Genomic DNA, 143,618 nt, shown 5'->3' with positions numbered 1-143,618 from the left:
TTTTTCGCCACAGGAGGTTGATCCATAGGCCTGTTTTATTTTGAGTCTGAGCTTAGGTTGTTCTTGCCTTTTGGCAACGGGGGCAGTCAACACGCCTCCCCCCCCCCCCTCCTCCTCCTCACCCCTGACCCAGAAAGCCCAATTCGGGTCGCATTGACGGAATGGCTCTCCCTAGAGGTCAAACTCTTGAACGTTGGTGTTTGTGTTGACATTTTAAGCCTTCATTTCATGATTTCACGACAGAACTATTGGAAGCCCTTAAAACGACGTCTTGTCAAAGTTGTAACATCATCTCAAAGGTTTTGGGCGCTCTGAAGCACGGATTAATGGCCAATAGGCCTAACTGTAACATTCCCCCATTGGCCATGTATTCAGGCCAAACCGCTGGTGGAAGTGGCCATGAATTTTTGGAAAGTGGACTTTCTTTCTTCTCCTCCTCCCCCCTTCTACCCCCCCCAAACCTCCCTCCCTCCCTTCCTCTTACTTTATCCCCGTCAATACGGTGACATAATTTCACTGACTGTATCTACTCTAAGTACACCATGTCATCCACATAATAAAAGAAACTAAAACTACAGATGTGTTTTTAAATTTAGAAGTATGTATTAAAACAAGTTTATTGCTTTGCATGTTTTTATGTTGTAGCGAGGTGGGAAAATGTCGAGTCACACCACTGTCTTTGAGCAGATCTCAAGGAAACTTGTTGTGGATATGGTCTTTGGGGCAACTGGTTTGGAAGCCGCTGTTGGAGACGACTGATGATGTGTTTGTGTCCAGGGATCCGTTTCTTGGTTGTTTTTTTGACCGCGTGTTTGGGATGAAGGCTGGAAACTACACGGCACATGGTGGGGCCCGGGACACAGGGAGTCTGCAGCCTTAATGCCTACTTTTATCAGTGACAGCTACAAGTTATGCCCCCCCCCTCCCCTCCTCCTCCACCCTCAACATTTTACAAACCTCATGTGCATTATTTGTAAATCCTATTTTATAGAGTTATGTGCTCATATACTGCTGCTATATGTGGCTGTCTATGAAAAAACGCAGGAGGAGAGATTGCACACCGTGTGATAGCGTGCCTCCTAACCATGTAACGGTAGGGAATTCAGACAGGCCTCATACATGTGCCCTTATTAATTTACTAGGAATGTCACCCAAATTTGGACCACGTGTTTTAAAACGTGGATCTTCTCGCCGTAGTTGTGAATGCAGAGGTGAAGGTTGACTACACGACGTATACTGATGACATTAAAACAAACACATAAATGCGTTGTCTTTGTCCATTGATTCCTAACATGGTGGCAATGTATTCACTTGTTTATTATTTTGACCAAAGTTAAATAAAATTTTAATTGTGTTCATCTGCATGTGGTTCTTTCCATGTTTCTGCACATCGACTTGTTTATAAATGCCTCAAGGCCGTACGTGTGTTTCCAACTTTTATTTTGTGTCTGATGGACAGAATGGACCATATTGTGGCTTAATAGTGCTTCCCTATCACAATGTACAACTGCACAACACTTTAGCTAAACAAATGACACATCCATGGGAATTACAAGTCCGAACACCTTCCTTTTCTTCACAGCTGATACAAAAAAACAACTTTGATACACCTTTTCAACTCAAAAGGGATTTCTCACCGCAAAGAAAACCAAAAAAAAGGCAACGGCGTATGCTAAAAGTTCCCTAACGTGCAGATTTAAGGAGCAGGAAGCAGCAGAACACTGATCACAGCAGAGACTACGGCTAAAAGCAGAGGATCGGTCACTGTTGTGTTCACCGGCGCGCGCCGTGAAACAGCAATGACGGATCCTCTCCGAGCCGCTGTGAGCTGAACGGAGCGCTCCGTCAAATTGGACCGTTTCGCATGGTCACATCTCCCACTCAGTCATCGGAAGGTCCCATTTTAAGGCATGCTTGGGTGGTCGGTCACATCAGGGCACAGCCTTCCTCCTCAGTAGGTGTTGTGGGAGGTCAGACGCTTCCCGATGTAGATCCTGCCGGAGGAGAGAAACAACGTCAATTCAAATGGTACTGAGAGCTAAATTTTTAATTTAATTAAATGAACACTCTAAAAAGATACCTGTGCCATTTTTTGACGAGTCAACTAATTTAGATAAGACCCACATGATTACATACTACATGTGAGACACTGAAGATGACGAAACCGAATATATGTTGCCCCTGGATATTTAGGTTTTGAATGTCATTATAGATGTATATAACACTGTTGTTTCCCCACTAAACATCTAAAGAGAGGACTGGGATCTATCACTCTCAAATTCATTAACAGGCCATTTAATCTAGAGCACAACACCAGATAACCACGAAATTATTCATGTTGTGTCGGTCCGGTGAAAAAATATTTTTGCATTAACAGTGAAACATTTCTATTTTTTTCAGGTATAATTATTTTAAAGAAAAAAAGAAATGATTCTTCTTTGTCCCTAAGAATGTCTTAAATGCTGCGGTTGCCAGAGTCGGAGATTACATGACGTCGCTCACCCCAGGCCAACAGCGAGTATGTGAGAAATGATTAACGAAGGAAGGAAAAGCTTCAGGAAGTCAGCGGAGAGAACGCCCCCCTTCTTCATGACGCTGGTGTTCCGGATGCTGAGAGAGGTCGAGCGCTTGGGGTTCTTCAGCAGGAACTCCCTGCGGAGAAGCACACACGTGTGTCATCCATGGCCCTCAGACTGATCGCATCTTAGTCACCGGCCTCTCGGCAGACAGGTTTTGCTCTTAAATCTTAAGGAATAACTGTGCTGAGTAGTAGAGCACCACTAAAACTACAAGAGAAAAGTTGCATAATGAGATGGGGGGGGGGGTGTTACGTACTTTGGGGGATTGTTCTCGGGTCGACTAGACCAGTCCCAGATCCAGTCGGCATTTTTCTTCATCATGTTCTCCACTTCCCGTCTTCTTTCTTGGAAGTCTTCGTCCGACTAAAAAACACAGATGTGGGAGATTCAAACCTCACTTGCATTTTAAAAAAAAACAACTAACAAAGAATCCCATTAAAACTGCTCTGAATGAACCGGATTCTGCTCCAGTTCACTGGCTCCCACATGTTTACCTGTGAGCTGTTGGCCTCTGAGCCTCGCCACACCAGAAGGGGGGTCTGGGCACGAAGTGGGCTGTTGTGATGAAAACAACACACCGTGTCGGTCATTTAAAACTGAGCTTTATCACACAACGCAGGCCATGAGAAACAAACAACACACACACACACACACACACACACACACACACACACACACACACACACACACACACACACACACAAAATCAGTTCTTCCCCATTTCCCAACGGACCTGTTGCACTGAGAGCTTCCTTTGGAGCTGTTTCTCCCGGACTCGTGCTGTGCGTCCAGCAGCATTTCCTCCACGTCCCCCTGCGGGACGCCCGTGGGGATCTGCTCCTGGCCCCCGAGGGGGAGGCTCGCACTCTGAGAGCCATTGCCGCTGAAATGCAGCTCGATCCAGGAACCTTTAAAACAAAAAAGATAATAATTTAAAAAATGTTTTTCTTAACACAGTCAAAGCGAACAGCACGGCGGAAAAGACGTGGCTTAGAGGCACTTTAGCCTCAATGGCGGATGACCGGGGCACTGGTTCGTCCGCTTTGTGGATCCTCCACGTCCACGTCCAGCGGCTGTGAACGATCCGTCACGGCGGCGCGCCGCCGTTCAACCTCGCGCCTCCTCGAGCGACTTCCTCCCGCGGGTCATTTACCTTGCAAGCTCTCGTCCGACGACATCGTCCCGTGTTTTAAGAATGTTCCGTGAGCGCGGTGGGGGGACAGATATAGGGGCCTCGGCGAAAGCGGCGGCGGTGGCGAAATCTCCCGTCAGCTGCTGGAGCTCGCCGCGACCACAATAACAATGACGCAATGTTGTGTTTTTCTGCATGGCGATTGGCTCGCGCAGCACGCAGCGGCACCGAGCTGAGGCCGCGCCGCCGCCGCCGCCGGCGGGAGCGCGCATGCCCGGACGCGCTTCCCTAAACCACCTCGTTAAAACAAACAAACATTTGACAAGTTTGGACCTGCACGTGGTGCGAGTGTTTGGCCAACAATACGGAAATCAATAATAGAATGTAATATTAAATGTGCTGTGATCACCATGTACATATTCTATGTTAGATGTTTTGATCAAGAGTCCCTATAGCCAGTTGTAACTAAATGTCTGCTTCGTGGTTTAGAGTTTGGTTGCCCGAAGAGGACATTCACCAAGAAAACACCCTACTAACATGTCTCCACTGGAGATAAGTTGGACTCATTATTCTTGAAAGTGAAATCATTTCTACAATTGAGGGAGGCTTGTTCTTTTGTTCCTTGGCAGCATGTCTAAATGTGATTTATTGTACTAGAAATCACTTTTAAAAGAGAGAAAACGTACTTGGTTAACAACAAAGGAAAAGTTAAGAATCAAGCAAGCGTCCTTCTCTATTAACACAGCAAGTAGTTACATAGTTTGCATAGTATAAGCAGAGAGCAGAGAGCAATACGTCACACAGAGACTAGATGCATATTGGTGATGCGCGTTCACTCACTTTTGCCGCAGGAGAATATTTGGGGTTTCACTTGAACCCGGCGGATTGTTCACAGCCCAAATAACAGATGGTGGTATTGGCACAGATGAGTAATTGCTACAGAATTTCCCATGGTTCAACAGCCAAACACGTAGCAATGTTTCACATCATTGTAAAAAAGAAATCCATGGTTTTCAACACCACACATAAACATCAAGTCTCTTATGGGTATTATTCCCAGCTTTGTTTAATTTAGTACAACATGCAACATGAAAAAAATCTCAGGGATGTTGATTCAATCAATACATCTGCAGTGTGTTGCTCAATAACAACAAAATACATATTCATGGAACATACGTGAAAATAATTTTAAATAACAACACATTCTGTTGGTGTAACTTGTTTAGGTTTCCGTGGAGCGCTGACAACATTTCTCATGAATGCGATATTGGCTGTAATTCTGTTAAGTGTTATGAATGTTGGGTTTCGCCTCACATCCCAACTCTCATCACAAAAGTGCTCTCACCAGATGCTGTACGGACCAGAATTGATGCATTTACAGTGTTATAATATCTTTCCATTGCACTGTTTTCTATTTCATGTGTACATCATGACTACCAGCAACTACAAGCTTTATTTAGAGTTAAACACAGAATCTGATAAATGATTTACAGTTATTAAATAACAAACAGAAATGTCTGTACTCAAACTATATAATGGCTTTTGTGAAAAAGCTCAAAGCGGCTCAAAAGGGTATAATAAGAAAGACACATAATAAATAAAAACACTGCCAAAAAGAAAGAAGAAAGAAAATCCGCCCCCGTAAGAACATTCAATTAAACCGGAGATTACCATCTGGAAGTCTATCCCTGATCACCACAGATAATTTCCCATTATCAGACGTAACGTCTTAGAGAACGAGAAAGTCACATCCTGTTGTCCATCAGCGAGATAAAGAAACAATAAATACAGGGAAAGAAGATGGACCGTGGGAATAGGATCCTACTGCCAGGAGGAAGATGTCAGCGGTCATATACACATAATGTAGCAGCTGTTTTTATATACATGTAATGGGGGAATAAATACAGAATGTGTGCATCGATATTATTGAACTGATGATAACTGTGGATGAGAGAAGTGTTGTTTTGAGGCACAGTAGCCCGGAGGAGAGGAGAGAAGCTGGAACAGCTTGTGTCCAGAGTGTTAAGGGTCTGTGGAGATGAATGGCGGGCAAAGCCGGCACCGGCTGATCCTGATTTTCTGTTAACCCCGACCCTAACCCCCTAACCCTCTTCTGTTTGCCCCGCTGATCCAAACCCCACAGGGATTTATGTGCAGACACCACACACTGGATCAGCAGCTCACAAGGCCCGTTTAACTTCCTGAGCTGGTGCAGGACGTACATCAGGTATAGAAATAGCTTGATGCTTAATAAGAAGGGCTTGTAATTATTGCTTTACATTGAATCAGCTACATTTGGAGCTATGGAGCTTAGCTGAGCTTTTGTCTCTTTACACATCAATGAGGATCGTACTCTTCGCACTCAAGCAGTATTGTAGGGAGATATGTCACTTACGGCAGCCATTTTTAAACCAAATTTTGTGGAAACTAACTAACCTTTGCAGATTAACTTTAACTTTAATGTCAATACAAAGTTCACGAATCATTTTTTATTTCAATCAATTATCGTGAAACTCATGTTTGGAGGATCTGCGTTCTTTTACTAACTAGTCTGTAAACATATGCTAGCACGTTGTAGCTATTGATGAAATAAAAACCACGCTACGATAGCAAGATAAGCTAACCGTTAGCTCGACAAGAGGCATGTATGTCCTCATGACATGTTGGTAGCATTATAATAAAAAGAAACTTTATAGAGATTCATCTGATCTATTTCTAAAATATGGCAGTGCTGTAGGAGGTTAATCAAACATTTGTCAAAAATAAGTATTTAAGAGATCCTTTTTAAAAGGGACATAAGTATATCATTTGCTATTTAAACAAGTATTCTTTAGTACTCTTTAGCCTATAGATGTAATTTGGTCAAAGGCTGTTGTGCCAAAATTGAACCATTTAAATATCCAATCATGTAGTTTTAAAGACACCCTTGAAACTGGAACCCGAAACAGCATTGAGATATTATGATAGTTTTATATTTCATTCACGTCGCCTAGTTTTAGAAACAAAGCCATATCATCCTCCCTGGAAGATTTGAATATGCATAAAAATAATTTGCAACTATTACTGACACCCTTAGAAATATTAGTTTCTCCTTCCCTTGGAGTAGGTGACGGCCCACAGAGATGTCCTGGACGATAGCGTGGTTCAGCTTGCTTGCTTTCTGTCTGCAGGCGTTTGTCCACCGACAGCGACAGTTGGTGTTTAGTCTGTGAGTATGACAAACATTATTCAAGAGCGATATGGTGGGTGGGGTGGGGGCGCTGCACAGAATCTTTTACTTGAGGAGGAGAGTGGGCCTGAATGCAATTGGAATACGATCGATGGCACAGACAGGACAAGATGGCTGAGGAAGAGCGATGGTGTCCGGAGCAGGGGATTTGCCAGTGCTTAATGTGGTATCAATGATGGTTCGCCGCACAGTGGAGATGCTGCATGGAGTTTCACATGGCAGAGTAATTCTACTACTGATGGTGATTGGAATGAACAATCAGTACTTTAAACTCATTCAACTTGTTGTGTTTCTAATGTCATTGTCTCTCAAAGACAAATTAGTAATATATATATATATATAGTCAGGGCTCTGCCTTTATCCTTTTCACCCCGTTTCTCCTTCTTATATTCTCTCGCTTTCCTCTCAGTCTCTCACCCACGCACTCACGCTTTCTATCAAAATAACAACTTTAGAAATAGTTTTTAATAGGCTCAAAAATAAAATATAATTTAGGTCATATGTGTAAATGAAGAGAATGTAAAACATGATGAAACAAAAGCATAAATCAGTAAAGAGTATATTGTCTTTCTCAAGGCATGAGCTTCTGTTTGTTGACACATCTGATGTAAATTCCATTTCATCCCAAAGCGCTTCGGTTGTTTTAACTCCCAGCGGGGTCCCTCTTCCCGCAGCGTCTTCTTGAGCCCCTTCCAGACTTTTTGGAGGAAATAAGAAAATGTAAAACAAGTTATTTGAGTAAAATATCCAACGGAGAATCAGTTGTAAGCAGAGTGGAGAAAGTAACATGGATTGCATGAGGCTCTTTTCTGCTGCTTACATCCCTCACGTCCTTGTCAATTAGGGAAGAAGTCCCGTATGCCCCAGTGTGCATGACGCGTTGTGCTCAATCTATAATGGATGACCAAACATTAAATTACAAGTACTTTCTTCATCACTAGCTATGATTTCAAGTGGGTATTATGGTCTTGATGCCTCTGCTTGTCATTCTCCTCGTCTGGGATGTCGGTTCCCTTTGGTCTTTAATCCACTGGGCTATTTAAGGTACACAAGTAGCAGCTTTAAAAAGCTGATGGCGGTAGTATTAATAATTAAATAAATTGTGGACATGGAGAGGACTAACTGGAGCTGTGTCTAAGTTGTGGAAACGCCTGCCAGAAGCAGCATATAAAACAATGTTTTATAAGCTTTGGTGTCACCAGCATGAATTGTGAAGTTATGAAGTGGCCTTCAGAGGGGGAAATAAATCATTCTCGGCACAAGCGCTTCTGGGATGCTGGGAATTGTAATTGTAACCAACTGTTCACAGTTTGTAACCAACGTTAATTTCCAGAGAAGTGAGTAGTGAGTGAGGTTTAGAAGATTGCAAAATAAATCTGCCTGAAATATTCAGTAACGGATGATTAAGTAGATAAGTCTCCAATTTTTTGTTGTTGTTTACATTACTAATTTAGAGATATTGCCACATCAACTCTGCTGATTCCATTGTCTCATTATTCTTTCTGTACAAGTACTGTAAAGGTTACTGTCATTTAATCCCTCATGCTTGGAGAGTGCCATTGAACAGAGTTTTGCTAATATTTGAAGGTACTCTTTTTTTACACAACGTGGATTGCTAATTTATTTGAGTTTCGTTATTTTTTGTCTTATACGACAGTAGTTGTCAGCATGAGTCCCAACAGCCCTCATATTGATTAACAACGACTTCATTACTCCTCCTCGCCAAAAGGCCTCAAACGCCACTGTTTCCTAATGCTCCTGGTGTCAGATTGTTCGTGGGAACTAAGTAGGTTTGTGGTAAGTAAGATATGTTGTATTTTAAGACACAGCAGCCGTGGTTGAACCCAAACCCATGTGTACCGCAGGAATCTCTAAACACCAGAGTCCCAGACAACAAGCCATGGGAATCATTGCGTTATTTACCGTACGGACGAGAGGTGGTCGGTGGAAATGTTTGCTGAGTTGAAGCAATCATAGATGGCGTGATTACCCAATGTCTGGTTCACAGACTGATAGGGGTCCAAAAGTCTATTTGTTGAAGAGAGGTTGATGTATAAAAGTTATAGTGCTGTCAACAGTGTGCTAAAAAGAAGAAGGAGAGATGGAAAATGCTGATATTGGACACACTGTAGAAGAACCATAAGCTCGGGTTGATATTAATTAACCTCACAGGGCAATTTGCAGCAGCCACTCACATCCCTATTGCTGAATGGTTTTTTTGTTTGACTCCAGGGGATGATTTAATGATATCCGGATGTGAAGGCCTATTATTCATGATAATCTCCATTCAATATTGTTGTACCTCCCAGGCGTAATTTTCTTGTCATATAATCGTCATATTCTGCTGCTTGTTATGAGTGAAGGAGATTGTTGGTGGTCTGGGAATAATATATTTTTGGGTACAATTAGCTTTCATCTGTTGTTTTTCCTATTGCACAACCATTAATGGCATATTTGTATTTGGCAATACTGAAGCATTTACAATAATCTACTTTTATGAATCTGTCTTTGCTTAAATTAGTGTGTCCAATTACAGGGAGAGAGAGAAACACGTACTTTTCCAATTATATTCCATCATTTTGGCATTCTGTTCCTCCCACAGGGTAATTACTGTCATGTGCACATTATTGAGTTTTCAGTCATAATAAAATCACTGGCCGTGTTTGTTTACCAACTATTGACATTTTCAGGGGATTGCAATATGAGAGCTCTTACAATATGGTCTGATGGATGAAGTTTGATTGTCTGTGATGTGAGCCATAGTGGTCTGTCTTTATGTTACAAACTAAATTTATTCCCGCTGTCACAAATTTAAAGTAAACTTTTTTCCATCTCTAAATCATTCAGGATCGAGTACACAAACAGTGAGAGATGATATCTGTATAAACACGTGTAAATCATCCACGTTGTCACAAATGTGCAATGTGAACTCACAGGGTGCCGCACTGTAAAACAAACTGCACATAAATCGTTGTTGCATGATTTAATGTTGCATACATCACCGAATGTCTAATATGAAAACACTGAGGCAAAACATGCTACATTTAACATTTCACATTCATCAAACACTCTATAAATATCTTTTAATACATTTTTAGGGTTATATTTACAGTGTTGGTAGGGGCCTAATATAGATGGCCACATTGCTGTATATGAAATGCATCCATAGAAGTTGTGTTATTAACCTCTTCTGTCCCTTTTAAAAAGGATCTTTTTAAAAGACCTCCTGAAATCAGTGTTGAATATAGTGTATATAACAGGATTTAGAGAGCTATTGCAGTAACTGAGCCAGAAAAACGTTTTGAACAACGTCTCCGGCACACAGCAGGTGTCACACACAGCCGTGAGCGTGTATGTAAAGAAAAAGGGGAACCAGCACAGAACAAACACCCCCATGACCACGGCCAGAACAAAGGTGAAGCGCCGCTCCCTCTGATGCCTTCCTTTCCACTTGGCCGCACTCACACGGGGCTGTGGAAGGGTTCCTCCGGGCTTCTTCTCAGCCGCTTTGGTTGTTCGTACACCCCTCCTCTTCCTCAGAGAACAAAGGACGCTTTCGTTCCCATCAGACGAGGAAGGCTCCTCCTCAACGTCTAACCCATTGATCTCTCGGCCTCCCGCCTCCCTCCCCCCTCTGTCTTTTCTTTCCAGGGGGTCCGAGCCACATTTTGTGTCTTCGGGATTGCGACACTCTCTCTGCCTGTCGCCCGGCTGGGCTCTTGCTCTTTTCTTGGCGATCTGGTATATTCGAACGTACACCATAATCATGATGACACAGGGCGCAAAGAAAGAGGCAGTGCTGGAGAATAAGATGTACCATTTCTCCTCATTGATTTGACATTTCGGGCTGTCTTCCTTGCCCTCGTCCTTTTTCATGGTGATGAGCGGAGGGAATGAAATTATCGCCGCCAGTACCCAAACTACCAAGAGCGTGCATTTAATCCTGCGAGGCGTCCTCCTCAAGTTGTACTCGATTGCTTGAGAGACGGACCAGTATCTGTCCAGGCTGATAGCACACAGGTGGACAATGGACGAGGTGCAGAAGAGCACGTCCAAAGCCAGGTGGATTTCGCACCACACTTTGCCAAAGTACCAGTAACCCATCAGTTCGTTCGCTAAAGAGAACGGCATCACCGAGGTGGCAACCAGAATGTCTGCACACGCCAGAGAGACTAAAAATAAGTTCTGAGGGGCTCTCAGGGCTCGGCTCGTCATCACGGCAATTACCACCATTACATTTCCAAACACAGTTAGCAGGATGAGGATACCCACAAGGATTGTCAATGGCACAGCATACAGGTGCCTGCCAGGCAAGGTCTCATTTCCGCCGGTGAAGTTAGGACAACCCATCGGGATGAGTTGTCGGGTCGATGATTATTTCCAGCCAGTGCTCTTTTAGAAGGTTTGGCGGCTGCGCTTGCCAGTTTCTATTAATATTATTCATTCAGGAACACAGCATCAGAGGATGAAGTCCCACGGGAGAAGAAACCTGTGCTTCTCTTCCTCTTTGTCAGTAAGTAAAGAGACACAAAATATTGAAAAATATTGAAAAATGTGTGTTCATATAAAAAATATTTAAAGAAATAAAGAGAACATTGTAACATTAGTCCCACTTTTCAAAATTATTTTTAAGACCAATATTTTCCTTGAAAATTATTTTTTTCATCCAGCATCATTTTTAGCATAACAACTTTCATAAAACAGACTTACATTGGAGATGATGCTGGCTCAGGGAGACCTTGTCATCTGTTGCTGCTGAAGGGGAGGGTGCGTTGTTTTATATGGGCTTGATCTGACGCTGAGGACGAGTGAGGACGAGTGAGGACGACTCCTCTCCAGTGAGATCAGAAATGGGCGGAGTTCATCTGCTGCTGGAGATTCAAAAAGCAATGCCGTGTTGCTCTCACACTCTGAAACCACAGGCTGATTATGACAATAACAACGCTTTTGATTTATAGATTTAATATCTGCGCTATATTAAATTCCATGGATTAAGTGTACACTCCTTCTGGTTTAGCAGTTCTGTTTTATGAGCAAAATGTTCTCATGTATCCTGAAAGAAAGAAAAACATAATATTGTCGTGATGTTAAAGTAGATAACAAGCAAAGCATGCCAATGACCATGCATAGCTGGTTACCTACTTTAGGATTGGTACGTCATATATTTAGACAGACACGCCAGGAGACAAGTTTTACTCTAATAAGTTAATGATATTTATTATTATCAGTGTTAAAAGGGTTTTAGTTTTCTGACGCATCACTCTTGTGAGTGTGTCTACTTTTGTGTGTGTATCTGTTTCTACATATACACAAACAACACCAACCATGACTCATACGGTTTTGCTATATTTGCAATACACAGTAGAGTATCATAGTTCAGCCTCTGCATTCCATTATGGGACAATTAGGAAACTGAAGATGCCACTAGGGACGCTGACGCGCGGCTGTTGACTTCATCTGATCTCGCTTGTTATCGCGAGAGCGTCCGTCGGGGACTTCCGGTCGAATAATTGTGTACGGTGAGAAGGAACGCGCACTGTTGTCCTTTTCAGTTGTCGCTTTGGCAAATTGTCGATTGAAGATTTGGATGCCTGCTGTATTTAACGGTCAAGAGCAGTTATACCGAAGTAAGATTGACACCGACCCCTCTTCCCTTAAGCTGTGATAACCCTCGGCCGTTATTGACAGCATTAACGGTTGCCATCATACGTAAATTTCCCGTCGACGAAAAAGAGGCCGAGGGATGTTGCTAACCTTCCTAGCGTAAGGCTAACGCTAACGTTGATCCTTAGCGTTGACGTTATATCATGTTTTTTTATTTACAGGGAGATTTTAGCACAACGGTTTCACTGGTTATATAAACGATATACTACACTAGTCTTTTTTGTTATGTTGTTGCTAATTTAATACCGTTTGCTTAACACGCGCATGCTTAAACATTAGCGTTTCGGTCGTGCTAATTGAGCTAAGTTGACCCATTTGTTACCACGTTTTAGTAGAGAACGCTCTTGTTTTTGTCAACACACAGATGTCGGACGACTTAACGAAACAGTTGAGCAGCTACAAAGCGCAGCTACAGCAAGTAGAAGTTGCTTTATCCACCGACCAAGAAAATGAAGACCTCCTTAAACTCCAGAAAGACTTACAGGTTGGTGTAAATGTGAAATCATTTTCCATTGAAGGAGCGTATTCGTCATTGCCAAATCCGTTTATAAGGATGTGGTGGTTGTACTGTTCTAAGAGGAAAGTGATCATCTAACGTTAATAACTACTGAAATAGCTTCTTCGGAAGAGGGCTGTTGTGTACACAATTAGAGGAAGACCGATGCCAGTGTGCATTTTGTTTTAGTGTAAATACAACACCTAGTTTAGTGTAAATACAATGCCAGACAAAGGTGTGGGTGTACTTTCTCATTCAATTGAATTACAAGGCATGTCCAAACTTTTGCATCAAGCATCAATGCCGAACACAAAAAATAGTTTGAAAAAAGTGTTTGCTAAGTTGTGAAAGATGCACATTATGCAAGGAAATAGGTAATGTATGTACATGCAAAGATTACTATAATATAGGGTTTGTACAATGCACCAAATAACAATATTTTTACAGTATTAAAGCAATGAAGGGTAAGTACTAACAACAAAAGAGATTGAGGTCAAATATGTGTAAAACTAAAATAGTTCTGGGCATTGCACACATGAAATTCGGAAAATGAAATGCTGTTATTAAACTCTTTTTTTTTTAAGCCTTTCTAACTTTAGTATTGTGAAACATATTCTTACATTTGAACAATATATAAGGTTTTCATTACGGGTTTTCAATTGCATGTTTATGTTTTTGTATTTAGAGTTTAGACTTTTAATATTCAGATCGTATTGACTTGGTTTAAATAAGCATTTTCAAATGATCTTTCTAGATTGCTAACCCTGAATAGGGCTTAATTTAAGAAAAATATCTCTGTCACACCTCTGGACATTGTCACCTTTTTAAGGGGGAACTCATAAAGATTTCGTGACCATTTGATTGCGTTTCTTCTACAGGAAGTCATTGATTTGACAAAAGACCTCCTGACCTCGCAGCCCGCAGAAAGTACTTCCAGCACCAATGGCTCAGACGCCGTACCCCAGAAGCATGGCTGGAAAGTGGGGGACAGCTGTTTGGCAGTTTGGAAGCAGGATGGACAGTGAGTATCACCAGCCTCGTCTGATGAAAATAATATATAAAATTGCCTTCTAGCAGTAACATTTAAGTTTACTTACATTCGGATAATGATGTTAAGGATGGGCTTCTGTCCATCCTTGTTATTTATTTGTCTTCAGTTATATAAAATGTTCTTTTGGGTGGAGAAACCGCCTGCAGCAAATTGTTTTGTTTGTTGTCAGGGTTTTTAGGTCTGTTTTAAGCACTTTTACTGCTGATATACCACAAGTTGTTAAAATCCCACCTGCATACTGATAGATAACAATGTATCTTAAAATATGCATAAACTGCTCATCTCATATCACAGCTGCTCAGAAAGAATGATAGAAACATCTACCAGGAGACACTTTTCAAAACAAAGGCATCGCCTTAAGGATCCAATGTACAGTGGAGATTGGCTCAGTGTGGATTTATTCCCTCTTGCAACACAACCGTCCCTACACAATCTTTTTGTCGCTAAAGAAAAGGACTTTAAGTCCCTAAACAAGTGTGAAGATGAGCAGCTTTCGTTTTCAATCCATGTAGGTTTGACTTAAAGGAGCTCATAAGTCAGAAATATGAGCAATAAAAAGACCTGCACTGAATCCAATGGTCTTGTATTTAGTATTGTATATTGGTCTAGACATTAAGTAGATCTAGAGTATTTGGCTCGTACTCACCTGCTTACAGGCGTGATTCTTTGGCAGGGTGTATGAGGCTGAGATTGAGGAGATCGACCGGGAGAACGGCACTGCCGCCGTGACCTTCGCTGGGTATGGGAATGCAGAAGTGATTCCTCTGCAGAACCTCAAGGAAGTAGAGGAGGGGAAACGTTCCAATGAGGATGGCAGTCTAAAGCCCAAATCAAGGTAAAAAACTAAACTCATAAACATTTGTGTTCATCCTGCTTATTACACATTTACGGTAGCTATAGGGATTCACATTGGACTGTACTCATGCCTCCAGTTACTCTAATTAGTCACTGTTTTTTTGGGGGGGGGGGTTAATATACAATGTTTTAGTCTATACAGTAATATAGACGCATATATTTTGTTCTTGGTTGTAAGGGATTAAATCTGTTTCTCTTCCTCGTCTCTGTAGGAAAGAGCAGATCGCAGAGCAAAGAGAGTATAAGAAGAAGAAAGCCCAGAAGAAGGTTCTGAGAATGAAGGAATTGGAGCAAGAGAGGGAAGAACAAAAGTCCAAGTGGCAAACGTTCAACAACAAAGCCTACTCAAAGAACAAGAAAGGACAGGTAATTTCTCCTTCCTTTTACCGTCTTATTATCAAAATTTATAATCCGTCAATTTTAACTTTAAATCAATATAAGAAATTTGATTTAAAGATCATCTAAATGTTTACATCAGAAAGATTTGAGCACTTTCCCCCACTAGCTCATCCTAGTTGCGCGAATATAGTTTTTGTAATTGTATGTGTATTTTATAAATTAAAAGTGGTATGTATATATATAGTCAATAATGACTAATGTTGTTTGTTTTTAGGTAAAGAGGAGCATATTTGCATCTCCAGAAAGCGTCAATGGGAAGGTGGGAGTGGGAACGTGTGGCATCGCGGACAAGCCAATGACCCAGTACCACGACACGTCGAAATACAACGTCAGACATCTAATGCCACAATGACCTGATATTTCCTGTGTAAAATAATCACTGTGTACAACATGTATCGGTGCATTTCCATTGTGTTTCTACAAGATTTATGTTTCCCAAGTAAAGAATGGAATTGCTTGCGCGCCATTGTTTGTAATTTCGATGTAGTTTTTCTTATATATTATGTAGGTACAACAACAGAAAATCCAAACGGGGGGGTTGGAACGATGCGGCCGGCTACACAAGGACAGACCGTGGTGTTGTAGAGTGACGTGTGCGTCCAGGCTCCACTGAGGCCAAATACCTGCTAAGAGAAGACTAGATATACACCAACAGATTTGGTTTTAAACATTCGCCCATTGTGGGGGGGAAGTCTTAATGTCAATCATGGCGTTGAGTTGACATGCCGGAATTTTTTGTTTTTAAAATGTGTATATAACAGTGAAATAAACATGGTTTTGTTTTCTTTCCTTTTTTTTTTGCAATTATTGCCTCCACCTCGTTTTGACAGTTTTTACATGATCATTTCACTGTTGTCCCATCCAGTAGGTGGCAGTAAAGACTTGTAATAATATTAATGAATCATGTCTGTTAATACCCCCCCAACCCCCCTTTGCCACACGAGTCTGAAGCGTCTTTTGTTTCGCTTCATGAACACTGACGGCTAAATGCAGGATTCATTTATGTAATACTCGTCTGTCTAAAACACGACCGTGAAGTTGGAAATGTGTTAATCGTGGTAGACATACGCCAAAAAAAGAGACATTGTCTGGGCGGTAGAGGTTTATTAGGATTGTTGGGGCAGTTATCAGGAAGTGTACATGGATACTAGCAGGGGACCAGCAGCATGTTTTGCAAAAAAAAAAAAGTCACCTTGGCGGGCTGAATTAGCACAAGAGAAACTTTTTGGGGGTGTGCTTTGACATACTTCCTTAACAAGTCTTTTTCATAGTGCATTTTATAGATTCGGGGAGTGGGGGGGGGGGTAACAAGGAACTTTGTGCAAGAGTCATACGCTCATGTTAAGACACAATTTGGTGGTGATCTTAGGACTTGGACCAGTCTCGTATTACAAATGTCTTATTTGGTTTCATTGATTCTAAAAGGTCAGCAGTCCAAAATACATATAATTGTTAATGGGTAGTTGTTTGTATGCTACACTGCATAAACACTACAGTATTAAACATTGCAAGTATAAATCAAAATTTTCTGTAGTGCTCCCGACCTTAAGATTTGTCTATCCATACAAAAGGATAAATACGGTAGCTTATTCTTTTTAAATCAATTACAATCATTTTGCCTACTGAGTATTGGTATGTGACTACCGGGGCAAGTGGGAAACAAACTGCAATTTGGTGTCGGAATAGTGTGGAAAGAGCCAACGCTACAGCTGTGATAGAAGCAGAAGCTTTATTGCTTCCAGCCTGTGCGCGACAGCTCATACTGTTTAAATCAAATTGAATTTGTGCACAGCAAGAAATGAAAGAGATTTCATTCTTTCAACAAAATCTGACGTAATGCTTTCAAACTTTCGGCGCTGCAAATGCACCATTTGGGTAAATTTCATGTCAAGTAATTTGGTAAACTATTTCTTTAGAAGATTATGAAGAAAACTTAAGTGTTTTTTTTCAAGCATGACGAAATACTTGGCTACATTAAAATGAATTAGACCAAAAATAAATACTATAATCATACACAAAATAAATTAGAATAACAAGGTTGGACTGCGCCACCTGTTTGGGATACGACTATTTTCAGTGACTTGGATTGGTGACGTGTGTCAGTCTTAAAGCCGAGGGTCTAGGAGTGTAATGAACATTTCGGAATCACAGACATTGCAGCCCTTGTCACTGGCTTTGTACACTGTCAACAAGTGCCATCTGGACATATTATCCAGACAAAAAAAAAGGGGGCCAATGTTATTACAAGGCCAATGGAGCAAACAGCCACCATGGAGAGCTTCTAGCTGGTATTGGGTTTTTAGTGTATTTGCTGGTGTCAGTGTTGGACACTGGTGCGTGGCTCCTCTGGGGTCACTGGCGAGTGCAGCTAGGGCTGATTCAAGCTGGTAATGGGCTTAAGGGACTTTCAGGTGAGAAAGGACAAAACTGTATGTTGCCAGAGAAGTTCAATTTGAGGCTGCTTCTGGAAGGAGTGATGAAGTTAAGGCTGGTTCTCGGGGGGAGGGAGAAGGAGGGGTGGGGGGGGGAGGCTGCCTGCCTGTTCCTACAAAGGCCCCGTTAACATAAACTTGCAGAGGGAGAATGGAGCGGCCGGCCGGTACTGCTGAGGGCCGCAGAGGAACGTGGCGGCTGGTGCTTCAGGCGGAGAAGGCCAGTTTCACGCTGCAGGTGGAGTAGCCCTCGTCACTGGCCGAGCTCTGCTGGCTGCTGAGGTCATCCAGGTCACTCGTACCGCTGGTGCTCACGCTGTCCATCTCTCCGTGGGAGAACTCAGTGCTTTCTACGTCAATTTCAATCTCCTCTGCACATGAAAAAAAACACACACACACACACACAGAAAGCAAATGAACACAGATGATTTGCTTGCCTTAGTGTACGTGATGCTGCACGGTTTTGCCCATGGCGTAAGGCTCTGATTCGGGACACTGACCTCTGTCCGACCCCGAGTCCACGTGGGACCCCTGGCTGTCCGTGCAGACCCTCTCCCTGTCTCCATGGGTCTGCAGCTGGGAGAGCTGCCTCTGCAGGTGCCGCTGTTCCCTCTCCAAGGTCTCCAGCTGGTGGAGGCTCCTCCGGTCCAGCTCTTCAAGTTTCTGGATGAGAAGAAGAAGAAATGGTTTATTGTTTTGTTCTGTAAAAATCATCGAGCAGATCAGTGTGTGTGTGTGTGTGTGTGTGGAGATGGCACGAATAACGTAGCATTGATCTTCCTCATGATTAACACACTGCCTGCGCGAGAGGATGGTGAACTTCCCTCCTGACTGGTTGGATTCTGGAGGAGTAGCTGGTGTCTTTGTGTGTGGTGAATATAAGTGAAATATGACTGGAAGCAAAAGGTAGAGTTGCTTCATGGGTAATATAAATGTTTCATTTTGATATTTAGATTATAAAATACATTTAAAAAAGACAGCGTTTTTTACAAATGCCAAATGCTAAATTAAATCAGATGAAGAGCTCTTTTCTCTCACTGCAGTCAGCCAGGTAGGTTGAACCCGGTACCATATGGGGATCTTTTCCAGGCGCACAATACAGAGTTTATTCTTTTGGTTTTTGCTGCCTGCTCCTGCTCCTGCTCTGCCTTTCTCCTCTCACCTCCGGTTGCAGAAATACAACACAGAGGCATTGAGGGCCCACGTTTCCTGGACTTTAAACCGGCCGGTCCAAAGTCAACGGTGGACAACACACAGTAGGTACTTTATCCCCCCGCTGTGATAACCTCCCACACACTGTTTCCAGGAGTGCTCTTAATTTTTCCTGACTCTTTTCCTCCACAAGCTGGACACAAGAAAATCCAATATTTGCACCAGCCCGAAAATTGTATCTGGCTGAGACTGTGGCCCCCCGGGGGAGCCAAAGTGCAGTCCTGGATGCTTCGAGGCTCCTGGGCCGCTGGTGCAGTCCGGACACACTCAGCTCAAACACTACGACTGATCTGGTGGTCTTAAGATGAATCGAGTCAGTGTTTCTATTCACATTCTCCTGTAATGGGAAAGTCACATGAAAGGCTCGGAATCCTGGAAAAGGGAGGTCTCGGCTCCCGCTGGAGGGAGATTTGTATGAAATAAACAAGCAGCAACCATATTCCCCTGCTGCTGAGTCCATAGTGACTTTTTAATAGTTCATAGTTTAGCTAATGACCACCTGTAGAACACCTAACTTCTCTATTGCTGTACAGAGTCAACATCTCATTTAACCACGTGTAACGTGACTTTAGTTCCAATATAGTGTCCGTTTGCCGTTCACTGATGTGTTTGCTTTCTTACCCTTTATACTCGTGATGCAACTGAGAACAATGTACCTCCAGAACACCAAGAGCGATAAAAGACCAAAATACAATGTTCTAAAAAATTGAAAAAACTGCATTATATCATCCTGCAGTCAACTGTTATTTACTCAAGACGATCATAATGAAGCGAGGGGATCAGTTCGTAAATCCTCTGATGCTTTTACTTTCGAGCACACAAATGTACAGAATTCCGCCCTCCCCTGGTAGTACAACACCACGGGGGGGCTACCACACCTTGATATGTGCTTTGGCCTTGTTCAGCAGTCCCAGTGTGGTGTGCCGACTGCAGTCCGGCCCCAGAGGGATGAGGGACTTCAACCTCTCCAAGCACAGGCGGAGATGTGCTCGTCTGCAGGGGGGAGGGGGGGGGGGGGGGGGGAGACGTAATCAAGACGGGTCATTTTTCTCGCATGGACTAATGGGCATTATGTGACAATTATTCATGACAAAACGAGGAGTTTCCAGACAAATGTATAATTGTCCTCTAAACCGATGGTGATTAAGTGAGGTCGTGATATCTACTCCTTACCCAATGTGATTAGCAGGAGCAACCGATCAAGCCATTTGTTTGGTCTTGATCAATTCTAATTAATCCACGTGTGATGAGCAATGTAACAGTCATAATATACATTTACGCACTGGATTTATTTGTTTATCCATTTTCGCTAATCAACCGCGCTCAATCGGACTTTTTTGCAATTACGTACGGATCTAAAATTTGAAAACTGTCCTGTTTCTGATCCAGCGAAGCCTGTGGGCCCGAGGATGCCGACCAAATGCAGAAACTGGCAAAGGACACTCGTAATGTAGAAAAATGTAGGTCACGTTGTGATGTCATCTCTTCGCTCTGCATCGGCCACCATTTTGTGATACAAAAATAAGCCTTGGCCTTGAAGGTGGCATGTTTACTCGTCCCCCCCCCCCCCCGCCCCGGTGCATCTCTCCACCCGAGACGCACACGGCTCCCTTTTCGAGGAGTAACTGAGCATTTCATTTTCGGATGAATGTGTGTCCTGCTCAGAGCACTGGCTGCCTTATCCTGTACCCGCAGCACAGCGAGCCGCCGGTAAATTTGCAGCTGAGACTCTGAGGAAGGAGCCTTGTTGTCTGGAAACAGACGTTTCCCATTTGCTGACTGGGGAGATGTCTGCATGTCCTCCAGGAACAGTGCCGCCACAGAGGCGCCGCATTGCACCTCCCCTTTTAGTTGCCTTGCAAAATTGCACACTTGCATTCATACACTCCAATTTTTTTGTTGAAGTTCTGTGATGATCATGCGGGGATTTACAGGCCTGCTGTGCATCTCGTGTTGAAATGGTACGCACAGTAAAATATGCAAACATGGCACGCTGGTAGTTTATCAGCTTGAAGCTCCATTTAGTTGCGGCTTGCTTCTGAGATAAAATATCTCATTTACTTCACGAGCTAAAAATGTCTTTTCTCCTTCTTCTGTATGAAATCACTTTTTCATGACAGTAGTCAATTGAAGTATGATGACAATTCAACATGACTAACCAGTCACAGCATTGTACTGTTTTCATTGGGTTCCTGTTTCATGTCTCCTTAGTGAATTGTTCACATCACTTTTTTTCATGAACATGCATAAAATTGACTTCTTCAATTTAGTTGTTCTCACCTATTTTTTTCCAGTTCATTGTGTGCTGACCTGTTGAAATCATAAATATATAAACAAAAGTGTTATACAAGCTTTAGTGATGCAGAATACAACATATTTCATAATCTATATCGACAAACCAAATCCAATGGCTGCAATTTTGGCAACATCATACCACACCATCATGCATGCAAATGATAATATGATGTTTAGAATGATTAGTTGAGTTTATCAGGATGTTGTTATTCCTTATATCAATAAAAACAACATCACTTTCATATAAATTATATTAGGCCTAATTTGAGGACCTTTTGTGAGACATTAACCTACCTATTATGAATATTGTCCGATTTCCTGTTCTTGGATTTACGCTGTTTCAGCTGTGGTGCAGTCTGGGTTTCTGGGTATGTGGAAGCATAACCATGCTCACACTCTGGTAATGGAAATGAGCAGGAGGATTAAAAAATATCATACATTCTCTACAAATATGCTACAGGCAGAAGGCTTCGCGTGGGTTTAGCTTTCCATGATGGCAGTGACATTGTTTGGACCTGAATCCCAAATGGCATCGTAATGCGTGTGCAGAGGCAACTAAAATTAATTAAACTAAAATATGAACATTTCAGTTTAATATAAATATAACCCTTCTTAAAAAAAGGTTAATATCAGTGCGCGCATATATTATTTCTTCATAAAAGTAGAATACAGTGTAGTTTTCTTATGGTTGCTTAAAATCGCCAACATTTCCCATGAGCCCCCTTCCAAGTAACATGTGACGTCATGCGCAGCCGGCGTGTGATTGGCTGTCTGACGTGACTCCTGCGCTGGGAACATGTGTCCCGACCAATGAAAACTTTACAATTTGTTCCATGTGGAAACCATGTGAACGACACACAGAAGGAAGCAGCAGCTGCTTCTGCAAAGAACAAATGGAAATAAAGAGGAAATAAACTGCAAATCGCAGTTTATTAGTGCAAGGCCGTGATGTTTGTGAGATAATACGATACTTTAATTCCAGAAGCAAAAACAAAAGGAGCTACGTTTGAAACAATTGGAAATTGGGATGTTCAAACATTACAAATATCTAGGCAACATGAGCCAACCGACATGCTCTACATATACAAGACTGTTTCCAGTATATAACTAAGTAATCATGCTTACTACCCCCCCAAGAAGAAGTCCGTGTTAATGGGAGCAGAGCGTGCAGCTGAAGGCTGTCGCTGCAGCGTCAGCTTTTTCCTGGCGATGCAATTTGTTTCTTTCTTCTCCTTTGAACTGATGACATCTTAGACGCGTAAAGTGGACGAAAGTCCACTATTGTTTCTTTCCAGTTAGCAGGTGAAACACCGTTGGCTTCGGTCGGGGGGGAGGGGGGGGGGGTCGCAGCTCATCTGTCCGCTGCGCGTCTTTTGTCGCCTTCGCCTCTATTGTTGTCTGCTCGGCGCATTACGCGTTAACAACCCCCCCCCTTCTGCTGCTGCCCGCTGTGTTACTTACTTCCGTAGCTCTTCTCCACATTTTCCAGGTAATTCGCCGCGTCGAGCAGCACTTGCACGGTCTTCGTGAAAGTGCCGATCCGGTCCATTGCGGAACATTTGGAGACGGAAAAAAACCGTCGCCGGAGGAACAAAAGTCGGACGGTTCTCCGAAAACGTCGCCGGCGCGTCAGACTCCCGACGGAAGCTCCACGGCTCTCAGCTCGCTGCGCCGTCGCGTGCACCTCACCATGTTCACTTTAGGATGACTATGTGATGGGGGGAGGGAGGGGGGTGGAGGAGGTGGAGCAGGAGGAGAGGTGGTGAGCGGTTGAGTCGCTCTCCTCGTCCCGTCTGCGCACTGGGGAATGAAGCCGCCGGCCCGGTGGACTCGCCGTCCTCAGCCACTTGCCCTACTTGCCGGATAATCCCTCCCACTGACGCGCGCGCGCTCATTGTCAGAAACCTCGCCGTGATATTATCCATGCTGCGCGCGCGATGCCCGCTTGCCTTTAGTGCTTCGTGTCACCTGACAAACCGAACCGAATAGTGAAATGACCCCGTTGGGTTTGAACGTGGGGGGGTATATTTGTTTTGTCCCAGAAGTTCTGAGTGTTTTTCAGGTGTTTTCTGCCACATTGATCCGGGTGTAGTTTGAATGTTCATGCAGGTCCATCTGTCTCTCCGGGTGTATTGCGTAGTTCTCACATAGAAATAACAAGTAATCCAGCAGAGAGATCACGCTTCATGTCGGAATGAGCCATCGGCTGCAGGTGGCTTCAGTTCATGTACCTGATAGTGGAAGTAACCACCACTCTCCTCGTCGTTAAAGTTCATTGAGTCGACTTTCACGCTTGCTTTTCCATCCTCCGTCACCGTGAAGGACGGATGAGGGCCCGAGGCGCAGGGGCCCTGCATCTACGAGGCCCAGCCATGCGTGGCGGGGCCGCGTTGTGCGCCTCCCAGACAATGGGTGCAGATGGCTGGACCCGCTGCAGATGTGGCCGGGCCTGTGACACACACACACACACACACAGAGGGAGAGAAAGAGAGGGAGAGCGGGAGAGAGAGAGAGAGCACACCCTCCCATGGAGTCTACTTCAGCTGCCTGGCGAGGCCCGATGCACACAGACGGTCCTGATCACAACACTGGAACAGAGACGCACTCTTCGGTTGCCAAAGCAGGCACAGTTTGTGGAAAAGATGTGATGCTCTTACAAACTCAATAAGGCCTGTGTTTGGAATACTGTGACCCCCCCCCCCCCCCCCCCCCCCCCCAACGGGAGGTAATCTGAAAAGCCTGAGGATTACAACCAGCGGCTCGGTTGTCACAGAGGAGGCAAAGTCACACAGGGCTGCCGTGTGTGTTCATCAAAGAATGTGACAGACGTCCCTCGGTGGTCTCGCGGCGGCGTGCGGTGCACAAGGCTTTGGGGGACGTGGTGGCGTTCTCCGAGAGGACGGTCTCGGGTGGAGGAGCCTCGTGGTGCAGCGGCAGACCCCCCCCTCCCACCTCACTCCGCGTTGTTTAAAAGGACAATGGGTGCACTTTGCCCCGAGGTCACAGCTTAAGGACACTCCGGCAGGCCAGACGTATGTCACCTGCTCCCTCCTCTCCTCTCCTCTCGTCTCCTCTCCCCTCCTCTCCTCTCCTCTCCCCTTCTCTCCCCTCCTCTCCTCTCCTCTCCCCTTCTCTCCCCTCCTCTCCCCTCCTCTCCCCTTCTCTCCCCTCCTCTCCTCTCCTCTCCTCTCCTCTCCCCTCCTCTCCCCTCCTCTCCTCTCCTCTCCCCTCCTCTCCCCTTCTCTCCCCTCCTCTCCTCTCCTCTCCTCTCCTCTCCCCTTCTCTCCCCTCCTCTCCCCTTCTCTCCCCTCCTCTCCTCTCCTCTCCTCTCCTCTCCCCTCCTCTCCTCGGCACCGGCGGAACACGGGAGAGCTCAGCGCTAAGCTTTTTCTTCCTCGCACTGAAAGGCATCGTTCACAACTTTTAGAGCCATTTCCACGAGAATAAGTGGGGCGTTGTGTTACCCTCAGAGTCACAAGTGCGTCTTACTTCATAATAATTGTAATATTTTCTCAATGTTGCACATTTTTAAATGTCGATTTAAATGCACGACCCTTTGACCTGATCCTCTTGTCGTCTGCTTGGAGGTGGGGGTTTTTTTTGTGGGGGGGGGGGGGGGGGGGGGGGGGGGGGTGATACTGTCACTCCCCCAACATGAACACCTGTTGGAGACACCAAATCCCCTCTTTGTCTCCACAGTTCCCTCAGTGCGTTGCCATGACAACGGCCATTCATATCATGGCTGAAGACTGATTACACAGCCTCACACGGTCAATTATGGCTGAACAGAGCGCATTGTTTTAGGGAGGGGGGGGCGCTGCTCCTTCAGAGAAAGGGGGGGGGGGCTGTGGGTTAGGGTTAGCGTTTCCTACAAAGCTTTATACGGGACATTTAGCTCCAGTTTCACACCACACCAGGCTGAAATAAATGCATAAGTAACTGTGTTTGAGTATAGGATCAGGGATAACGGATAACGTCGCATGCTTTTTACTCAATAAGCGAAAGAACATTAAAACCCGTTACAGAAACATAGATTTTATTACACCTTTCAAAAGACCGGTGACTAATGTCAAGCACCACGGAGGAAACCCAGGCGGCACAAAGAGCAATGTAAACAATGCAGGAAGGTAACGGCACTGGGCACACAGAGCACAGGAGGAATACAACTTGTGAACACTGTGCACTGAGCTTCATCGGGTGGAACTAAAATGATTAAAATACATGTTAAAATGTAGTTAATAGATTGTACTGTCACATTTCATCGTTTAGCATTTGGTTGAGCGTAACAAAAGAACTTCACAAAAACAGACTATTTACAAAAGGCAAAGAGTTCGCTCCCTTCGGGCCAAAACAAATCGTTCACATTATAGACTGGGATGTTAATATATATATATATACGCATGGTCCTCTACTTCATGTCAAAGTCTAACAGCGGCTGTGAAGAAGAGCTTTCCGACACCGCGTTGCCACCAACTGACGAAAATGAGTCAAAACATCGATCACTTTCTCAACGCGTCTGCGATTGAGCCACCGGCACTTCCTTTGTCCGGACGTCACTTCTGCACACGTCAAACTCGTGTCGCTCGTAAACACCAATATGCCAGGATACTCACATAGCAGGGCTCTTCCTGTTAGTCACAGTCGATTCCTGGTCACTATTACAATAAAGCAGCAACCATGGCAACAATACCACCGACAAAAACATAAAAAAAATGCTGTGAATTATTACTGAATTATCCGTCACAGCATGTTTAGTATAAGAGTTAGTATATAAGTAAAGACTGTCAAATCATTCCTTTAACTACCAAACACTATATTGTAATACCTAAAATATAAACCAACATATATTATTACAAGGTAGTATAGCTATGAATGTGTTCGTACTTCTTACGATGCTGAACGCTGTATAATGTTACTATGTTCAGTCACTGTCACACACACAACTAGTGTGATTGTTAAGTTTAAGAGTTATACAAAAGAAATTCCTAGCTTTCAGTATACATTCAACAGTGAACTTGTGCAAAAGGAAGAAAAAAAAGAAGAAAAAACACAAGAACACAATCAGATTTTTTCCTAACCTTTGAATCCCATTAAAATATGGGTAATAACCACAGAGATGCAGTTTGGCGTTCCCCCTCCATTCGATTTGATTATGCTGAGCCCTTTGGGAGTGGTCAATCACAAATTCTCACGTGGAAGAAACTTCCGTATTACTTTTTGCTGGCACGTCTTGGAAAAACTTTCACAGGAATTAATGGCTGTGAATGAGAGAAGGCTTTAAAAACAACCCGGTCCCGGGAGGCTTTCTGACTAAATGTCTTTTCTGTACTTCACTTCCTTTCAACGAGATTGAAATTAAGAAAGCGACGCAGACGTCTTCACGGCAAAACACACCTGTTTTCTTTTTTTTCCTTCTTCTTTTACAGTGAATGACCTCAGGCCTCGGTTTTTTCTTTCTCGTCCTTCTTCTTCTTGCTCTTTTTCAAGAAGGAAGGTGCGCGGAACTTCTTCTTCTTCTTCACCGGCGACTTGGTCTGGCTCTCGGGCGTCTTCTCGTTGGACGTGATCGAGATGTCGACCGTCTCCGAAGTGCTCAGGCTCAGCTTGGACACCTCGATGCTCAGGTCCTCGTCCGTCTCGTCCAAGTGGTCTTTCCCATTGAGTATTGTGTCTGTCAAAACGAGGATGCAGATTTCTACAGATTACACCGGATGGATGAGAAACACAGAACCAAACAGCTGCTGCTGGCCATTTGAAATCATTAGAATTTCAGCGGCTATTGACCAGCTAATTACCTTGTTTGGTTGGTGTCATTAAGGGAGAGAGGGAAAGGGAGATGGTGGAGCCGTCAAATGTGGTCATCTCATCTGCGTCCGTGGCATCGCCGTCTTCTGTGAAAGGGTAACAGTCGTCGGAGGCTTATTGGCATTGCTGCATTATCCAAAGTCACAGCGTATAGAATATTAAACATGACTGATGAGGCGGTTTCCTGTCTGCAGTCACAACCAACACACAAATTGCTTTGAGAAGACCAACGTCTGCAGCTCATCTCTGACCGATCCGATGGGCTGACATCATAGCCGAGAGGAAAAATGAAGCCGCGGACCGACAAATCTGCTTCCCGCGGGTGTTTTTGCAGGAATACCCTCATTTGAGTGTCCGTGGTTGAAACATTTCCTGCAGGCCGGAGCCGAGCCCTCTGACAGGACTAGTAAACTACACGAGCCACAGGCTAGACACAGCCGCCATTTGAAAAATATACAGCTCCAATATTATCGTTACACCCAATAATCATCAAGACGTTGTCATTGCGATCCACGCATTAACTTTCTAAATCATTTTTAAAAAAATACTTTAAACAGGCACTAAAGTTTAGAACTTATTTCGCTTGGTGAAGTCAGAGATTGCAGATAAACTTTGAGATAAGCTTCGTCTCTCCATTTCAATTTCATGACCTCTGTGAGCTTCAGGGATCATCTTCAAAATGTCACACGCCCATAACCTGCATGGGATGATGTCACATTTGAGCTTGTGTAAACCCGAGTAGGATTTAAATTAAGTTGAGGTTTTCTGAGCGTCTTAACAGCAACGGAGCACTCAAACGTGTGGGATTAGTAAAGAAAGCGTGTGACTACCTTCTTGGCCTTGCTGCTTTCGTTCTACCAAGCTCTTGTATTCCTCCAGCACTCTCTCCGTGAGCTCATTGAAAGGGTTCGGGGGGAGGGAGCGAGTCTGCTCCTCGTCCTCAATGATGAAAGCCTGATTGACAGGAAAGAATGAAGGGACATTATGGACACTTGGTGTAATGAGATTTTCAGGGAATAGAAGTAATTGCTCACAGGTAACATTGGCAGCTCGTCATAGATTCACATTTAAAAGGACTCAACAATGAAACAGAAGGACTATTGCACACTAAAGAAGGCAATTGCCACGACAAAGACCAAACACGCTGCATGATGCAGTGTTGCCGCACCAGGGACTTTGCACCTTTGTTTTACAGATGGTAAATATACTCACTGGGCCTTTTATGGTGTCCACGACGATGCCAGATAGCAGCTGGGATTTTGGTCCAGCAGTCATCAGGTCACCTCTGTGCTGTTCTTTAATCTGATCAAAAATAAGCAACAAAATCATATTAAATATTTGGGATTACACATCCAATATGTGTCAGAATTCATTATTATTGCTAATTAAAAGATTAATGTCAGTAGAGCTGTATTGATTAGTCTACTAATACTAGTTTTGCTTGTTCCAACTCCTCAAATGTAGGGAGTTGATTTCATTCTTTGCTATAAATGACAGTAGGCCTGATTATGTAGGGTTGTTTGACTTTCTGCTGAATACTACAAGCAATATAGTAACAATAACTTTGGCTTCGGACAAAACAAGTAATGGAGAAAATGGATGGAAAATGAATTGATAAAGAAATGAATTGTCAGTCCCAGCATAGCTGACATCAGTTTATCAAATTCAAACTGTGTACCTATTTCCATGGCATTTATCACTGAGAGTAAAATGCACAGAGTACTTGGAGTTAAAATGAATGTACCTTTTTGAAATAGCTGCTATAATAAAGATACAATCAGGCACGTGCACAGACAGGGTCCTAGTGGTGCTCAAGCACCTGCCCCTTTTGCCCTGGATGAGAAAAGTGCCCCTTCTGCTGGATACGGCTGCAGTATCAGACAAACAGGTGATGACGGTGTTCATGGAATCCCCCCCCCCGACGTTGTTTAGTGATTATTTAACCCAGCTGTTGACTGACGTTTGTCATGTTTAATGAAGAGAGAGATAAAGGCAGACAGACCGGCAGATCATTTATGATCATTTATCATTCAACAAATTAGACCCATTCACTAGTTTTGTTTAATATACAATTATTGAAAGGAAAGGTAGGTCTTAAGTTGAGCTACATGTCTGGTGAGCTATATTGTGGTATATTATTAGTATAATGCTGCTTATGCTTCAACTATAAAATAATCTTCCAAGAAATGGCACCAAGGAGGATGCTCTCCTTTAATTTATTCAGAGCAAGGTACAATATTTTTTGATGATTTACCATATTATTTGGTTATACAATATGGCCATGTCTGTTTTTGCCAGATATATTTATTTATTTATTCAATTTGATAATTTAGTTTAATTGAGTTAGTTTGTTAACAAAAAAAATATATAAGCTGAAAATATTCTACCGTGTTTTTAAACTATTTATTTAACTATTTATTTATTTAAAATGTCTATGCACGCGCCTGGATACAATGCAGACAATTAGAATTCCTTCTAACATGAACGCTGTGTGAAAAATGTGGTAGTTTCTCACTGACCCGCTTCCTCTTATCCACGACCTCCGTGGGGTCAGTGTTGAGCGGGACAAACTGGTTGGGGTCCTCAATCTTTATGGGTGTGCCGATGCTATTGCCTGGCTCCAAAGACTTCATCCACTGGGAAAAAGAACAGATAGAAAGTTGGGGTAAGAACTCAAATCGGATGAAGTTGTATTTCTCAAACTGACCACAAGAGGGCAGGCTAACACCAAGGGACGGCTGCTCCCACCTCACCAAACCCCAGAGGGCTGGATTATTACTAACTTCCCTGTCACCGGTCGACATGAAAATCAACGCACCGTGGTCTTGGTCCGGGGGCTGACCTCCCCACTGGGCGAATGTTCGGGAACATTGACCCTCAAGTAGCTGTTGGGGGAGTTGAGCCACCGGGTCCTTTCTCTTTGCTGCTTCTGCGCCATGAACTTGAAGGGGCTTCGCAGACCCAGCTCGCCGTCCTCCGGTGACACGGCGGACACCGTGGCAGGGATCTCCACGTCGTTGGTGGAGCGGGGCTTTTCGCGGACGATGGGGTGTCTGTAAGTGTAGCCTGTTCTGTATCCCTAGAAGGTCGCACAGAGAGGATTCGTAAGACTGAAATACTGGATCATGGCCCTTTTCTCGAGTTGCAATTGTTTGCAATGTGTCCAGATTACATCCATCAAATAAGAAATATCAAATTCAAAGGACACAGAGGCCACCACTCCAACAAGGCTTCTGAATATTTAAGCAAAACGCGTTTTTGTAGATTCAAAAGGATAAGATAAAACTTTTGTTTAAAAGCAGTGTGCTGTTAACAATACATCAAAGACGAGTGAGACAACTGGAAAAGCGATGGGAGCCCGCAGCGGGTGCAGAGTGCAGTGTGAAGCTGGCAGCGCCGCAGTACAATCACAATCAAAATCGCCTTTTTCTCGCAGGCAATATGACAAGTTTGCCGCCAAAGAAAATCACCGCTTTAGCCTTTGATTGCCACAATGTGAGCACGCCATCATTTATTTACAGTATTGTTGACTATCACCCCACAGTGTAGTTATTAGAAGCCCTTGATTTAGGATATGAGCCACGGTCGGCACCTGTAACTACCCTTTCAGGTAGCTCAGATTGGGGGAAACACAAGGACCCGGACAGACAGACCGACCGACCAGCACTGCCGCTTCGCACCCGGCGTCGGATTCCTACTTTCCCGAGTTGCGTACACTAGAGTGATGACACCAAGCGGTCGTGTGGTCTCTGTGGATGTGACTGCCCACAGCGGGCCTCGCCATCTGGAAGCTATGATGTGAAGGGGTGGGTGGGCTGTGATCACACAGAGCTAACACAGCTGCAGCCCACTCCGGCCACAGATGTCGGCGAGGCGCGGGCTTTAACAGACGGTCGGACATGTTATGTGGACACAAGACATGCCAGGGCTTTGTCATTAGCAGTGCTGTGGGCTTGCAGGGGTGTGAATCGACCAAAGGGAAGCGCTGCAGCGAAAGCTTTAACCTGTAGAATGACATGTTTTAGTCTATCATTGGTTGGACACTGAACGCATCCCATTTGGAAAATGTAAAATGGATAATGATACTACGACTAAGCCGCCATTTGCACCAGGCGCTGTTCTAACAGCAATTATGAAAAATTGACTTCAAGCACTGATCCAATTACAGATTCAGATTCACAAACAGATCTCTGGCTTCATTGTGAGCCCCAATCAGACACTTCCTGAGGAAGGGCCTTACGCAGGAAACTCAAAGCATCATGGGTAAAAGGCACAGGGTCAGAGGTTCGCTCACCAGGTTGTCCAGCATCCTCATCAGGGACTCGAGCTCGGCCTCGCCCACTTTCCACTTGACCTCATTGTCCAGCACCGACCCGGCGGCGGCCACTCCCCGAGTCGGGGGTTTAAACTTCTCTCGGTCCAGGAGCAGGAGGTTGTCCACGCCGCCAGAACACCCCAGAGCGTTCACCTAAAAGAAGAGAACGTCATTCTAAGACACAAGAGGATCTTTCTATTTCTTTTTGAAGACATTTAATCATAAGACGTATGGGCTTTCAATAGGAAAAACACACTGGACGCACCAGGGGGATGGAAACACAACCCGCCTGCCCTGCCGACAGAACGGCGTTTGGTTTCTCCGAGGCGCGGCAGGGTTCCACCTGCCTCTGAGTCTAAGCAGCGCTCCCTGTCACATATTTGACTCTGTTCAAACACTCTGTACGTTAAGACGTTGGCGTCGCTTTTTATTTCAGGCCTCGCAGCATTTCTCTGCTATTGGCAACCAGGTCTGACTCGGGTGTAGAAGAAATGAAAAGGATCGCAAAAGGGGGAATGTGACAGAGGCTGGCAACAGCAATGGAAAGGTGATTTAAACGCTTATAACTGTGAAAGAAGTGTATCCAGGCCACATTTAAATTCAGAAGTTGTTTCGGTCAAGATAAGAAGTCATTACCAGGAAGAGGAAGCCTGAAGAATAACAATATGCAACTTTTTTTATACCTGGATTTCACACGCTTGCTGTGAGTGGTACACGTAGTGAAAAGCCTCTTCTGCGGTTTCTCCCAAAGCGAGCAGCCCGTGGTTCCTCAGGATCATCACCTACAGGACACACGAGGAACACTTGAGCCAGTGGCCCACCGTAATCCCAATGACATGTTAAACACTGAAGCAGGCGAATATACTAACCTATTAATTACGTTAATCAATGTCACGACACAATCTCTGCATCTGGCTGCCCTCCCCACCTCCCAGTCTTCATGCTGAGCTAATCAGCTCCTGACTTTGCAGGCAAATATGGGAGTTGTATCAAATCAAACTATTTAATTTGCAAAATGCGAAACCCTCCGACTAAAAGGCGCTTCTACGTCTTTACCTTTATGTAATTGTTAAGTAAATGAGACAAAAGGTTCATGGTTGCGATGCAAAGTTTGTGAGAGACGCCACATCCGTTTCAGTTGTGCGCGCGGTATAATATAATAGGCCGTTCCTTCCAACGAGGAGTTGAAAGCCTTCTACCCCACGAGAAAGTCAGCCTGTCAGTAATGGGAGTCCCTTGGTTTGACAGTACCTTGGCAGTAGGGCCCAGAGCCTTCTGAAACTCCACCTTCTCCTCTTTATTATCCAGGCTGCCATGGTAACCGCAGCAGCTCACGTCTCCTAGAAGCAAAGCCTCCCGGGAAATGGGCAGGATTCCACATTTCATCGAGGACACCTGTTAGCATGGGATAAGAGCAAGTCAGACTCTGACGCACCAACATATAAATAGAAGCACATTTTTAGCTATCAGGCACAAATAAAACCTTACACTGGGATGTTCATCATGTGCTGGGCATTTTATAGCCTGGCTTCAAAGGAAATGGTAAAAACGCATTACGGGGTGTTCGCATCTAAACAAAGTAGCAGGGGGCAGCTTTAATTCAGCCTTTTCTTCTGGTGCTAAATAAGCATTTAGACAAATGAGCATTTAGCAACAGCTTTCATGCTTCGATTAAGATGGCGCTCATTTGATATCGCCTGGAGTGTACTTACGGCAGCTGTAGCCGGGGTATGTATGTGGATGATACATCTCACGTCCGGGCGCATGGAGTAGATGGCGGCATGAGGAGCAAACCCGAAGAGGTCGATGCCCAGATCCGTGGAACCCTGCTCCACCACCTCACCAATGATGTTTACTTTTACCTGCACACGGCACGAAAAGAGGAGAACCCAGTCGTTAATTCAGAGTGAGACAGGATGATCATTTGAAATTCTAAACCCTGTGAACCGTTAGAGGCGGTTCACAGGGCCGTTTCTTGTCAACAAACAGAGCTGCTTGAGGCCTCACCAATCATCGGATGCATTACTTGCATCGTGCAGTTATTCCTTTTAATATATTTCGGAACGGGCATCATTTTGCATCATTTGAGCGCCCCCCTCAATATATTGGTAGGTTTAAACACCGTTATGTGCGTGTGCATGCACCTCATCATGCGGAGGGCACACACATAAAACAAACAATGGTATCATTATAACTGACTATGGTATGAATCCATACAACACAAATACTTAAAATCTCCAAAAAGTGCCTTTATCTCCAAATGAATTTACCATATATTCTATTCACGATACGTAATGATGGAATGGGATGATAGTAAAGAAAAAAACAAATAATCCAAACTCCTATATCAGGGACATAATGATCGTTTGTTTTGCTCGAAGGAGTCCGCACTCATGATTGGAAGATGACAACAAAACGGGCATTGTGCTTACCAAATTTGCTGCCGTGACCTCGGTGAAAGACAGACCTCGTGGACTAATGAGAACGTGGTCCTGCTCTTTACTGACACGGACCTGAGAAACAATGAAGATATTATTAAAACACAAAACAAAAATCTAGTTTGCACTCAAATGAATGAACTGAGACCAACATTCCAGAATGTTGTGAAGTTACAGCGTGTAATTACGGTTGGCTTTGCTTGGGCAGGAAGATCTAAGCTATATGTGTATATGTATGTATGTGAGAGTCTCTTTCTGAGCCTTAAAATGCCTCTGCAGGAGTGTCTGCTTCATAAATGTATTCTTGTCACGGACAAATAACACCAAAACCACAGGAGACCAAATCTCTGCTGTTAAAAAGTTATTTAAGATGGGGGAAGAGCTATTCTGAGAAGGGACGTCCATTTGAAGGATCCAAGGGCACAGGAAAGTTCTCTTCGGTGAAACAACATCAAAAATTGGGGAGTGGGTTGATGCAATTGACTTTCTGGGCTTATGTCTTTGAGGAAACCCTGAGCTTTCTATCTCAACAGCGCAGGTGTTAATCACACATTTCAGTTGGCTTTCTTGCTGTTGGGGAGCTGTTAATACTCACATAACTGACCTTTCCAAATCATAAATACTATATGGGCTCTGAAAATGAAGCGGTATTCCCCCTATAAGCCTCTCAGTAGCCGGGGTACGCGAGGCTAAGGTTCACGGAAGGTTACGCAAACCGCGGATGAGCGGATGTGCAGCGGAGCGGCCAGACGTCGTACTCACCGTATTGTAGGAGCTTGTAAAACGAGCCCAGCTGAAGAGGTCAACGAGCCGGTAGAGGCTGGCCAGTCTGCAGCGACTCTGTTTCTCCCCTTTGGCAAAGGAAGGGGACTCGACACCGAACAGGTCATTGACCGGAGTCACCATCCCGATGCCTGCCGCCAGACACAACATCATCGCCACATCGAATTAGTATTTGATTCCCAAACGTCTTCTCGGTATATAAAAGTAAAAATAATCCAGGGAGGCCCTACGGCTGGAGCTCAGTGAGGGTTGTTTCTCACAGTTTCCCTCGACAAACCAAAGGGTATTTTTGGGCTGTAACACCATAAAAGGACATTTAATGATCCAGGGCCCAATGTTTTACGGCCACTTTAGCTTTTCTAAGAGCGGCTACGTCTCTGCTAACCCCATAAACATTTCCAAACGTGACATTTTCCCCAAACATTTACAGTGTATGATAGTCATCGTCTTTGTTCCGAGTGCTCTTTGACCTTCGCACAGGACCAGGAGGTTCGGGCGACATAATACACATTGCAAACTGCTGAGTCACTATCGAGACGGATCATGAGGGCTGCGGTCTTAACGGGAACACTGACAACGAAGAATGCCGTAAACAGCTTTCTGCCTTCTCTGCTGTTTCGGGGTTGTTGTTCTGTGTCACGGGAGTCTGACGATGGAGACATTCAGCCTGCGTAACGCACACGCGGTCACGCTGAATGACAATCAGGCCCAGAAGTGAGATAGATGACGGGGGATAAATTCACACACACTAACACGCTGCTACTCACTGATGGGCGAAGTGAGGGGGCCGGCCCCCCCCAAGGTGCTGGCCATGACCAGGTCAGCAATCTGCCTCAGAGCCAGAAGACCCGTAGGGTTGTTGCCCTTCGTCATCTGATCCTGGATCAGGCCTTCCAACTCATCTTTAAACACCTGCAGACAGAAAGGAAGACTCAATGGACCGAGCCGCACTGCCAACACGACCAAACACAGCATTAAACCAGAAAACCTCTTTGTATGTCTGTGAAAAGGACTTGACGTGGAGTCGAAGTCAGAGAGGAGGCTGTGGGGGGTTGGGGGGGCGTTGCATTCATTTTTTGACTTCAAGAGCAGCCTGTGACTCTCGAAACATCTCTTCCTCCCTGTGTGCTGCGGCTAAGCTCCAGCATTCTGCTTCATCCAACCACGGTTCCCATGGCGATGAGATGAGCTCCACTTGTTGGGCCTGTTATGCAATCGCAGAGTGTGAGCCTTCATGGGCATGCGTTTACTGCTTGTGCTTCATCTAACCAGACGGCACGGCTGCGTTTCTGAGACATTATATCAAGCGGTGCATCATGTGTGAAGATTCTACGGTTCGGCCCACGAGCAAAGAATGTGTTGATTACTGGTAAACGGTTTAAGTTTCAGAAAATAAAAACATATATATATATAAATTGGGTGTTGGCTAATCTTGTAATCATCAAGCTGTTTGTTGTTTCAGATATTGTGTATGTTAAGTATATTCGACAAAGTGATACTATATTCAACCTTCAACCCAAAACTGATGAGTTAGTACTTCTAATCTTTTTGAAACACTAAAAAGATGAAAACTGTGACTACGCAATATTTTAATACAGCCACAGTGCACAGCAGGGTGCATGAAAAGAGCTCTGTTTGTTAGTTAGAATAAGATGTGTGTGTGTGTGTGTGTAGGAGGGCACTCATACGGAGCCTGGGGGGGGGCTACATACTGGACTCTGCAAGATCTGCGTGACCCGCTTCTTTTGCTCCATCATGTTGAAGTCCTGCCGCAGGTCAGGCGACATGCTCTTGCTGCGGAGGCCCTCGGGGTCGCAGTAGCCCTCCTTGGGGTCGTTGCCGGACAGGGACAGGGTGAGGGACCCCGCCGCCTGTCTCACGTCCACCAGGCTCATGTCTTCGCTTCCTACTCTTCCTTCTGGGATCTGCAACAAAAGACCCTCGCAGCTTACTCCAACATCCAGGCTGTCAAGGCAACGGCCGCTTTAGCAGCAGAGAGATGGTGACTCATGTAATCGCGAGGATGGAGACAAAAGCCGGTTGCACATTGTGTGTCTCACGATCGATGCCGCTCTGTTAGTCCAAAGCTGTTCAAGTGCAACAAATAGGAGACGAGTGAGCCGCTGCAGCTTTTAATCATAACGCAGGTTTTTTTTAAAGTAATTACAACTCAACAACACAGCGCACAGGACGCAACCACTGGGGTTTATTCTTTTTGTTGCGTTTGTCTTCTTTCTTCACACGGTGTGGGTCAACTCGTGAGGGAGTGCGAGTGTCTCGGTAAACAAAGGCCCGTCCGGGTAGCGGTTAGCACCTCGGTACCTGGACGCGGGGTGAGGGGGAGGAGGAGAGGGGGAGGAGGAGAGGGGGAGGAGGAGGGGGGAGGAGGGGCGGATGGCTGCAGGAGGTCCCGCGAGGACCAACTTTACGGAAACAGTTAACTACACCGAAGCGAAAAGAAACAAGTTAAAGTTAAAGTTACTGCGCCGTGTGTAAGTTGGTTGTAGCGGCTGGAAGTGGGAGGAGGGGTGAAGCCGCGCCGGGAGGAAGCTCCACTCTCACGCTCCATTGAAGAAAAAAAACACACACAACACGAGGAGAGAAAACCGCTCACTGTAAAAGTTTAGGAAATTACCTGAAACAAAGCACCTCTCGGTCGAAGCTCCGGCACAATCAGAAGAGCGTCACTCCCGACTCGCAAACCATTGTGCGGAAGAGAAAACAACACACTCACACCAAAAAACAAGCGGAGAGGAGCTGGCGCAGTATCGCAGTATCCGGGCGGAGCGGAGAGCAGCGGGATGAAGGAGAAGTGGAGAAGAGCGGCTGCGTGGAGGAGGCTGTGGGTGTGTTGCTGTGTGTGGGGGGGTGAAAAAAGGAAGAGTGACCATGTGACTTCACTTATCCTCCCACCAGCCTTACGTATGCAGCGGGACAAAAGGAACGGCCACTCGGGATCGGCCCGCAGTTTTTTTTGTTTTTGTTTGGGGGGGGGGGGGGGGGGGGGGGGGGGTCTCTTCTTTACAACAACACGGTGCTTCGCTGGATTAGAGCTCGCGCCTGTATTTCATGCATCGCCACAGCTTTCAGAGAGAGAGAGTTTGTGATTTTTTTTCTCTTTCGGGCCCTTTTCGGGTGTGATTCATTGACTTCTACCGCCTCATTTCACAAGGCTCCTGTGTGGCATTAAAAAAAATAAAAATAAAAATAAAGCACTTCAAAGGCACAACAAGTGCTTCCCACAAAAAGTAAGAGCCCTGAAGTTTTCCGAGATACGGGACGTTGGCTCTAAGAAAGCAAGGAGACGCAGATGTTCTCTCTCGCAGCAAACCACAATACTGTTTCACAATTCTCTTATTCGCTTTCATGTGCCAACTACGTTAATGCACATGATTCTACGCCGTGTACAACACATTATAACAGACATATGGTGTGTTTGTCCTCACAAAATATGATGACTTTGCTTTCTGTGCTTAGGGTCCCCTCGTGGTAATTTAGCGGTAACGGCACCAACCAACGGGGCCTCCTGCGTGGCTGTTTCTGAAAACGCTCGCTTTTTCTTCCAGCCGTTCCAGTTTGTCTCTCTAACTGTCAACTGGAAATAAGATAAAGATTAAAGCGAATATGAAGCCAGTTGCAGCTTTCTCTTGCCGAGAAGGCAGGGCCTCCTCCCCCCCCACACACACACTCCTCGCCTCTTCTCAACTCCTCTCCGGCCTCTCGAATGTTCAAACGCACAAAATACTCTTCACTTTCTCGGTGCCCTGCGCCTGCCAGAGTTATTAACCTTTTTAATCCCACACAATCAGACGCGCACACATTTCCAGCTTTTAGGAGAAAGGCAGACTGACATCACAGCGCCGGGACGTTGGGAGTCTTTGGCAGGCGAAGCGGCGATGTGGACATATGGGCTGATGTAATGAAAAGCAGAACTTCCTCAGTCCAGAGCCCGTGTGAACCCTCAAACTCTGAAACCCTGCCTCCCTGTTTCTGGCAGAGCTCCCACCGAAACCACGCACAAGCTTAAATGTCTCCACACACACACACACACACACACACACACACTAAACACACACTCAACATCCTCCCACCCGCCGGCCCCCACATTCTTGCTGACTATTTGAACTTTTCAGCGAGGGCAGTCTGTCTTGCGAGCATTGACCAAACGTCAGGTGTTATTAGTCGACGCCTCATTCATACAGATTACTGCGGAGGATAATGATGTCCGCAGATAAAGGCGCACCTTTGTCTTGTCACAAACCCGCCGCTCTCCTGGAAATAACCCCCCACATGCAAACACCCAAATGCTGCCCGGATCTACGCAGAGAGAGAGAGAGAGAGAGAGAAATCAATACGGAGAATAATGATCAGCGCCGTGTTGTTGGGGGGGGGACTCTGGTTGAAATTCCGGCACCGTGGCGGAAGGAGCACGTTGTACCTGCAAACCGAGGGATGCAGGAAGCCACATTTTGACCTGTAGGTTCTGTCCCACAGTGCAGTCTCCTCTATCGCTCCTCGTGGCGGATGCTGTGTTATGTATTTATGCAGTGGAATAAGCTGAAAGAGCTTGCATGATGTAGCCAACAGAGTGTTAGGTGGGGGTATACGTATGTAGGGGGAGTGGGGGGGGGGGGGGGGGGGGAGGCCGCCGGAGGCCTCAAAATCCACACGCTGATTGGTCAACAAATTGGTGGAGCAACATCGGCTGTTGATGGTGAAAGTATTAAAAACAGTGGAGTCCCAGAATGGTCGGAAATAAATCATGTGTGGAAAACGCAATTGATCATTGAGTTATTTAACAAAAAATGCAATCATTATTTTAAAAGCAAATTGGGAATTAGATACATGTTTTATTACCACGATTTAATGAACCTGAGTGAAAGAGAAAAGTAAAATAAACTATTCAGTTGAGCTCCAGATATTGTGACTTTTCCTCCCTTGTTCCCTATATTTTCCATGATGCAATTCAATGGTGTATTTCATTCTTTCATTAGACCCTTGTTGCTTCTTAACAGGAAATGTCTTTCACACCCCCTTTTTTAACACAGATTGTGCATTTGTTGCCTCCAAGTCAAAGCTGATAATGACATCATGTAGGTCATTTTCTTAAATGTGACCACAGCTCTTTAAAAGTCACATCGAGTGGTACTACTTGTGACATCTTTGGTTGACCAAAGTCCACCTTCAAACATCACATTGTAGGTCATTTACCTGACGCTTTCATCCAAAGCGACATACATTGCATTTTTAACCCATGGCTTTTTTATTACATTTTTGCCCGGGGAGCAATTAGGGGTTAGATGTCTTGCTCAGGGACACTTCAACATGGGACATGGAGGAAGTGGGGCTCGAACCGCCAACTTTGCGATTCCCGGCGCACCCCTACCTCTACCCCTACCCCACGTCAACCCCTTAACCCCAAACATGTTACCTTTTCTCTTGTGTTTTCTTATTCCTTGATCATTTCTTTCATCAATCATTGTCTATGTCTCATTTTCTCCTTTCTGTCTTCATTTCCTTTTGGAATGCAATCGTTCCCATGTCACACCTCAGCAGGCATCAGGTGATGGTGTTTGGTTTATTCGGTATCACAACAATGACTTTGTTATATCACAGTACCTTTTTTCAGATACAGTTTCTATGGAATGAAAAATAAACAGTTCTCTCTGTCTGGAATCTGCAGAGTTTTGTCCTGGAGCTGGCGGATGATGTCTAAAGTCAACTTGTACTCTCAGGTACTGCAGATGTTATGAAAGTACTGCGTGACAAAGATAATGCAGCCCACAGCGTGCTTTCAGTGAATCTTTGTTATTGGGGACGATTAAATGAATAACAATCATCTTCTTATGTTGGGAACCACTCACTCTGAGTGCTGAAAACATCCAGAGCAACAGATGGACATTTCAATTATAATTGATGTGGAGGGGGGGGAAATGACAACTTTGTCTCATACCAGTTCCCTGCATTGGTTTCCATGGTAACCAGTGCTTACGCTGTCTCTCGTCTGAGGCTGGATTAGCGGAAAAGAGTGAATATCTCTGCCGATGCATGAAAAGAGAGAATAGAACTTCCTAGAAATACATCACATTCTGCTTCCTGGACTGACTGAGACTGAGAGTTTCCTCTGATAATTAGAGCACTGAGGAAAGGGTCATTGTATTCCACCATTAGTTATAGGCCTTCTGTATTGATTGCTCTCAAGATCAGAGTCCCAACTGTTTCCTTTCCAACTGCAGAGATCTCTGAAATATCGTCCGCCACCCTCTCAGTGATTTGCCGGCCCTTTGTGGTATTTATACGTTGACCACTGCTTTTTTTATCAACTCAACCTGACCCATCGCCCTCAGTGCAAGATTGTTTAGAGCCGAGTTTACGGAGTAAATTAGTTGCTAAATATTTAGCTACAATCTCACCAGTAATCTACCCGGAGCAGCTGCCCATTGTCTGTCCTCAGAAAGCTGAACTAGATCAAAGAGTTGCAGACCACATTAGACGGACCCTTCCAACTCTAAATTCTCACAGATGTATTTTTGCGTTATGTATGCTCCATTGACTCTATCATGCGGACAATAAAACAAAGTGTATTTCATTATGTGTATGTGGCTTACTGGGTGTTTGCGGCGTATGAGGCGCTGTCTTACTCGATGGGCATTTTGCTTCATTTAAATCACTTGTTATTAATCCATTACTTAAACTCGTGGGAACGGTTTATTATTAAAGCACAATCAAATTGTAGTGAGCAAATCAGGAATCAGGAGAGGATGTAGGTGCTTGGCCTACTTTCGTTTTCCAGGAACACTGTACATTAAAATTACACGTTTACATTAAGCTAAAAATGCACGCTTTTAGCTTTTAGCTTAACCTTGGGGGAGGAAAGAAAACTTGCTCCACAGACTTTTTTTTTTTCCTGCTACAAAACAATGCCATTGTTTTGACAACTTCGCACGGAATATATCCCAACTTGCTAAAAATGGCCCACTCCCACAGCAGGGTGGGTGGCAACAACAGAGCCCACTTTGAACCTGAAACAATTTACATTGTTACAGTTGGATTGGTGCCTCCGCAGCTTAGAACTGCATTGGGACACGTGCGCATATAGACACACAGACGCACACATACGCACACATAGCAGTGGTGTGGAAATAGACAGACTGTTTACCTAAGTGGAGGAGCTGGCTGTGGTCCCCGTAGTGGTTTTCTTTGGATGGCCTCCATGTTTGAGGCCTAATGGTTAGTGGTTAGCGGTTCACTTTGACTCAAGGCTGAGGTAGTGGTCGAGTTAAAACATCCCTCTTTGTGTGTCACCTTGTAACCAACACCCTGGGAAAAGGAAGTGTGGCTTTTTAATTTAGCGATGCTGTAAAAATTTCAAGACCCCTAAGAAAAACCTGAGGTTTATTGGGAACGGGAAAGTATCCAAATTCAGTGCGTAAAAGAATTCCATTTATTATGAAGTTCACCGAGCGACAAGCTGACGACGTCGTAAAACGTAATCAAGCGTTAAATTCATTTCATGAATACTGTAAAAATGTGAACAGGAACAATCCATTGCACGGATGAAAGGGGTTGGGTCGCGACCTGCCTTTTCTGTTTTATTGCTGTGTATAAATCACATCACCAGGCACACATATTATGAAAACCCGTTTCTGCCCGAGCCCCACATCTAAAGTCAACAAATGCTTGTTCATGTTTCTAGGGGTGACACTAATTGAAACCAGCTGTTTAAAGCCTCTGCAACTGGAGTTAATGGTCCAGCTGCAGACAGACTGGTTCAACAATGAATGTTTCAGCTTGAGTATGCTGTAAAAAATAGGCGTAAGTTTAATGCGGGAAGAAAAGGTAATGCACAGAAATCATAATCACCATGTCTTAATATTTTGAAAATTGACTCACAAGAACTGTCAGAAAATCTAACCTTTACGTGCAAACAACGCATTGACAATAACCCTCCCTCAAACCCCCGGATTGCAAAAAATGACAGCATGCAAGACAACCAGGCAAAAAGATTACGAGAATTCAACTTACGGCGCTGTTCCCTTTGGAACTTATCCTGCAGGAGACGTCCTCAGGTTTTGCTTCAAACTCCCACGGTTCCAGCAGTTACTAGCTGTTTACATTATCACTTTGAAGAAGGTCATCTGGTTTCCCACAAGAGAGGCAACTGCTGCCTCGCCTCTGATCTCCTGAACTCCCTCGACTCCTCGGTGACGGCGGCTGCCTATTCTCACAGGAAAGCAGGGAAGCTTGTCAGAGGTGGTTCTGGAGACCAAGATTTTAGATTAGACTGGACTGAACTGAAGGAAAAATGGGCAGCCCCCGACATTTATTATGCTCAATCCTTCCTTGCTGTAATGGTGAATCGTTTCTTTAAATCACATAACAATATACCTCTGTGTCTAACCATAAAAGGGGGAACTCTACAGCAATCTCCTGGCAGGCATATTGTTCCTCTGCATATTGAGCGTGCTTCATGTTGCTAAATTTTGCCGTCGAGGAGGACATTGCACACTGTGAATGCTGCCCGCTATCACCTCCTCCCACATACTCTCCAACAGTGAGTGAGTGGGATGTGCTGCTCACCCTCTTCACTGCATCTCCGGAGTGCATATAGCAGTGTATGTGCGATGCATGCCTAGGATAGGTGCGCCTGGTTGCTGTTTGTCTTAACAAAATAATAAGAGGACTTAAAAATCAAGAAAACGCTCAACAAGGCTCTGCTGTGAATCCTATGATACTATACTTAAAATATTTACGTTCTGAATAAACATAGATTGTATCTATCAAATAAAATTCCAGATGTTTTGGAAGAGAAACCAACAGGAAACGGCTTTCTGATGATTGTATTTAGGTTGGCAGCAGCTGATGAGTCAAATATAGACCTTTCTCTTTTCCTCCACTACGCTGTTGTTGTCTTTGCACAGGCTGATAAAACATTCATTTCCTGAGTTTTCCGCATCCAACAAACCACACCCACAGAAAGGCCCCGGCCAAAGAGCGCACCCAGGGAGGTCAAAGGTCACAGGCAATGACTACAAGATATTAAAATAAACATCCAAATGGTGGGACTCAGACACTTCCTCTATTCCGCTATAACTAAGCAATTATTGCATATGTGTTATACCGACACACATACACACACACACACACGGACACGGACACACGGACTGACATGCACATGCGCACAGAAAGTTTCTAAAGCAAGGCCGTCTGGCAGAACTTGTCTGACAATAATCGCTGCACTACACTGCCATCTAGTGAGGACTCAGTAAACATAATGACTAATATATAATATAAATATGTCACCTCTCCTCCGATGTCGCCTCCTGTCACAAACAATAATAGTCTCTCTCTCTCATTTGCTTTTTTTGGACAGGCTGAACCAGCTATCTGGAAAATCAAGAGAACAAGAAGCTGGGGGCCGGCGAGGCGGGGAACGTCGCTCTGTGGATGGTTAGTAGCTTTGGCCTGCGAGGTTTTGTGCTTCAGATTTGGTACTTTAGTTTGTTTCTGTGAGGACAGTCAGTCAGTTTGTGCTGTTGAGCTGCAACAATTACTAAACTACTTCAATGACTATGTTTTGTGTAATAAGGATGCATTCGTTAGTTTTAAGAACACCAGACCAGAATTGGTTGTAATGGTTACTATTAAAAAATGACAAGAAACTATACAATTGTTAAAGCTATTGAAATGTATGCAATAAATCCTATTAGAGGTCAAATGAGTCAATCCTTCAACTATATTTTGCAGTGAAATTCTAAAAAGTGTTTTCATGGCAACTAGTTCAAAGCAGATGCCTCCCCCAGCAACCTTAAACCGAATATCAGATTCGCGAGTATTAAAGAATAAACATGGCAGCAGTAGATGACGGATCTCATTCAGGGCACTGAGGGAAGTGATGACATGATCACAAAAATTGGCTACAGAAGAACATCGTGGAGGCTACAAGGGAACATGTCAGGTATGTTGATGTACCAGATGCGACTAAAGCGGCACAGCGTTTCTTCTGACGAATAGCCGAGAAATAAGCCCCACAAAAGACAGTGGAAAGGCGGAATGAGCTGAACCGGTGGTGAACAAGGAGACATTGAGAATATATTTTTTTCGTCTTTTTTTTGGTTAAGATACGAGCTTAATTCTCAAATCTGGTGTCCTGCAAAGTAATGACTAATTTTGCACTCTCCAGGAAACAGTATTGTATCGTGTGTGTGTGTTCCAATGAGGTATTCATCAAGGACAAAAATGCTGAAATTGGCTTTGAAGGAAAGAGCAGCACAAGTTAAGAGAGTTTATTCTGCTGCAGATGTCTTACAGGGGACGGCATTAGTACTGGGGACTGTGACCTGTCACAAGCACTGGCTTCAAACCTAAGCATCGCCCTTAAAACATGTAGCCAATCACACGCACCTCTGAAGGGCTGAGATGTGAAGCGCGTCGCCTTAATCTACCAGTGGAAGGATGATCTGCGGTGGCACAGATAGTCTGAGACAGATCTTGTCAGGAAGACACGCTGGAGATGAGAGTTCTGGTTCTTTCTCCAAGCTGCTTTTCATGTCGGCAACAACACCAGCACGCACCACCAGTGTTTGACTCGGTTGCCGTTGCTTATCACAGGGCCCAACAGTTTTGTAAATAGATCATAGCTTCTCCCCTCGGGGCTCCAGGGCTGTGTTCTTTGTATTCAAGAGTTCTTCTCTGCTTGCCATTCTTGTGTTGTGCTCTCGTCATTGGAGCGCCTCGCCAAAGACGTTTGCTTTTGGTCATTTACTCCACCAGCTCTCTCGATAAGAAGCCCACGGATAAGATGAAAATGGCTCTCCCCACCCCCCATCCCCCATCCTCGCACAACCAAAACCAGAGCTCAGTGTTTGACCAACCCGCCACAGAGAAAAAAGAGGAATGGCTCTGATCTAACGGGCGAAGCTCCGACTGTGTTTTCACTTCATGTTGGAGGGACATGGCGCCGTCAGAACATATTCCAAAGTAGTTGAGGAGGCCGTGTCGGGCACAGAGCAATTAGCTGTTGTTGCGGCTGTCATGGAGCCAACTGGGATGCATTGCTTCCTAAATAATATAGATCTAATCTCATGGATATATCATAACTGATAGCACACATCTAAGGGCCATTTTTGAACGTGCATCTGACGTTAAGCCTCACTAGATCTGTTTTCTCACAGAAGAATTCATTAGCTGTGTTTGCTTGACAACAGAGAGCTTTAAAACATGCATATTTGACCTAGGTAGGCTATTGTACATACAGTGTAATTTCCATCTGCACCACTAAAGACAAAAATAGCTCCTTTCTTTAAACAATTATGCCTCTGTCATCCCGACCAATACCACCGTACTCAGACAGGTTCACTCAGGAGGACACGAGGCACTTCTCCTGACTCTAGCACTCGGGCTTTGTCTCTTGGATTACCCCCCTACACTGCGACACAGACTGTTAAAGCCGGCTAGTTGGAGGAGCCACGATATCTCCTGAAACCTTAATTACCCCAGGAACAAGGGCATAGATGGATATCTAACGCAGTGGCTCACTTCGCTGCTCCAGAATCCCTATGAGGCAATTACGACTCCTGCAAAGAATCAGAAGGAAGGGGAAAAGAATGGAAAGCAAACTTCATTAAAAGGAAAAACATTAAAAGCATATCCCCCCCTCTGTGATCATCATTTTTTTTCCTGCACTTCCTTGAGCCTCGAAAACCCCCCCAAGCTCTTAAAGGCATTATGCTTAATAGTTTCAAACTGAGAAGGACTTTTGAACCGCAAAACCTGCCCGCGCAACAACTACAGTCAATGGCATCATTCCCGTGGTGTCATTTGTACTTTAAATTAAATCTCTACATCCTGCCGACGTCCCCTCAGCATTTGTAATCAAGGCCCGTATCTCCTATAAATTCAGAGTTATGGATTAAAAACAATAACCTTCTAATGTTGGAAATCCCGGATCTGGAGCGCTACCAAAATGTAATCAATTGTTCTCTGGCCCAAAGCCCATCTGCCCTGAAAACATTGTATCCATCCGTACAGTTGGAGGTATTTGGTAGAACATATATATATATATATATATATATATATATATATATATATATATATATATATATATATATAAATAAGAGACATGGCCCGGTAAGTGTAGGTAATAAAACAGCCGGTTTGAGATGAATATTTAACACATGCTAAGAAACATTCTATAGTTTCTAGGTCATTGAATGGTTTCTAACATTGAACTTTAAAAGACAATTATTTTCTAGTTATTTCTAGTGGCATAACAAGGGAAGATGTCATTAAAAGTTACTTTCACTGACTTTTAATGACTGAAATGATGGTGTGGATGATCACTCCTCTGAGGGCTGTAATACTTTGATATGCCATATGAGTAAGTGATACAAGAACTTTGTAATGTAAAACAATGTTGAGATGGAATTTAATGTCGGGATGCGTGAAGCACATTTTCTCACATTGACTCCAGTGCAATTTGTTACCTTTTTTTTATTGTCCCCCAGAGTGCCCAATTATTTGTTTGATCTTAACCGAGCTTTTTCAAAAGGAACAAAGGTATTTGTGATCTGAAATACCACGCTGAGCTTTTCACATAACACACCTGGTCATCTGGATTCATGACGGGAAGATCAAAAACTGTTTTTCGATATGGCAACTGAAGGATTATTTTGCGGCACAGTGAACTACCAACACCGTAGTTCTTAATAAAAATGAATTGTTCTGGGATTAAGTACTTCTGCACATGTAATTACAAAGAAAAACTTGAGCATATTTCACTTCTCGTTATTGTCTCTGTGAGATCCTTGAGGGGGGGGAGTGGGGGGGAGGGTCACGCCATCCAGCCATAATGTGTGGCGGAAGCACCTGTCCAACTGGCACCTGAACTTGATCCCCGGGTGGCTCTTGATGTTATTATCATTGAACACTTGAGGGCTTTCACTGTGCCAGAAGACATTATGTTACTGGAGCGGAACCATTTAGCTCAGGGTTGCGTTTAGAGGGGGGGCTGGGGGGGGGGCACGGACATAGATGGCTTATCTAACCTTAATTTAATGCTGTGTTTTTGTCACCCCTCATCAGGTTGGTACTTATGGCAACATTTTTCATTGTTGTGTGTCAAGTGAGGAAAACCATTAAGAGATATCAAGTCTATTAAAGCTGACTTTGCTCGTTTTTTATTTTCTCTCCTCCATGTTTATGGTTTTAGAAGACTAGCAGACAAGAATCACGATAGCAGCTCTGTGATTCTATCTATAGCTAAGTGCTAACGAGTATCCACTGACCACACTTACATGTTGTTTTGCAGGTATGTTTCAAATCAGAGGATAAGACCATCGGTGCAGAATGCAGCAAACACAGTTGAAACGTCCATTTTGGCAACAGCAGACAGTTTAGATGTAATTCATTTTTGGCACCACAGTGTTTTTGATTGAGGATAAAAACCGGACATGGGATTATATTACTATTATTTTCTGACGATTGTATTTAGGTTGGCAGCAATAAAAATGTATTCTGCGGTATTTTTCAACGAAGGGAGTCAGACGCGTTGTCAGACGATGTTCAATCACTTTTCAGAAAAGTCTTCCAGCCCTTCTGGGACTTCAGCAGCGTCGTGTGCATCAGGTTTCAGGTTAAACATCCGAATGAGATTTCACATCATCCTTCATTTTTCAGCATTTCGAAATATAATGAAATCCTGTCAGGCAAAAGCACTCCTGGCAAAGTCGCCCACGTGTGCATGACGCGTCATGGATATTTGTCATCTGCATCGTTACAGGTCCGACAATCTCAACAAAAATGTATGGCTGTTCATTCTACCTTAAACATCTACACAGTGTTCACGTTGTTACAAAAATAAAAACTGGACATTGGATTATATTTTTTAATGCAAAAGTTGTAGCCTTCTAAAAGGTCTCAAATGCTGCAGGTATTCAAAGACTGCTGCTAGATTGCCCACAAGACAACCCTTTGCTCAAATGAAAGAATTAAGGTCATGATTTGAGTGTATTGGCTGTGATTCACATCAGCAAACTGTCCAGGGATTTTAAGTTTCCCTTTTTTTGAAGATCAACTTCCATCATTTTAATGAGTTTATGGAATGGCTGCTGACTGAGATGTCCCTGATGTCACTGCAGGGTCCACACTAAATATATTCTATTGTCGTATCCATCGATCGCCCCCCCCCCCCAACCCACCCACATACATTCATTTTTAATGAGCTAAGTCTCCTTGTTGCTCCTCAGAGGCAATCAAAAAGCAACACACATACGCAGGTAGCATCTCCGGTGGGGCTCTAACACCGCACAGCTGTGTGCGTTAAAGGTGGGGAAAATCCTGCGCTTGTCACAGTGCACAACCAGTATCACCTAAAACAATGCTGTGTAAAAGCGGCCTCTATCTAAAATATCGACGTATGCTCATTTGTTTGGCTAAAAACAATATGGCAAGAAACCTAATCCTGCATCGACATGTACTCAAGTATTTCCAAATCCAAGTGGTTGGATGGATGGCGGGTGTAGAGGCCTATGAGCTCCTGTGAGTGAGTGTGTGTTTGTAAAGTGCCAAATAGCAGCATTCTCCATAAAAAAGCCCCCAACAACCATTGCTTTAGTGAATTAGTAGTAAAGTGACTTTATTGTTTATGAAAGAAAGCTGTCCTATGTAATAAAAACTCAGGTTTTTAATTGACGTTTCCCACGCAAGTCACAAACAAAAGAAAACTCACCTTGACTTTGCAAATTGTTTTTCAAATGACGTTGGATTAGCATTGTGTCGGCATTGTTATTGTTCATCATGACAGCCGCTGTGACTGATACCTTTATGAGCAGAATATATGGGTTACCCATCTTTAAATGACTATCAAAGCCAGCATGGGCCCAGAATCAAACAAATGAATCAATTTTGACTGTACTAAACCATTGTTGGGGCTCTAATTTACAGAAATAATGAGATCAGAACCCTCACTTTTGATTTGAATACTGGGCCGTATACCTAGAGACACTTCAACAATGAGAAGACAAACTTGACTCATAAAGTGACAATGGTGCTGTATTTTCTTTCTTATCGCAAAAGATTGATTTGAAATCACTGAAGAACAACTCAGACAGAGTTTCTTTTTGTTGCTTAAGCACACCCACGTGAACGTCATGTTTTATTTATAAAGCCTGAAAAGTGTGCCACAGAGAAGGCTCGGCTTCCTGCAAAAAAAACTAGATGGTGCTCATAAAAAATGTAGCTGCTTTCAGAATGGAGAGGTTAGAAATGTCTTTAATTATTTCATTTCACATTAAAAGTTTGAAAACATATAAGGGAATGGGAATATTTCTGTGTGCATGCTGAGGGTAACCTCTTCTGGATGTGTTTTCTTTTTTTAACCACTATTTGCCTCTCACGGGTTAAACTAAATATGACGGTTACAGAAGCCTTGAAAATACAGATATGGGGCATAATTGAGAAAATAATTAGCGTCAGGGTCAAGACAATTTCTTGGCGCCAGCAATGCTCACTCGACAGCCACGTAGCTCACTCAGCGACCGTTGCTCTGCATCCGCTGACAGACACCTCAAAGCTGGAGGGTCAGCATACAAAACTGAAGCTTTAAAACTCCAGCAGCAGGGCCCCGATTCTCTTCCAGAGACAATCGTGGGAGGAGGCTGGAACCTCGTGTCTGCCGTTCTTGTGACATCTCAGAAACGCCTGGAGTGAATTTTCTTTAAATCTTGTACTACAGTCAACTTGAACCCCCGAGGATGAAGTGATGCGAACTTGGTTGTCAGAGGTTATTGAGACCTCGTAAAACATCTCTTTTTTGGCCGTAACTCAATAATTCATATGCTCATTATGTCAATTCAACACAAATGTTTAACAGGAGGGAATTATCTGGTGATAAGTGATAGTGTGTAAAAGGCAGCCGCCAAGCGCCAAGTGAACATTAAATTAATATAATATTGCGATTTTACAAGCTACTGTACCTGTCATAATAACGCAACTGCTTTCATCACACCGATGTGGGCTTGTTTTTATCTAAAGTAGGATTGACCGTCTTCGTAATCTTCCATTTATTAAACACATGTGGAGGCATGTCTCCAGTCGCCACATATGACCGGCTTTTCTCTGTGATCAGAACTAATAACGTACTAAATTTGACAGTCTATTACAGAAAAATACATTAGTGTTTTCAGTGCGGGAGCAAATGGCCACTTCAAAGTAACAGTACAATAAGTGGCTAAACTCACGGCTAACAGTTGAGTTGATTTCTCAAGAGATTTCCACGTGGAAATGTGTGCGTTCATATGTATTTGCGATTTAGCAATAGTGCTTCTCAACATTCCTAAAATGTGAGGACCATGGAATTTGTGGAAACACAGTATGACTGAAACCCATCATTAGGAAGAGTTTTCACCAAAATGTGCAGCTTTGATGCCAGCAATATTTCCAATGCTGTCAAATCAAAAATGTTCTGAGAAGCCACTGAACTCGGAAAGCCTCCCATGTGCGAGACTTCCGCCTCATTTGAGACATGTTTCTTATTTCAGTCTTTCACAACAAAGTGGAAAGAGTTAAGCCGGATAATGATGAGGTCATGCAGTTCAATAAAGTCTCAGTGTGAACCCCCCCTCCCCCCCAACACAGATTACTGATGCCCCCATAAATATAGTCTGTTGACGTCACGGCACGACTCCTCACGCAGATTCATTTGAACCAACATACGGTTTGTGAATACAATTCTGATGGCCTTGACAACTCTCTCTTCTCTCACACCTCCGATAAAACGCGGCTGAGGAGTCTGCAAGCCTTTGTGTTTGCTTTTCACAGAGGCAAATCTCAGAGGAGCAGCGCTGCGTTGTGCTGTGACAGTAGAGCCCGGGACGTCGAAGTCTCGCGCTTTTCTTCCTTTCTTTATCTTTCCTTTTTCCCGTCCTCGGCTTCTGAGAATAGGCTGAGTCTTCCCAATTAGCAGATTTCTGAAGAGGTGTTGTGACAACCAAGGGGTGCAATTTACAGTTGTTAGAGCCTATCTGCAGTCGCTAGTCATTGTCTAAAATACTGTAATATTATGCTTGATAATAATCCAGAAACTATATTAGGTAAAGCACCGTGACGATTGATTGAATATGTTGGGATCAAAGGTGGTCTAATCCTTACAGCACACCTGTCCAAGCCGCTTATGAGCTGCTCCTGAAACTGAAGTCTGTTGCCAGATATTGTCGACCAGTCGCAAGTCACACCTGCCTGCTGTAAGCTGGCGGGAGACCTGCGCAGCTTAGCTGAAAGCAGAGAAAGGGGGGCGTACAATGGTGGGATCTTTTTTGAATTGGGGTTGTTTCCTCCGGTTGCAGTGGCTTCGTGTGTTATTATCTGGCTCGCAGACAATGAGCACGTGTGTGGATGAAATATAGTTTGTCAAAATATTCACGAGAAACAAAGCGAACCGCCGCGATGCAAATTAAACAAACACAGTACGCGTTTTGTTTAATTTCGCACTGTGTCGAGCTGTTTCCTGTGTAGGATATTAGAAATAAACTGACGACCCGGTTCATAAAATTAATAAAATGCATATATAGTGTACACCACAATACAGCCATGATTCTGAAACTGTGTAATCAATAAAGTAATGAAAATATTGTAAAACCACTGTATATCTGCAACTGTAATAGAATAATACCAATGTACAGTTATGATTGTATTTGATGTAATGTAATCAATTGGAATGCATTCATGTAATACTTGCGCAACAACTGATATTGACTAAGGATCATTCGAAATCCGAGTTACATCGAACTCACCAGAAGACTCCCAGAGGCGTGGACAGTAACTTTCACACCTTTAAGCATTGGTATAAATACCTGTAGGAACCATTGTTCTAGAGTTCGCTGGTGGAGACAACAAAGGGGCACTATGGATGGTCAAAGGACTGACCTGGGGCCTGTTGGTTGCTGAGACCAGCGGCTCCTCAGCTGAGATGTTCTTTTTTACCACAACACCATCACTTTTATTAAATACATTTGATTTTAACCTTTCGATCTGCGATGACTTCAGTCCGTCCGGCGCTTCTTCAATTATTGAACCCAACACCTGTTGTGTACAAAAGTTACCCGGCCATCTTTGTATTTAGCTAACGTACAGACATGAGAGTGGTTTGGAAATTTGGATTTCTCCCTCTGTAAGCTGGAGAGTGTTTCCCAAGACGGAAATGTTTTTTATTTAAATGTATACCTCTGCCTTATCATCCACTCCCCCCACGTCTGAATCCTGGAGGCGATCTCATCGAACCCCGCAGGTCACACTGTGAGGCAGTCATTGTGGCATCTTGCCCCTGGCATGGAAGCGAAAAAGCATTGATTTCTCATAGCGGTTTTGGTCTAAAGTGACAGCGCTCTGTGAGTGCCATTGTTTGAGATCCGCTCAGATTAACTCTTATCGATTCATTTTGTTCTTTTAAAATGGCATCCACGGGTCCGGTTAGTGTGTTTCTTTCATACAGATACAGAGTCAATACGTGCCTCTTTTGTTCCCAGTTTTCTCAGTCGACTTTTTCCTCCACAGTTTCGGCGTTTCTTTGAAATGACGTAGCCAAGATAAAGCGGCTCTGTCAATAGAATGAGCATTGACATGCTCTCAATGGAGGCATGCCCTCTCCCTGCCTCTGGAGTAGATTTATTTCATTTTTCTCTTTATTCATAAGCCATGTGATACAGTCACAGGCATGCTGATGACTTTCCTTTCACAGAATCTCAATGTCAAAGAATTGTGAACATGAGCCCACACAGTTGCAGCCACCATTTGGTAAAACATGCTGCAGTGCAGTGCTGACCGATTATGAAAGGAGCTGCGCATTTTAGACCTTCAAGCCTTTAAATTAAAACCTTCATAAGTGGTGATTGACAGCAGAGTGGCCGCCTGCGCTCAGGGATTCTTGGGGGGGTGGGGTGGGTGCTTGCAAAGACTGCACCTGCGTCCCTGAGCAGCAGTGCAGGGTCAGTGCTGGAGGTGGCTTCCTTAGCTGGGTGTAAAATGGCCAGTAAATCACAGGCGATGTGGGGGGGAAGAACGTGTGTTCAACCTTTTACATTCCAATGATCTTCATCCAGCTCTGTCCACACAATGCATGCGTGATGTGCCAGAAGATTATCCTTTTCGGTATCTCTTTGTGCACAGCTGAGTGTTTATGTGTTCGCTTCTATGCCAACCATTGCAGGTGTGTGTTCGTGTGTCTGTGTGTCTCTGTGCGTGTGCAGGTCACCCTGAAGCTGCCACGCCAGATGTGCAGGAGTCTGGCTGGTGCGGAGTGATGAGTGGCTCCCTCGCTGACTCTGCAGACTTGGAACAATGCACACAGGTCTCTCCAACTAATGAGCTCTCTATATAGAAAGCACGCAGCGAGAGCCTCCTCTTTGCCTACGGTTTCAATCGGGACCCTCATATCTGGGGAGCAGAGCGTTTTATGCTCGTGCTGGCGTCGGACCAAGGAACTTGATACAAAATGCAAATCAGCATTGAGTACTTGAGGGGGTTCCAGTTGGTTTGTCTCACTGCAAGGTGCAGAGTGACAGGTTCTTACAGGATCAGAAGGGAGTCGGCTTAGGTGCGCAGAAGCAGTGAGGTTATTTTTGCAACTTTCTAACAGATTAGAATGCGTTGGCCCTGGATTCTCCGTGCTGGCACACGGAATCTTAAAAATAAATTTTGAGTAACGTTTATGCGTTGTGCGGGCAAACATACTGTAGCAGGGACGCACAGTAGCAGTCAAACATTCTCTCATTCAAATCAATGGGAAAGTGTCACCTGACTTTTCGAATGGAAAGGTAAATGAATCATCTGTTTTAAGATTACAAGATTGTTGCATTGGAAAGCCCGGTTCCCCGACGGGCGGCTCAAACAAATATAGGTTACGGGGGCGGAGAGAGTGACACAGCCCCCCTTGAGGCAATTGTCCAGACTTCTTACTTCGGATTGACTTCATTATTCATTTCGCCTCCAATGCATTCGGTTAACAACAGTGCTTAAATCAGAACAGGACCACTAACTTCACTCTGAGATGCTAAGTACCGGCGGGAATCTAGCAGAAAATATACAATAAAAGGTGCCATGGAAATGTTACTTCATCATTATTAAAAGCACCCACAAGGAGGGAAACCTCCTTTTATCGTCGCTAGTAGAAGCAGAACAAAATAAAAAACGGAAATCTAGTATTCACAGTGTTAAACATGAGCCTCATGAGTCAGGGAATTGTGGGCTTTTAACCTACGGTAAACATTTTTACCTGCTGGGTGCTTTTGAACCTCAGGGGGGGACAAATAGAAAACACCATGTTTTTGGACTGCCGGGTATTTTAAGACGCAGGTCGGTAACGATGAATTTTTTTTTTTGCACAACAGGCAGTTTGGAATGCAAATCTACTCTTACGCTACCAATCATGGCCTGGTAGCAATATCATGAAATATTCATTTTCACAGGAACCCTATTCTGTGGTGGTGCAAATTCCTCTGCCTCTGATGGAGGAGTACAAAGATAGATTCCCATACCCTACAGTGTTCCTGTGCCATATCGTGTACCTGTCAGGGAAATTACAAAGACCCGGAGTTTGCGTCGGATTTCAAACGGCCAACCTTTCTGTCTTACCAGTGATTCTCTTGCAGCGCTAAATATATGAGATGCCCTCTAGTATATTACAAGGCTGCTGTTTTGATCTATGAGGTTGTGATATAAGCTTTGGTTAATAATTGATGTCTGGAAAGGAGGTCTCTCTCCAGCGCCTTCGTACGACTCAAAAATGACATCCCTGAAAATAAGAAGGGTCTCCTACAGGATGAAATTTTTCCCTTTGTGAATTACTGATGCGCTGTGTGGGTGAGTTCTCTCTCCCTTGGTATTCTGCAAAGTTCAGTGTTTTTTAAGTGCGCCTTGGCCTATAGACCAGTAAGCAAAGGCTGCGCGGACCTCATTAGTGCTTTACTGGTTAGCATGTGAAGCTTCCGTGTACTGAAGTCTCTATCGCTAAGATAAACAACAAAAATGACCCTCTCCCTTTTTTTTTCTCATTCATTTTTCTCCACGACTAATTGAGTTCAGGGAAAAGGGAACCGGAGGATGACTGCTTTGCAAGGTGAAACATGAGGACAGCAGGCTGCTGCCAAAGTTAAACTGTTACCAAAGGCTGTGTAAGCCAAGTTTATAGAAATCATTTACGCTGCTTTGCTCTCCTGCCGAGAGCGGTGCTTTCAGGGACATTGTTTTAAGAGAAAAAAAGAAAAGAAGTGCCAGTCCTTTCCTTATTTATACATTTGCATGTGTTTCAGTTGGTACCAGCAGTCTCTCGCTACTAGGTCCTATTCACTCATCATTTCTTCTAAACATTCTTCTGGAAATGTTTGTGAAGGAATATGGGGGTACGAGCCGTGGCTTAGTGTGACAGCAGAACATTAGAACATTCTATAGTTAGTAAATATAAAGCTGCAGCCGGCTGCAGCGCTGTTGTTCTTATCGAACCAACACAGAACTGTAACCACATTGTTTTAGGAGGCTGCAGGGATAATGTATTTTTGTAGGCCAACCTGGAAGTTGTCAAAAAGCTCATGGGATTTTTCCATTGGATTTTGCAGAAAACAAACTCAATGGCAAAAAAACAATAATGATACTTTATGATACATGTTTTGTTGCACAAAATAACCCAAAGAAATGAACAATGATTATTTGATTATGATTTTTGAAGAGCAAATGCAAGTAAGCTATTGTTCACGATGCACATACGTCACCGTGGTCGCATGGCTTCACGTCACCACCACGCGGCTAAAGAGCAACTAGTGTCTGTTTATTAGTCTCATTTAGCCACCTGTTAGCAACTACCTTTTCAAGACATTTCAAGTTCAAAACTCTCAACCTTGTGTTCACCGCAGATGTTTTTTCAGGCATGTAACCAAAAACCCATCGCAAAACACCTGTTGACGAGGGAGCAGGAAGTGCCAAAATCTTTATATAATAATCTCTATGTGTTAGGACTCAATCCTGCAGCACTTTATTACTGTAACCATGGCAATGAAGTTCCCTTAACCATTACATTATCATTTCATTTCAACAAGGATTTTGTACAGACAGATGTCGCCGTGACGACCGTCGCTGTCAGAACATAAAACATCTCTACGTGTCACTGTAGAGGGCACAGACCATATTTGGCATGAACGAATATCAATTTTTAATTTGTTGTAATGTCAGACTATTCACCCTATAAGTGAAAACCCGATCTTAGTGAGCACGACGCTAAAACAAACCGCATCGGATTTGTTGAGATCAATTGAAAGATAATGGACTGGATTTTCTGAATTGCCTTTGACAAATGTGTGAAACAATTTAAATGGGGATATCTTTAATTGATAATTAAAATTGTGGTTGTGCTGCAGTTAACTAGGATAAGTACATATAAACTGTAACTCCCTTGACAAATTTGCTGGAGATTTGTTTGACTTCCAGAGATTATTCCTGCATGTCTTTTAAACATGCCCCAAGAAAACTTTTCAAATGTTACTTCAGTTATTTTATGATGTTCACCTGTGTGATTATTGCCTTATAAAACTATATCTCTACAGTTGCAAACGTCTGCAATAATCTCTGTAGTGAAAAAGTCAAAAAAGGAAAAAAAAGGCAACACGTTATTGAGGAAATCTTCAGCGGCCCCCCCTGGACTTCTGTCACTACCACACAGCCTTTACGTGGACTCAATGGACTTAAAAGTTTTAATTACTATCATCTTGAGGAGAACTTTGCCCCTCTGTGCCAATATTCCAATACTTCCCTCAGATATTAATGTTTACATCCAGGGTGTCTCCAACTTGGGGTTATTTTCCTTTTGCACTCTCGGGGCTTCAGTTTACCACATAAAGGCATCCGCCAGGAATCAAATTTAATCCAATAAAGCAATGATTCACCTCACCATCGATTCTGATGGTGTCTGTTTTTAGAAAGAAAAATAAGAATAGGGTCATTCCGTGCAAACTTAGGTAAATTTGCAACCGCAATTACTGAGACTTTAGAAGCATCTTCTAATAAAAAAACATATTTGTATCTTTCATTTCATGCACCAAATAGCCATTATATTTGTAATACAAACATTTGTAAAACTATCTCTAGTGTAAAGAGCACAAAAACCTTCTTTTTCTGAAAATTGTCTCTTTTCCTAATAAAAAATTACATTAGGCTGCGACATGTGCAAGGCCAGACAAATACAAGTGTGCACACCAGTGGGATATTAATTAAAGAGATGGGATGTTTTGTTTTAATGGAAAGTACACATGGGCTCAAACATGAGGGTTTTATTTGTTTTATTGCAGCCTGGTGGCTTTACACTAATTGTTTTAAGAACAGTGTTTCAAAAAGAGCAACAATAATGGGAATTCATTTTCTAAAATAAACTATTTATTATTTAAAGTTAATTTTCATTTTGTGTGGACAAAGACATATTCAATTTACTCCAGATCACTCATTGTAGGTTATTTTCTTAACAAGCTTTTCATTATGTCCTCTGCGTAATTAACCCTGCAAAACAAAAACACTTTAATTGGAATATGCACAGTAGACTGATCTATTATATCATGGCTGCTGAGAGAGACAACAGGTGCAATACACAACTTACTAAGTGTGTGTCTACGGTATAATTGAGATCTTAATAGATTTTAGCGTGTTTGCTACGCTAGCAGAAGTGGACGTTAACACGTTTTCAATATCCCAACACTGATGCTGTGAATAATGAATACGTTATGAAACAATGTGCTGCATTTGTTCCTAAGTGCCATGTGCTCATATTGGCCTTCATCATCTAATCTTACATACAGCTTTATGCTCACACAAGTATCCAATTGTCAGTGCATTTTGGCTTCCTGGCCGGAGTGAAATTAGGAAAAATATATGCTATGTAGGTGAAAAAATATAGATTTCAAATAATTGACTTGAATATTGTGAAGAATTTGCTGTGGTCTAATATAAAGTTCTGATCCTATAGACTGTTGTAGTGGGCTGCACAGGGATACATTCTGCCAAAAGTATGGAAGAATGAAAATGAACGGAATGGTGAAGAGAAAATCCGTCTCACTTATTAAATCTCTGTTAAATATGGTTTGGGATCAGGCTGCAAATAGATCTGTAGAGCTCTCTGAGTAACAAAGTACCACTTCACCATTTTACTACATTGACGACATATATATATATGTAGGATAACCTCATATCACATATAAGAAACAGCAATTAAAGGCTTTGTGGTATGAAATAGATAGAACCTGAACCATATCACTGGGGTCAAAGCATTTAACCCGCTGCCTGTATTGCCTCTCACCATATCTCTCCGCACTGTAATTGAAATCATTATTTGAAAAGGCGATTTTCTCTCTTGGTGCCCCAGAAGTGTGTTCAGCACTAATTAAGGTGGATGTCTCGGGTGTCTATAGCTACTTTAACACCTTCTATCTCGAGCACGATTGGTTCTGTTACACATCTGCATGAATGCAAAAACATGCACATAGGTTTCACACTTTTTAAAATGTATTTTATGAGTGAAGATGATTATTCCTGAATGCTGAAAAGAAAGTACCCCTTTTCTATGGCAACTGTGTGGGTCTTTTTATATGCACACACGTTGCTGCTTATATTCAACGCAGCACTGCAGCCAGATGTTAGCTTTTTAGTCGGAGCACAAGGGCGAGACAATGTACTCTGCATGAGCAATGTTCCGAGTCTCTTTGCTCCTCTTTTTGTATCCCCGTTATGAGCATCACAGTCATCTGAACAGTTGTGAGAGTGAACCAGACAGCAGAGTGGAAAAGGTCTAATTTCAGAGAGGGGCTGTACGGGGCTGTTTTCTTTTTCCACGGAAATCAGTTTAATTAAAAAAAAAAAAACTGGGAATAATCCAGCAACATGGTTCGCTGTCGCCTCGGGTCCTTTGTGTGCTTTTCCCACTGTCTGCTCACAAGTTTCCTTGATACAAGTAGGAGCTCAGGGAGCATCACACAGTTTGTATTCAGCCCGTGTGACGGGCGGCGAACCAGCAATCGTGCCTGTCGAAAGACAATGATTCCACTCAGCTGCCATGTTGTCCACACAAATGTGATATGAGACATCAGTCACCTTGTAACCTTGTAACCTTGCACAGTGGAATTTAAAGTTTGTGAACAATTCAAAAAGATCCTGTGTGGATTTATGATTTTTAAAGCACACCTCTAAATTGTTCTTATTTCTTCACATATTTTATTTTAACATGTTACTATCCTCCATTCAGTTTTATATATACTGTAACTTAAATGCATATATATATATATATATATAACATTTACAACCACCAACTGTGACTGCAAAGACACATCAAGATTAGTTTACAATATTATGATAGTTGATCCATTGTTTGGGTCACTCTTGAAGCATAAATGCTGAACAGATTAGTTTCTAAATTGTGACATATTCTAGCTGGTCACTTACTCAGATTATCACAAAATGAATGTTTTTGTGTCTGGGCGATTCTTTCCGACAAGCCCACTGATTTGAAAATTTGGTCAGTCCCTGGGAGTTTATTGTTTTCTGACATTTTCAAGAATAGTTGTTTGATTACAGTAAGTAAATGATCACAGTTAATTAATATTGGTCTAAACAGTATTTTTATTCTATCTTTGGAAAATTATTTTAGCAAGAAAAACTAAAAAGAGGTTCACAGAAACCCAGCGTGTGCACAACCATCCGTGTCTTAACGCAGCAGGGAGGTCAGGCAAAAATCCATTATGATCCCTCCGCAATCTCATTGCACCACCTGTGTTTCCACCACGAGACCACGGCGAGCAAAAGATGCATGTAAAAAGTCATACAGGGGCCACGAACACACTAACACACACACACACACACACACACACACACACACACACACACACACACACACACACACACACACACACACACACACACACACACACACACACACACTTCATTTCAGACGTCCGCATTGTAATACTTGGACTGTGCATTAGGTTTGCATTACAGTCAAGACTCAAGCTTTTTAGCCAATGTTCCGCCATGATTAAAATTCTCAGTCAGCCATCAATCTGCATTATAGACTGGTTTCCCCTTGTCTGCTGGGGTCTAACTGAAACAGATTGAGACAGCTCTTGCTCACTGCATCACTAATGGCTGCCAATGAAAGACGTCTCTGTGCAGTTGACCCGTGTGTTGAACAGAATCACGTCCCAGCTCAGAGCGATGGGGAGAACACAGCTCAATATAGGGAGTCTCTTTGGCATCAGTCACCAGTCAACAGCATCCTCATCTTATTGACTAAACGTTGCCTAGAAATAGAATCTAATCACAGGGTTTGGACAGGCTCTACTTCTCCTAATGGTTTACCATTAGCTGACTGGAACAAAGCCCAAACTATTGAGAAATATAACATTGTATTCCAGGGTGTCTGCATGGCGCGGCAATTACAGGTTGTCAGTTATTTCCATGGACACTGCATCCTCCCGAATACAACAGCCGAGACCGAAGGTGTTTGATGGAGAAAATAATGACTTACTCACCTGTTGTTCGGATCCTTTTTATTATTTCATGTCGGACTCTCGTACATTAACGGGAGAAAGGCCGCCCTAAAACCGAGGCTAACATTTACGGAATGTGCACTATCCACTCAGCTGTGTTAAACGTTGAACAAGCCAGAAGACCTTTGTTTGTTTTTAATCAAAATCAAAATGACACGATTCATTCAAACTCATTTTCTGCCCTATGTCGGACCACGTTTTCATCATCGACCACACGCCAAGCCCCCCCCCACACACGCACATTTATATTACATACATGGTGTTCGGGTAACCTGGGAAACCTGATGGAGGGTCCCCTGATAAATCAAGGGATGAGAGTTGTCCTGGACATGGCTGAGGGACTCAGTGGAGACAACATCACAGGAGCTCCTGAAGAGGAGGCTGACCAGGGTGAGAACGACGATTAGCATCCCAATATTCCCATCCCAAATATTGCTTTTAATTGGGATGAAGTAAACATCTGTTAAGTACTAATGTAACATTACATTAGGTTTGATTGTGTTGACTTAAAACCTAAGCAGGGTCCAACAGGTCCACAACACCGGTTGATTCAATAAAAAATGAACAATTAAATGGATAAAAAAATGGATGTGCAGCTATAGTGAAACAATCTCTAAGCCATTTGGCAGGCTGGCCCCAGAGCAGTTACCTGCATGGCATAATTGACAGGCAACACAGACAATCATATTAATTGATTTGTCAATGGCAAACGCAAAGATTCATCATATCTTCTGTGAAGCCCATGAGCAGTTGCACGAAAAGTCTACGCAGGGCAGACCAGTAATGTTTCAAGACTTTTCAGAGGAGGCATCAGAATACCTCTCAGTTGTTTTCAATGTAATGCATAATTGAAGATCCAGTCAAATGTTTCACAGAGGGACAGAATCAGACCCACGGCTGTTCAAAAACAGAATAAAAACCACAGCGGACCACGTGCCTCTACAGAAATACAACTTAATTGCCCAGTTGCTGTCTTTTTCTTTTCTTTTCTTCCTTCAGGTTGAGATGATGATGCGGGGGTTTGGGGCCCCTCTCCCCTCGCGTCCACGATTCAGACTCCAGCTCCTCCTCTGGTGCATCGTTTGCATCAGTACTTGGGAACACTTGTCCGTGCACTGCTGCTGCTGCTGCTGCTCCTCCCCACAGCGCATTCAAGGACTCCACTTCGGCGGGTGATGACAGACCGGCGCTCAAGAGGGAAAATGGTCTGCTTGTAACACGCCCGGAGTTGGAATCGACGTAGAATGGAGACGCGCCCCGGTCACTGCCTTTTTATCATTTTCTCTGAGTGGATTTGGCTCTTCACCTTAACTTCCATCCTGGGCGGAACACACGCGGAGCTAAGGTGCATTCCTTTGTGCCGGCTGCCGCTTCCTAGAGCTGGACCCCGGGAACTCTCCCAGCTGGATTTGACTAATTCCATCGAGGCACCGGGTGAAGATAATTTGGTTGGATCCGCGGATTGGTCACCGGGTGCCAATTCCGACGAAAAGCGCAACGTTGCAGAATTAACGGCGAGCGAAGAAAGTTCGTCCAAAGTGCGCGCACGGCCGCAGGGAAATGACGCCAGCGGGAAGGACGCGTTGGACGGTCAGCCAAAACTTTCCGACCCGAAAGTGTTTCCTGGAAGTGTTTCAACCGTGGCGCTTCCCCCTCCCAGTGACGGCAGCGTGACCGAAAATGACAACGGTGAAGCAGAAAAGGACAGCGACGAAAACGGGTCGCGGGTGGATGTGACGGAGGGCCTGGACGAGGGCACGGATGCGGCCACTTGGAGACGAACGCGCAGTGCGAGGAGCGCGGAGACCTGGTCCGGATTCAGACCCGAGGACGGGGAGGACGCTTCGTTTTCGGACCAGGAGGAGTTTGAGCTCCCAAGTTCGACATTTGCACTCAGCGGGGACACGGCGCACAACCAGGCGATGGTGCACTGGTCCGGACAAAACAGCAGCGTGAGTAGTTGATGCGCAAAAGGTTTACGCACGGACCTCTATTTGACGCAGTGTGGACCGCGTTCGCCAATAACGGTTGCTTGGTATTCGGGGGAATGTAAAGCAGTTGTACTGACTGATCAGTACTTTTAATAGTGGATGTAGCCTCATAGACATGCATATGTGGCTGAGGTTGCAGAGCTTGAGAGAATTAGTCATATTGTCTTCTCTCTCGAACTGTTGTTTATTGATCAATTGACTTCACTAGGTCGGATGAAAAAAGGAAAAATAGTATAACTTGTTCCGCATCCAGTCGTGTTGTGTCACCAATTTGAGCTACAGCCATATTTTGTGTGTAATTGAGAACAATCTTACTCCCACTTACTCAAAAATAGAGTGAAGCCTTTAGTGAAGCTAATAAAATAAAATATACAGCTCACTGAACCGCTACTGAAGGCAAACAGTGAAAGTCATTATAGAGATAAAAATGATACATCGGGAAAAAAGTGCTATTGTATTAGAAAAAGAGTTTGAATTATTGTAGGTAAATTGACTTTTCAGAAAGACCAGTTAAGAGATGTAGACATTAATTTGCTTTTTGACACCTTGCTGGTTTAAATTGCACACTGGCAATTTTCCTGAGATGAATAAGCTGCAGAGGTGTGATTTAATACTAAAAGGCAGCTAGCCGAGACTTGAAGTGGGTAACCAGCTATCCAACATTTTAGTGCATCTCCTTTGGCTTCAGGGCTTGCAAAAAGTATTTATGTCTTGCGTGTCTTTCATTGAGTTTTAAGGGATTATAACTCATCTGTTTATGCAGACAGGCTATGAGCCATTTGGCTCTGCCGTTATTTATGTGTGTGTCCTCGGCGTAGCTGTGGAAATTGACGACACGAGGACATCATAAAGGCATTGTGTGGATTGAAAGATGAGGCCAAGTCCCAGTCATGTATTATTGATGCCAAACATTTAGCAAGACCAACTCCTTTCATGACAAAGCTGCATTCAAATCCATCTAACGAACTGAACCTGAAATGTTTTAAATATCTGTGCTAATGCTGTGTAAATCAAAGTTGACTGTCAATTTGTAAAAAAAAGATACAAATGAATCGTAAAAAGCTTTAATACTTGGGGCCTGAGGGAATCAGCTACTCTCACTCCGTTCCAAGGTAACCGAATTCGCCTCGCAGCAAATCTAAATTGTACTAATTAACATGCTATATCTTGTTAATTTGAGTCAGCACAGAAAGAGAAACAACCAAGACAGGGAGAGGGCTGGTGCCCTGAGGGATATAAGGATGATCAAATTACACATTCACTAAAGGTATTATCACACATTTGGACTTAATCAGATTGAGAATGAAACAATTTAACCTGAATTTGGCATCATTTTTAGCCCCGAGTTACACGAGGAACTCACTTTTCCTGGTCTCTGTCATTTCCCCCATAATGACACAGAATGTCATTGCGCCCACAGCGTTATATGAGCGTGCCTCCACTTCTGCGACATGCCCCACCCTCCCTGTCTCTCTCTCTCTGTGCGTTACTGCTGGCCAGGAGGTCACTGTGAGAGCTCACAAATTGGTGTACTCTCAAGAAATGAGATTAAAGTAATAATCTGTGGCCGATGTTGACCGTTACTACATTTTTTTTTCTCTTATTAACAAATAGAGTAAAGCCATAATTGCTGCAATAAGCTTCTCTGAATGTATGATAAGAAGAGAAAGAGGTTTGGCAGCTTGTCACACATCAATAAGCAACCTTCTCTCACACGCCAAACAAAGAGAGCAAGGCAATTTGTGAAATGTGGGTAAATTGGCTTGCAAATACAACGGAAATGTAATGGAGCAGGGGGAAGCTGGCGGTGTTCATATATGTAATATCGCCTTGAGCTTGTTAATGTGACAGTCTGTGTGGGAAAGTGCCGTTTTTGTTATGTTGTCTACATGCAATCAGGTTCTTCTTACTCGAGATGAAACAAACCGACATCTGATGGTCGTACCGATGTAGTGCAGCCCATATTTGTGGAAACTATCAAATTAAATCTGGCATTTAGTTTAGTGACTACAGTTTGTGAGACGCAGGGCCTGAGCTGGTTATCGACTATATTTAGTTTTCCCGTTGAATTATACATATTACTTTGTCCGTCATCTCCCGCTAAAGCCGAGTTCTTGGATGTTGTTTTGTCAATTGTCCAAGAGTCCAAAGTTGCACAAGCTGCAGTGTTATTATAGCTTTTCAATCAACACGAAAAAGTAGGAAAATGAGCTCAGTCGATTGCTGCTGCTGCACTAAATCACGTGGTTCTTGTCCATCGCTAGCACGAGTTTGTGCTTTTGAAGTACACTTTGGGCCATACAGGGCTTTTACACTTCTACCCAAAGTGGAGCCTCTATTTTCTGATCAAAACAATGATGGCATCCCACTGGCAACCTGGTTACAGTCCTGACATTTTATTACCAAAAGAATGCATCATTGGAGCAGTTTAATTCATTTTAGCAATTATTTAACTAATTCATCAATTGTAACTTTTGCTATTAGCAACTATTTGATTATAATGACATAAATTGCAACAACAATCTATAATATATTAGGCCTACAGTGTTATTGAGAAGATCTATTTGTTTTATTCAGAAGTATTGAGGCATCCCTGCTGCCAAAGCCTTGAATGGTTTACTACAGGAACCAGTACTGTAGATGCATCATTTCAATGCACTTGTGTTGCAGAGGATTTTTAGGAAACATCTACTGGGACTTTATTAGCCGTCAGCGAGAAAACACAACGTGTTTAACTGCAGGAATAGCGAGGGCTGAAAGGAATACTTCACCCCCCCAAATGATCATTTCTAGATCGGGTTCTCCCTCAGTGTTACCTTGAACTCTTTCAAACTTTATTTTTCTTGCACGACTCCTGAGAAACGTGTTGATGCATTGAGCTAAATGGGGCCCGCTTTCCACCACAGCAAACTAACCTCCAAACATCAGGCATTTGTCATTCATGCAGTCGCGCGCTCACCAATTCCCAAACACGCATGGCTGTGCAACCGACCTATTAACAACCTGATTGGCTTTGAATAGATCCACCTGCATCAACAGTGTCACACTCCTGCACAGGTGCATTACTCTTGTGCTTTCATGCAGTTTATTTGAGATATTAAATGTGTTAAACCTGTATCGATCTGTTAAAATGCCAAATGCCCCGTGCTCCGAAACAGAGCGCGCCTCGTCCTGTAAGTGCTGTAAGCGTTATTAAAAAGCTCTGTCTGCTGCTGTCCTACCGCATGACCTTTCGCCCCGTCGGTGGTCGCCAACACAACACGGAGAAAAATAGCGTGCCGGGCTGAATCTATAATTACGACAGCAAACCGTCTCAGATATTTTTTGACCCACGCGGGGGGGGGAGGGGGGGAGTAACCCCCGGCTAATAAGCCAGGGAGTGCAGCCCGTCCTCATGCAACCACTGCTGCTTTGTCATGCGCCTCGTCCACCAGAGGCCCACTGACAGGCCACGGCGGGATGAAGCGCGCCTCGGGCTGCATCCAGTTGAAGCCCGGCGCCTCCCAGCAGGTTCGTGAGGACGTGTGTTTATTTGTGCTTAAGAACGTAACAGGGAAAATAACAAGAGTGGTTTTTTTTAGATTCGCGGCTTTGTTCTCGCTAAAACGCCCTCCCTGCATTCTATCACCAGCTCGCTCGACCGCCGCAGCACTCTCTCCATCTCCAGCTCTCTTTCTCGCCCGTTGAGCCGCAGAGGAGGGGCACATTTCAAATGTTGTGTTTACAAGAGCAGCGGTTAATGTGACCGGATATTACTCTTTTAATCACTTGGGATCACCTTTCAAACGAAACATCTTAAAGGCAACCGATCCGGCAGAAATGTTGATGGTAGTCTACTTAATACACACGGTGTGTGCTCTACAAAACACGAGCTCGTCAAGTGAGAGAGACTAAGGAAGCAGTGCCAACAAGTTGAACAATATTAACTACTACATATTTTAGGATGAGGCTATTTTGGTTGCATTTCAATCAATTTGATTCAATGAAATGTTAGTTTAAAACTAAAAAGTAAAAGTCCTGGCTGGCATCTTTTGTTCAGATAGTTTCCTCACAAAGTCCAATCAGATGCGAGATCGGTGAATCTGGAAAGTCTAAATTGAGTGTGCGTGTCAACGTGTCATCCCGTCTCATCCTTCTGAGACTGTCCTGAGTAATGCCCATTGCACGCTGAGACAGACCCCCGTCCCTCACGACCTTGGACACATCTGTCCTATTTTGTTTCCACTCTGCCCAGCTGTTTAAAAACACCGAGCTATAAATGTTAATCACTTAGACAGACAGCAAGCAATACGGGCAGCACACTGTATTATTTATTGAATTGCAGGACAGGAAAAGGTGCTCGTGCTTAGAAGCTTCAAGTTGTTTGAAATGTACACTGCCTTCTTTCACATGTTCCTCTTTTGTGTGAGGAGGCAGAGACGATGGATGTCTCCTGCAGCATCCAGCACATTTCTCGGGAGTTTTAATCCTGAAATAATCAAGCTGTTGATGGAGAGCACGTGTCTACATCTCGCTGGCTGTGAGATTCACCTCGCTTTTCCAGTATTTGGGGTATTTAGCCTGAGTGCCAAAACGCAACGTCATAATGTTTCTCTGCTGAACGGCAGCTATACTCAAAAACTTCTATGCAGTAGTCAAGGGTAACTATCGGCTCCAGCTCCGTTCGGCAGCGGTGGGAACGTGACGTGCGACGGCCATATTAGGGAATATTAGAAAATTGAAATCAAAAGAGATCCTGGCAATTATTATAACATATCAACACAAAAACATACAATTAACACAGTCCTGAAAGCCACCAGACTATAGACAACAGTTGGTTAACGTTGCTGTTCATCAAAAAATGTCTTCTTTCTAACTTGACAGAAACGATTGAACTTTTTCCACAATCACCAACTCTGGTTGGGTTGAAGTGAAGCGGAAAGGGGGAAAAAGGAAGAAGGCTGAAAGTGTAATGTCCTGATAATGTTTGTGTAACATTATTAGACGTAAGGGAACCCTGGATGCCGACATACAGTATTCTTCCATCACAGACCATAACCCTTTTACACTTTCACAAGTTATTTAACAAGTTCTGCTCGTTGTATCCGAAGGAGAGGACCCGGAGACTCAATTTAGTTCGAAACACCTTTTTCCACCAATGCATCTCGCTTACCTCCCCCGTATTGATTCTGCCGTCTGAGCATAACATCACCCAAAAGCCGGACACTTTGATGCATGTAGCATCCCGCGCGTAGCATGTTGACGTGCTCAGACAGCCCTGTGGCTGCAGCTGTCAGTGCAGAAGCTCACCAGCTCCCATCTCTCCTGGGGGGCCGTGATGGACCGGCTGGTGAAGGGGAAGGGAAGGGATTTCTCTTGTTTTAGGGAGGGTAAAATCACACATGCTGCTAGGGAGACATTAATTAATGAGTTGAATGTATATTAATAAGAATTAAAAGCCTACAACCCAATCAAGAACAAGTAATTTAGTTGACAAATAATTAGGGCTGCACGGTTTAGAGCGTTGCAGGAGGAACAATAAGAGAGAGGATGCACCAACACAACTTGTGCCCGACAGAGGAGCTGTCTGTTTGGAGGGTTTTGGGTTTTTGGAAAATGTGACGTAAGTTCGACGTTGGATCAGAAAAAGATTTTTGCAAAGTCTGTCGAGCCTCTGGTGGCGACACTAGCAGCCACAGCTAGCTAACTCGCAAACTAGTTAACGAGCTAACGCGCTAACACGCCGGCTGTTCGGGTAGCCGGCCCTTTTCGGGGTCAATGAATTCATGTGTTTGCTTGAAAAAGCAAAAAATCTTTCTAAATACCGTGATATGGATTTTTGGCCGTACCGCACAGCCCTACAAAGAATTTAATGATTCCTCACAAATTCATGCATCGATACACATGTCCTCCCTCCCACTGGTCTCTTTTGTTTTCTGTCCCAAATCAAAAGAACAAGATAACGTAAATTTGGCTGAAATGATGAAAAAGGACAGCTTCATTTTTTATTAATTGAATTGTTTCATCTTTGTGTTTACCTGCGTCAAACTCATATTGGTCGTACTGCATCCTTTTTTTTCATAAGGGCTGTGTCTATTTTGGAAATTATCACAGTTAATCCCATTTTTTTATTTTTTGAATTTGACTTTGCAAGACCTCGGCTAGCGGGTGTGTTTTAAATTTAAATCAATGCGGTCAGAGCCTCACTCCTCCATCTGTGAATGAGAAACGCTCGTTGTTGCTGTTGTCGTCGTCAACAACTTTTGGCCATTGCTCAGCCACCACCTCACTTTGTTTCCGAGCTCCTTCGTTTTACAGTGGCCACCAGCATTACTCATTCATACGATGTGAGTTACACCATCTGGCTGCTGCAAGAAAAGCCTCATATTCAAAACCCTAACTTTGATTTACGCTCTGAAGTTTCCTTTTTGGATTTATAGTGATGCAAAAAAACTGGAGCTTTCAGACACTGTTGGTGAGCCTACGAGAAGGCATATGGGTAGCATATCAGCATATTTATCTAATCTTTTACTTTTATTTATGTCGGAGAAAATGTAATTTATTTAAGAGTCTCGGGAGTTTTTACTTTGTCAACATGCAACGAATCTTCTAGCATTGCACTCAGCACTTTCAAACGAAGTGCCTATTGAGTTAAAAGTAGTTTTGTAAAAAAAAAAGAAAAGGCTTACTTTTTAGTCGTGTGGAAAAAAAAAAAGAAAGCTCCCCTCTCGCTTTCTACTCTTGCCTGCATTGATCAGACCCCCTCCCGGAGCACACTGAAGCTTCCAAGCTCAGCAGGCTGCCGTAGCCTAGCTGCTGAACTAGCCTCCACTTTCATTTACCGCGAAGAAGCAGATGATGCGAGAGCCGAAGCCAGAAGGAAAGCCGTCTCGGATGACTCGTCAACCAAGCTGCCACCTCCCACTCAGGGCTGATTTCTCCGACGCGTTCCGTTCTGCTCGACGGCCGTATCTGCAACATGGTGTCTCAGTTCTCTCTCAATTTGAAGGGCCTGTTGTTTGATGCCCACAGATCGATGGTATCGCTGTCTGCCGAGGTAACAGCATGTTGCACATTGTAGCGGAACTTAATTACCCAAGAGCGACGTGTTTAAATAACTTCCAGTCTCATTAAAACCCTTTAAGTTGTTAATGCAGGTGCAGAAGACTGTTGATTCTCTGTATTTGTGTTTTCTGCAAAGTTATATCGTGAAGTCACTTTATAATTCATCATCGCAGTGACCTGATATCCATGTGAGAGCCAACAGCTCTGACTTCAAACAACCGAGCTTCAGCAGAACATCTGGTCCACCAGGAAATGTTGCCTTTGTTAATGAAGTGATATAATTGGAAGTGGCAGACAAAAGCCTCTCTGCATTACGTGTCTCACTGAGGTGGTATTGAAGTACACGACGATGCGCTTTTCTGTGGGCTTTTGTTGCTGCGGAGTGAGTTGCAGAGGCACAAACAATGTAATAGAAATAGACAATTCTTTCTGTATTAAAGGCGTTAAACGATGCTGTTTAATGTTGTTTCAAGTGAAGTTCCGTACGTCATGCTATACCGGCCTCCAGGGGTCTTTGAATTTGCTCGTTAAAATGTGTTTTTTATTCTTTGAAATGCATTTGTTGTCACGTTGTTAACACTTCTATGGTGTTGCCATCCGGTGAGCAGGTGTTGTCACCTTTTTTTCCCCTTCAAGCTGTCTTATAGCTTTGACTTTGTCACCAGTTATCCATATTTGGAACACAAGCCTTAGACACTATCCTCTATATTTCCTTTGAAAATGTTGAGTTAAAATCTTTATATTGAAAGCTCCTAAAATCATCATCATCATCATCATCATCATAACCACTCTGGATGAGGAAGGGGTTGTGCATCGCGATGAACCGGAGGATAATTACCACGTCCCCAGTTTTAAACGTTGTTTTGGTTTTTCTGCCCACTAACTGCAATGGTACGTACAGCTCGAGTTAAGTTCTAATGATCAGTATCTCCCTCCAAAAGAGTATATTATGGATCAAGCATTGGCAAGTAGACAAGTTTGTGCTTCTGGCTTTTTCACTAATATTTCATTCTGTACCGTTATTGTGGCTTCAATTTGTTTATATATATATATACACACACACATCTATATGTGCTTGTGCATGTGCATATTTAAACCTCTATTCCTGTTGGCGCTTATCCCATCATGCATTGGGCAAAAGACAGAGCAATACCTCAGACCTGCGTCTGATATATCATATTTGTCTTTATTATTAATATTCAAGCCAGTAAGTCCTCAAACAATTGCTTTTATGGAATCATCCATCTGTTTAATTGCAATGTCTAAATATGATGACAGTTGTATTGATGAGGAGACTTAATTCCAACAGCTGATGAGGCTAGATCAAAAGGTGAGACGTGAAATGAATCTTCATTTTCATTCCGTCGCCCATGTCATTTGTCTTGGGTGTTTCTTTCAATAACAGAATCCCGCCTTCTGCTTTCTTGACGTCCCGTCCCCTCTCCTCCTCGTACAACACCTTCATTCCTCAACAGTAATCTCTACACCCAAAGCCCTTAAGTCACCATTAAGCCTCCATTCATTCTTACGTAATGATCAAATTCATCCCAGTCCATTTAGCTCCCAAGGTTTAAGATTTACAAAGGATTAGAGGTTGAAAAATCAATTTGCTATCTCTTGGATGTCAGGTAATCCAGCTTGAAGATACGTTGGTGCCAGTGCACTCTAATGGGCTGTGCACTGGAATTAAATGAGACACATTGGTTGAACGTTAAAGGGAAAGATATACATATGGCTTTATTTAAATCCAGAGGGTAAGTTTTGCCGTCATATGGTGTGAGCATTAAAAGAAGTAGCCTTCGTCCAGTGGTTTCAAATAGCAATTTAAAGGCTTTATGTGACAAGCTGGACTTCAAACACCAGTTTCACACAGAAGTATCTACAAAGTGAATATTGTATCACTGTATTCAGCCGTAAACTGCCGCCATGGGGCTTCACCTTTTACTTTTATCAACGCATGGAAACTTTTCTAGCCAGCATATTTGGATGCAAATGATATCTGATTGTAATCCTGGATCCTTCCCAAGCAAATAAAGTTAATTGCCACACAGAGTGGAGCATATATTTTGGCCTAATTTACAGACTGATGCTGCGGGTTGTTTTATTGCGTATGACCATAAGGGTATGACTTTTGGAAGCTAATAAAGCCAAGCTATTGGAATAGCAGTTAGAACCAACTACATGGCTTATTTCTAAACCTACATTTAAATCCTTTTATATATTTAGCACCAAGTAATAGCAGAGTCAGTGTTTTATTATTTAGCTTATTCACAAAGAGGCACCTAATTAGGAAATACAGCAGAACTAAGTTTAAAATGACCACATTAACAGCAAGAACTTCTGTTTGGACATTATTTAATATCTCCAATTAAACGTGTTTGAACAGACACATACAGTACGAGCTGAATGATAAATGTGCAGACATTTCAGGACAATTAATTTATTACTAAATACATAGATAATGTTGGAGCTGAAACAAATGGTAGATTTATCAATTTAATCAACAGAGAATTACAATTGTCTAACTGTTTTTGTCATTTTTGGAGGAATAATCAGTTTACAGCTGTACATTTGTATAGATTTGCTTCATTTCATGGTTATATATCATTTCTATTTAGTTTGTTGGACGTTTAACTCGACTAAACAAGATGTAAAAAAGATGTGTCTTAGACTCAGGGAAACTGAGAACCGTGATAACGCAACATATGTTTCAGAAAGTAGCAGCAAGAAGGGTTTGAAACTTCATTCCATTTCATTGGCTTTGCTGATTGTGTTTATTGGGACGAGAATTAACAATATTGAAGGGCTTTTTCATAGTGAGTAGTAGCATAGTATTATATTATTATAATATTGATTTTTTTTTATACTGAAATAAGTGTCACTTTTTTGTGATGTACATAAGTGTGTTTGCGCAGTGTGTGTAGGTCAGTTGCTTTTGTTCAGTACAGATGAGGACGATTGACTTGTTTATGAGTGAAAGCCAAGAAAATAATTGTCTATTTGTAATTCCCACAAACTGCTCAAGCAAGGTTTTAAAAAGTTCAAATTTCTTGTTTACATGATGGAGTTCTTACCCGTTATACAGAATGTTGCCCCTAACACCCATAACACTGGATAATTAAAGGATAGCATGAGAAAATGCCCAGTGAGTTTCCCCCAGAGAGCAATGCAAGCTGCAGATTTTACGATCGTGCCGGCGGGGCCCGGCACTATAAGACATTTGAGTAGAGCGAAGGGCCCGCTGTTAACAACCAACACACTTTGTACCTATTGTGGAAGCAAATGCATTCTTTGGATTGAAGTTATTCTTATTATTATTAAGTTTTTCATCTGTAATATACAAATAAAGGAAAGTTAAATGCTAGTGGAAATGTAGATAAAGACGTATTTTTGCATTAGTAGTTCGATTAAGGTTCTGGTTTTTGATGAGGAGAACATTTAACATTCCTTAGGGAATATAGACCACGTTCATAGCATTAGCAAGTGGAATGGGTTGACACACCATCACAGCTTTGTTTTTGTCTGTCGAGGAGCATAAGAGACATTTTTCACTATATGTCGCTTTGCTGTTCACAAAACTGATGATACCGTCCCTTGGAAGCTAGTAATGCGTTTGATGTGTTTCCTAGGTGATCCTCATGTTGACAAAGTACTACGACTTCAACTCTGGCAGAGTAACAGAGAGTTCTTTATGGAGGTAAGCTCTTCACTCTGGTAATAGAGATGATTTCAAACTGATTGTCTCGCAAATTCACCACAGAGAATGACGCCTTATATATATTTGTTCTCAGACACCATCAAAACACGGTTGAACACAATGCTTTTTGCATGCTTATGTTTGTGATTGATGCTCGTAGCACTTCTCACACGTCACTTAACTAAAAACAAGATTTGGAATTCTATTGGAGTTTTATAAACATCCATCCATCCATTGTCAAACCGCTTATCCTGCACACAGGGTCGCGGGGGGGCTGGAGTCCATCCCAGCCAACTTCGGGCGATAGACAGGGTACATCCTGGATTGGTCGCCAGCCAATCGCAGGACTACACTCACATTCACACATCTACGGGCAATTTAGAGTCACCAATTAACCTGATCCCCAGAGCATGTCTTTGGACTGTGGGATGAAGCCGGAGAACCCGGAGAGAACCCACGCAGACACGGGGAGAACATGCAGACTCCACACAGAAAGGCCACTGGGTGGAATCGAACCCAGGACCTTCTTGCTGTGAGGCAACGGTGCTAACCACCACGCCACCGTGCCGCCCGTTTTATAAACGTATTTACCAGAATTCTAACACAAGGTAAAAATGTACAATTGTCAATTTAAACACCAGTTTAAGGTCTTGGCTATGTGAGAATAAAAATGTCCGTCACTGACTTTGTGGCAAACGAAAGGAATATACAGTATATATATGTATTCATGCATGGCTCTTATACAACTCCTACTCATTCTTGGTCATTCTCTTTTTATACCCTTCATTAAATTGTACTTAATTAAACTGTTTTCAGTGAGAAAGCTCTCAAACTCAATCATCTGTTTATCAATAAATAGCGGAAAGAGACAGTTACCGAGTAGCTGTTGGTCATATGAAGCATTTAGCAGCAAAAGAAACTGATATTTTCCTCAGTGAGTGGTAGCAACCAAAAACAAAATACTGGACCTGCATTCATAATGTGACTCTAAATAAATGATAATGTCAGCCCATTATTGCAACATGTGTGAATAAGAAAGTGTTTTTGCTTTTTGTCCCTGAAAATCAGCAATTATGGGCTGCAGACCCAGTTAGTGGGAAAAAGCCTGTAAATACTTTTCTACAAATTGGGTTTCAATAAGGTCATAACAGAGAAAAAACGTGGGGTTGATTTTATAGTCAGTTATTATTATCTTTACACATAGAGCTTTGTGGTCTGTGGGACTCCAGAGAATGAGAAAAGAAAAGCTATAGTTTTTTCAATACGCAAATGTTATATAATTTTTATGCAGAATAAAACATTCAAAGGCTACTTGTTTCTGAGACCTACATCTATGACAATAGACGACAATTCACTTCAATACATCCATAATGAAGTCAGCAAAGAAGTTCTAATTTTGTAGGACATCTCATTTCTTTTGTATTTTTCTTTTTTCAAAAAAAAACAGGCAAGTAAGTGAGTAACCCCAAGTGAGTTTTAAAATATGAAAATCAGCAACATGAAATTACATTTCAACCCCGTAGCATCAATAATAATAATGTTCTTAATATCTCACCCCCTTCCCACACAAGATATTGTTGTTCGTTTTGATAATTAAAAGAGTATTCATTCATCTTTGCTTCATGATTTCTGCTCTTCCAATTTTCTGCTTGCGTGATATTCCTGATGATACCACCTGCATCTCAACTAGTAGTCGTTTCTCCATTCTCCTTAACTCTCCCCCACACAACCTCTTTGTTTTATCCCTATAATTGAATCTTCAGGTCAACTGATTACGGCACCACTTATGAGAAGCTTAACGAGAAAGTCGGGCCAAAAACCATCCTGAGCTACTTGTACGTGAGTCCGAACAACAAAAGGAAGGTACGTTTCCATGCAAAGTGCACGTAAGTCCGGCGGAATGGATGCTGTCCATGTGAGCCGCTGATCCTCCTCCCCTCCCCGTCTCTTTTCCTGTCTCGTCTCAGATCATGTTACTCACCGACCCGGAGGTGGAGAGCAGCCTGCTCATTAGCCTTGACGAGGGGGCAACCTACGAGAAACACGGCCTGGCCTTTGATATCCTCAGCCTGCTTTTTCACCCTGAGCAGGAGGACTGGATCCTGGCTTACAGCCACGACCAAAAGGTATACGTGTAGGTGGCAGGTGGCACGAAATAGCTGGAATATAAAAAAATATGAAGCTGTGACAGGAAAAAAAAAAAAACCCGGCTGCCGACTAAGGGCTGTTGTGTGGAACACAGCGTCTGGCTTTAAGGACACGGTCCTCCTGAGCAGAAACGTGCCACTCAAGCCGAGACTGCAGTTTCCCAGCAGGATCTGATCACCTGCTCCCCTAAACAAGTCATGAAGTCTGGCTGCTGACTCCTAAGTCTGAATGGTTAAGTCCCAGTTAAGTCCCAGGCAACACGGGGAAACGCTAACAAGAAAGACACAGCCAAACAATCCACCAGCACATAACATTATCACGCAAAGTGCGAGCGTGAACACACACTGTGAGCGAGAAGCCAGCTGTCTGCTTCACTCAGCGCCGCAGACTTCAAACTCGGCCTCCCCTGCCTGCTATCGCAAGGCTCGATTTTCTGAGAGGAAAACAGTCAAGGTCTGAGAAGTGAGATAAATGGTGTAAGAAAAAAAAATGAAACCAGGTCAAAATAAAGACATTGTAGAGAAGTTTGCCTCCAGGTCATTCTGCATGTCTTTGGCGAGATTTAATCATTTTATTCCTTTTTAACTGCTGAAATGAATCTTTGGTTGGTATTATTTTACATTCGTTGATTGTCTGCCATTTCCTTTTTGATAAGTCAGAATGATGTTGCTTATCCTTGTAAAGGATTTAACATGCCTGCAGCTTGATCATTATGGCGAGATGACGAGCGTTTGGGATGCTTTGACATAAGTCCAGCTTTGCAGTAAAAAGAAGACCGATATCTTTATGGAACAAAAAGACTACAATGACAGTTAAATGAGGGACTTTATAGCACCAATTAGGCTGAAATCCTGCTGAGTTATGAAGGGGACACTTTGATTTTAATAGAGGGACCAATTTATCCGTCCTCCTTCCCTCTTTTTCAAAATAAATCATCAATTCTAAGTTTTCTGGCTGGAGACTATAAGTATTTTCACAGGAACTGATGGATTTTCTCACTTTTGACCTTGTATTAGCGCAACATCATCATATTAATCAACAAATGCTGACAGCGGCTTGATAATAGAGACACACATCAGGAAACAATTCTCTTGGATACTGTGACATGGACCATTATTCTATATTCTAACTCATTTGGTTAATGCATTCCTCTCATTTTTTTCAGCTCTATGTCTCTGTTGAATTTGGGAGGAGATGGCAGCTTGTGCAGGACGGCGTCATTCCCAACAGATTCTACTGGTGAGATCTACAATCAGTCATATGAGGAGGGTTGGTCTCTGGGAGAGAAATGATGCTATGTCGCCACATATTTATTCAACACTATGAATAAGCACAGAACAATTATGCATTTAATCATTTTAATGTAAGCATTTTTTGCATTGTATACAGTAACATGCTATATAAAATAAGTGTATTTTTACCGCATGGACTTATAGGAGATTTTTTAATCATCCATCCAGAAAAAGATGATCAATCATCTTCAGTGCAACGTAAATCTCAGGACAAACAAAGCCTTATTACTTTAGGGAAACAATTAAACCTTTTTTCTGTGGCTAAGGGTAATGCACCTCTACTAATCTGTGCGCATGAAGGTCTTTGAGTTCAATTGTTCTTTACACAAGGCTCTACACCGTGAGCTGTTTTACATGAGTGAATATTCTCTTAATTAGGTTTGTACAAAAAGTCAACAGACCATCTCTCCTTGTACATCACAAACACTTTGCAAGTCTTAGGCTGCAGCGCGAAGAAAACAAATTGATTGTGCAGCATAAAGAATTTACCTCACCCACCCAGCTTTGTCCAACTGACAATACTGCAGTGAGGAGCTGCATTTCGGCTCACAGGACAGGTATATACAGCATTTACAACCTGAGTTTATGTGCTTATTGAGGACAATGCTGTCAGAGTTTTCTTCAGCAGCATCCTGCGGATGTGTTTCAGGATGATCAATAGAATAAATAATTTGTGATGTTCAGACATGCTCTTCCTTTTATCTTTGTGGAAATAAGTCAACCAAAACATGAAAAAGCACGTTCCGCACACCATCAGAGATCAAGTGCAAAAGAATTTCCTTTCATCGCATCCTGCTCTGCTCATCTCATCTGAGAAGGTTTGACAAACGTGATTTACAGAAACACGTTTGGATCCTCCCTCGCCACGCAGACATACAGCGTACGTGTTGGTTACGGGAGAAACCCTGTGTAACATCGCTAAGGGTTTATTTAAGAGCGAGCGCCGCTGTTCGTCGATAGAATTTGATGAAGTATTTGACAGAAGGTCCATTAAAAGAGATGGAGCTGCGAGGCAATTACAGTGCTGAGGGAAGCAGGACGGCGGCTTTTATATCTCACAGTTCAGACGCGGTGTGGGAACTGAGAAGAAAGCCATCTTCTGTCACAAAAGCTGCTATTAATACAACAAGTGGGGACTGTGGTCACTCGGCACGTCGTGAAGAAGAAATTGAAATGGAATGAAGTGGCAAAGTGCACCTTTAGCCATAAAGTGCAACGCAGATCAAACGTCTGTGAGGAAAGTGTTTATAGATCAGGTTGTTGTACTAAGGGGCCTAAGAGAACGATGCTCCATTTTCAGTGCACCACAATACCAAAATGGAAATATAATATCACCACAGATATTGCGCATCTGATTAAAGATGTGACAATTGTCTTGTGTTGTGTTTTTGTTGTAATTATTTACACAGCATCACTTCTTTGGGGCAGCAAAATAATAGTTGACAAAGCTTTTTGCGTCAATGCCCCGTAAAGCCACCTGATGTTCAAAATATATAAACTGCATCGGTTGAACACAACCTGGGTTTGTGACCTCGGGTTCCTCGATAAATCTCAGAGACTACAAAATGATTTAAAGAAATGGTTTATTTTATAATATCTGCCTCTGGGGACTACAGATGAAAAATAGCCTTTTGACTAACCGGCACATTTAAAGAAATGTGTGTTATTAATGGGTATTGTCCAGAATAAAATAAACCAATATTCAAAATAAAAACATATGCTTTTTGTTTTACAAAACATTATAACTCTAAATGTGTTGTAAAATACTGCATACTTGACTGCTGGTTATTCATAAATCAATCCATATGTTTGTGTTCCATTTGCAACTAGCTAGTGAGAAACTCGTGAGAAATTTTTCAAAATAAGTTCATTTAAAATCTTCCAAATGCATTATTATTCTTAAATAAACATGGCTAATATATTAAACATGCAACAGTTACAGTTAGCAGTTAGGTACCATCTGTCAGCATGTAGTAAAATAGTTTATAGTATTTAATCACAGCTCATGTTTTGAACAGGCCATCGTTGGGCTTCAGAACCACTGACCTGAATGTGGCCTCATGATATTTTAATGCAAACAACGTTAGAAATGATGCATGTAAAGTCATTATTAACAGACACAATGTCATTTTTAATGCCCACAATGTCATTATTGGTTGATATATGGTTTTATTAGCACATGGTCCACATTAAGCAGAAATCCTAAATGTGTTTGTGTTACAGGTCCAGGTTGGGTTTAGACAAAGAGCAAGGAATGATTCATCTGGAGATCAGCGTCTCCGATGGACGTGAGTGATAAAATATTGTTATGTGCCTGGGAAACCATAAACGTCAACGGTTATAAACATTTGTCACATTTCCTTTACATTGAATGGAGAAATAGCTTTTGTTTTTTTTGCTTCAACAAATCATACCTCCCCGTCTGCATTGGCCGCAGAGAGACTCTTCATACGATTAAGCAAATTCATTTTTCAAGTGCCGGCTATGACTTGGCTCTTTTCATTGGCCTCAGTGCAGAGAGGGGCGACTTCACAAGGCCTCGTGTGTTAATGCCCCGTCCCTGGGGAGATTACCTCATTTGGCTGATGCTAACACACTGGGACAGCTCTCTCTCTCCCTCCACTTTATCTATTAGTGAGAGTAAAGACTGGCCTCCAAAATGTTGCCTCTGTGGCTCTCTTGAAACCATCAGCACGAGCTGAACCTTGATGGCGGACTGCAGAGCGTTGTTTGTGTTTTCCTCTCTGTTATATTTTTAGCTCTCACTTCTTGCTTGCCCGCAGGGTCACAGTACATCACTTGTAAACTTCAGAATTGCTCTGATGGAAACAAGGGCAAGCCTTTCCCTGGATTTATCATCCCTAATTCCCTGGTGGTTCAGGATGAATACGTTTTCATCCAGGTGGGTTTTTATTGCAAGGTTCTGGCTTCATTAAAGGTCAATTAAAAGCTGTAAAACCTTCTCCGTTCAATCGCATCTTAATGCACAGCCATGTTTTTTCATTAACTAAAAGGGGCCATTATCCTGGGAAAGGACGGCATGAAATTGAAATCACAATGTTGTGTTTTAAACTATATCCTCACTCCACCAAAGGGCACAGTATCCAAATAGTAGGAATCACACAGTTTTAACGGTGGCTTAAATCAGTTGATACGTGCTGCTAGCAATCAGCGAAGTTCATGAATATTCACCTGCGATGTGATTGAATGTCAAATTGAGCTTTATTTCTTTTCCAGGTGCCAGTAGGTGGTCAGTCTGTCCATTATGTTTCCTATAAAAGAAATGCTTTTTACCCAATGAAGCTTCCCAAGTACACTCTGCCAAAGGTAAGCCTGCTGGAGGTGACGCAGTGTTGGGTGGGTTCAGCACATTTAAACAAGCAACGTAGCAAGTACAGCATCAATTTGACCGTTAAACACGTTTATTCCTTAAGGCCGGTTTTTGTGGAGTCGTGATGGCTTCATTATTATCCTCCCGTATTCATTTATTCCTAATTACATCTATACATTATGCTTTTATTTAAGACTCATGCATAGTTTTTAATTAGTTTCCCTCTCGTCTGTATCAACAGATATTTACTTGAAAAAAAAAATGAATGTGGGGTTGCAAAGTTTCCCTGCCACTCTGAAGGAACTTTTTGGAGCGAAAAGGTCAATTTGCATTTGCACAAAACAAACACTGTTCTGCACTGAATCCCATTGGCTGAAAGCACAGCAGGGTGCCTCAGTGGTTTTATAGACCATGTCACAACAACAGGAGAGATGCCTGCAGTGTTGTTTTCGATCACTGTCCATCCATCCATCCATCCAAGGATGTGTCGGAATTCCCTTGAGCAGGACACTCGTTCCCTACCTCGCCTTCACTCAGGAGAAGGGCTTCAGTAAAATTCAACGGAGCCCGTCTTCCTTTTTAGTGCACGGCATGAAACCGCGGTCAAATCGCTGCTGATCCCGACTCAATGATGTCAAAGAGGGACAAATCGCTCGCTCGCTGCTTGTGCTCAGTGACCACTATGCATACACTGAAATGCACCTTCACACCTTTTTTTGTTTTGTTTTGAGAAACATGTAAACGGATTCACTTCTTAAAACCCTCTGAGCATCTACAGCACTCATGAATTTCATGTACCTTTAGGACCTGCAGATAATTAGCACCGATGACAACCAGGTGGTGGCAGCGATTCAGGACCGGCACCAGAACGACTCGTACAACCTGTACATGTCTGAGTCCAGAGGGTTGTTCTTCACACTGATGCTGGAGAACGCTGTGAGCAGCGGAGGACCAGAGGGAAACATCATGATAGACCTCTATGAGGTAGGAAGCGACGGGGGCCGTCATCCTTCACATGTTTTTATGTTATTCCTGTGTGCTGAACCAATTGAAATCACCGGCCTGGGTTTACAACCGGTGCAATTTGTAGGACGTGTGCATTTTAGTTTAGTACTAAAAGCTGCATGAAAATATATGCGATTGAACATTAAACAAGAGCAGAGCTGCCAGATAAAAGCAGGGCAGCAACCAACAATCTTTTTAATTAAAACAATTAGATAATTATTTTTCTAGGTCTGTACAATTTTTAAGTTGTTTGTCTTGATTTCAGTCAAAGGTGATGTATCACATACCTTCATTTATCCAACCAGCAGCTTGCATTATTCCAAAACGCTTAATTTTTCTGTCACTTGCTTAATAATTTTAGAAGGACAAGTAGGAAATTGTCATATTTGAGAAGCTGGGGTATTTTTTTCTAATGATGCAGGTCAAAACAAGAGAAGGAACTTGAAGAGCGCTCTTATTTTTTAGGAATTAATGGACATTTTTCACAAGGTTCAGAATAAATGATTAATCAAAGAAGTATTGTACTGAAGTCTTGTACAGACTTAATTGTACAATTAAGTAAATTACCCCTTTGCGTTATTAATCAATCCACTTACATTCACATGTATCTAATTCACATTTATGCAACCATTGGACGGACCTGGAAACTGTGTGTAAGATCATCACTAATTTCTGGCTTTGAGCAATAACAAGTGAACTTTGCTTGAAGTTATCTGGATTCCTTTAAGCGACCCTGGGATGTTGTCGCCGTACTGGAACAGGTGTCTCTCACATCCACTTCCTGCCTGCTTTGTCTATATTTTTCATGGGACATTGTAACCACTTAGAAGGGTTACCATTCATACAGAAGTTTAGGGAACACAAGGGTCACTTAAAGCCAAAAGTCAAAATAATCGCAGCTTTAACATTTCCTATCTGTGTTGAAAGATGTGCGATGAAGTTTGCCGTGGCTGTACACGTATACATCGCTTTAGATCATCCTCACCTGCAGCCAGCAGTAAAAGCCTCACGTTGTTACAGAAACACACCGAAGATAGCCGTCAGCATCGGTTACTCTCACTGCTCGCTGACCTCCGCAGACATTTTCATGTGCAATGTTTAATATGAGGATCCTACTCAGGGGTGGAAAGGGAAAGTGTCCGCCGGTAGAGGTTGGCTGTCGAGGATGTGCTGCCTGTCGATGTCCAGAGCACTCAGCACACTGGCAATTGAAGGCAAAGAGAGCCGGACGAGCCATTTGAGAGACCACCAGTGAGGCCGAAAGTGCCTCTGCGTGTGCAATGGCTGAAGTGAGAACAACGTGTACTCAGTTATTGCCTGCTGGACCCAAGTAGGGGTCCGATAAGCCTCTGCTGGGTCGAATGGGGGAGGGTGATCCATGGCAAAATAACCCCGACCTGATGGTTCCGGGAACATCGCCGGTGATGGATTCAGCAGCTCCAGAATATGTTTTGTTTTTTAAACTCGCTTTAGTCCAAAAATATTTAGCTGCGGCAAATATTTCTGCTCTCGACATGGAAGAGAAATGTGCAAAGCCGCACATGAGAGTCTGAATCTATGTACACAGAAGAAGAAATATCTCAGGGCTGAGCCATATGTTGTTTTGATTCAGCCGAGTCCTACAGATGGTCCAAAATAGTGTTCCCTGTCAGGAAAACTATCACTTTAAGACATCTTTTCCTCTCTGAACCAGGCCTTCAGCTTTACTTAAGTCTGAATAATTTACAGTTATTTCTTATCCTCCTGTTTTTTTTTTGTTATTTCCCCCCTACTGCTCTCCGTCTCTCATGTTCGCAGGTTGCAGGGATTAAAGGGGTGTTCCTGTCAAATAAAGTTGTTGAGAACCAAGTGAAAACTTATATCACCTACAACAAGGGGAGAGACTGGCGTCTCCTTCACGCTCCAACAACCGATCTCCAGGGAAACAAGGTCTATTGTGAACAAGTAAGTGGGCCACTGACACGAGATGCTTGTATAGATTTCCATTATCTTCTAATATGATATACATACACACTGTATTTATACAAGTTATATATCTATATATACTGTGTGTATGTGTGCAAATATGTACATTTCTGATTAATCTAATTGAGAATCAAAAGATTTAATACATTAACATGGTGGTATTATTTGTCCTTGTGAGTCAGTGAACATCATCATTGGAAAACGCGATCCTGGAGACACCTGCTGTAGCAGAACTATAGCACAGAAGCAGTTATATTTCTGCAGACAGGTTAAATCACTGCAGGAGCATCTGAGGATGGGTTTGGTGCCAGAGGAAATGGACCATTAAACGTTTTTACGATGAATTTGAAAGAAAGGCTTTACATTATTACATGGTGACGGGAGATGACAGTACTAAACGACACGGTGTAGAAAGAATGGAAAAATTAAATATCGATATATATATCACAAAAAGTGGTACACGTGGTCCACAATGAACACAAAATGAAATTTGATTGACATTCCTTAACAGAGAAGATTTGCAAATATTGCCTCACAGTGACTTTAGACAGTGACTAAACTATTTTGTCCATAATAAATCAACCTTAATAACGGATGTCAAAGGGATTCTTCTTTTTTGAGCTTCCTGCGTATATTATTTGTCGTCAAGTTTTTTTATAGGCACTTAATAAATAAATGTGATTCTTTTCATTTGGAACACAATTTATTTTCAAGATCTCTGCACCACAATACAAGTACTAATAAAAGGAACGATGATTCATAAATCAATACATCATATGTAACATGCTAAGCAGGTCTGTAACAATCCAATTCACCTTATGACATCAGAACACTTCCCTGTGTTTGTGCTCTGCAGCCTTACTGTTCGTTGCATCTGCACCTTCACGTGTCAGAGAATCCTTACACCTCGGGAAACATTGTCAGCAAAGACTCAGCCCCAGGAATCATCATAGCGTCAGGTGAGCAGATGATTGGATTTGAACACGCAACTGTTGCTTATATTGACGGTCCTCGATTGTAGCGACTGTGCTGGAAATACTGCTGTCCTGCCTTTTGCATTCAGGCGTGGTTGGACCTGAGCTGACCAGTAATAACGTCAGTATTTTCATCACGTCCGATGCTGGAAACACCTGGAGAGAGGTACAGTGTGTGAACTGTTGGGTAGATCCCTGTACAATACAATGTTTCTGCAACAATAGATTTTTGTTTTGTAGATTACTTTGCTGAACTTCTTAAAAGCGTATTTGACAACTGTTTTCTTTCCCCTGAACTTTCCTTTGGTATAATACAAAACAAATGAAAACAATAGCTGAACAACTGCAATGTGACTGAGCTTTCAGCGCTTTCAACTTTCACCCCTCAGTTCTGGGTGAATAAATAAAGAATTGAGGTTTTACACACAGCCTTTGTGAAAAAGTTTGCGTCTCTGATCTGTTAAACGTTTAAACCAAAAGCAGCCTGCACAGGCAAGAGCGCAACACTCGCTTGAAGCTTTCCTTTATTCACACACCTGAGAAAAGAACAGTTGTGGTTTCCACTTGTTTAGTGTGTCGGTGTAAGTATGGTTGTCCCTTACGTCGCCGTTGGTTCACACTTTGTGAAGGCTCGTTTTTTCCCTCCGGTGGAATGAAGCTGGTTGTTTTCCGCAGGTTTTTCAGGAAGAGTACAGCGTGTTTTTCCTGAATCAAGGAGGATCTCTGGTGGCCATCCGACACACACCTCTGCCAATTAGACACATTTGGTAAGGACCTCTCCAAGGAGGTACCCAATCCCTTTTTTAAAGACTATTCCTAATCTTCAAACCAGGAGAGGGGTTTGCCTTTTTTCTGCTCAGGATTCAGACCGAATTCAACTCTATTTGGGGCCAGTCGGCCTCCGATTCAACCATTGTTCTCTCCCCCCCAGGCTGAGTTTTGATGAGGGCAGAAACTGGGACAAATACAGCTTCACCTCCTCTCCGCTGTATGTGGACGGGGTGCTGGGCGAGCCCGGAGAGGACACCCTCATAATGACGTAAGATACAAAGGAGTCAAAGCAGCTGCTGTCTTTGTGGTTTGTTAATTACCGCTCTGAGAAATTTAGATGTTGTGCCATTTCGAATTTAGAAGTTTACATGTAAGTCTATTTAATGTTTCAATTTTAAAAAGGGTTTCTCAACCCACAAAGGAATGTGGATTAAAGACCTTAACATTAACCAGACGTTTTCTTCATTTTTGTTATTTTACGTTTCAACTGCGTATTTCTGGCTTGTTTGCGCAGGATATTCGGCCATTTCAGTCATCGATCTGAGTGGCAACTCATCAAAACTGACTTCAGGTCCATTTTTCAACAACGATGCACATCTGAAGATTACATGACATGGCAGTTACACAACGAGGTAAGCTGCCGCTCGCTGATCAAACCCCAGTGAATCTCTTTGTTCCAGTCACACAATGACAGCAAGATGGTGGACCAAAAAAAAAAAAACGATGAAGGACTTTAGAGATGTTTATGATGCATTATTCATCACAGGGCGAAGTGTGCATCATGGGAATGAAGAGAATCTTCCAAAAACCAAAAGCAAACGTTCGATGTGTCAACGCCAGAAATCAGTATATTTCCCAGATGTCAAATTCCTGCCCGTGTACAGAGGCGGATTTTGAGTGGTGAGTTCTCTGCTCCTTAGATACTCTTTTCATTTCATTTGATCCATACAAAACCCTTTATCAATCTCCAGAGGCAGTTTGAAGGTACAGCACAGGAGGGGCGTTTCACGAGTTTTATTTTGTGATTCAGAGCTTGTTAACTAGGTCGTTAGTTAGTTAGTGTACAATTTAAAAATATGCCATAACTTTTAGGTATGATTAAGGTTTACAAATTAGTTTGGTTGTAATGGAATATAAATTAAAATAACAAACAAACTGGGGTTTATGTTGTGAACTGTGTTTATTGTTCACAATGTTTTAAACTATATTAATGCACAAAAATTGCTTGAAACGATTGATTTGTACATCATTTTATAAAACAGTAATGCTCGATTTGACTAAAACAGTGAAGCGAATACTAAATATATCACGGAATTGAATATGTTTGAACCATGAATAAAACAAATGCCCATTAGGTGTATTATTATTTACTTCTGTATGTCAAACAAGCGTCACTTCAAGTAATGCGTCTAAAACCGCTGTACTTTGTTTTATTTCTCAGATGTCATTAAACTAAGCACCTACTAGTAAAGAAAACACGCTTATAACCACTTTATTACCAGGATGTTTATCAATTAACTCTTCTCTGGATAACTCCTGTGTTTCTGTTTCCTGTACCCTTTTGTTCCAACGCACACAGCGACTACGGATTCGAGAGGCAGGTTGACCGCAGCTGCGCTCCGTCTTTCTGGTTCGTTCCTACGGCAACATCCAGAGACTGCATCCGCGGGGACAGCTTCCTCAACACCACCGGGTACACCGGACTCCTCCGTGGGGACCAGGGGGCCAAGGGAGGAGTTAGTGTAAAAGTGTCCCTGCTTACGTTCAGGCAAAACCGGCTGCAAAAGCACCTGCTGCGCTGGGTGAAAATAGTCGTTTGTCAGAGAAAGCTTCCTAACCTCCAGGACAGATGGAAGCAAGAAAAGCACAACACAAATTAAGAGATAGGTGTACAGGTTAACCTGCGAACTACCAGCAACAATGAGCCGACAGCACCTGAACCCTGCATGCTGCAAAGTGCTGGTTCGCAAGCCATTAGATAACAGCTCACGTTAAAAGATGAATAGTCTTAATGACAGAAATACAGTTCTATTTTTGTACAGTAAATAGTGTTGAATAAAATCTATCACAAACTGATGAAAAGAACAGCAAATTGAGCTGCGCTGTGGGGGAAAAGGGAACCGCTGATTTATACCTCTGATGCGTATGTGTTACACGTGTGGCTCATCCGTGTCTTTTTGGGCTCTTCAATGAATTCCAGATATCGCCGGGCTTTCTCTAACAACTGCACGGATGGCGCACTGTTGAAGTACAGCCCCACGCGTCAAAAGTGTCCCAGTCAGGCCCCCAGGGGCCTCCAGCTCTTCACCAGCGAGGGGACACTGGTGGCAACCCTGGATAGGAATGTCACTTTCTTGGTCTTTCTGGAGGAGGTGCTGACTCTCACTTTATCAAAAGCAACACCAGTGTGTACGGCAGGGTGACGCTTGTAGGCGTCATGCTTTTCTTTTTTTTTTTTCCTTTCTGTTTCATCTGTATATTGAGACGCTGGCACAGAGGCACAAGTACCGGCGCGTCAAACACACATGCAGTGACATGATTTACTACACGTGCTGGTAGATTTTATGGAAAAATGCAATCTGCGAAAAACAAACAAAAAAAAAAAACAAGAGTGACAGCGTTGCGTTTTCTTCTTGAAGGGTCTTGGCTCCATGACGAGCATTACAGTGGACTTTGGTGACGGCACAGCGATATCGTACGTTAACATAAGCTCCATCGACGACGGCGTCAAGCACATCTACAGCAGAGTCGGCATTTACCAAGTTTCCGCCACAGCCACCAACACGCTGGGCTTCGATAGGGTGATCCTCTACCTGCACGTCTCCTGTGAGTTCAATTACTTAGCGGTTGTTCCATTATTGTTGCACTGATTTTGAATGTGAAAACAAGCCCTTTTTCCTCAAGAAAACAGGCTTTGTCTGCAGTGTTTTTATGCCTTTACGCAAGTCAACAGCTTTAACTTCAGGCTCCTTAAACTTAAATACATGCAAAATGTCCTTTGAGAGTTTTGAGTGTCGTTCAGCCGTGTTGTGTCATTTGAAAGAGAAGAGCAGCTGTGTTCAGTTTTAATTCAGGCTGTTATTTAGCGGCATCAAAACATCCACTTAAAAAATAAGATTAGATGATCCTTTATTAGTCCCGCAGCGGGGACATTCTGAGGATTTGAGCAGCCCAGGGTAAAGAGACATAGTGAAAAAGCAAGATCCAAACAAGTATTATAAATACTCCCGTAGTGTAATCAACTTCACGGCACACTGTGATTGCTGTGCCAAAAAAATGACTTTTGTTGGAATTTTAAAATCTTTTTAATAGCCTCGTCGTGGGGAAATGTCTTGAATATGGCGTTTGTGTATTTTCTCTAAAGGTCAACTTGAGCAGGTCCAACTCTCGGCCCCGTCAGTGGTTGTAAAGAACAAAGCAGTAAACCTCACTACAGTGTTGCGGCCCAACAACGTGGGAACAGTCAGCTATTACTGGTGGTTTGATAACAAAACGGAGGTTAGTTTCACGTTCTTCTCCTCTCCAATGTGGCATATTTACCGGAGGACATGATGGAGGCACATCTGTCTCTGTCTCTCTGCCTTTCAGCCTGTTGTGACTCTGGACGGAACAATGTCCTTCACCTTCTCCAAGGAGGGACGTCACACCGTCACTGTTCAGGCTTCGGTTGGCAATACCGTCCATCAGGACCAAATGACTGTGACTGTTTATGGTAAACCAGACCTCTAAAATATAATTATAATTGGAAAACTATGAAGTCATGTTGTGTGTATTTATTAGTGGAAAGAGAATCAAAACAATTTTTTTCCAGAGCCTTTCTTGGCCTTCATCAGGCTTTGTTGTCATGGTGACGGTGGTGATAAAAGTTTTTTGTGCGTAAATCACTGATTAAGGCCATGAGATGTGGCCCAAGAGCCCACGTTAGTGTACAATTACAGTTTGACAAGAATGATAATTCAAGGTCAATTAATTTGTTTGAGTGAAGCTTGTGAAGGTATTTACATATATTAAAAGGAATTGTAAACATGTTCTTTTTGTCTTTATTATAGACATAAATAATATAGACACAAAATAAGATACTCCTCCTAAAAACAACATACGCAATTACATAAATAAATCCATGTACCATAGGTCTGAATTTTATTCCTATCTCATTCTAGATTATTTTCGGTCGTACGTTTTGGGCTTTTCTTCTAATTTGGACGAGCAGAACCCCGGTATGTCTGAGTGGAGAGAGGACATCAGCAGAGTGGTGAAGAGCAACATGGTTCAGGTGAGTCCGTCCCCTGATATCTTTCATTAAAAGCAGCTTTGCGCTATGACGGAGGGAACGAACTAATGAGTTTGCCATTCTAGGCTGTGCTGCTCTGTAATTGTAATGTTTTTTGTGTCAAGCGTTGCCCTCCGCCACCTGCAGTGTCTTAATTGAAATGTTAACCTTCACCAGCTGATATTGCACTCTGACTGAAGTCATTACCAACAATTCAGCATCAAACTGAACTGGTTAAAAACAGTATAGAACAGTAAAAGCACCACTGCAGCAATCGCCACTTGCTCTCTAACGAGCTGCATTGAGAGACCGAAACGTGATGTAAAGACAACTTAACTGTGGTTAAGTGCATCTGGTCTCCCCTCTCAGACCCTGTGGGGATGTCAAAGAAGCAGCAGGTTATGTAAACGACCTGGATACCGAGCTCTATCTATATCCTACAGTAGCCCTCAGTAGGAAACATTCACTTTGACCTTCTGTCTTGTCAGATATTACCATGGTTTACACTAGGAACCTGACAGGAGACCTCTGGTTACGGCATAAAAGCACTAAAAGCCTCGGCCTTTACCAGCGACTGTCAAATTGAGGTGGCGTGTTTTAGTTGACGTGTGCATTATATCTTGACAGTGACTGGTACTTAGGCAAATGATATATGAAGCAGTAAAAAAAGGAGAATTTCACTCACTCATCTTGAGCCGAAGCGGAGGATACCACCGCAAACGCTGTCAATTAGAAAGGTCTCTTTTAATGATGCTGTGTTGTTATCGTTAAAGGTCACGGGAATAAATGACGAGCAACTCCTGGTCACGGTGATCCCAGGTTTACCGACAACGGCGGAGATTTTCATTGTTCCCGAAAAGAAGGCGAGAGGCGGGGGGATGGATGAGAAGTGGGCGCACCTGGATCAGGTACTGTGTCATCAAATGATTTCAATCAAGGGGGGCATCATTTCTGTGATAATTCAAACCGCACAAAATTAGGCAGAGGAAGCGTGACTCTCTAGAGTACACTATTGAGTGATCAACAGTTATTTTGCGGTGTTAAAGAAGGTTACCTCTTGTTTTAGTGCAACACAAGATTTGTACAGAAGCGTAGGCTTCTTGTTAGAAGTGAATAATACATGTTATATAAATGCACACGTTCATACCTACCGGGCAGCCGTAGGTTGGTACTTGTTTAGATTTAAAAATTGTTTTTCCTTTAGGCGATACATCACCACGAGCATCATGTCTGCATTTATATTCGTCAAAGTTACATTGTTGTTGCCTGTAACACTGTTTTAAGAGAGGAGCTTGGTTGTGAAAGTCCGCACTCCCTCACAACACAACCACGATGTTAAGTTTCAGGAAAAAATGCCTGACATATGCTTATTGTGATGGATTACTGAAGTCAACCAAGTTTAAAGTCTCTGCGAATGTATTTTGATACCATATTGAAATGATTGGACACCCTGGCTACATGGTGCTGAAGGAAAAACATGATGTTATTATTTGGAAAAGGTCAGCGGTAATGAGGAGTGAACATTTGTTCGTGGTAATTGGGATAGAAGATTCAATAAATTCTGGTGTGGTTCATTAAGTGAAAACACACACAGAGAACGAGAGAAATATGTTTTTATATTAACATGCAGGCCCATAGAAACCATCTCATCTCATGTATCTCCATAACACATCCTCCTCATTTAGTTTTTTAGAAAACCCCTTTGACTCTCTCCAACCACACACACACACACACACACACACACACACACACACACACACACACACACACACACACACACACACACACACACACACACACACACACACACACACACACACACACACACACACACACTTCAAGAGTAATGCCTAATGTCAACACTAGAGGGCAATCTTGCCGTGTAAATGCACTGAGACCATCAGAGCACTGAAATAATACCTAAAAAGAATCTTAGTACATGTTGAAGATCTGCCAACTTTTAGAAGTTTGTAACGATAAGAGAAAAACCATCAAAGTCTCAATGCTTCGTGGTTGTTATTATTTTATGCAGAGCAAAACAAGATTTCTCCAAATGAATCTCTTAACATGTTATGGAGAGCAATCAAATATGTAAACAAAACAATAAAACAGCGCTGGTTTTTTTTTTTAAGCACCAGCTAAACTAAAGCTTATTTATTCCTGATAAGGGATCGCATCTCAATGTATCACAAGTAAACATAATTTTGCTGCCTCACAATCAGTCTTGAGCGAAGCTAATAGATATTTAATTACATTGATGCATCATATAATTGGCAGCGTCGAGAAAGGAGACAAACTAGGGCAGGGGGCCTGGATTGGGAATTAAAGAGATGTATTTATCTAAAGCCTGTCTGATTACCTGGCAGAACCTCACAGACAATAGGGTAATAAATCTTCAGTTCACTGCTCTCATCTCGAGTGAATGACTTGCATGGATGCATTAAGTGAGCGTGTGCCCACACTCACACACATGCATGTGGTGAGTGCATGTGCGGTGCAGCTTATTAAAATGTGTAATAGATTTACTGACCCTGATATGCCACTAGAACAAAAAGTAATTATTCATACTGTGTAGAGCAGTCTAATTTTAACCAGTTGAAAGATTTTTAGAAAGAGCAAGATGGAATTACTGAGGCATGGCTAAGGACTCGAATGGGCTCTGGGAAGGATTTTGGTCTCCTGTTAAATGACTGCTTCATCTAGGTGTGAAAGCAGGAGAACTCGTGGCACATCGGGGAGAAAAATTAAAAACAACTATTTTCTGATATACTAGAATATGCTTTAATAACTTGGCCCCGGTGAACTTTAAATTGTAAATTTGAATTGTGTTTTCTGGAAATACTGAGACGAAACAGGTAGGAGATGCGTTTTTGTACAAAACTTTTTAAAGGGCCGCACTTTTTTTTTTCCTGCTGCGGGTTTCCATCAACATTAAAATCCTGCCAGGTTTCGGCGCAGAAGGTCTGGATTTCCGTGTCATATCACCGTTTGCTCCTCTTTAGAAGGCAGCAAAAATTCTGATCCATAATTCAGGCTGTTAGATGAAATGACTGCGGTTGAAATATTGATGAGTTTGGAATATTGCTGTGCGGCCGGCTGCTAACTGAGTCTCCTCTCCTGCATCACTCCTCCTCGTAGCTTTCTCAGGTTCTGCTAAGTGCTTTGAACCAGGACCTCATCCAGTTCACACTCAAGCCCGGGGTGCAGGTGAACGTGTACGCCACGCAGCTGTCTCCGGGTGAGTCTGCTGCCTCAGCCACACTCCTGCCCCAACGAATGGAAACTCCGACCCTTTATTTTTAGGAGTGAGTTGCATTTCAGGTTGTCGGGTCAAACTCCTCCGAGTGTCGAGGTGGAGATCCCTCGTGCGTCTCCAGGTTTTGAAACGGAAGCTGCAGGCTTTTATGTTTTCGAATTGTTTTAATGGCGTATTGTTTGTTTTTAATATATCTAAACTTCCTGGAGAGCGGTCTTTGGTGGTGAGGGGATAATAGAGTATACAAAGAGGAGGAAGATGGTTTAAAAGCTCTTAGTCACGATTCTCGATTATTGTTATATTATAAGGATCTCCATTGCTATTGTTATGCATCCATGCTCATTTGTCCTGCATGTGCGCTCTATTTTTTCTTTTTCATTTGTTTCTCCCTCAAAGCTCCTCTTGTGGACAGCAGCGACAGTGGCCACAGCGCAACTGCAGTCATCATGCTTGTGTCAGTCGTGCTGATGGGCTTGGCTGTCTTCGTAATATACAAATTTAAAAGGTACAGTACACTGGATATAATATATTTTGGATTGCTCAGGTGCAGATGGTTATGTCAAATAGATGTTATTGTCTTTGTGCGTTCACGTAACGACCCTGTCTGGAGTCGACGCCATTATCTACAAGCAAGAATCTCCCTCCTAACTCCCTAAAACTTTCCAGGAGTCAGACTCCACATATCTCTGAGTTATAGACACCCACGACACAATAATAGCTTGAGGAATAGGACAATTTCCCTCTGTCTCAATCTGCAGAATATTACAGGGAATGACAGGCTAATCAATTCCCCCAGAGTGCTGAATGGCTGTCAGAGTCCTGCAGTTATCAATATTCATCTATCTGACAATGGGAGGATTGACCTTTTGGAAATGCTAAACACAGCCATCCAAGGTGAGGCACACTCTGCAGAATGGCAGGAAAGGTTGAGGAGATAAGTCCTGAGACAACATACATTATACAGTGAGGGACATACAGTAAATAGCATCCTCTGCACTGGTAATCCCGTGCCAATCACAGAGGAATGGTTAAGTCCCCCGTGTCGTTTGCCAGATTTGACTCACTAGGAAGTAAAGCATTGCTTAAATGTTCACGTTCCTAATGTCCTCATTAAGGACAACTTTTAGTTTCTTAAGCTGCCTCAAATGTCGCCGCACCAGCTGCGGCGCTGAAATCGCGAGGGGAGCCTCTGAAATTAGACATGCAAGATGTTAGTTTTAAGTGGAATTGTGGGTGCATCTGAGGGGATGAAAAATTGATTGAAAAACGGAGGTGAACAATATGAAAGTGAAAGAGCGATGCCCGGTGGAATATGGAATGCCCCAGTTTCCAGCTTTCAAGCAATCCCCTCCCATCCTTAACAGTTAAAAATAGTGTGTGACACATTATGCTTAGTGAAAGCATTAGTGAAACAGACCTGATGGCAGGTTTCCATTAGCTGGCCACATCTTTTTTTTTTTTCCTTCCCCCTACTGCATGGCCTACAGGAAGATCCCGGGCATCAACACATACACAGCAGAGCAGCCTGACAAAGAACAAGAGGTCATCCCGACAGTGACCTCCATAGACATCCCAAATCCTGAGGGGGAGAAGCTGACCTCGCTGGATCACGTGGACGTACAGTTGGACTCAAGGGCCAGAGGTAGTTATGCGTTCTCCCATCAAGCTGCAGCTATTCCTCACGAATAATCTAAGTTTGGTCTCATTATTGATTTCTAAGTTTTACGTAGGACTAAGAGGGTGCATTCTTAGTGTGGTGTTGTGTTCGATAACTTGGGAGTTGCAGTTGCGGTAATCACCAACAACATTGTTCATAAAGACTGCAGAATTACTTCAAGGGTCAATTCCTCATAATGACAAAGGAGGAAAAATACAAACATGCTTTTCCTGTTCAGATGTGGACACTTTTAGTGTGTTTTTCTGGAAAATAGTGATACGCTGTTTGGAAATGCGGTATTTTTGCTAATTAGAAAACTAGACTTGAGTCGGCTATTCACAAAAAAAAGAACATTTATATCAGCCAGCAAAAATATGAGGAAAAACCTGAAACTACTCAAAATGTATGGTTTTCTTTTTGCTTTGTGTTTTGATTTATGCAGTAGTCATGATTGTCATGAAATAGGAATTAAATGCAAACTTGCTGGCAATGTGGAATACATTTCTAATGTCCTCAATTACTCTACCAGACTTCATCCTGCAGCATCACTTCCATAAACCACTCAGTTTGAAAATGAAAATGTTAATTACTATTCCAAAATTGGAAAATCCTTTCCTCTGTTGGGCAGTCTGATCAAACAGCAGGCTAATGTGACCGTACTTTAAAACACTTGCTGCTTTCACTCCTCTTGTTTTTGTGTTGCTGTATAGTGAATAAAAACAAAACAATGAAAGCACTTTTGATTTCTTTATAGATATGGTATTATATCACAAGGCTTGAGTGAGGAAATGTATTTAACAATAGTGTCAACTAACTACAGAAAACAAGGTGTAGCATTTTTAAAACTGCACCATCAAAAAGGAACAGTAGTCACAAGTTTAAGCTCTCTGAAACAAAACTGAAAGATGCTGTTCTCTTTGTTGTTACGTGCTTATGCTATTCCCTCTGCACCTGCATTAAAATACAAAAGTCACCAAGGCACGGTTGTTATTGTGTGCAGTATATTTATGTATCTGCCCAACCTGGGTTTCTCTGGCGTTAGTATTCACAGGTAAGTGAAGCACAATCAAGCTAAAGTGATGAGAATGTCTAGGGTGAATTATTTGACCCAATAAATTAATTAGTGTGTCAGGAAAGTAGCAAAGGTGTGAAAGCATTTTCATCAAGAAATATCTACGAGGTTCCAGTTGATTTACTTCTAAACAATCGACCCATCCAAGATAAATGTGTTTGCCTGCAAAAAGACACCGCAACGCAAATGGATACATAAAATTCCCCCTCTGTCTCTTTCCTTTTTTTTTTCTCCCCCCTCTCCCTTGTCAGGCTACCTGCCATCTCACACAGACATCAAGCTCTCTGATGAAGCGCCCCATGTGTTTTAATGTTGAGAGTCTATGACCAACTCGAAAGCAATACATCTTCTTTGGCAGTTACTTCCAGCCAGCTACGGAACCGCGGTCACAATGAATGCTCTCGAGTGTTTTGCTACCCATGCATGGATGGACCAGTTCACACTGTGCTGCCTAATCCCTCGGAGGAGACTGTACAGATTTATACTTGCTTCTCAAAAAAAAGGGACACTTTTTTTGACCGAAAATACTTGTATTTTTCGCAAGGGACGATGATCTTTTTATGTAAATAATGTACATCTGTAATGGGAGAAGTAAAAGTTATTTGTCTCAGCTGGTCACATACACATCTGCCCATGTATGAAAAAATAACACAGCGGGGCAAGTCATGTGTAATAATATCTCAAAATATGTTTCTATTTCTGTTCTCTGGGCTTGTGTTTGTGAAGTCTACTTTAACTGTGTGGGAATAGTTTATCTGATTAAGACACTTAGAGAAGCAGATTCATTAAGCTCTGTACAATCAGTGAATCGTATCACCAGATTCTCATCAAATGAAAGCTTGCAATATCCAGGAGACGAGGGATGGCTCCTTGTCCCAGATCTGTGTATTCCATCAAGCCTGTCTCTTTGCAGCTCAAGACGTTGTACATGTCATAACAAAAATATAACAGCAGAAATGATCAGCAGAAATACACTGGACCGGTATATAAAGTAGACGAGAAACTGAGACTGAAATAAGTACTTTAGTGACATCAATTAACACTGATGAATGTTAACCCTACATTACACAGATTATACACACATTTATAACCTGAATCATGGATATGAATTATTTGGGCAGCTGCAATCTTACATTTGATTGTTTTTTTTTATCAATGTGACTGTTAAACAACGCAATGGCTTAAACTTGTGCTTTTATACTTATTTGTTGCCCAGAGCAATTGTTGTACATTCTGATTTCTTTAAATAGAGCAAATGTAAATCTTCAGAATAACTCCTACGTTAACAAAGACGCTATGGTTACAGCCGCAAACACATACTGTGATGTAGTAAAAAGTGCTAGACCTGTATTTGAATTAATTACATATTCGTTCGCGTTCCCTAAGCTATTTGTTTGTGAGATATACCACTAATAAAGTAGTTAAAAGACTTGAGCTCCTTGACACAGTTACAAAACATCTCTTTCTTTTGAACTGAGCTCACTGTGAAGGATGCAGGAACTAAGGCAACAACCGAAACTACACTTGGTTTAACTGGAAAACATCATTTTACACCTTTTTTAAATGTATTCTGGAGCGTTTATCTACGCCCTACGTTACCAGCATCTCCACCTGACATCGCCTCAGGAGCCCGCAGTCTGGTCGAGGTTTGCCCCCGAGGACTCGGCGCACAAGAGGCTGCGGATTTGTTCATCTCCTTCGCTGCGAGGGACACAGAGATAGAGAAGATGTATCTCCTGTCAAACGAGGCTCAGCCTACGCACAGAGCTTTGGTCAGCTGCTGTCTCTTTGGGATAAGCAACACTGAAGTTCATCCAACTTTTTCTTTTAAGTGTTGTCAGCATCGTATGTCAGGAAGACAAATTGACTGGAGGCTTCTCCGTGCTTCTTTCCTCCAAACCTGCGATTGAGCCTGAAGCGTAAATAAACTCTTTTCTCGTCATCAGGCCAACAGGCATCCGTCTCTCTACAGCGATCTTCAGAGGTTTTGTCCCAATAATCAATCTGTGAATAGGCTGGTGAACATATTTGCATGATGATTTTTACCCCCCTTTTCGAGATGGTAAAAATATGTCTGTCTTTGAGAAAAAAAAAATGTAATGTGAATTGCAGTAATTTCCGTTTTTCAAAGGCTGGACTCGCTCGTTCATTACAGGTGATTTGCTGTTACTGTGTTTTCCATTTGGTCTCATCATCTCGCAGAAGTAACCTTGGTTACAGAATAAAGCAGAAACAAAACATTAACGCAGTGCGGCGGATTGTTGAACTGATTTCCAAAAGGCATAAACCACTTTATTTATTTCTGCCATCTGTTAAAATCCATGTAGTCGTCTGCGGCATTTAGCTACGCTTGACCTTTGATTTAGTCAATTTCATAAAGGGTGGAACTATGACTCAAACGGGTCGCTTTGATCGAAGAGCACTCTCACGCGAAGTTGTTGCTTTTCTGTTTTGTCAAAGTTTCAGTTCAGACGTCTGCATGATATGACAACAGGGCGGAAAAGGAGGACGATGAAGTGCAGCAAGTAGCCTGTAGAGATTCTAATGGGGTAGCTCTTTGGCTTTCCCACTGTGCAACAAGTTAATTATCCCCTCTCCGGGAAATCGACACACACACACACACACACACACACAATCAAGGACGATCTTCCCGGAATGGGTGGCACCTTGAATGAAAAATGTCCCACAACAATAACCCCACAGCAATATTGTGTTAGCCACAGTGTGAAATTGATGAGCATGTTTCCTTTCATTGAGTGCTACATTAGTATCTGGCTGCAGCGAATCATCTATTAGGGATTGTCACCGTTCAATTTGATTGTGCACCGTCGAACATCCCAGGGCAGTTAGAGAAAGGCCTCGGCGTTAATTCAGACTGAGAGCAGGAGCGAGAATAAGACTCTTGGGGCGTTGGTGACTGTTGGAGTGATGGAGATTGGTGTCTTTGAGGCGGCAAACAAAATGCAAAACAGTGGAACCAGGGCCTTGTTGCTGCATCCTCGTGCATGAAGAATAATTTCAGCCAATCAGAAACACAGTTTTGTCCTGCAAAACGTCTCTGTCTCTTTGCCATTTTATTGTGAAAGGCTTTTTTTTTCTTCTTTTTTTCGAAATCTGAGGATGGAGAATGAGCTCCGCCAGCGGCAGTGTTCTCTACAAAATTGTGTGTTTCTCATGATTCAACCGCTGCCTCAGTAATCGTTCCCATTAAATCAAAAACATCTGTAACTGGCAACTTGAGTGATAGAGGTAAAATTAAGCTCAGTCAAAGTGTCGGATTGGAATCCTCACAACGGTTATATCCCATTTCTGCCCATTAAAGCTGCCTCCAGAGCCTCTGAGGGATCATTAAAAGTGTACTGCTGAGAGTGATAGGCTGATAGGTACCCGGGTTTGAGATAACACGCGCTACATGAATCTGTTTTTTTAGGTTCATGGCACGACAATGAAGACATTTCTCGTTCACTGGCAGCCCCAAAAATCTGCATCCTTTTGACAGCAGGAAAAAAAAGGAGCATGTGGAAGTATATCTTTCATGCATGGGGAGAATATCATAATATTCTCACATCTTCCATTAGAATGGAAACTCTGAGTGAATACATAATATGTACACATGATTCAGTATAAAAATACATTTATTTTGAACAATTTAGAAATGGAAATTTGTTCACAGTAAGAAATATGACTCAAAACAAATGAATTTATATATATGACAAAAATTAACAATATCATAGATCATGCACAACTTTTGGCAATTGCACAACTAGACTATTCGACAAGGTGTTAATATTTGGTTTAATGAAACTTTAAAACCAATAATGTGTATATATACACACATGTAAATGTATATATTTATATGTGTGTATATATACAATCATAAATATATATATATATATATATATATATATACAAGTACTTGCTCTCCCTAATATAGTATTATATTCTTTATCACAGATTATTAGGGCATGCTATTGTAAATAAATAAAATAGATTAAAAAGCGAACATGTACACTGTTTTGATGCTGAAGTACATAGAAACATACTAACCAACTGACTGTTGAGGGAGTCAACCTTACATTAGTAGGAGGATGCTACTGTACATTCCTTTACATTCCTTCCTATATGTACACGTTTAAAATATCTCTACTTCTAAGGCCGTACTTTTGTGTTCAAACATCACATTTTGTTGTGTACCATCAGCTGATGAGTCATTAAAGCACCAAGCTAACATACAAAGTAAAACCAAGAACATATTATTTTCCAATATTCCTATCTGATAAGCATTCACGACGGTCAGACTCTGACATTTTTAATAGAAATATTCATTAGTGTATATTTACAACTCAAAGAACTCAAGTTATTGGGTGGTAAATGTTAATGTGGTTTATCAAACGTGAAATGATGACGAAAGGGAAACATGATCCACACCTTGTGTACGATTACATTTGTATTAAAAACTATTTGTTTATCATTTTAAGCCCTGTAATATGATAGATGTCCCTATGTCCTTATAGTGATTCCTTATCAGTTAATGAAGAACTGAAAGTAAATATCAAATATCTATGCCTGAAGCAAAAAGATGTCTCTTATATGGAACTATTATCATTTAACTGTCTCTTACAGCTTCTAACATGTATCATTTAGACAAATCTTTCTATTTTCCTCCCAATTAACAAAAATTATGATTCACAATGGTGAATATTCATTAAACAGGGTGCGTGGATGTAGAATTGGGGATCTTGTGGCTAATTGGACATATTTTGCTGGCTAACTTTATCAGTCAATTTCAGCACATCGCCGCCCCCAAACTGGAGGCCTTGGATTCTGGCTCGGCGCATTGATCCTCAGCATTTATTATAAAGACACTCACTACGCATGTGGGTTAAACACATGACTTAGAACGATAGCAGCTATCACAGTGAAATGCGTATTTAAAAAGAAGACAATGCCAACGAAGCAAAGAAATTTAGCACAATTGTGACACCAACAATTTGTACTTACTCAGTTACAGAGTCTTAGACGTTAGTACAGTTTGGAAATTCCCTCGTAACAATTCTCTCCATATTTCTTCCAATTCCACCTGAGAACATGCAGACAAAAAAATGAAAAAAGACTAAATAAAGTAACAACCAACTAGTTGGACATCCCATGCACATGACACATTGCTTGTATTGAGGATACGATTATAAAAGACTTTTCAAAACATCCTCTTACTGTAATTGCCTTTAACAACAGCCAATCAGCACAAAAGGCAATGCTTTGAGATCAAATGTTTTTTACTCTTCATTAGGGATTATTTAGCCAGGCATATTGGTTGAAAAGCCCCCTGTTGTCTCTCCAAGCGGGGCCGAGCTGGTGATAGAAGCCTGATAAGATGGGATCGCTGTGACAAGTGGGGTCGTTCAGATTGTGCAGATAGCTCATTCAGAGGTGGTACTTTTATCCCTCGACTGTGTGAGTAATTTAAATTCAGTGATTTGTATGAAGCAGCGTGAAGCCAATTTCATGTTCACCCGTATGACTAATAACCTGGCAATACATTCATGAACAAAAAGATCCTGCAGGCAATTCAGATTTGCCAAAGACAATAGTAGCATTTTATTAGACTAAAATATATGGAGTCAAGTTAAAGGGTAAGAGGAATTAAGAAGTTTGAAATTAAAAGGTTTAAATGTCTAATGTCTGAGCACATGTAGCTGAGGAAATACCAATGAAATTAAGTTGGGAGTATACAAATAAAGTATATACAGTGCCATTCAAATGTTTTAACATATTTTGTCATTTAATTGAGTGAGAAAGTGTGTCCAAACTTTTCACTGGTGAAATGCATCACAGTTCATTAAAAAAAAGTGAACTTCCACCTCCAGCCTGATCTCCAAAACCTGTTCTTAAAAATGTATACGAAAATCTTGAACATACAAATTCGTAGTGATACATAAGAAATAAATATGGACTGCAACGGATGACGTCACCCTATTCAAAGTGAATGGGGACCTGCACCCCGTAAACACACTTTGTGAAGTCTAACGATGTAAAATAAACGTGTTATGATTGCATTTTTAACGAGAAATCAATGTTAACTTGTAAGAATAGAATACTAACCCTAACCCCTTCAAAAAATCCAACATGGCGGAGAAACGTTCACTCAAGAATCTGACATGGTCCGCCATGTTGTTCACTCAAGGGGCGTGGTTAACCACCGCCACTTCGTATTTATTGTTACGAATTTGTATGTTCAAGATTTTCGTATACATTTTTACGAACAGGTTTTTGAGATCACGTTGCCTCCTCACAGCATCCAGCGCCATCTAGCAAGAGTGATGCCGACCAAAGAACAGTTATGTAAATAACACTTTTTAATAGAACTAATTTGTACTTGTCACGTTGTGCTATACAAACTACATCGCTATGTAAACCTGTTCTGACAACCTCCTGCCTTGCCTTGAATTTTGTTTACAGCCTTAAGCCATGTGTGTTAATCATTCAGAACATAAATTACTACATCATTACATTACAAGTTTACATTTTAAGTGCTGTTTCACATATACAGATATTAATTTCTGGCTTTATACATTTCGATTTGACTTCAGAGCTGTTAGTGGACTGCAGAATCTGCTTTTTATAGGGTTAGGGTAAGTACTTGTAAAGTTGTTTTGGCATAAAATGAGAACACGTAAAATCACTGAACCCAGATAATAATTAAATTAAAACTAGTTAATGTTTTCTGGTAGGTGGCATGAAAGGCCTAACTATCGGCAAAGGAGACATATGTGAATTATAAAATATATTTCAGAGGCAAATAAAGTTTATTCTAGCCACATTCCAAGTAAATTAAATACAATAAAGTTTTTCATTTTTACAACGTGAAAGTGAATAATGAAGGCAGTATTTACAAGGGATGAATGGACAGAGGCCCCGGCTCACAGATGATTGATCATATTATTTTCTTGTAAACCGGATACAACAGACTTCCATCTCCAGCCAAAATCCGACCGCATGAAAATGAAACCAGGCTTCAAAGTATTAATTAAACAGCGGCTTGTAAATCCATTTGATCTAGCGAGCCGCAGATCAAAAGGTCTCAGTGCCGATCTGCCTCTTTGTAAATAAACAACTTTTAAAGCAACCAAGAAGGAGTGGATTTTTTTCAGGTCAGGAAAGACAAAAAATACAAACAGCTAAAAAAAAAAAAGGAAGAAGAGCAAAAGGGCGACTAGGAACTGGTCGGGAATACAGCAATGCTACTTTGGCAAATAATCCAATGTCTGCAGGGAGTACTTCTCATCTAAAAGGCACTGTGGACCTCAGCCAAAGCAATCAAAAATGGTGTCATTGTGATATCTGTCTGTCTGGGGCAGTTGCTTGTGGTGTTCAATTTGCAAATATATAACACATTGCATTGATAACGGGGTTCCAGTGCCATACATGTGTGGTGCAGCTTCATTTACAGTTGTTTGAATAAAACTGAAACCATGTGTTTTGGGTCAATATCCAAATTCAGTTACAATGGACTGAAAACAGATGTTTTTTGGGCAAATAAGTAAATAATCAGTATCAGTCGTGTACAGTGTCATCCTTTAGTAGTGTCTGAGACTTTAGTATTCCCTCACAATTTCATTAAAACGTTTTAAAATAGTACATGTTATAATATGTCACAAGAAGTTATAGTATAGTTTACCAGCAAAGTTTCATGAACTATTGTGAAAATATAAAAACGTAACTGTTTGGTTGGTCATTGAAATGTTATAGTTCCTAGTAAATTATGAAAAAATAATTGACAACGTCATAGCGTAATACATCATACAAATGAAATTTAGATGACATAGTATTGCATGAGGCTAATAAAAAATGTTATAGTAAAGTAATATCATATGAAGCCTAAGAGTATAATATGTCATAAAACTGTCAGTACAATATAAGCATCAAAGCCACGTCCATCCATCCATTATCTTTAACTACTGCTCAGGGCTGGAGGGGGGAAGGGAAACACCAAATCAACCCACTACTCATCATTAACAGAGAGAAATAAGAACGCGGGGTTTCTCCTCACGCACGTTGGCCGCCTCACAAACGTGTTCTTCTAAACCCTCGATAGCAGCCACATCATAAACTTCTTTAATGACAATATTACAACTTTCGCTTACAATATTAATCACTCGTGCCCTCAACTTGTAACGATGTATACAGAAATATCTATAAATATATATTAAGACTGCTTTTTTTTCCATGTTGCATCCCAACATGCGGCTTAAATAAGTGTTTAGGAATTATCACCAGAAAATACTCACTTTTTATTGCTTTACAGATGATACCTTATTATATCAAACAAAACCAAGCAGTCCCTTAAATGCAAAGTTTTCCTTGAGGAGATAAAATCCTTAATGACTTGCAGCTTCCTGATGTCAAAGTGAAGTTATTGTAAGCAAAGCGGAACCCCTCAGGAACAAATTATGTGATGATACAAATACTCTAGAGGGTATTGCCCCGCTATCCAGCACAACAATAAAGAATCTTTAATCAAAAATAAAATACAGTTTACCATATGTTACTCCATCGATAATAATAATAATCCAAATGATATAATAATATAACAACAGCCCACTTTGGCTTCGTAGGGACATTTACTCAATTGTACCGTGGAATTACTTACCTCTGCTCCTGGCCTCCAGCTCCTTTTCCATGAGTTCCTTCGGGGAAGGAAACTCACTGAGCTTGACCTTTGACATGTTGTCATTCTGGCCGACCGTACTGATCACCTCCGGCTCCTTCTCGTGCCTGTCCTCAGCTTGAACGTGGATCCAAGGCATTTTCCTAATGAGAAACAAAAACAAAACGACAAGCATGAATGAGTTTGCGACTGAAAAGACTCAACTTTACTTTCTCATCCACGGGGAACACACCTTTTGAATTTGTAGATGAAGAATGCCGCCAAACCAACAAAGACCACAGTGAGCAGCATCAGCGTGGCCGACCCGCTGTGGATGGAGTTTGAATCCACGAGCGGTGCTGGAAGTCAAACGTGTCCAATAAGCATAACATTTGGAAAAAGACAAGTGCTTTACGTTCCCCTTTAACCGCGGCGTATCTTAGGAGCTCCCGTTGATCACCTGATCTGTGCGCATCATCCCCACAGGGTATTAAACGGAATCTTTAGGAGGTTTACCAGCCCCCTCCCCCTGCCACTCCCCTGGGGTGCGTCATGCAGATAGCTTATGCATAGTCATGGCTTTATAAATGCTGAGAAGCAATATTCAAAGTATTCCCCCTCGCCTCCCATCTTTCTCTCCTTGAGAGAGAAGCCCATGAAGTCTTTGACCTTTCTGGATCATTTTAAAGGCAACCCGGACCTTTGTGTGCAGACACAAATGAAGACAGATCCGTCGGTGGATGAAAAGGGTAAAGCCAAGCAGGCTTGATCGACACGTTTTTGCGATATGCTAATGATCCGGTGACCCTGCCGATTTTCTCATTGCATACCAAATGCCCTCTTTGTCAATCGTGTGATTGATTGGCTGATTTCAAAAGAGAACTACTGTCTCACAGCCTCAAGAGCAAATCGGTGTACTGGGGAATATATTTAAATCCTGGAATTTACAGTATAATCTGAATTATATGTCTTTGTCTTATTGTTTTAGAGTTTGGGTAGAATCTCATCGGAAATCCTAAAAAAGACTCTTGGTTTAACCAAATCTTAGTTTGCACAAATTGGCATAAATTAAAACTAATATCTATTTGAACAGGTTTGATGTACGTTTTAAATGTTTTGTTTGCAGGAATAATGGGCCTGTTACAAACAGACTTACCCAAAGTTTGCTGAGTCATGTACACAATAATGTTAATATCCGCTTTCAGCTCAAACTGGATCAGGCCTTGGTTCAGGGCAGTCACAAAAATATCGGATATCTGTTTCACATATAGGGTAAAACACAAACACAGAACAGTACGATTCAACGTAAAATATCTTTATCATTCCAGGAACTGGTAAATTGTAACAAGCAGCAAAAAAAATATCTTCCAAGAGCTCTTAATTCACATGTAACAGAACCACCAACATGCCTTTTTTACATTTGAATTGTGTGCACAATAAATGGACAAAATATAATTTGTTGATCGGAAAAAAGCGTTCCTATTCATGTATATAATCATACATAATAAACTTATTTTTATACATGATGGTTCTTACCGCCTCTAGAGCATCCTCACTCCCACTCTTGTGCTCTCTTGACGTGTGCTCATCAGGTAGGATGAAGAGCTCCGCTGTAGATGGAAGTCCGGGATACAGAGACACCAGAAGCTGCTCTTCAGGGACCCCAGACACCTGCAAAGACGAGACAAGTCCACACGCCGGTATTCCGTTGGGACGGTTACCTCTGAACTTTGTGCAATAAAGTAAAAATCACCAAACATTCACAATCAAAGTTTCATCAAATCAGCCTGAGTACAACATGAACACTAAATATCAATACATGATATTACACACATTGACCATTGTGTCTGCCTCATCCATACTTCATACAGATATAGAATAGTAATGAATGCGAAAGCCGCTGGTGGCCGAAGGAAAGACTTGAGAGCGATGCGTTCTCTCTGTACCTGTGACAGAGCTGTCCGCACCACGCGGCCAACGTCCTCCCTCCACTCTGGAATGTCAGGGTTGTGCTCATCAAGGGCGAGCGAGAATGACAGCAGCAGCGACCTGAAGAATTCTGGGGGAAAAAAAAAAGAAAAAAAAGGCAATGTACGATGTACGTTAGAATATGTGTGTGACTTCTGGTTTCGTTTTTCATTAGTCTGATGCGCAGTTTTGTCTCTTCTCATTTGGCAACGTACGCCTTGCAGTTAATTGCTCTTCAAGAAATCGCGCGCGCCCTCCGTGACATTTTATTCATTAGATAAGTCCATGTTGACAACGTGGCGATGCTTGCAGCGCGGACCGAGAGGTATCTTTCCCCGCGAAAGCATATTGCATATTCATGTAACTTGCAACGCATCAATTAAAGTGCTTTGAAGACTGTCGCTCCCGCTCACCTTTAACAGTTATAACTTTTGAATCCTGCATTATGGTGCTCCCAGAAGCAACCTGGACCGTGACCTTGTTTATTCCTTCTCTCTGAAATGTGTATGAGATGCTTCCCTCCAAGGTTATAATGGGCTGGAATTCAAAAGGAAAGAATTTCACAGAAAACGCTGCATTCTCTCAGCTGAATATAGAATACTATGTACATGCAGCCCGTATTGTATAATGAGGCAGTGCTGCAGCGAACACAATCAATGTGATAAATAAATACAATCCTAGCTGGATCCTTCAGAAAGACACGGCGCAGTCACATGCAGTCACATTTAACATGATTTGTGTGAAGGATTTTAAGATGTACACTTTGTTACCAACAGCACAAGGACATCAAGATGTGAAAGACTGCAGTCAACAGAACAAAAAAAGGGGAACTGGAACAAAAGTTGGGAGTGGGAGAAAAAGCTTCTCACCTCGGAGCTGTTCTCAAACCACCAGAAGAAGGTCAAAGTTCTGATGTGGCTCGGCCAAACCACCGCAGTCAGATTAACCTCCTTCCCCCTGACGGCTACGGTGGGAGTGGAGAGATATACGCGTTCCACTGGACCTGCGGCGGCAACAGATACAGCGCCACGTACATAGTACGTTACACACACGTGGGCAAACAAAACATGAACTCATCAAACACGGAGTGTCGTTGCAATCAGAGCCTATGTACTTTTAGCTCCAGCTGTGCGTATCTCCCATTTTCCAAGGCTAAAACGCTTGAAAGCGTCACAGCCGTGACTAAAATGAGATTTAGCAGAGTGGCAACGTGACCGTCCATGAAAGGTAAGACGTCCACGCTATGGGCACCGGCGCAGGAGTGAGTAATGATGTTTCTTATTCACATACTGGTAATGTGTAAAAACAGCGTGCTGCTGTCAGACCCCTGGTTGTTTTCAGCAGAAGCCGTCACTCGGTAAATCCCAGTTGTCCTGTAGATGTGGTTGATGCCATCATCTGTCCTGCTCAGGTTCGAGTATGTGATCTTAATTCCGTCCCCGAAGTCTAGCTGGATGCTGGTCCTCAAAGAGTCTCCCTGTGGACAGGCGGTAACACATGGCGTCTGTCACTGCAGTTTAGGTCAGGATACTTCAACAAGATCACATACGAGGGAAATAAGCGCACTCTGCTTCTAAAGTGCCGGGGCTGAGATGTCCTGTAAGCTGCGTCACAAACACTTTGAAGGTGGATGTGAATCCGAGGAGACAGAAATCCAACTGAGAATTGAAGAGGAAAAAGCTAAAGTGCAAGAAAAGTCATGACAGTGTACCCTGGATTTGTTTATTATCTGGTGCCATCTTGCAAGCTGATAAATTCATCCAAAAATACTTTCTAACTATCCACTTGTGGCATGTAGCTATGCAGATATTTCTATTAAGATATCTGCATTTCTACCGGATAATTCATTCCACTTGAACCTTAAGAAATACAGAAAAATACATTTAAAGACTTAAAAAAAATAATATGCATTGAATGCCATGTCATTTCATCCGCACTTCAATGCCATTGGCAGGATGTTAGCATGAAGGCCTTAGCATTTAGCCCACAGGGCATCCATTCATGCTAGTCCCATTGAAGAATAACCACTAACTAATACCACTTGGAGTGGTTTTAGGCAATACAACTCACTTCGTCGAGGTAGACCATGAACGTAACGTTGCTTCCAACGGCGACGCTGAGCTCTGCTTGACTCGTTGACAGCCGTAGGCCTCGTGGGGGTCTGGGACGACACGCCTGCCTCTTGGGGGAGAAAACGTTCCTCCCTCCCTCCTTGCAGTTATTGGACAAAACCTTACGATACCTTTGAAGGACAAAATCAAAAAGTTTGTTGAGTTCCTGTTTTATGTACTCTTATATACTACACTCATTTTACTAACATACAATTATGCATGAATCTATTTGCTTTGGTGAATGAAGACCTGAAATCAATCACAGTGAAAACTTTAGAATGATACTTTCAAATGTTTTTTTATGTGTAGCGAAGCCATTTCACCAAAATCCACAGTTTATTTAGATTGTTTTCTGCTCGGAGCAGCTTCTCTTGCAAATCCGCAATCTATTGTGTAAAGAAAAGTGTCTATCAATAGCACACAGATTTACAGTACAATGCATCCTGGCCTATTTTGTCACTTTTTGAGTGTGAACATGATGCAAACCGGCTCAGTGTCATTATGCATTTTGGAATGAGGTTACTGTTTTTTCTCCGGCTCTACTCGAAAGCTTTTTTGAACGACTGAGAAAGTGAACCATTATTTTCGGTTTGTGTTCGAGACAACGTGACAAACAAGCTGGAGTGGAATACTATTGTTATGGGATGGAATAAACACTTCGGGGCCACTTACCCTGTGCTGTTGAGAAAGCTTTGGCTGGTGCTGCAGCTTTTAGTCGCACCATTTGGATTAAACCAAAAAGCAGGGGAGCACTTTCCGTCCGCCTGGCGTTCCCACCCGTAATCACTGCCAAGCAAACATGACACTCGATGAAATGAAAAATTTCACTGCACCTGTAATAATTCGGCTTCTATAAGCTTTTGCGGTGGGTGAAATATTTTGCAGTTGGCGCTTCATTGTGTACTTTAAGAACGTAACCCGGGACGTGAGTCAGACAAGCAGGATCAAACAGAATTTCCAACAGATTGATAAACCATATTTAAAATTGATTTAATGATTCATTATTAATGGAATGCAAGTTGCACCAGCATATTAAAAAGCCCCTAACTCCCATCTACAATTTCCAAACGATAATTAGATCCAAAGGACACAGTCATATTGTTTTTCAATTAAATGCGGAATGTAAGATGGATAATAAGGCATACGAAGTTGTGCAAACTTCTGCAATCTTTTTTTGGTCGTAACAGCCGTAATTAACTACAAGTGAATGACATGTTCAAAAGGAGACGGGCTGTTTGTTAAACACATGATGAAAATAATTAAAGCTCCCCGGGGATGAAAGTTAGTGTCTGAACCCAGTCGAAAAAGCTGAGAGAAGAAGTTATTACCATTCAAAGTCGTAGGCTGTGCAGAGGCACGGGTCTGAGGAATAGATCCTCGAGTAGTCCTGGGCCAGCATGCACCGGTTACCTGGCCTGCGCTTCATAAATATCTGCTTCTCTCCCATTACACACAGCTCTCCCTACCAAACGAAAAGAAAGATGATTTAGTTTTTCCACAAAATATTTCAAGAAACTCTGGAAAGAAGAAAGAAAACAGTGACAGTTTTTTACAGTCATGACGGACGAGCTTTAAGATGACAACGGATCAATAATGTTTAACATGTCTGTAACCTTGTTGTGGAGGTGCCATTTTTGATAATCTCCATCCATGCACCTCCTGTTAAAGAGTCCTTTGTAGTCGATCTTGATCAGCTGCCACTCTGACCGATGACTGAAGTGTCCAAAAAACCTGCAAGATGTTTCCCAATCTTGAGACACAGATATTTCTGATATGATATTGCGCTATTAGCATAGCACCTGCAAATCTGATTAATTGGAGACGACATGAAAGATAAGAACCCCCCATGGACTTTTCTTTCTTTCCATCCACAGATGAGTAAATTCCTAAAGCCAGATAATATTTGTTTTGTTCCTCCTGAACGGTACGTGTCTGTCTCTGCTTACGTGATAATGTGATTGTCAGATTCTGGCTCCATTAAAACTCCGTCCACATACAGAGGGGCCAAGGAGAAACTGTGACGGTCCCACTTTTTTCCTTCGTCTAGACTGATCCTTCAGGAAAAAAAACAAAAACAAAACAACAGCTGTCAACACGTCAACATCTGTCCGTCTGTCCATCCGTTCATGTTCATCCCTCTGCGGTGGCTTATGAGTGTATTGTTTTCTCCTTGCATATATAGCGTTAAACATCACACGCACATAGGTTAAGCTTTGATATACACGGTACAAAGAAATCCAAATGTCAGGGGATTTATCTTTTGCCATAGATGAAAAATGGAGAGCCAATGATTCTCTTCCATGTGAAAAATTATCTCGGCACCGAGCTGAACAATAGAACGAATGCTCCTTGTACCATGGACATTTTTGAAGGTGACAAAACAATGGAAAAGAGAGATATGACTCAGGTTGTAACATTAAAATTGATTTGGGTGGGGGTGTGGGGGGGGTTCATATCATCTTTCCTAGAGCTTAATCACTTTTGACAGGGCTTGAATGTATAGGGACATTAAAGTAGATAGTGTTACAAAGCCCCCGCAATATGAAGGACTTATGGGGCATTCTCAGTCGCACAGTTCTACCCTGCTCCACTCCACATTTACATAAAAGCACTCACACCATCACATCCAACCAACAGTACAAAGCTGTAACAGACTCTCTTCTGTTGGAACGATTCTGACAGTTCTGAAGCTGCAGTGCCGATATAATAATCCTGCAAACTTGGCCCTTTGAACACATTAAAGGTAATCATCAAAAACAGAGCGAAAACTCAAACTATACCCAGATACTCCCCGCTTTGATTTTTAACACCTTAGATTCCTACCTACAGTAATTATAGTGTCAGCCATTGTTGGACAGTAGCAACACCTACCATAAGTGCCGAATAGGCGTCGCCGCGTGTAAGACGGCCAGCAAAGCCCCTCCGTTGTCAAGAAACCAGACGTTGTGCTCTTCATCAAAAATCTGTATTGGTGCACATTAAACAAAACCAATTTCCTCCACTTAAGACTGCACGCTTTCAATATGGATGCATAATCGATTTAAGATAAATGCATGCAGCGTGCTGGCCCACCTGTCTCCAGCTATTTCCTGCGTCAGATGTGATAAACATCCCAAGGTTAGTGGAGGACAGCTCTGTCCCGGTATTCCCTGAGTACAAAAACATGAATAATTTCACTCAGTCTGTATTTACATAGCAAAGGCTCCATAACACACCTGTATGCACCATCACCTGACGAAATCATTCAGAGTTATTTTTTAATCTCTGCATGCCCTCGCTTTCCACTGGAGGACACGACTGTGACTTCCTGCAACCTGATCATCTCATCCAAAATATGAGGTTTAGTTGGAGTTTCAGTATCCGATTCAATGACGCACAGAGGGCACTGAGTGACTCATTTTGTTTTAATGTTATTTCACTGTTAGTATGCATTCATCTGAGAAAGTAGGGATACCTCTGATCTGATCTGTTTTATTTATAAATGAAATGATTTTTCCTGTAAGTAACTCTACCTGTAGCCACAATGATGCCTGGCACAGACTTTTTGCTGGTGATGGGTCCAGACGTGTAGGGATTCTCCGACATCTCCAGATGAAGATGCAGCGAGCAAAATGGCTGTCAACAAAACGGATTCCAAGAGCACAAGTTGAAACAATATGTATCAGACAGATCTCCTCCAAAGCAATTATAATTAGCTTTGCCTCCCAATTATGCTTCCCGTTGAGAGAAAAGTGCGAACATTCTCAGATGCCATTCATACAACAAAGATACTTTGTTCCTTTCACATTCTCTGCCTGGGAAAAAAAGGGAGAAAACGGCTGAGAGGACACAAAGGGCATTTGCATTGTTTCATTCTACAGCAAACAAGGCATGTAATTAAAATTCCCCCAAGATGCACTGATAAAACTTGCAAAATGGATTCAAATCATTTCACTCATCTCTCAGGCTGAAGAACACTGAAACACATCAAAACGTTTCTTTTTTTTTTTTCAAACAGCAGAGGTTTTAGGGAGGTCAGACAGCAGACAGGAGCATAATGCTGCTATATAAGGCAAAGAGAAACACAGTTACCTGCTATTAACTGAACATTATACATTAAAACAAAAAGACAGAAGAACATACTGACCGGATGAGATTAATATCCTACCTGCTGAATAACAGCACGGCCATATAATGTAATTCAGTGTAATCTAACATTCATTAGTCCAATATGTCTACAGGTAGTAAATTGAAATCTCAGAGGTTAATGGAAAGGCTGGACCCCTGAAAGTATACACGATGACACTATATGCTCTACGCTGATAATAGGAATATACCAGCAGAGCATCTCATCTGCCATTTAGGAGGCTCATGTGGAAGCTGGCGCCTCGCCCTGTGCGAATGTGGCTCTGAATCAAAGAACTTCCTCAGCGCAGCCGATGAGGTTAATACATTTGATGAATGATGCATGTCGTGCGTTTCATTTTGCATGGATAAAAGCATAAATGAACTCGTACCCAAAGGCTTAAGCTTACCAGAATGCAGTGGAGGTTATTTCCAGCCACGTCTGTGGCAGGAGCTGGCAACAGGGCCCATGTTTGTCCCTTGTTGTATGTGATAAAAGTCTTGACATGACCGTCCAGCAGTTTGTTGGCGAGATACATGCCATTTATCCCTTCAACCTACAAGGGAAAACAGTAATGATTCTGATGAACAGCTGGAATATCATATCCACAATACTTAAGAGGTAAAGGGATTGGAATAGGAAGGCTGGATTGACTGATGAACAGAAATTAATCAATAATACTCAACGTATTGTTTGAGCAGTGGAGGAAGAATAAGCAAGCAAGAAGTACCAAAAGTAAAAATGACTCTTTACACAGAAATGCACTTGTCACTGCTATGATTGTTTATACGTTGGTTCATTATTATTGATGCTTTAACATGTGTAATTTGAACTACTTTGCTTTGTACTTTGATCAGTAACAATGCACCATTTTGACTGGTGAGATGTGTTTTAAATAAAATCTTGATCTAAAAAGTAACTAGTAACTTATTAATTCTAAAATAAAGGAAGATCACTCGTATTACATGTGAAAAGTATATTAGCATGAAAAAAGCTTGAGTAAAGTATCTAAAGTATATTGTGCTTAAGAAACAATAGCTGTAAATGTTTTTTTGTGTTACTCTAAAATCATAATGTTTGAATTGTATATTGCTGATCAGAGAATAAAAGGCCACTTGAATACGTACCCTATGATCTCATTAAAACGCAATACAACATTTTATAGGTAAAGTGACTGGTCAATGGATGAAAACATTTATAACTTGCAATGCACACCATTGGTAGTAGCTGGCATACGTTTAATGAACTGAATTTGGTGGAGAAGTGACAGCAGCAGCCAATAAAGACGACTAACTACTCACCTTGTAAAAGTCAACCAGTAGGTTACCGCCGGGTCCTCTGCCGGTTCTCAGGTCCTCTAATGAAAGGGTAAAGTAAACCCCGGGGGAGTCTGAGATGTACAGGCTGTACGTGTTGTTCTGATTCCACTCCTGCACCGCAGCAAACACCTGCTTCTCATCCGTGCTGATAATGTGCATGTCCTGCATGGAGGTGTTGGTTTGGAGAAGAAGAAGAGTTTCGTTAAAGCGAGATTCTTCTTCACAAAATGACATTTGTACAAATCGAACTCTACAAAAACATAACCGTGTCATTTTTGTAATCATCTGATTCGCTTACCTTTGGTAGACAATATTTTGGTAATTTCATCCGCTTGAAGGATTCTCTCATGTAGGAGACGAAGTAGCTGGCTCGTCCTGACTTGGTTACCTTTGCAATAAAGCGTGAAAAGAGAGCTTTGTCATTCTTTAAACACACTGCATATTTTAGTTTTGCTTCCCCTCACGCCTTTGTATTTTCACCATTTCAGGGTCAACAACTCCTTTATTTGCATTTTGGTTGATGCCATGAGTTTTTCTCACATTGTACACTGTCTGAATAATGGAAAAATGGGATGGGAGGTTTTACACAAGACGGAGTCACATCCGAAACGTGAAATGTAAACATGAAGCTAAAACATCTCTGGAAGGAGGTGTGTTATTTTTTCCAACGCATGACTGACTTGATAAAACATTTGCTATTGTGAAAAGCAGAGTAAAACGGCGAGGACCAGAGGAATATTATCACTAACTCAATTAGTCTCAACCTAAGAGGCACTGAAAATTGTGTTGGCCTTATCTACAGTGTGTCATGAAGATCTTAATGCACTTTCCCATCCACTAACAGGCCGAGTACCACTACCTGATTGCTTATTTTCTAATCAACTAGAAGGATTGCGTTTGTCCCCCAACACACTACATTAGGGCTCTAATGGAATAATCTATCGAAAATCAATGAGCTGCATTTTCCCAGGCCACATTTTTGAGGATGTTGCACTTGGCTGTTCCTTCTCTCCCAAGAGACTTTGGAGGTGTTGAAGACTGCTTATTTCGTTGTAGCCCGATCGATAACCTCATTACTCTTTGTCAAGTTAAATCCAACTGCCCCGAGCAATGAAAGTCACAAGAAAGTCATCTGTGCCACCACAGCGCCGCGCAGACATTCTCTCTCCAGTTATTTTCCAACACCGACATCTTCCTCGTGTCTGCCTCTGCCTCGGCGGTCAATCTCATCTCGGCTAAATGCAATTTGGGCATTTTATTGAATCACCATTTCTGAATCACACTGTGATATATACTTTTTTTTTCATCACAGCCATTTCAATCAAGTCTGTGGATTAACTGTGTTGAAAATGGAACTGGGTCACTGCTAAAGTATGGCTGCTGCGGCATCACATCATATTAAAAAAAAAGAAAGAAAATCTGTGGATATATAAATTAAAATATAAACGGTAAACATTTAGGGTGTTTTTATTCAAAATCACTCTGCAAGGAGATTGCAGAGAGATTTAGCATACACACCAACTCCTGAAAAACGTATATGATTAGATTTTTCCCTCAAGGCTGAAGAGCAGAGAGAAAACGACTGAGCTGTGGGTAAAAACGAATGAGGGTATTTGAAAATTACATTTCTAATAATGACCCTGACTGCTGGTGTCTAATTGGAGTCAAAGTCAGAGCGAATGGTAATAAGGACACCAACCTATCTATTCGAGTAATCTCAGTTTGCAAACACATTTTTCAGGCTCGGAGTATGTTTGTGTGCAGACTCAAACACTGAGCGCCGTGCTGTCGCACGAACGAGACAAAGACAAAATCAAACCGCACATTTGGTAAGTGGGGAACAGGTGTGTTAGGGGAAAAGCCATTATATGGGTTTGATGGAGAACAATGAACTGGGTGCAGAGAAAGGAAAAATCAAACTTCACAGAGACAGAATGACAACCTTTCAGTAGAGAGAAGTAATCTATTACTACCCGAACCTGTGTGAAAACATATTCATCCTGCACGACCAGCGAGTTGGTGTCTACGTGTCCAGGAAAGAGGTACAGCCTATTTCCCTCGGTGCATCGTTGGGCTCTGCACTTCACGTACTGGGCACCTGGTGAGAGGTGAAAGGAGTAAGAAGTAAATTACAACCATTTACATATGCAAGCTGTGCTTTGTATGTGGCTAATTTACAAACAAGACGCATAGCCGTACGTTCCCTGTTCTCAAAATAACTTTAGGTTGGGTAACAGTAGAAAGAACCTCTTGCAATCCAAATGCAGTAGCTGCATTCTGTCACACTTCCAAACAATAATAATTCAGAAGCGTATTTTTAGGAATGACCATGAGGATCTTTCCAATGCAGGAAACCCCTATAATTGGTTTGACAGAATACACCAACGCCGTTTAGAAAGGGGGGAGTCCAGGTTTGTCTATGAGACACAGGGGATAGATTAACGAGAAGCAACATCCATCAACCCACTAAAACTCCCCGGTTTTGTCAGGAGACACCCTATTCTGCTTTACTGGACTTGAGGGACCAATCCGTACAACAGAAGGGGTCTCATCTTCCCCGTGACCTCGCTCTAAACGAGGGGAAGGGGGCGGGAGTGGGGGGGGGTCCTCTGGGTGTTGTGTGTGGCAGACTGGAGTGCAGCACTCACGGCCTTTGGCGATGCGCGTCTCGATGTGGACCACATCGGATTCTCTGTCCAGCCCCATTACCGCCCTTGAAAAGAGCGCGAGGAGGAGAAGGATGGAGGGGAGCAGGAGGAAGTGGAGACGTGGGGAAGGAAAAAAGAAAATGAGATAAAAGAGGCAGAGGCCTCGCCGTGTATCAGCTGCAGATGGACACTGCTGTTCTGCGGGAAGCCGCGTGTTTTTATCTCCTGTAAATCAGTCAGTGTAGTTTCTTCACCACCAGCCGCAATTAATCTCACTTCGCCCGAACATCAACACAGGAAACAACAACAGACACCAGCTATTCCCAGAAATATCAACCATCGCAAACGAGAGTTATGATATTGTGGGTGACAGCAAAACCATTTTGAAAAATAAGTATCTCACAAAATGTGCATGGAGAAATGGTTTCGAGGAGGACAAATAATGCATTGTCGCCTGTGTCGCTACACGTGCTGCGCCGTTCTTATTTATCTAACGCCTTGCTGTTCATGCATGTGGAGAGGACGTCCTCCAACCAATGTCCTTTTTCACGGCGGGAAAAACACTCTCGGGTTTTTGACGCGTACCATGACAAACAGGGATAAACGGGCTTACATCGATATTCACTGCCTTGTGCTCGAGCAGTCCGGATTACTAAATGACAGCGACAGCAAAAACAGCATGTCGCATTTGTGCTCAAGGGAAAGGAGAACAATTTCCCTTCAGATCTACCTGACGAGGATGAGATGAGTTTTACGCTCGACTGCCATGAGGATCTGTTTCTGACAAGGGGTCAGGGGTCATCAGCATTGTGATAATGCAAATTCTAATTAACCGCTACACAGAAGTAGGATCCAAATAATCATACCAGTAGAATCGGCCTGGCATCACGTTGTCATGAATAAGCTGCCATTTCTTCCCAAAGTCCATTGAACTGTACAGCTGCAAGATAAAATCAAGCCAATCTTCATCACACGAGTTTTAGAAAGGACATATCGTTGATAACCAGTGCAGCCATCATCACGCATCATCACATCGCGCACAAAACAAAAGACAAAACAAACCACATGTATTCATTGTGCGCTCAAAGGCTACCTTGCTGTCATGACTGTAAGCCAGTATCCAGTTCTCCTGTGCCGGATGGAAAAGCAGGCTGAGGATATTGAAGTTAATGGGATGCTTCTCAAAGCTTGCTCCTTCATCTGAACTGATGAGAACAGCGCTCTCTACCTCTGGGTCGCTGAGCATCATTATCTAAAGTACAGAGGACGAGAGAGAGGGGATATGACATTAAGAGAGAGGGGGGGGGGGGACAGAGATACTATCATTTGGCAGAAAAGAAAATAATAATGTAATTTGATGTCAGGAATGACCTTGTGAGGGATCAAAGTGATGAAATCAACAAGGAAATGCTGACCTTCTGTTTGTTGGTTGGGCAGACGTACAGGTAGCTTAAGACCGTCCTTGAGCCGACTTTGTCGTTGAGTTTGGAGTAGGTGCTTCCGTAATCAGAGGATCTGGACGGAAACAGGAACGACACATTGCGTGTTTGTATGTTAGAGAACTCACTGAGTCGGATTTGAAAGCACCACAGACTATTGGACTATTAACTACAAATCAGTTAGTTTTGCGATGCCTGCCTCTTCATGGCACACCACATGTTTTTAGATGGATGTTTTTACCTCTAAGACCTTCCTTTCCTTTATGGAAAGAAAATCAACTCGTCTGGCTTCATGCTTCATTTTTGTTTTTCATGCACTGATAAAGAAGCACTTCTGAAATCCCGCTGAAGGTGCCGTGCTGAAAAGGGGTGCTGTCATTAATCCACTAGTATTCTACTGTAAGTGCTCAAAAGGGATTACGTGAGAAAATATAATACAGAAAAACACACTCACTAATGGAAAGTCTGCTCTTTATAAAACCCTTCTTTTCAATTTCAACACCGAATGGTGGTTGAATAAAAACTATAGAGCTTTAGCGTAGTCAGTTGCTGTTGTCAAAATTCTATTTAACAGAAATTAAATTGATTAAATGAATAACAGTTGAAGGACCCATACAGAGTTTTTACAGAGTGAGAAGTGTCTTGACGAGTTTGTGGCCATTTTGTTTCTATGCAAAACAATTTTCAAGGCAGGTAGCTGAACTGTGTCACAAAGCTTTCTGGATATATATATATATATATATATATATATATAGATATATATATATATATATAGATCTATATATCTATATCTATATATATATATAGATATATATATATATCTATATATATATATATATATAGATATATATATCTATATAGATATATATATCTATATAGATATATAGATAGATATCCAGATACTGAATTAAATGCACTAATCTAAACTATTATTGAGACAAAATAAGAAATGGAGAAATAGCTAAGTAAATTGTTTTTCAAAAAAACAAAGGAGAGGGAGTTGCCCGGACAAATAATTGTTTACACTCCTTACCTTCAAGATGAAAAAGTGGAGTCAATGCTGGTTTAGAAATACTAAAATAAACAAATTCAAAATAGTATTTGCCTTATGAATGAATGCATTCAATGGGGCTGTTTACATCACTGAATGTTTACATAACAGTGTTTATAATAAAATCAGCGCACCCTAGGCATGTTCCTTTCATTTTTTTTTGAATTAACTATTAGTGCAAGTAATTGGAAAACTCCTTATTGATGCATACAATGGAAGCTGACAGTGTTGCATCATTTTTTTTGACAACACACAAGGAATATGAATAGGTTATTAAGTTTATTAGCTTTCTGTACTAAACATGTTGACATTTTCAAATGGCATTCCTCACTCGCAGCAACAATAGCATTCAGCAACATGGCTTTGATAAAAACATCATGTTAAATATCCACTTCATGTCAACAAGTGCTAAGTGGACATGTAATGAGGCACTGTCTGCCTGCAAAAGCACTTAATGGACCTCAGGTATGCTTTATGAAATGGTCAACACTAATGTACTCACCTGACTTTATTAAGTATGACTGTTCAACCACTTATTAAAGCAACTATCAGCTGGTGAAGACTATCTGATCAAGTTCAAACCAAGCTTTTAAACGGAATATTTAACCTCCATCATCATCAGCATCGTATTTCAGAATACGGTGAATAATCAGTGAATTTCACATCCAACCATCTCGAGAGATTGGCCCAAAAGAGACAAAAAAATCATCTGCGCTGCAGTTCTCTGGCCCAAAATGCCTTGCTGATGAGGTCAGAGGAGAAGCGCTGCCTGCGATGAGCTGATGACAAGGAAGCAGAGACTCCAATAACCGCTTGTCACAACAGGCGTTGAGAGAAGAGTATGTTTGAATGCACAGCAGTTGAACCTTGAAGCAGATGGGTTACAGCAGCACAAGACCACAGCGGATGCCACTCCTGTCGGCAAACAGCAGGCAAACAGCAGGACCCTGAGGTTACAATTGGCAAGGGCTCTACAAAAAAAAAAAGGCCGATAGAAGATTTGGAAAAAAATGTGCCTGGTCTGATGAGTCGCAATTCCAGAGATATTTAGATGGTGGGGGTCAGAATTTTGCATGAACAAATTGGAAGCCGGGATCCAGCCAACCTGCCGGCGGCGGCGTTGCGGTGTGGTGGATCTTTTCTTTGCACATTTCACGTGTTACTAGCAGCTTTTAAACACCCCAGCCTGGCTGAGTATTATCACTGACCGAGTACCACAGTGTGGCCGTCTTGTGACGGCTACTTCCAGCAGGAAAACACACAATGTCACAATGCCAAAATCAACCCACCGTGGTTTTCCGAAAATACGTTTTCTGTACTTGATATCTGACATCTGAGGAAAGTTTTCAGCACCTCATTAAATCAATGCAATGTGGATTAAAGTAAATTCTTAAGGCAGAAGGGAGTCCGACAAAGTACCAGCAAAGTGTAGCTAATAAAGTGGTTGGCTTGTGGCGTTTGTATTAACTGCAAATTGCAATAAAAAGACAAAAACATTGAACACAAGCATTGTCCTTGAATATAAAAACAATTCTGAGCGATGAACACATTGTTGTCTCCCAGCCCATTACTCGGCATTCATGCTCATGGATATGTGTGTATTAAAGACAATGAGGAAGGAATTCAGGGATCAGTGGTGAAATCCTTTCATCCTGCGTTTTCATTTTCTATCTTAAATTAAGGCCTATTGTTCTCCCTGTTTTCAACTGACTCAGATATTTAGTTCCATCCTCTCGTATTAAGTTTTTATTTCAGCAGAGGAAGCGTAATTGTGGTATTTTGGTTTCTATAGTGGGACAAACGAGCACACAAAGCCGACGAATAGAGGTTTGATTTAAAAAGAGAATAATAAATTAGAAGAAACTATACAGTTCTGTGTCCCTATTAATTAAATATCCTTCTGAATGTAGTCACTTAGTTGTACCACATTATGTGATGGTGCGTATACAATCCATGCATCCCCATGACAAGGGTAGATGTGTTAGTCATCCCAATCTTCATAACTCTCCTTCCTACCTCGCCAATCCACACTCCCGGTTCTACCTGAGTGCCTCCTAATGTCATTTTCCTGCATAATTGGATAGATACCCAGTGTCTGCTACCATTGTCTGTGCATCAATCTGAGTCGTCCCATTTGGTGTTGACATTGTTCACAAAGCCTTACCCCTCAAACTCATTTGTGTTTGTGTTTAAGGACTCCTTTCAGTTGGCATATCTGTGTTTGATGACACTGTGGAATGAAGCCTTTAAAATGATGTTATTAGATTGTGAGGTTTACTGTGCAGAAAATAAAACAAAAACTTGAAATGCGTTTAGAAAGTTTTCACCCATTGTTCTGCACATCTGCCACCGACAGGGGCCCCCGAGCTGTGGTCATAAATCATTTACTGTGTCATCAAAGGAATCATTTACTCACGTTTCTTCTCAATACATTCAAATCTCTGTTTTTCTAATACTCACACTAAGAGCTTTTGTGCAACCCCTGAGGTACACTCTAATTTACTGGTGGTGCTACTGTTAAGCAGACATCTTGATGATGGAAGACCTCCTGTACACAATATGGGATTTCAAAATGTGTCAAATCGGGTGTAAATCTTGGCGGCGCCTCTGGTGAAACAGATATTAATTTGGAACTCTGTGCTTGGCAGACTGATGGTCTCTTTTCCACATGTATTTCAGTATGAAATGAGTTCTCTGCAGGTTATGGGAGAGGTGAGAAAAAAGCCATATCGGGGCACTAGATTGGCCTCCGTGGTATGATCCTTAATGAATTCCATTCTTATTTATGATCGACAGGGCACGGTAGCTCACCTCTCAATACATGCTGAACAGAATTACTACGGCTATACAGCAGCAATCGCATGTCAATTGCCTAAGAAACAAAAGGTTATGGACAATCAATCCTAAAACTCCATCAGGACGTTTCTAGGTCAGAGGAGAATAATCCTTCAGATAACTCTTCCGGTGTATCTTTCAAAAATAGCCTTTCAAAAACGTTATTTGTTGATAATGGACAGAAAATAGGATGGGCCTCTTAAAAGATGTTTTATTTAGGAGACTTGAAGAGGCAAAGATGAGAATGCTTCATTCTGAACTACTTCCGATTGCTTTATTAAAATAAACTTCATATTGGCTCCCAGTGAAACTTGATTGTTTTTATCCTAGCAAATGGCGACACTATAAATCACACTTACACTACACTGCACTCTCTATGAATATATTATCCTTATTGTTTTTAGGGCTGTGCTTTTTCATTTTCATAAAATCCTCGCAATAATGCCGTAACCTTTGTATTTAGATAGAAGCAGGGAATAACAGCGATGATTAAAAACAAACTTACCTCCAAAGTGAGCTCTCAGTAACGGCGCCCAGGTTGAAATCATACAGCTTAGTCAAGATCAGGATCACCTACAACATAAGAGCAAGGAACACGCTTAATTATATGTCACTAAAACGCTTTTGAATGAGTTCCTCATTACCTGTCTACACCTAATGGTGTGGAATGAATACAACATGTCTGCTAAATCCCCGCTATTAATGAATATAAGCCCTATACTGTATGTTATCCAGTGTGACAAGTGATCCTCGTGTTGCCAGGAGATGTCAGTCTGACGCTGACAGGATCTGAAGAAAAAAATGAGGCCTGTCGAGAATTTTGTCCGTAGCTCATGTGGAATGATACCCACGTAACGGCAAAAGCTGAACATCATTGTTCACTGGAGAATGAAAAGATATGCAGTCACTGGCTGCAGAGCCCCCTTCCCTTATGTCTCCTTTTACCTACAAAATAATAAAGTAGCTGCAAAACCACCAACAAATATGGACCCTCAAATGTCGTAGAAAGATGTTATGTCACTTTTTTAACTCACTGGAAGATGTCCAGTTGCAGTCTCGGCTAAACGCTTTTGCGTGTTCTCTGAGGTTGGTTGGACAATGTGTTTCTGGGGGAAACAAAAACGTGGCCCATAAAAGCCAGACGAGGCACAGAGGGCAGAGTGAAATGGTGTGCAAACGAATTATTGTCACTCCAATGGCATTATAAATGACTTCCCATGGGGACGCTCATAACTGTAGAATAGAAAGGGGGGAGGGGGGAATGCGGTAGAGAGTTTAGGGCAGAGCATGGAGGGGGAAGACGGAATGGTAGATAGCAACAATCAAGGAGCAGGAACATGGCATAATATGACGAATTTTTAAAAGGCCTGAAAGATATGTCAAAAGCTCAATTACAGCGAGTTTAAACACATTAACCTTGTGGGACCCACGGAACGAGTCATTAAACCGAGAAAAGTCACACAAGACTCCGAGGAACAAAGACATGCCTCTAAGCCTGCTTTGGAAATGTTAAGAAACCAATTGACCCACAATTTAGCCATCAGCGGCCACTGTGCGTGGCTAGGGACTATCTGCATTACAGGTTAATTAACCAATCACACAGAGAGATAAGCATTTGCATAACTAAATGCGCCACGTCTGCAAGGTCCAACGCTGGAGTCTGAATCAATTTGGAGTACAGACTTAGTTAAGTGTCTGTGATGTTAGGCCTAATTGCCTGCTTTGAAAAATACATACAAGAGAAAAACTCTTCCAAACTGTTGATCACCTGTCTCTTTGATTCTCTTTTGCTAACAGCAATGACTCTGTGTCCTGGGACATTATATATACCACAAGGTAAATTGAATCTGGAATTGATTTCATCAGTGTCAAACTACAGGCGTTTCATCCCTAACCAAAGGGATTTAAATATCCAGCACTGCAAATGAACCGAGTGAAGAACGTATAAATGTTCCCAGTTTTATGGGTTTCAATCACTTGCACCATCTCGCACATGGATCCAATTTAATCAAATACTCACGAACTTAGTTGAGGACGTTTAACTGAGTCTAAAAATAGCCCGAAATGGCAACGCTTGATGACAAAAGCCTCTCAGCACCCGAGCTGTCATTAGGAGCTGCGTCTTCAACGTTGTCAACGTGTTTGTGCTGTTGCCTCATTAACAAAAGCTGACCCGGTGAAATGGGTCACTAGAGATCCACCTCCGGGACCAACGGACCAGTGAGGCAGATGACTGTTTGGTTGATTCGTCCCTAGGTAGATACATCGGGAGAATGCGTGTTCCCATGTCTTCAACATTATTGATAGCTGTGCGTTTGGGACTACAGTCAATAGCTGGCAATTACATGCAAACGCTGAGGGAAGGCAAAAGACTTGCACATCGGTGGTACGGCTTAAAGGAATGCTTTACCCACACGATTACCATTTGCATATAAAGTACTTAGCACACAATACCTTGAATCCTTCAAAACGACTTAGTTGTAGAGACAAAAAGAAAAATCTTGACGAATTGAATTACAAATTCTGAAAATATGAATGCGGCTACAACGGCGGAATTCTATCAAAAGAAACTCTCACACAACCTCATGGAGTATATTCCAACCCTTGAATGGACGAGTAGCTACCTGAACAAGCGTGAGACCGTTTTTGAAATAAAATAGTTTTATCACTCATGACTGAGTGGTGAGAAGTGCATAAATGAGAATTGGATTATACTACATGTTGTAACGTTTGTAAACACATTCCAATGAAGTTCTTCACCAATTTATTTGAATTCATTAAGACCTTTCTCAGTTTTTTTATTTGCGAGAAAATCAGTTTTAATTCAAGGTAACACACAAATAAATTATATTCAAATAGTCATTTTTGGAGTTGAAGTATACCTTTTGGTTTATGGTGCAGCCCTGCATTTATGTAAATACTGGGACCAAACAAACATAGAATGGCTTCCAGAATTATTTTGAGCCTTCTAGGTAAATACAATTTTCCATGCGTAATATCGCTCACTTGCATACATGAAATTAAGTAAGGACCCTGGAAGGCCAAAAGCAGTGCATTTATTCATGTTTATGTTTTATTGATGTGAGCAAAGAGAGCTTTGCCCCGGGAAAGTCAACCAATCATTTTTCAGATTGGCTCTCCTCCTCTGAGGAGGAGGAGGAATTGGCTTTAGTCATCCTTTTATCCCAAAGTTCTATTTTATCACTTTCTTTTCCTGCGTTGCTTCCTTTTTGGGGAGGAATTCTCCGTTGTTTCGTCGTTCTTTCAGTCTCTCTTTGTTTGTTTTTCTTTATTCCTTTTTAACAAAGGCTCTCCAGGTCCTTTCATTGACTGCGCGTTTCTTTTAGGTTTAGCTTTTTTTTTTAATGCAGCTTCATTTCACCTGCAGAGGGAGAAAACATCCTTAAAGGCACAGTCAGTGCTGTTTGGCCATGCAAAGGTATTAACTCTTTTGCTCTCAAATTTTTAGAGTGCTTCAGTGGGACGTGAGAAGCATCTCAATTCCACGTCGGCGGGCAGAGGATTTTCTACAGAGCTCGCTATTTAGTCATGAATCATCTCTGTGTACTGTCCAGTAACATGGCTATCAACGAAATGAACTAGCACATCCGTGCAGCTTTATAGAGCTTTCTTACGCCGCGCTCCAAACGGAACCCGTTGCCCCCAGTAAAGCATCATTAAGGCAGCACCCGTCAAAAACATTTCTGTTTAATTGGGTAGCCAAGGGAAAAAAGGGACGCCAACTAAAAAAAATAAGATCACACCTCCAGATTGTTGATTCTTTCCTTCTCATGGTTAACACACAACAGGAAGTAGGATAAATCTTCAGAAATGTAAGAAATGCAGATACTCTTATGTAGATCTGGTACTGTTTTTGAACGTAGCCGCAGGGGCCAACTGAAAGATCTAAATTAATTTCCAAGGGATCCCCAAAGTTGATAAGAGAGAGCGATGTAAGGCTCTTTGTCATGTCACGACTAACAGTTCATTCTCAGGGAACCATTGAGAAAGATATCCATATTATTTACCTTTACTAGATAGGGAAGATGTCACCGCTGAAATGCTACTAATTTACATTCTAGTGAATACACATAAGCCCTTGTATATTGTACTATGGGGTAAACATCAGAATAGAGGAGTAACCCTTGAGTTAAATGACAACATCAAAATGCTTGACAACTCACTGAAATGTGTCAACCCTATTAAATCATGTCTTAAAGATTAAGCTTCTATAAGCTGGCTTTTACGCAAATATAACTGCTGTCTTAGTTTCAATTTTTGCTGCCTTATCAGATTTGAAAAATTAGAGTAAAAGTCAGTTTTCCAACTCAAATATTTTAATCAGTTATAACAATAATAACTTTATTTGAACAGAAAAGTACCTCACTGATACTAACAATCTTTTTCAGCAGTACAACAAAGCTCATTCAACACACATGTTTCACAATTTGTGACATACACCAAACAAAACAGTTATTAGTGTACTGCAGATTATATATATATATATATATATATATATATATATATATATATATATATATATATATATATATATATATATATTATGTTGGCCAATAAATAAGATGCAGTTCTAGTACAGACGTTTCAGTACTTTTTATATTATAATCTAGTCAAAAATATCTGTTATTACAACTTAAAAAAGGGATCGGTATCAAGGTTGTTAGTGCTATCTGTGTGTGTGTGTGTGTGTGTGTGTGTGTGTGTGTGTGTGTGTGTGTGTTTTAAAAGAAAGTAGCATATCCCATCTGTTTCTTGTTTGCTTTAACTTGCAAATATCTGAAACACATCTGTGAATTCATCGGTTGTGCTTTTCCACAGGCAGGAAGGTAATGAAAAACAAATATCAGATTGAAAAAGAAATGAAACTGACTAAATGAAAGCACTCAATAGTAGAGACATGGTCATGAAAACATGGATAATCACAATGGATTGATTGAAGAGTCCCTACAGATTCAACAAAAATACACAAAAGATGTTTTTGAGTGCAAGTGGTATCTGTTATAGGCAAGACTGGGTTGATGCTTAGCCTTTACATGTGCTTGTACCTGTGTCGTTGGATAAATGCCCCCTAATTTTGCTAGTTCCTTTGAATAATAAGAGTTATAGCAGTACGTGAGGTGCAAGAGGAAACACATTGGAAAACCTAGTAGGATGATGATGAACACATCCTAGCAACATCCCAGACACCAGATCTGGCCCATCAATGACTCACTACACTGCATTTACCTGGCCAGTTGCAATTCTGAAGAAACAAAAATAAAACATGTTTCATGTGTTGTTAAACTCTGCATTTTGCATTCTCAACTTCATTAAGAGAAATTAAATAGAAACCGAGCGCGAGTCATTGGAGTAATTCCGCCAAGTGCTGTGTTTTATCAAAAGTCCAATAGCTAATTAACATCGTAGATCCCCCACACAGCGAGAACATGTTATCACTTTCAATTAAAATGTCTTGTGATGTGAAGGGAAAAGAACACAATGAAGACTATTGTTTTATTTTACTTTGTTGAGATAAAAACACATTTGGAAAAAACTATTTGTTTATAAAGTCATTTGTGTATTAAAATGATGTGAAGACAACACGTCCAACGCGCCAAATACATAAATTGCAACTTCATTAATATAGATTAATATATTCATGCATCCATTAGAAATGATCTGATGCAAACACCTGCAGAGAAAAGAAATGCAGTATTTGTTGCAAATTTGCATTCATTTCTTTAAGGCTCGACACAGCGACGAGGGCAAAATCAAGACGCACTGCAAGGGGGCGGAGGGATATGAACACAACAGCCTGATTGTGGCTCAGTGAGGACGTCTCCAAAGTAGAGCACTTAGCAGAAAAGACGAGTGTCTTTCGGGAGAAATGGTGCGGTCGAAGAGAGGCCTGACTCTGTCCTCATCTTATCTGTGGACCAAATTGATTGTTTGTACTTTTGGGGGCGAAAACACACTCACCGGGATTCTTCTTTCATCGAGCAAAATGCGAGGCGTCCCTTGTGCATTAGTTTGCTGTCTGTCTGCTTGCTTTCCCTCCTGACTCCGGAGCTTTGGTCGTATTGCTCCGATGCAAGTTTCAACAATCAATTCAGTCCATCATGGAGCGGGGGGGGAATTAATGAAATGGGCTGAATAGGAAAGGGATTCACTTCTAACACAGCTCTGTTGTTTTGGGCATTAAGATGCTTTGTTTCTTTAAATCAAGCTTTGGGTAAAACGTAAATTAATTAGTTTAATGGACTAAGTATGAACTAAGTATAGAAATATGCTCCAAACTGATTTTTCTTCTTTGTTTTTGTAGCCAAATGCATTCTGGTTTGTACAAAAGGTGGAAAAACAGGAAGCGCAGCATTGAAGGACAAATCTGATGGGAATTTGGAAAGCGTTCAATGGTTTTGACACATTTGACAAGGTTTTAGTCACGTCCCGTGCAATTTTAAATGGATTGTAAGCGACGTGGAGAAAAGGAAACACAATATTAGCATTTTACTCTTAAAGTGTATTGTTCAGTGGATGAAGGTACGGAAGCATGACTAAACATACTTCCTTTCCAGTACAAAAGTTGATCAAATAAAATCTTTTGATCAGTCTGAACACTGCCTAGTTTATACTTTAATTTGAACAATATGCATGTATTTCCTTCATTCTCTTCTATTAAGATTTGGATTTTAATGGCATGTCTTCTGTCAGCGGGGATCTAAGCCGGATCAAAAGGCGATAGTGGGTCCTAATTGAGGTTTTGGAAAAGAGAGGCGCTGCACCTTAACAGACCCCAAAAAGTGCAGCGAGAATGCGATGATGAGCTAAATGTGTCGCACAATTCCTTGTTTCGCCTTCCCACCCTCACATTGCTGAATGGCATTGTTCATAATGTGTAGAGTTAAGTTCAGATTTGAGTACCTATATATCCTAAAATACAGCACCAGTCAAAAGTTTGGACACACTTTCTCATTGAATTATAAGAGAAAATGTATCCAAACTTTTGACTTGTACCGTCTGCCAGGATTGGAAGTGGGGTTTTTTCCAGGCAACAAACCACTATGTTTTTGGTCTGAATTGAGGTCACAGGAAGGTGGTGAAGTTAGAGCGGATCGGTGATGGGATTCCATTCATTTGTGCAGGTCAACTTTGTTTTGGGTGTTTTATCATGATTTGGACTAATTTCTGGACCAGTTGAGTTTTTTTCCCCTGGTGAAATGGTGTAGATACAGTTCAGTCAATGGGTCCCTTCTTCAATTTAAAGAGATTCTTCCAAAAACATGGTTTTATACATACAGATATGTACGAGGTACATAACTTTGCATTTAGCCCATCCTCAGCAGTTTAGGGGCAGCGGTTTGCTGTTAAGAGCTCGGGAGCATCTGTGGGTTCAGTGAGCTTGTTTGGTATTCATATTTTGCAATTTGGCAAATAAATATCATTACCATTTTATGTTGATGGACTGCATTATGTTTACTTGCAAATTAATTTGTTGTGAGAAATTAGAAGTACACACACATCACTTAAATGAGACTAGGTCAGTAGAAAGACATTTTGCGCAAAATATGACAATATGTTTGATGAAATCTCTGAATATTGAGCCATTGAAAGATGAAGAAGGAGTTAACAATAAAGGACAATGGAATTTATTGGGATCATAATAACATATGGTCCTTTAAAGCTTGTGAAAAGCATTATTTAACTATAAGAGTATGTAATAAATTGAAATAATACCTTTTTGTATTTTGTGCTTTTTTTGTATTTGCACTGGAATGATGTACCATTCACATCTGCTACAATACAATCATTGACTTGGTGAAATTATGCAGAATTTCTGCAATCTTTCCTCTGCAGGTGGGTATTTTGTCATATGTTCAGAATTGTTGACATAATTTCATCCACCTTCTTCTCGTTTTGTTCAAGGCAGAAAGAACCACTGATTTCAGAGAATTCGTATCAAGATACCAATTGGTCGAGTGTGCCATTTTGTAAATGTATCATTTTCTGTTTAAAATGTTTCTATCATCTCTATTGATTGCCCAGTGAATGTGTGTGTGGGGCTTTATCTTATCTATCCCGCTAAACAGGATAAAACTGTCTCCGAGCTATCCTTGTAATGTGTAAATGCATCAGTAAATGTCGTTCTTCGAGACCAAATACCGCTTCAATGTTCTGCAAGTCTCAGGTTTTAATGTCACGCAACTTATTTCACCTTACAAAAGTAGCAAGAATACTAAAGAACAGGACAAAATTAGTCAGGTCCTTTTAGCATAAAGAAAACAGTTTCCATTAATTGCCTCGTTTAGAGTTGACTCTATCTCTGTGATGATTAATAAAGAGGTCATCACCCAATTTGAAATTGAAATTTGTGATTTCTCCCAATCAGAAAATGCATAAATTTGTTTTCATAACCTAATCACAGCTAAAGTATGTGTCTGCCACACTGCAACAAGTATTAAAGTAATTAATCACATGCAAAACTGTCAAATATAATTCGGCACCCGCTTTGTCACTTTGATTAAAACTGTAATAAGTGTGTGTTGTGTGTGTTAAGCAGAGGGAGAGAGGCTGAGACAGATCATTGTGAAATCATGCTACAACGCTGCGCTTGGACATGAACTCGTGGCAGCCTTTACATTTGCTGTTTAAAATGCACTTTGAGAGTCAAAAGTACAGTCTAAGTGCTGAGGAAGTGCTGAGCGCCCATGTTAATGTGATGCATCACGGTCCCCAAAGCACAAATGATTCATGAAAAAAGGGGCACAAATGCATGTCATTTGAAGAGTAAAACCTTGTATTTCTCACCAAATTATTTCAACAGAGAGAGAGGGTAAATTGTATCCCATGTACCATAAAATAACACTAAGGCATAAAAACATTTTGTATTTCTCTCAACAAATTTTTCTCAAATGTATCACTCACGCTTATGCGAAATTGTTTTTTCCTGCTGTAACCAGCAATCTGCCTCTTACATTCTATCAGCGTCTTACAATCACATCAGTGGACAGTGCACCCCTAAAGGCTCGAGACGGGCTGGATTATTGAACGGACTCATTGTGCCGACATCCCGAGGGGCAAGCAGGTGGAGGACGAAAATGGCTAGTAGAAAAAAAAGAACATTGTCTTATTTTTTCTTCTATCCGAAACCACTTTAAAATCCGTATCTAGTCAAATGAATCAGAGCCTTGACTGACCAACCACATTACACAAAAAAGGTCTAAATGCTGAGCCCCACTTTGACTGAACCTTGTGTGCCTTTTTTTTTCAATTAAAAAGGGATTTTTACCCAAAAATTATAACTTTAAAACCATGAAAATAGGATTGTGTGTGTGTAATAGAAAAACATGAAAAATTATCAGACCTCAGATTTATCTTTTTAAAGCTTTTCATCATCCTGTAGGACCCACAAACTGGGGTCAAATGCCTGTGTGAATTGGGAACCCATTCCAACTGATTTTATGGATCAAGGAGTTTCTATGGAACCAGCTCTGGCATGTTAAATGGAATGGCTGTCTATCTAATGAACCGGTTTTAAACACAAGTGTGCCCCTGGGCCGTGCCATTTCCTTTTTTTATATTGTCTATTTATACCGTTGAGATTATGTGCAACAATAACCGCTTCGTTCTGATTAAGCACGGGGACAACAGGGCCCAAGGGGCCTGTGTGATTCCCATCCAGTCACAGCAGAAACAGACAAAAAGATTTTATAGAGGTGCCAGATAGATTTGACTCTCACTACTACTTCAGACCCGACATTGCCAATTAACAATGAGATTGACCCCTAACAGAAGAACAACAGCTGGCATCATCGATGTTCACCTCCTCAGACCCTCATTCTCATTATAGGTGGACCTTATCTACACCAGCATACAGTATGCTTTCAAAAAGAGAAGCTCAAGGGAGGCGATGTCGATAAAGTCGCTCATTAACTCTTCTTAACAACGGCGCCTAGTTTGGTCGGCTGTCAGTGAGGAGCTTGTAAAAATGGTCAATCAGGAGCCGAAAATCATTTAGCTGCCAATAACTCACTGATCACCAGCTGACTGGCCCCACTAAGACTTTTGCCTTTAGGAGGGGGGCAGGGGGGAGGTACGCATGCCTCGACTGTAGGATGTGCTGCGAGGGCTGCTGAGAAAGATAACCAACATCGTGTTACAGCTTGAACACTCGTGTAAGGCAAAAATACTGACATATTGATTTACCATATAGAGCATCCCAAGCCAAGTTTATTTATCCATAGTTTAATTAGTTTGATCTCACCTTGTGCTTATATTTCTGGCACGCGGCATTGCAAAGATTTCTGATTCCTGAAATCATGAATCTTCATCTCTCCATCCCCATGCACATTCAGGTAAGTAAGAAACCTCCCGTCAGTAAATATTAGAGGCTGTTATGTTATGTTATGACGCACGCATTAAAACAGGGGACTTGTGGAGTGTGTGTTTTATCCCCACGGTCAATTCCAATCAACGTTATCTCAGGTAAAGTCAGAGACCGTAAAGCAGGAATTCCCACTTTTGTCTTGCTAGCGAGCTACTTTTTAACTGACCGTAGTCATGGCGATCTACCGCCCCACCCATCCCCACCCTCCGAGGAACGACCCACAGCGGGGGGGGACAGGTAATCATGCAAACGGGTAGTAGCGGTAATCACATGGAACAACAGCGCTGCAAGCCCCGAGCACAAAAACACACCCATACGAAGAAAAAAAACGAGCCTCTCATCGGTCATACACTCTTGGTCATTAACTTCCTCGATGCACTGATTGGAGTCAGCCACGGTCGCTTTTAAATCAAACTAAATGGGCCCGTTAGTAAGCAAGGATCGTTAATTAGCATTAGCATTAGCTTCCGTTGGCTCCCGCAGTCGACTGCGCATGCGTGACGTGATGATTTTATCAATGGCGGGCGATCTGTTGGTACTCCCACGGCGATCGACCGGCCGATCGTGATCAACCTCTTGCCCGCCCCCCCCCCCCCCACCCCCTGCCGTAGAGCTATGACTCCAGGCTTTGATGTCTCGCACAATCACAGAAATCAAATAAAAGATGGTTGGGCTGATCTGTGGACAGATTTGAGGTTTTAGAAGATGAATTTTTTATCAAATGCTTTACCCCCCCCCCCCCCCTCCATCCCTCCACCCCACGCATTCACCATCACCTGCTACATCTTTCTCATTTCACTCCCTGTGGGACTTTACATCTTGGCCAGATCACAGGCAAAGTCTTGGATTGAATATTTGATTGAGCTACCCAAGACCACGGGAATGAAGTAATTTTCCTTCAAATGTTCCTTTTAGATTGGATTTATTATCAGTCATTTACATCTATTATAGTCTGAGCTCTAACACCCAGTCATAAAATGCCATCAATTTAAACCCGGCAGTTCCACTCGTACTTTTTGAGCCCCAGACAGGCGTCCAGACTGTATAAATCTCACATGTTGACTGGCTGCAGTGACAAGCTCATCAGTGATGATCCAGTGAACAGTGTCCTGCAGTATAAAAGGCCATTGTTGCTGAAGACATCTCAAACCACCAATATTTCACAATACAGCTCACAAATCAGATTGCATTTCTGGTTCATTTCAACGGAGACTGTCCGTAGCAATATATCAATTTGGGTAGAGTCTGCAACGCCTTCGACGTAATGAAATATGTTACCAAACAAAAATTGAAATGCGTAGTGGTTAAAAAAGCCAGCCTTTTAAAATTTTCTGCAGAGTTGGATATTGTATGGATATTAAGAGCGTTTCTGGAACACACAAATCTTCTGATTAATGTTCCTGGCACACACCCTTTCCCCCAACAAACTGAGTTGATCTAAATTACCTGCAGTAAAAAAGACAAAGTAGCCCCATTGTTTAGTCTAAGCCTGTGTGTAAGATCCTTGTACCTGATAAATGCTGGAGCTTGCGAACACTTTTGCATGCAGCATGAGATAAAATCTTCCTTGTTTTGTCTTAGTGGTGGTAAACTGGTGTGTGTGTGTGTGTGTGTGTGTGTGTGTGTGTGTGTGTGTGTGTGTGTGTGTGTAAGCATAGGGGGTGATCTGGGTGGTTGCTGCAATGTCTTGTCATTCATTAAGGCAATGCATAGTTCCATCAACCTGTTTTGAAGCGCAAAGCTCGGCAACTTTTGAACCACAAATATTACAATGCAGCGTTCATCCAGGCAATTAGACAACTATACCAACAATTGTGAGACAAATATCAACGACAAAAACCTGGTGGATTTAAAAGAAGGTTATAGTCTCATCAGTGTCACATTAGTTTGCTGGACACAATCCTTATTAGTAGCGATTGCACCTTCCTGAGAGACAATACTTTAAATATTTCATAAATAATGAATGTATTGGGATTGCTTCACAGAAATGAACCTGCGCGTTTAACTGTTCATTTTAGGTTGAGGGCACAAACACTTTGTTAAAAAAAAAAAAAGATTCACGCGGTTTTGGAAAAGCCAGAGGGAATCCTGCAGGTGAACACTGATGTCCATCAGGCGCGCAATACGCGCGCACTGATAAAGAAGCATGACCATGCATGTGAAGCGAGAACACGTACCGCTCATTCTCACTTGTACGTGTACGTTAGAATTAAATGAGTTTGCAGGTAGAAACGACCCTGGTGCTCTCATCTCGTTAAACAAAATATACAGAATTGAAGTTCCGGAGAAATAGGAATATTTGCATCGTAACAAGTGTATTGGAAAATAGCGGGCTGTCTAAAACCGTCGCGATGATATTTAAACACGTGTTTATTTGGTCGAACTGAAACTCACGCTGCTGTTGTGTCCGGACCAGTGCACCATCGCCTGGTTGTGCGCAGAGTCTCCCGACAGAGCAAAAGTAGAAGTGTCCAGGTGCGGTTCACTCTGCCTCGGGTTGGACCCTCTGCTTTCCTCCCCCGTGCGCCGGTACTCGGGTCTGGAGTTGGAAACACCTTGGACCGTCTCCACCAGGCGCTCTTTTGACCGAGCGTCTCCACTGGAACTCCTATCCACGTTGTCCGTATATGTTGCACGCACGTTCCTTTTTGCCCTCTTTTTTATCTCAGAAAATGCATTTGCTGACATTACATTCGTGGCGGGTCGCCCTTGGTCGCCCTCGGGTGTCTTATCATTCTTTTTACCTGGCATTTTGAGGCGATTGTGACAGTTTGGTGCCGTTTTGATGCCGGTCAGCGCATCGTTTCCTCTCAGTTTTTCGCTCTCTACTTTCTTGCGAGTGTTCGGTTTCAAAGGAACGGCTGCTCCCGATGCAGAAGAAATGGAAACTTTCGCGCTATTGTCGACTTTAACCTCCGTTGATTTTCGGGCCGTAAGTTCCTCCAGCTCAGTCACATCCAGGCGATAAAATGTATAATTTGATCTCGGAGAACTTACTCCCGCTTGAGCCACAAACTTGGGGTGAAAGGAGTCGAGCCACGCGAAAGCCAGGAGGGAAAACCTCACAAATGACCTCAGTCCCATTGTGTTCTTTCAAAGTGAAAAGAGGTCAAGAAACTTCTAAAACATCCCGGGTATCATCTTTACGAGGAAGACACCATTCCGCAGATAAGCTCGCGTCCAGGAATTTGTCAAAGTGAGGGACCAGTTGGGGAGGCGCTGCGCATCAGGCGAGCGCGCCGACAGAGTGACTGCAGAAAACGATCCGAGCTTATTGCCCATCAGGATATTTGGGGAGAAAAGGCTTTGACATCCTTTTTTTGAATTTTTTTTTATTTTATGATTTTATTTTTTTCTCCTGGGATGCCACAGCTTTTACTCTGCACTGTTTTGGAGGCTATTTTTAAGTATGAAAGTTATCCAAAACAGCACGTTATTGACAGGAGAAGTCATTCGTGCTCTGCAGAATAGAGGAGTGTTCACGCTGTGGCAATTTGTCTTTGCATCTGAAACGACGGAAAAACAAAATGTATGCCTACTTCACATCAATCACCACCTGTCAACTGTGTGCAAGCGCGTGCCGAGTGCATTTTGCGCAAATTCACTTGGACTTCCTGCCAAAGATCAAGAAGTGATCCGATGTAATTGTATGTGCATAGCTGCAGATGTTCAAGATTTTCTCCACTGTGGGTATTTCTGGTGACACTCTAAGCTTTTTTTTTAATTAGGCCACTAATAGGATTCACCTCAGGCCCTCTACTGCACAACAGCCCATGAAACAAGGAGACCTTTGAAGTCAGACTGTGATATATTTGCTGTGATCTTCATGACTTTTTGGTGGCACACAGGCAACAGCAAGCTTTCAACAACGCTGTTTTAATCATGGCACCTTCACATTTTGCATTATTTATTAATTTATACACTGTGCACATTTAAAAAAAACAGCTTTCTCTGAATCAATATGCTACTTGAAATGTATTAGTTTCAATTAGTGGAGCCAAACAAATTCTGAAATGCAATTCCTATTTCCTGCTGATAGGGCCCCTTTTTCAGTTGTTACAGTAAATTATACGTAAGACGTTTTTTCCCCCTTTATATTTCCCCTTGAAACATACTGCAGATGTGTTTGTTTCAGCTGCACAAAAGCAGATTATTATTTTCAAGTGGAGGATGTCCTTCTTTTTCATGGACGACAAACCCACATTAGAATTCAAAGAACAGCACATAGAATGCAACCATTCAATTGAACGAGAAAGTGTGTCCAAACCTTTGACTGGTACTGTATGTCCCTGTAATATGGGGGCGGATGTTACGTGTATTACAGGAGCAATATACTCCTTTCTGTCAAGCTAAAACCAATCCAAGACCTGAACATACTACGCACAGACTTCCACACTTCTGCTAATATGCCATGTAGTCCTGACTGTCATTCGTGGGAGAAACTAAAGTGAAGAGGCGTTGCTGTGCGACCAACTGTCCTCTCCATTGCATAGCGAACACACTGTCTGAAAACTGGTGAAACCATATCGCATGTGTTTTGAGAATTCCTGCTTTAGGACTGCCGCTATTTACTTTACTGTGGAGGAACCGCCGGCTGCAAAATCCCGCATTTACTGAGCTGTAAAAAATGCTGAAGTGTGGGGGATAAGAATATTCCCCCGTCCTTGAACGCTGCACAGCCAGAAATGAGCACAGAACAACCCAGTGCAAGAAATGAAATTGACATTAGTTCATTGCTGAGAACAGCACCTTCTCATCTTGCACATGTCCTTAGACAGTGCAGTAAAAACAGCATTCAGAACACTAGCCCAGTGCTGCCATCCTCCTCGGAAGGATCGCTTTTTGGTCACTGTTTTTTTTTGGCACGGCTGTACAAACAAATTGAGATTCATACAAGTGAGGGCTGCGGGCAGCAGGTGCTACTGTTGTAACTTCGCCGCGTGCCAGACAGCTCCCTCTCTCTACAGGCCATTCCCGCCAGAACGCCTCTGCAATGAGGGGGTAATTGGACTGATCACACTCTGTTTACCCATTATGGTGCTAAGATGAAGTGGGTTGTTCCCAAACACCCTTTGACAGGCCTGGAAGGGAGGAGGAGCCTCTTTCGTCAAAGACACGTCTTTAAATCAGTACTAACCTTGGGCCGGGAGAGCATTGGGTGGATTTCTGCATGTTTGTGTTTTTGTGTGTGAGGGAGAGAGTGAAAGAAAGAGCCCTGTGTTGATATGTAAATAATTATCTGGGGGAGGAGAGTTTTGATGTGTCTCAGTACGCGTCAAACTATGACAAAGACTACGGCGTGTTCCTGGGTGGAGAACATCTCAGGCTCTGCATGAGAATCTCAACCACAGTTAGAGAGAATACGAGAAGATGAGAGGGTAAGACTGAGAAGTGTACATCGGTGTGGCTCATTCATTTTTATGCGCTCTCCTCCCCCAGTGTAGATCATTAGCAAGCTTATCAGATGTAATCATCTCATTCTGGTGGCGCATAACTTAGACAGTCCCTGCAAACAGCCCTCGTCCTCTCTCCTGTTTCTGCCGAAGACAGGAAGCAAGCTCTAAAGCTTTTCAGGACAAAATCCCATTTGTGCATCCGCTGTCTGCATCCCAAGCTTGTTAGTTCCAACACTTCAGTGATCCCGGCGGAGCAGACGCATCGGCAGCAGCAGGAACCATAATGGCCGTCGCCCAGACAGCCCGTACTTGCATGCAGGAGATGAACAGCAAGGTGCATCCTCTACTCGGCTGTACCCATGCCATTAAAGAAAAGAAAAGAAACGCACCTTCGTTGTAGATGGCAACACTTATTTTGCACCTCCTTCATTGTCTAGATGAAAGAAAAGCATTTTAAAATCACAGTGGGAGTAGTTTAGGACAATTTGCCACTGTAATAAACTGGCCGCGTCGCTGAAAAAATATAAAGCTGCTCATTGGCGAATCCATGGATTTACTAATATCTCTTTGATGTCTTTGTTCTTGAGCCTTTTCCCTGTACATGAACACAGGAACTAGCCTGTCGAGATATCAATGCAATTTGCTTGATATCCCACAGCTGCCGCTCAACGGTTTGTAGCATTTTCTCAGATGTTCTGGGTCAGTTAGAGTTTTTGTTCCTTCATCCGTATTCTTTAAGATGGTCCAAGTTATTTAAAGGACATTCTCAGTTTATTACAACTTGCTAGAGCGCTGTAATTTGACCATTTTGTCTCCCAGTTATGATTATACTCTAACCACCAATGTGACTGCGGTTTCTGGGAACAGGGGGACATTACAAAAGATGAGGGGAAAACACAAGCAGTTAGATAATCAGGTTGTAAGCCAACAGTTCAGGTACATTGAACACCATTCTTTGGAGGTAAAGTACCAAGTGAGCACTCCCATAATGTCCCTCTTTGCAATACTGTCGCCTTCAATTTTAATATTGCACCTAAAAAGGTAAGAAATGCGATATTACTCCAAATGGCTTTTCTATCAATCTCAACGATGAAATTATGTTAATGAGTGTATCTGCAATTTCTCAAAATGGGAAAACTGAGCATATCAGTAAAGTGTTCTACTCACAATGTATGTCATTAGTCGTCCCTGCAGTGCAATCTGCGCTCTTGCAATACAAAATGCACTATTAGAAATTATGCATGATAATATATGGTTATGTTTAGGCACTCACAATGCTTCCCCAGGGGTAGGAAAGAGCGATAGACGAGAGTTACAAGTTGTACGAATGTAAAAAAAAAAAAAAGATCCCTGTTAGAGGGTGGCCTAATGGAATACCACTCTCATTTCTCCTTTACACAATTTAAAGCTTTTTTTCTCTAGAATATTACCTTTGTATGTTCTCCCCTCCAAAAAGCAAGTTGCGCGACACTCGTGCCTTACGTAGACACACCTCTACAGATATGTGTGTATGAGTGTCTGTTTCTCTCATCCAAGAGACGGACTGACAACCGTTTCAGGGTGTTTCAGTGCCGTGTGCCAAATGCATGCTCGAAAAGGCTACTAAAACCCAAGTGGAGTTAGAATGTAAGGCAAAATTTAATTATTGATTGAAGACTGAATTCTTCTATTAAACCACTTCTGGGACTGTAATGTGTGTGTCAGTGTGTGTGTGTGTGTGTGCGCCCGTATGTGGGTCCAAATAATACATTTTGCTCAAATATCTCCACACAATATGACCAACAGATATATTGACACAATTATGCAGCTGCTGTGTTTATTTCTAATGAACTTGTTTGTTTATTGATACTGGAGAGCAGACGCCATCTGTTATCAAGCAGAAATTCTTTGACCCAATTTGAAAATACCAGATCTGTCTGTTGAAGGGAAACACCAGCAATGTAACGCAGGACGGCTGTTTGACTTGCACAAATGAACATTTCAACTCTTTTTGTACCGTTGCCCAGTTGTTCGCATATGCCACTAACTGCTGTGTCTTCCGCATGGATGCCTCCCATGGGAGGGAGGGGGGAGGCTCCTCAATGGGGAGGCGTCCACGAAGACACTCGTACATTTTCCTCTTGCCGATGAAGCACATTTCTAACGGCATACAGACAAACAAAGAGAGGAATCTGAAAAGCCGTACTGATGCCACAGAAGAGAATGGTGGTGATGAGAAACGTGCCCATCTGGTACCAGTTCCTGCAGCATAAGGATGATGTTTCTGTCTGAGAACATGTTGTACTTTACAGTACGGCTGCAGTTCATTTACAGTTTACATCAATACATTGTTTATTTTGTTAAGGTTGAGACAAAGCTTTCCCTGGATCTATCAAGTGACCTCTGTTAGCGCCGGAACACTAAGACACCATCGTATGGACACAATCTTGATTCTCTGGTTTCTGGCCTTAGGACATCTATTATGTCCACAAATACTTTTCAGACTGTATTGTGGGAGGAATATATGCATATTTTAAATCAAGTCTTATTTAAGTTAGTTCCAGAAGGACGGTGGATGGCAAACAACAACAAGAATAGATTAGATTTAAAAAAGTGATTTGCCCAAACCCCTTCTCTCCTTGTTGGCATTAGGATGATGGTGGGGCAAATTTATAGCAGCATAACATGGCAAATTAAAAGGAACCGCTACGTGTCTGGAATGACAACTGAAGAAGAGTCCTCCCTGCTCCAACATCATAAACAAGTAACGGTCGTATTCTTTACTGTCGTGGTAGATTTTCTGCTGACAAGAGAGAAGCGAGAGGAAGCAAACTTCTTCCCCACAATGGATTCTGTCCCACATTAATACATCTGCCGTGTGGCCTAACTGGGGCTTTCAGTGGGATTCCTGTAGGCTGAAAGGGAAGTCAATAGTATTGAAACCCTCTGCAACTTCTCTTTTATTATCAAAGGAGGACATTGGAACTGAAATAAATGTTTGGCGTTTACCCCACTTTCTAGGGTCTACAGGAAGGCAACTGCTTACCAACAACAACGCCTTTCTTTCCCATTACACACAGGTAAAGCTCGCCATATACGTTCCTCCTTTCTGACTGTTTGTCTTCCTTTCAAGTACATTCCCAGCACCGTGCCCAACCCTCTCTCTGTCTATGTGCCTCCACTTGCACTTCCTCGCTTCTTTCCCATCTCACGCCTTTTGAAGTCTGAGACAGCTCGTGATCCAACGTGATTCTTCTTTTTTTTTTTTTGGATAGCCAAAGGGAAATGGTTCAGAAAGATGGGCTCAAGTTCGATTACAGCTGTTAATCAAAAATCTACACTGCCCAGCATGGCGTGATGTGAGAAATGATTTTGGTTTCCATGTGTCAAAGTCACTGTGTGTTACCTGCATCAGCCTATATGAAGATATATCGTCCTGTAAAACTGGAAACATTACTCCCCAGACAGAATTACAAAAATGAAAACTTGCCGGGAGAATACAGAGCACACAACCGTGAAGATATGCAATAGAGGACAAAAGAATCTGAAAGCAGAATAAATACACACCAAATATCCACGCTCAAGGTACTGCATCTTCTCTGCCTCAGTGCAAGCCATATATATCACTGTTCTGCAATCCCTGGATTATGTTCTCTGACGATGTTGTTGAGCATTTACGCTCACCGGTTTCTACATTTTTTGTGTGATTGTAAAATCTTTCAACTCATTCTGGTGGCATGTTTTTGTTCGTAGATAAATGAGAAAATCCCGGAAGCAGTATGGTCTGCCAAACTGTTTTTTCGTTTGTTTTACGACACTTCAACTTTGGGATCCGTCAGAGCACAAAATGTTGAAAGCCCACACATTGTGGCTCCAAAAGATAATTTTAGTATTCTTAAAACTTCTTCTTTTGGCAGTTATGCAGTCCAGTCAGCAGTAATTAGTGTAGTGCAAGTTACACATCTTGTGAATTACAAATTACAAGTTAGTGACTTTTAGAACTTCTCAGAAAAAGTAATTTGTTGTATTACTGATGACTTCACTTTCTTTACTTTTACTTTTATTATATATTTGTTAACAGACCAGCATAGCGAACAACCTTCCCATACAGTCTGTGTGTGAAGGTAACAACAAGAGTCAGCCAACTGAAGAAAAAGGCAAAACCGAAGTCAACCATCCATCATCTCACGGTAACACCTTGAAAAAGTAACCCGACACTACGACATCACCAAAAAAAACAAAAGAAGTGTCAATACATGAACGTAATCAAACCCGTAGCTGACTTTGACCACCTGCATTTGTTGTACTTGTGTACAATTCAACAACATAAATTGTGATCACCTCGCAAAAAATCCAAGCTCTCAGCATTCATTCACTAGCCAGCACCTTCGCTGGTTGAGTCTCAACATTATCCCAAGATCTTTCATACTCATGCAGTGGAGTAGAATGATGGCGCTGAATTGCATCCCACGAGACTCACCTAATGGTTTTTCTTTCTAATTTTCAATTGCACTACCGAGCTGTCACATTTACAGCCTGCACGGTAAATCTCAAACTAAAACTGTGCAAATGAGGAATGTGAGACAGATGTATTAAAACCTCTCATTCCTCACCAGTGCAATCGCATACTGTACCTAGAGGACCAGAGCACAGCAGACAGCTAATTATAAAGCAAGGGTCAATTCAGGGCAGAAGATGGAGGCAAATGAAATGGAAGAACAATGAGTGAGCCTGGAGGACTACAATGGATACCGTGATGGAGTCTAGAAGTGCTGCAGATGGATCTGCAACACAATGAGTCATCACTGAAACACTGCTTTTTATCACTCGTATCATGCTGCTTGAAAACAGGATCACATATTCATCTACCTGTCTGAATGCACAGCATACTGTAAATAGAACATCAAAATGTCATTTAAAGGCCAAATCAGTTTTGTTTTTTTAGCATTATTCTGTGTTTTAAGGCCAGAAATATGTGGACGCGCCTCTCTATACGTTGGTGTTGTTTTACATGATTTGGACAAATGGCTGTTGGGTTCGGATTAACGGAAATGTTGATGATACAACCTTCAGGAGAAGGATATTTGAGACAATAGTGTGCTACCAATATTTTGGCAACACTTTTAATTTTAATATAAAAATGGCACTGTGGTGTACAATCCGAGTTTGTTTGAGACGGATGGTCACTATATTGAAAAAAGCTTAAGTTTCTAAAGGTAAACCTAATTTAAAATAAAAGCCATTTTCCATGCTTAAATAAATGTTGTATTCGTGGTTTTGTTTGTCCACCAGTCAACAAATGCCATGTTACTACAGTATGTATTAACATATATTAACATAATTCACCATGGGATTCAAAACGGGTGAATACATGACTTTAACTGCTCCAATGAAAAAGCTACTAAAAGGAAATGCACAATACAAGCCTGACATTAATTAAAGGAACTATAGGTATAACAGATAAATGCAAATTATACTTTAAACTCTATGAGGATACCCCCGATGCACTGTTTCCTTCTGTACAGTTAGATTTGGGGAGCCTCAGTCTAACAAGCTTAGTATATTTCAAACTACAGGTACGTTTGTGAGAAAAGTTTGCAGAGTCAAGTATCACAACTGAAGTGAAAGCAGCTTTAAAGTGTCACTTTGTGTTTGTGTATTTCCTTTACCAAACTGCGATGCACACACCTAACACACATAAGTCGTGGCGCAGGGGTTAGAGAAGGTGTGCTGGGAAGCACAAGGTTGTTGGTTCGATTCCAGGCTGCCCCATGTTCCATGTCGAAGTGTCCCTGAGCAAGACACTTAACCCCTAATTGCTTCCCAGGCAAAAATGTGAAAAAGCCATGGGTTTAAAGTGTAATGTAAGTCGCTTTGGATAAAAGCGTCTACTAAATGACCTGTAATGTAATGTAAAAAGTCAGCGGTGTTTAGAAACTATGATATAGTCTATAGAAAACATCTGCTAGGCCAACTAGCCTTTAAACTGATGCGTGCAGTGACCTTCCTCC

General features: G+C 42.2%; 8 protein-coding genes across 12 annotated transcripts in view; 3 read left to right on the top strand and 5 right to left on the bottom strand.

Moving 5' to 3' along the window:
• The window catches only part of LOC120820694 (serine/threonine-protein phosphatase 2A 55 kDa regulatory subunit B delta isoform), a 4,549-nt gene extending 3,974 nt beyond the window's left edge, over positions 1-575 (top strand). Inside the window, exon 10 of the mRNA XM_040178756.2 lies at positions 1-575. This exon is cut by the window's left edge and continues 445 nt beyond it. The gene's annotated coding sequence lies outside the window, so the exon portion shown is untranslated.
• Positions 576-1,422: 847 nt separating this feature from the next.
• LOC120820695 (BCL2/adenovirus E1B 19 kDa protein-interacting protein 3) lies at positions 1,423-4,027 on the bottom strand. Its single transcript, XM_040178757.2, has 6 exons — positions 3,733-4,027; positions 3,313-3,487; positions 3,074-3,134; positions 2,836-2,942; positions 2,503-2,652; positions 1,423-1,994 (listed from the first exon to the last, which is right to left on the bottom strand). Exons 1-6 carry the CDS (start codon positions 3,755-3,757, stop codon positions 1,952-1,954), a joined length of 561 nt encoding a protein of 186 aa, XP_040034691.1. The 5' UTR covers positions 3,758-4,027; the 3' UTR covers positions 1,423-1,951.
• A 5,881-nt stretch (positions 4,028-9,908) lies between these two features.
• On the bottom strand, positions 9,909-11,811 carry LOC120820362 (alpha-2A adrenergic receptor-like). 2 transcript variants are annotated; one of them, XM_040177990.2, is made up of 2 exons: positions 11,651-11,811; positions 9,909-11,445 (listed from the first exon to the last, which is right to left on the bottom strand). In XM_040177990.2, the coding sequence occupies exon 2, from the start codon at positions 11,288-11,290 to the stop codon at positions 10,121-10,123; it is 1,170 nt and encodes a 389-aa protein (XP_040033924.1). In that variant the 5' UTR covers positions 11,291-11,445; positions 11,651-11,811; the 3' UTR covers positions 9,909-10,120. The 2 variants fall into 2 exon arrangements, with proteins under 2 accessions (XP_040033924.1, XP_077960786.1); XM_078104660.1 differs by having other exon boundaries at positions 9,909-11,805.
• A 526-nt stretch (positions 11,812-12,337) lies between these two features.
• Positions 12,338-16,194, top strand: smndc1 (survival motor neuron domain containing 1). The gene is made up of 6 exons (XM_040177991.2): positions 12,338-12,567; positions 12,969-13,088; positions 13,979-14,121; positions 14,825-14,986; positions 15,219-15,372; positions 15,620-16,194. Exons 2-6 carry the CDS (start codon positions 12,969-12,971, stop codon positions 15,755-15,757), a joined length of 717 nt encoding a protein of 238 aa, XP_040033925.1. The 5' UTR covers positions 12,338-12,567; the 3' UTR covers positions 15,758-16,194.
• A 300-nt stretch (positions 16,195-16,494) lies between these two features.
• Positions 16,495-23,245, bottom strand: LOC120820364 (max-interacting protein 1). 3 transcript variants are annotated; one of them, XM_040177993.2, is made up of 6 exons: positions 22,806-23,245; positions 21,639-21,741; positions 21,330-21,359; positions 19,928-20,042; positions 18,338-18,500; positions 16,495-18,208 (listed from the first exon to the last, which is right to left on the bottom strand). In XM_040177993.2, the coding sequence occupies exons 1-6, from the start codon at positions 22,891-22,893 to the stop codon at positions 18,045-18,047; spliced, it is 663 nt and encodes a 220-aa protein (XP_040033927.1). In that variant the 5' UTR covers positions 22,894-23,245; the 3' UTR covers positions 16,495-18,044. The 3 variants fall into 3 exon arrangements, with proteins under 3 accessions (XP_040033927.1, XP_077960788.1, XP_040033928.1); XM_078104662.1 differs by lacking the exon at positions 21,330-21,359 and having other exon boundaries at positions 22,806-23,218; XM_040177994.2 differs by lacking the exons at positions 21,330-21,359; positions 21,639-21,741 and having other exon boundaries at positions 22,806-23,203.
• Positions 23,246-25,360: 2,115 nt separating this feature from the next.
• On the bottom strand, positions 25,361-43,022 carry LOC120820361 (gamma-adducin). 2 transcript variants are annotated; one of them, XM_040177989.2, is made up of 15 exons: positions 42,711-43,022; positions 36,398-36,610; positions 35,453-35,597; positions 34,665-34,816; positions 33,897-33,977; positions 33,177-33,326; positions 32,716-32,859; positions 32,148-32,246; positions 31,444-31,617; positions 29,968-30,228; positions 29,669-29,785; positions 28,362-28,451; positions 27,980-28,103; positions 27,140-27,235; positions 25,361-27,015 (listed from the first exon to the last, which is right to left on the bottom strand). In XM_040177989.2, exons 2-15 carry the CDS (start codon positions 36,578-36,580, stop codon positions 26,780-26,782), a joined length of 2,052 nt encoding a protein of 683 aa, XP_040033923.2. In that variant the 5' UTR covers positions 36,581-36,610; positions 42,711-43,022; the 3' UTR covers positions 25,361-26,779. The 2 variants fall into 2 exon arrangements, with proteins under 2 accessions (XP_040033923.2, XP_040033922.2); XM_040177988.2 differs by lacking the exon at positions 42,711-43,022 and adding an exon at positions 37,321-37,533.
• Positions 43,023-61,293: 18,271 nt separating this feature from the next.
• Positions 61,294-97,969, top strand: LOC120820579 (VPS10 domain-containing receptor SorCS1). The gene is made up of 27 exons (XM_040178523.2): positions 61,294-63,204; positions 73,917-73,984; positions 75,748-75,847; positions 75,952-76,110; positions 77,298-77,371; positions 79,648-79,712; positions 80,208-80,326; positions 80,662-80,751; positions 81,560-81,739; positions 83,558-83,704; positions 84,582-84,684; positions 84,789-84,865; positions 85,375-85,466; positions 85,631-85,738; positions 85,985-86,102; positions 86,237-86,370; positions 87,050-87,163; positions 87,671-87,842; positions 88,110-88,296; positions 88,835-88,968; positions 89,059-89,182; positions 89,631-89,743; positions 90,514-90,648; positions 92,879-92,978; positions 93,393-93,501; positions 94,484-94,638; positions 95,977-97,969. Exons 1-27 carry the CDS (start codon positions 62,497-62,499, stop codon positions 96,033-96,035), a joined length of 3,744 nt encoding a protein of 1,247 aa, XP_040034457.2. The 5' UTR covers positions 61,294-62,496; the 3' UTR covers positions 96,036-97,969.
• LOC120820581 (VPS10 domain-containing receptor SorCS3) lies at positions 96,730-135,654 on the bottom strand. The gene is made up of 28 exons (XM_040178525.2): positions 134,627-135,654; positions 122,354-122,421; positions 117,939-118,038; positions 117,617-117,775; positions 117,390-117,463; positions 116,524-116,588; positions 115,855-115,973; positions 114,174-114,263; positions 113,858-114,037; positions 112,966-113,112; positions 111,964-112,066; positions 111,524-111,600; positions 111,323-111,414; positions 110,398-110,505; positions 110,065-110,182; positions 109,780-109,913; positions 109,124-109,237; positions 108,411-108,582; positions 107,631-107,817; positions 107,210-107,343; positions 106,754-106,877; positions 106,319-106,431; positions 105,909-106,043; positions 105,529-105,628; positions 104,626-104,731; positions 104,376-104,536; positions 100,727-100,805; positions 96,730-97,426 (listed from the first exon to the last, which is right to left on the bottom strand). Exons 1-27 carry the CDS (start codon positions 135,314-135,316, stop codon positions 100,741-100,743), a joined length of 3,735 nt encoding a protein of 1,244 aa, XP_040034459.2. The 5' UTR covers positions 135,317-135,654; the 3' UTR covers positions 96,730-97,426; positions 100,727-100,740.
• Between the last annotated feature and the right edge of the window lie 7,964 nt (positions 135,655-143,618).

This window comes from Gasterosteus aculeatus, chromosome 6 (assembly GCF_964276395.1).
Source record: "Gasterosteus aculeatus chromosome 6, fGasAcu3.hap1.1, whole genome shotgun sequence".
In the NCBI taxonomy this organism is placed as follows: Eukaryota; Metazoa; Chordata; class Actinopteri; order Perciformes; family Gasterosteidae; genus Gasterosteus; species Gasterosteus aculeatus.
The sequence above is the reverse complement of the archived record's forward strand: the minus strand, read 5'-3'. Positions and strand labels throughout refer to the sequence as shown.

Coding starts and splice junctions, on each gene's coding strand:
- LOC120820695 (XM_040178757.2), bottom strand. CDS start 3,757: ATGTCGTCGGACGAGAGCTTGCAAG. Junction 3,135..3,312: donor GGAAGCTCTCAGTGCAACAG/GTCCGTTGGGAA, acceptor TCATCACAACAG/CCCACTTCGTGCCCAGACCC. Junction 1,995..2,502: donor ATACTCGCTGTTGGCCTGGG/GTGAGCGACGTC, acceptor CTCCTCCGGCAG/GATCTACATCGGGAAGCGTC.
- LOC120820362 (XM_040177990.2), bottom strand. CDS start 11,290: ATGGGTTGTCCTAACTTCACCGGCGGAAATGAGACCTTGCCTGGCAGG.
- smndc1 (XM_040177991.2), top strand. CDS start 12,969: ATGTCGGACGACTTAACGAAACAGTTGAGCAGCTACAAAGCGCAGCTA. Junction 14,122..14,824: donor GTTTGGAAGCAGGATGGACA/GTGAGTATCACC, acceptor ATTCTTTGGCAG/GGTGTATGAGGCTGAGATTG. Junction 14,987..15,218: donor AGTCTAAAGCCCAAATCAAG/GTAAAAAACTAA, acceptor TCGTCTCTGTAG/GAAAGAGCAGATCGCAGAGC.
- LOC120820364 (XM_040177993.2), bottom strand. CDS start 22,893: ATGGACCGGATCGGCACTTTCACGAAGACCGTGCAAGTGCTGCTCGAC. Junction 21,360..21,638: donor TCGGACAATATTCATAATAG/GTAGGTTAATGT, acceptor TGATTTCAACAG/GTCAGCACACAATGAACTGG. Junction 18,209..18,337: donor GGACTCGGGGTCGGACAGAG/GTCAGTGTCCCG, acceptor TTTCATGTGCAG/AGGAGATTGAAATTGACGTA.
- LOC120820361 (XM_040177989.2), bottom strand. CDS start 36,580: ATGAGCCTGGTGGACGTGAGACAGGCGGCGGGGTCCCTCACCCTGTCC. Junction 32,247..32,715: donor CTCTGGGCCCTACTGCCAAG/GTACTGTCAAAC, acceptor TGTGTCCTGTAG/GTGATGATCCTGAGGAACCA. Junction 28,104..28,361: donor TGGACACCATAAAAGGCCCA/GTGAGTATATTT, acceptor CCTGTCAATCAG/GCTTTCATCATTGAGGACGA.
- LOC120820579 (XM_040178523.2), top strand. CDS start 62,497: ATGGAGACGCGCCCCGGTCACTGCCTTTTTATCATTTTCTCTGAGTGG. Junction 73,985..75,747: donor ACAGAGAGTTCTTTATGGAG/GTAAGCTCTTCA, acceptor TTGAATCTTCAG/GTCAACTGATTACGGCACCA. Junction 80,752..81,559: donor CCAAGTACACTCTGCCAAAG/GTAAGCCTGCTG, acceptor ATGTACCTTTAG/GACCTGCAGATAATTAGCAC.
- LOC120820581 (XM_040178525.2), bottom strand. CDS start 135,316: ATGGGACTGAGGTCATTTGTGAGGTTTTCCCTCCTGGCTTTCGCGTGG. Junction 112,067..112,965: donor ATAACCTCCACTGCATTCTG/GTAAGCTTAAGC, acceptor TTTTGTTGACAG/CCATTTTGCTCGCTGCATCT. Junction 105,629..105,908: donor GTGAGGATGCTCTAGAGGCG/GTAAGAACCATC, acceptor TATGTGAAACAG/ATATCCGATATTTTTGTGAC.